The sequence below is a fragment of the Chiloscyllium plagiosum genome, unplaced genomic scaffold, assembly GCF_037043375.1.
Source record: "Chiloscyllium plagiosum isolate Xiang-an unplaced genomic scaffold, Cpla_swu_hap1 HiC_scaffold_37, whole genome shotgun sequence".
In the NCBI taxonomy this organism is placed as follows: Eukaryota; Metazoa; Chordata; class Chondrichthyes; order Orectolobiformes; family Hemiscylliidae; genus Chiloscyllium; species Chiloscyllium plagiosum.
This window is the reverse complement of record NW_028270175.1, coordinates 77,628,318-77,772,496: the sequence shown is the minus strand read 5'-3', so window position 1 is coordinate 77,772,496 and position 144,179 is coordinate 77,628,318. Positions and strand designations below refer to the sequence as shown.

The window sequence follows — 144,179 nt, the reverse complement described above, 5'->3', positions numbered from 1 at the left end:
CCAGGTTCTCCAGTTTCCACCAACGGCCCAGATCAGCCATACTAAATTACCCATAGTGTTCAGGGATGTGTAGGATTGACACATTTGTTAGGGTAAATGGAGAGTAATAGGGTGGGGGAATGGTTTTGGGTGGGATGCTCATCAGAGGGTCGGTATAGAGTTGTTGAGCCAAATGGCCTGTTTCCACACTCTGGGACTCTGAAGATAGCCAGGAAGGAACTGAAGAATGGAATTATGACTGCCTGAAGGGGGCATGAAAAAGGTTTGTTGGGAAGGATTTAGGAAAACCGAAAAGCATCCTCCACTTATGTGAGGAACAAGAGGATGGTCAGGGATAGTGGAGGGAAATTGTGCCTCGAGTTACCGGAGGTAGGGGAGTTCCTTAATGCATACTGTGCTTCAGGATTCACTCCTGAGAGGGGCCTTGTCATTTGTGAGGACAGCGTGAAAAGGACTGATATATGTGAACAGGTTGATGTTAAGAAGAAGGATGTGTTGAGTATTTTGGAAACATAAGTATAGGTAAGTCTGTTGGACCAGACGGGATGTACCCAGAGTTACTGCACGAATCGAGAAAAGGAATTGCTGCGCCTTTGGCGATGACCTTTGCACTCTCGCTGTCCACCGGAGTCGTACCAGATGATTGGAGTGTGGCAAATGTTCCTCCCTTATTCAAGAAAGAGAATGGGGATAATCCTGGTAATTACAGACCTCATGTTCTTATGACTGTGGTGTGCAGATTATTGGAGAGTACTGTGAGAGACAGGATTTATTACTCTCTGGAAAACCATAGTTTGATTAGAGATGGTCTGGTAGGGCCAGATCATGCCTCACAAATCTTATTGAATCATTTGAGAGTGTGATAAAACATATTTATGGCTCATTCAGAAAGTACAGAGGCATGGGATACAGGAAACCTGTCTGTCTGGATTCAGAATTCCTGGCTCATAGAAGACAGAGGGCGATGATGGATGGGAAGCATTCAGCCTGGAGCTCGGTGACCAGTGGTGTTCTGCAGGGATCGGTTCAAGGACCTCTGCTCTTTGTGATTTTTTTTTTTTAAAATGACTTGGGTGTGGGTGTGGAAGAGTGGGTTAGTAATTTTGCCAATGACATGGAGGTTGGTGGAGTGGTGGATAGTGTGGAGGTCTGTTGTAGTTTGCAGCAGGATATTGTCAGGATGCGGAGGTGGGCTGAGAAGTGGCAGATGGAGTTCAATCTGGAAAAGTGTGAAATTCTTCATTGTGGAAGGTGACTCTTGAATTGGTTAAATACAAAATATTTGGTAGTGTTGTGGAACAGAGGGATCTTGGGTTCCACGTCTATCGATCCCTCAAAGTTGCCACTCAAGCTTATAGGGTTTTTAAGAAGGAATATGTTGTGTTGGTTTTCATTAGCTGGGGGATTGAGTTCAAAGCTGTGAGGTTATGCTGCAGATCGATAGAGTCCTGCTTAGACCCTACTTGGAATAGTGTGTTCAGTTCTGGTCCCCTCATTACAGGAAGACGGTGGAAGCTTTAGGGAGAGTAAATTGGAGATTTACCAGGATGCTGCCTGCGCTGGAAAGCATGTCTTATGAAGAAAGTTTGAGGGAGGTAAGGCTTTTCTCATTGGAGTGAAGAAGGGTGAGAGGCGACTTGGTCGAGGTGATCAACATGATGTGAGGCACAGAGAGAGTGAATAGTGAGACACTTCTTTATACCATAGCATAAATGGCTACTATGAGCAGGCATAACTTTAAGGTGATTGGTGGATGGTTCAGGAGAGATAGGTTCTTTACACAAAGGCTGTTAGGTGGGTGGAATGCAGCAGTGGAAGGAGAGTCAGATACATTAAGGACATTTGATACACTCTTGGATAGACACATGAATGGCAGTAAAATGAAGGGTATGTAGGTTAGTTTGATCTTACCGTCGGATAAATGTTGGCATGGCAACATGGCTTAGGGGTCTTGTGCTGTACTGTTCTGTGTTCTACATCCCGTATGGTAAACTGAGCAATAAGCTCAGGTCAATGTAAAAGGATATGGCATGCAGGAGCAGCTAGTCAACTGGATACAAAATTGTTTTGATGGTAGGAGGCAGAAGCTGGTGGCAGACATTTTGTGTTTCTGACTGGAGACATGGGACCAGCGGTGCAGTGGCTCCAGAATTGTCATTTGGATAAATGGTTTGGATGGGAGTATTGGTTTCCTGGTAAGTTTTTTGGGTGGTACTGAAATTGGTGGTAAAGTGGACAGTGAAGAAGATTATCTATGATACAACAGGATGAACAGTACTGCTGGGATAGTGGGCTGAAGAATAGTGGATGGAGTTTAATTAGATAAATGTGAGGTGTTCCATTTTGGTGAAACAAACCAGGGTGGGACCTGTACAGTTAATACTCGGGCCCTGGGTAGTGTTGTCAGTCAGAGACCCAGGGATGCAGGTACACAGTTCTTTGAAAGTGGTGTAACAGGTCGACAGGCTGGTGAAGCAGGCGTTTGGGATGGATACCTTGACTGGGCAGAGCATTGAGAGTAGGAATTGGGATGACTTGTTGTGGCTGTATAAGACATCGGTGAGGCCACTATAAAAGCTGTGTAGATCAGTCTGAAGAACTCATCTCGTTCACTTGTCTCCTTGAGGGAAGGACATCTGACATTCTTACCTGGTCTGGCTGACATGTGCATCCAGTCCATAGCAATATGGTTGCCTCGTAACTGCCCTCTGGACAATTAGCTGGGGGCAAAGAATGCTGGTCCAATCAGTGACACCCTCATCCCATGAATATATAAATAAAAATTCATATGCCCCTCACTACCTCTGCAAAAACCTCCAGCTGCAACAATCCATACTGGCTTCGTAACACCATTCAGGCCCTGACCACTCTCTGTAACACTCTCACCACCTTCAGCACCTTCATTTCTCCCTGTTCGTATCATGTCAATAGCTCCTGACAATGATTCCCCTTCCCACTGCTCTCCTCTTGCTAGCAGACCCTTTGCAATACCTTTAACACTTGTTGGTTAAACTCTCTGATTTCAGGATTTTAAGTTCTTTGTGGTGTCTTCTAAGCCTCATAATCTAGTATGATCCATTTTGTCCTGAGTGAGGGACTGGTGGGAATTTGTTTCTGAAGATTTTCTGCTTCAATAGGATGTCCTTTTGTTGAGTGTTTTATACTGTTCCTTCAAATGTTTTCCACTGTTGATGTACAGGCAAATAATTTAGTCTGTTTAGCCTGTTTACCTTGGTCAATTCTCCTCTCAAACTCATGTAATTGGCTGTTTTTGTTTCTGGTTGTATCTTGTCCTATTTGTGATTCACTTTAAAACTTTATATTTCTTTAAACTGCACTTTATCACAATTTCCCAGAGGATCTCCCCAGGTAACATTACTCATTCACTAGGTTTCATGACATAACGGTCGTTCTGAGACAGTTACGTCCCTAGCCAGTTGCACAATGTGTTATTCTAAGAAATACTGAAAAAAATTCTACAATGTCCTCTTCGAATATCACTCTTGTCAGTGTGATTGTCAAGATTATATGAATATTGATGTTGCACTAAATTATCGCAATGTCTTTATTAAAAATTCCAATGAGTTCCTGTTTAATGCAGTGATGAGAAATGGAATGCTGTTTGGAGGGTAAAACTGTTCTGCTGCTTGTGGCCTTGGCAAGTAGCAGCCAGAATTACATTCAGACTGACTCTATTTCATGATCTGAGACCAAATGCTTTCTCTGTAATACCTTTGTCACCATTATTATTAGCGTTACCCATTTTGACTGAGTTTCCACAAGCTTGGGAACCATTGAATATTTATGTTACAACTTTTGTTCGCCCTGTAACCACGTCACCCTGGTGTCTAAATCTCTGTGTCACAAATCAGTCTATCTTATCGCAGACAATTTGTCCATTCCAATAAAAGACATCATTTACTCTTTCCCAAAATCTCCTCTCACAAATTGATTCACTGGTGTAAAGATTTAGTTCAACTTTGTCCCATCCTTTCACATGAACCCTGTCCCTGCATCCTCTCTGTCAGTTTAAAGCCCTTCCCACAAACCTACCGATATGACTGGCCAGGACACTGGTCCCTGCAGTGTTCCAGTGGGACCATCCGAACGGATTATTTTTTGAATCAGGTATGGGATGTGGGTGCCTTTGGCTGACCAGCCTTTCTTGACTAGCACTAGCTGCCCTTGAGCTGAGTAACTTGCTCGCCCATTTCAGAGGGTAATTGAGAGGCAAACACTTTGCTGTGGGTATGTCGTGCAGGCCACGTGAGGATGGGCAGATGTCCTTCTCGAAAGGAAAAGTATTTGGATCTATTGTACAGCAGTAATGGTATTTATGGATTGTCAATTACTCTTTTTAAAATAATTTATTTCAAATTCCACCATTTCAGCTGATGGGGTTCAAACCTGCCTCCCCTGAACATTAGCTGAGGTTTTGGATACATGCTCTAGCAAAAATACCACTAGGCCATCACTTCGCCTGCTCACAGGGTGCTCATCCCTGAGCACTGATACCAGTGTATCATGAAACTAAACCTGTTTTTCCTTAATGATTGTTTGATCCTGTTACCTTCCTGCACTCTGGTGATATCACTCAGTATCTCTCCATGTGGTATCCCTCACTGTGAGGGTCTAATTGCTGCCTCTGTTAACGTCTCTCACTCTTGCAGCTAATCCAGATCCTGAGACAGCAGAATTCTCTATGCTAGACAGACGAGGCCGTATAGGCCAGGGATGGGCACTGGGATTTCCCAGATCTCTGTGATAATGAGGACCTTCTGCATGTATAACCTTCACTGCATCAGTCTAGTTTCCCATTCTGTCTATTTCTCTGTCTCCTGCAGGTACTCGGGAAGTTCCTGACTCAATAGACTTCCCAACTGCTGGGTGTCTCGTCCATCACCTCAGTGACAATGGTTGTTCAGCCAGAGAGACAAAGGGCAGGGAAATCTGGAGCCTTCAATAAATCCTGCAGTGAGGTAAGATCACTCACCGTGCACAAGCAGAGAGCAACGAGAGAGCTCCAAACATCGGCTAACAAGACATGACATAGATGCAGTGCTGGAGGGGGAGCACCGTACAGACACACCCTTGGCAATCACCACCCCTACTGTAAGTTTTGTTGCACTGAGACAGCATCGGGAGTGTCACAGTTATCAATCCATGCTGGTGATGACTTAGAGAACATCAGTATAACAGAGAGGAAAGCAGGCTTCCCAGGTGTGTGTGGGAATGCTGCCTGGGATCTTTCTGTTCTGTGTTCCCCCTCCAACACTGCTCATATACCATGTCTCGTGGACCAGTGTCTTCAATAATTTGTAACTCCTATTACAGTTCCTGTCCCTGTAACCTCCACCCTTCCCGACAGTCCCTTCACATAAATGAAACATACTGCATTCCAGACTACCATCCCTGTCCCTGTAACTTGCTTCAGTGCCGACAACATGCCTGATCTCAGTAGTCTCCTCCTCCAATAACTGGAGAAAGAGCCATGCTGACCACGGTTCCTGAACAAGTCACATTTGCCTGCGTTTGGTCCCTATCCCGTCAAACCTTCTCCTCTCCATGTACCTGCCCAAATGTCTTTTCCATGATGTAATTGTACTTTTCTCCAGCACTTCAGTGGCAGCTCATTCAATATGTGCACCATTCTCTGGTCGCTTTTAAGTATTTCCTCTCCCACCTCATATTTATGCCCTCCAGTTGTGGATTCCCCTACCCTGGGGTAGAGACCTTTACTATTCACCCTACGTATATCGCTCATGTTTTTATAAACATTTATAAGTTCACCCCTCAGCCACCTCTGCCCAAGGGAAATACGAAGGATATTGATACAAATATCTCAGCCACGGTCCCCACTGAGACTTTGCCACAATGTTCTGGGATACACTTGCTCAGGACGTAGGGCTTTCTCTACCTTTGTGTGCTAAGATCTCCAGCACCACCTCTTCTGTAATGGGGACTCTTTTCAAGACAACACTGTTTCTTTCCTTTTGTTTCCTAGTCTTTGTCAACAGTATGTTCTGACATGAAATATTCATTTTGAGTTGCGCCCATTTCCTATGTTCCATGCATGGATGGCCTTATTGATCTTTGAGGGGCTCTATTGTCTCTCTAGTAGTCTTTTTGTACTTGTGTGCTGTACAATCTCTTTGCATTCTCCTTAACTTTATCTGCCAACTCTATCTCATTCCCTCCGTGTTGCTTTTCCAGCTTATCCAGCCTCTCTGTTTCTGTCAAACCCTCCAGTATCAGTAACACCTTCGTCAATCTTTGCTCCATTTGCAGTTTCCTGAGGCAGGATGACCAGAATTCTACACAGTACACCAACTGGAGACCCAGCAATGTCTTGTACAGCTGTATCAACACATTTACTCAATGCTCTGACCCATGAGGGCTAGTGTGCCGAATGCTGCTTTCCCCGCCCTGCCCACCTGTGATGCCACTTCCAAGGAACAATGTAAGTGCACCCCTTGGTCTTTCTCTGCTAGACAACACTGTCCATAGCCCAACTATTAACTGTGTTAGCCTCCCTGGGTTATCTTAACAAAACCCAACACCTGAATTCAACTCCCATCTTTAATTTCTTGACCCATTGGCTCAGTTGATTAAGATCACCTTTGATAACTGTATTCACTGCCAAATATAACATGTATTTACTATACATGATAAAATACCTGTGGCTTTTCCGCAATCGTATCTGCCAAATATATTTCATGACTATTGTTTGTCCCTCATTTTCCACAATCCCCTTGCACTCTCTATACTTGTGAAGAGCTTCACCTGATTTTATTGCACTGTATTTTCTTTATCAAACTCACGATATCACTGGATCAGTGTTCGCTGGACTTGCTGCCTTTACTATTCACTCTTCAAGGAGCACACCGGCCCTGCGTTCTCACTGCATCCCTTTAAAATACTCCACTTTCCTAACATGGACCCAACTGCAGGAAGTTCCTCCCTGTCTCTGTTTGCCAGATCCTTTCTAATCATCGCAATACTGATAGGAGACTCAGCTGTGAGGGGGACAGACAGGAGATTGTGTGGCTGCAGAAGAGACCCCAGGATGTTGTGCTGCCTCCCGGGTACCAGGTCAAGGATGTCTGAGTGATTACTGAACATTCTGAAAGGGAGAGGTAACAGCCAGAGGTCATTGTGCACATCGGCCCAAATGACAAATGTAGACAAAGGGATGGGGTCCTGTGAAATGAGTACAGGGAGTTAGGTGAGAAGTCAAAAAAGCAGACTATTGACCTTAATGATCTCCAGATTACTCCCAGTGCCACGTGCCAGTGAGGAAAGAAATAGAAAGATAGGCTGGATGGATGTGTGGCTGAGGAGCTGGTGTAGAGGGCAGGATTTTCAGTTCTTGGGTCATTGGGATCTCTTCTGGGGTAGAAGTGACCTGTACCAGGGGAATGGATGGCACTGGATGCAGAGGGGCACCGGTATCCCTGGGAGGAGGTTTGCTTGTATTCCCTGGCAGGACATAAACTAGTTTGGCAAGGAGTTGGGACACTGAATAAGCTAGGAGCCATCAACTAATCAGGGGAAAATACATCAGCCATCGAGAGCAAGTTTCCTATCCAGGGCACAGTTTCGGGAGGGAAAAGACTTCTGGTTTAAAGGGCCTTAATTTCAACGCATGAGGCCTGACTGGTAAGGCAGACAAGTTCAGACCATGGATTAGCTCTGGGGACTGGGATATTATAGCCAGAACAGAAACATGGCTGAGAGAAGGGCATGATTGGCAGCTCAGTGTTCCAGATGCAGAAGCTACTGGCGTGACAGAAGGACAAGTAAGTGAGGAGGGGGAGTTGTCCCTTTGATTAGTGAGGACACAAAAACAGTGCCAAGAGACGATATTGTTAAGCAGTACTCAAATGAGGCAATATTGTTAAAAGTTAGAAACAAAAAGGGGATGGTCAGTCTGCTGGGATGGTGTTCTAGACCCCCAAATAGCCAGCGGGTACGAGAGAATAAAATGCGTAGTGAGATTGCAGGTACCAATAAAAATAGAGTAGTATTGGATGGAGGTTTTAACTTGCCATGGATTGATTAGGTCACCCAGAGTGTAAAAGGACCATATGGGGTGGAATTTGTCAGATATGTCTAAGAAGGTTTCCTAAATTAAGATGTAGTGGGCTCTGTGCTACTCAGGCAGATGCAACACGAGGCCTCCCCTCAGAAAACGAAGTCGGACAAGTGACTGAAGTGTCAGTCGGAGAGCACTTTGGGTCCAGTGACCACAACTGCCTTCATTTTAACATAGTTATGGAAATGAGTATACATTAAATTGTAAAGGGGGGAATTGGGTTCCTTAATTGAGTGCAAGACAAATTATTCACAAACAGGGCAAGTTCATTGGGAGACCAAGAGAAGGAATGTATGAAGATTTGAGTACAGCCATAATGACGTCATACTGTGAAGTTATGGAATTGAATACTAACTCCTACAGGCTGTAACATACCAAAGTGAAATGTGAGGTGTTACTCGAGCCTGTGTTGTGCTTCATTGGAACATTGCAGCTGCCCAGGACTGAAATGCTAGCATGAGATCAAGGTAGGTTATTGAAATGGGAAAAATGAGACGGCCAGGGCTCTTCCTCCAGATAGAGTGGGAGTGTTCCTCAATGCAGTCTCTGTTTGGTCTCCACAATTTAAAGGAGACTGAATTGTGAGCAGCAATGACAGGAAACAGGATTGAAAGATTACATGTGAAATGCTGCGTCATCTGGAAGGTGTGTGTTGGGCTGTTAAGAAATGAGGAATGAGTCAGCGATCTTTTCAAATGTCCAAATGTATTTCTTCTTACATGTAGACGACATAGTTCCACAACTTGGAGGGAGTAAGTACTACAGGTGCGAGAGGCCAGAGTTAATAAACTTGGAGCTGGATAAACACAGCTGACCAGACAGAATGAGAGGAGCAAAAAGGCAATATTTTGAAATTGGACCTTTCGTCAGGACTGGCGAGGGGGAGGGGAGCCCAGAAAAGGAGTGATGGGATATGGAAGGGCGAAGGGTAGGCATGATGGTGGTGTATACATGCAGGTATGGGGTTGCTGTGATTGGTTAGTGGGAAGGTGGAGCGGATATGTGAGTGAGAAGATGGTCAGGTGGGTCTGGTCAGGGAGAAGGGGCAGGGGATAAGGCTGCGTGTGGAGGGATTTTGAAGCTTCTGCAGTCAATATTGAGGCCATTGGGTATCAGCTTCAAAGGTAGACTCTCAGGTGGTGCTCCTCTGACAGTGGACAGGCTAAGGATGGTCATGTCCCCGGAAGAGTTGAAGGGGACATTGAAATGGAAGTCAACTGGAAAGTCGGGTTGGTTGTTGTGTTCAGAGCACTGGTGCTCCATACAGAGCCTGATCCTGCCCCACCTAGCACGTATCCAACTCCCGATGTGGTCTCCTCTCTATCAGGGAGACCAAAGGGAGTTTCAGAGATATATTCATGGAGCATCTGCTCTCTGCACGCTTTAGCCAACCCTACATTCCAGTTGCCATTCAATTATTCGCTCACACCCATCCACCTCCCTTGCTCATCCAGCGACAGGTCCATCCTTGGACTCCTCCACTGTCAGAGTGAGGCCAAATAGAAACGAGGGAACACAACCTGATCTTTCAGCTTGAGTGCTTCCAGTTCACTGGTCTCAATATTGACTTCACTGGCTTCAAAACTCTCCACCCACAGCCTTATTCCATGTACCCCTTCCCTGACCTGACCTAAGCTGTCCATCTTTCTATTCGCATATCCGCTGCACCCTTCCCACTGACCAATCACATTATCACCCTTCTTGCATCCCTTATCGTCATCCCATCTACGCTTACCTCAGCCCCACGCCCCTCCTTCTATTTAATTCCCGGCTCCCCTTCCCCCGGAACCAATCCTGATGAAGTCTTTCAGCCTGAAACGTTGACTTTCCTGTTCCGTGAATGCTGTCTGACCTGCTGTGCTTTTTCAGCTTCATATGTATTACTATATCCGCAGCAACAGATTTTATTGTGCTTTCTATACATTTTATTTTAGTCTGCTTACTGACAAGCTTATCTCAACATTCTCACTAAAGGGTCAAGGAAACAGTCTCTTTGTCACGAATGCTCTGTCTGCTTTGAAATGATTTCCTTTCTTTTATCCGTACTTTCAAGTCTGCTGTTCATAATAGCATTGTAAATTTTACTCTTGTTATGCTGTAGCTTAATCACACCACGTCCAATATACTTCACAACTTCCTTGTTCTTATACTCCACGCATCTATTCATAAACGTAAGGATCCATTAAGTCCTTTTATACAACAGTTTCAACTTGCCTGACCATTTGTAATTTCCTGTCTTCTGTGTCCCTCACTCCTTACATTTACCAGGCCTCCCTCACTCCAAACCTTCCTGGAAAATCACCAGCAATGCCTCCATAATCACCTTCGGCATCTCTTTACAACTACGGGGTGTTCTCCAACTGGTCTCGCTGATTGATCCAACTTCATCTTCCCCAGCTCCTTCGCCTTACGAGTGGTCACTATACTCACCTCTACTCTCTGACTGTCTTGAAGTTCTGACATTTTGCTGGTGTCTTACACCGTGAAGATTGTTGCAATGTATTCAATTCCTCTGCCATTCCATTGCTTCCCATAACTATTCAAGCTTCATTTTCCAAATTTGCTCTGTTTGCTCTTTACTCCCTGTCTTCCTTGTTATATATCTAAAAATCTCTTTCAATGTTCTATTACATTATTAACAAGCGTAATATCATATTTCACCCTCTCCTGCCATTTGCTGCTCTTAGTTATCCGTACTGGAATTTATAGGCTTCGTAATCGTCTAGATTCCCAATACTCTTCAACACATTGTGTGCATTTTCTTTTACTTTTATGCTGTCCCAGAGTTCGTTATCACGCATGGCTGCCTTGTCTTCCACTGAATATCTTTCTTCTTACTTGGGATGAATTTCTGATGTGCTGCTGAATTATCTCCAGAAACTCTGTCATTGCTGCTTCATCATATTCCCGTGCTCAGCTCCCCTTCCAACTAACTCTGGCCAACGCCATCCTCATGTCTTTTTAGTTACATTACTCAATTATAAGCCATCTCATCCAATAGTGAGTAATAGATTAAACTGAAGGAGGGGGGTTTGAGACATGGGACACGAAAAACGATTGGAGGACTTATTAACTAGACAGAAAGATACAGACAGAGAGAGAGAGAACATAGCCGTGGAGATGTAAAAATAGGGAAGTCTACATGATTGATAGAATTAGATGTGCTTCCGTATTTGGTTTGACAATTCCTTTATGCTATGGTCCTTTGTACAGTGTATGTGCAACAGATTAATCTGTTAAAATCCTGGGTTTGATGCCAGAACTTTTATCTCCATCAATATCACAGGCACCAACTGTTGACAGAACCCAGCATATGTTTTCTGGTAGAAAATGGATTAACTGAAACAAATTGGAACGCCAGAAGCAGGAATTTATAACATCCATCCGATAAGAATGGGAGATTAGATCAGGGAATGCCAGAAAGGGGCAGGAGGTAGAGGGTACGTTGAGAGAAGGGGAACATAACATCTCAGCTGAAGATTAAATAGCATATTAATATTTTATAAATTTTGTACATCACATGCATCATGTTTGTTAAGTATGTCTCTCGTTCATTCTGAATATGTTGCACTCATATGAACAATCTTATCTATCTGCACTCACACACAGACACACACACACACACGCACACTGGCACACACGCACACCATCACTGTTCAGCCATTCCATTTGAAATGATTCTGTTTTTTTACATTGTCACTTGCCATTCCTTCTTCTGAATATATTCTGTTTCTTTCACTGCATTTTATTTTATTCTGTCTGTCAAGAAGACATTGGAGACTGGCGGGGATGTCACTTTACTCCTCGTCAGTCTCCACAGCCACTGTCTTCGAATCCTTTCTGTATCTTAACCCATGAAAAATACGTACTGTGTCTGACCCTTGAATCCCAATAAACAGGTCAATTTTAAACAGAACACTTACTTTTGCGCTAAGGCTACAAAAAATCTCAAAACGAAAAGGCATATAAATTGTGCAATTGGATGTTTGCGTCTTGACAAACAGATTATAGAATTGCATCGTGTAAACGATAAACAATTAACTGGTAAGAGCTGTGAGAATAAAATCGAGGGAAATCCGTATTTCTTGTGTATGTTCAGGGCAGTCGTGCCCAGAAGCAGTTTTTATATTGGAAGTTGTTGTGGTGGAGGAGACTTCAGTGTAGTAACAACATCTCTATTGACGCTGTGTACTGATGACTATTCAGGCATATTACTATCCCATCCTCGCTATTGTTGGTGTTCCTGGTGAGTCAATCTCTGCCCATTTACTAATTCTCTAACCCATTGTGAATGTCATCGTTTTCTCTGTAGTGTATATTTGGCAAAGATCTAAACTATTGTCTTCGCTTTCAATCACAATCTCCATTTCTATGCCATGAATTTCATATCCCTCGCTTACAAGCATCTGAGGAGAAACGAAAGTGTTCATAACCACGATTACCCCATTTTATCCTGAACGGATTTATATCTCAATATTCCGCCTACCACAAAACCTGTCCACTCCCACCTTCATGATATTCCTCGTCTTCACATCTGCCTCAACACTGTTTCTGAATAAACCATCATCCACACCTTTCCAGTTACAATTCTCTTCTGGCAACTCTTCTCGTTACACACATTTTGATCACAAACGTTTTCTTACCTCAACCTGGACCTATGCAAAGTGTGAAGTCAGTTTGATTCTAAAATGAGTTTCAGCATAACTTGTAACCTCACACGAGGGAGAGGACTATACTGTCAGTGACCAGGAAGTGACAGTTTCATTGAACTGTCTTGATTCGGGAACTTTCTGAGCAGGAGTGGGTGTCACGTCCATCATCTCCCGTCTCCAATGTATTCACACAGTGACGGAATCCATCTCTGCCTGCTGCTGAGGGTAATACCTTTGTGTTGTCTCCATAATGGATGGTACTGAAAATCTTCTACATATAATATGGGACAGATTGACTGGTGAAAATAAGAACATGATTAGAAGTAATAAAGTGAACTTAGTCAAACACTAATTGAATTGAAGGTTGGTAAGTTACTGCGCCAAATGAGTACCATCCGAGTTTTCAGGGAAGTGTCATTACAGCAAGTGAATGATTTATAGAGTCATACAGGACAGAAACAGATGCTTCGGTCCAACCAGTCCATGCTGACTATTCCAATTCCAAACAACACACTCGTCCCACTTGCCCGCGCTTGGCCCATATCCGTCCAAACCTTTCCTCTTCATGTATTTATCCAAATGTATTTTAAATGTTGTAACGACAAGTAAGAAGTATTGATTACCTACAAATTTCTTTAAACTCTGGAATTTCTCATTCCTGTAGTTATTGTAATCCTAAATATTTAAAACCGGAGTGGGAGGTAAAACAAAAAAATGTACCTTGATGTTAGGTCTGAGGAAAATATTAGAATCTCTTCTGAGAAATTTTACAACTCAACACTTGGGAAATCATGATGTGACTTGGTACAGTCAGCTTCGACTTAGAAACCGGAAATCATCGTTGAGAAACCTGTGGAGTTTGTGTTAGTTGATACATCCACAAGAGAGAAAGAGTGGGAGTGGTGTATTTGAATTTGCAGAATACTTTTTTACATTGTTGCTAACATGTGAGCAAAGGAAGTTAGAGTACATTGATAAGTTGCAGACGGGGCGTTATGAATATACCACATGGACTGAGAATTGGTCAGTGGAAGCAATGCTGAGCTTCTTGCACTTTTATGGACTGAAGGCAGTTACCCATGGGATATCACAATTGTGTTTGAACCACAACAATTTGCAAGGCATAGAAATGATTTGGATGTGAGAAATAAACAGCATGCATCTAATTTTGTATTGATGAAATAGTACAAGGTTGAAAAGTGTTGTTTTTTAAAAGGACCTGAATGTCCTTGATCATGAGTCACGAAAAATAGCACACCCAAGGGCGTAAGTATTAGCATCTTATACAGTATGCTGCCTTTCATTGTAATATGATTCAAGTGCATAAGTAAAGCCGTGTTCCAATATTTGTAGGGCCTTGTAGAGACAGTATTTGGGCCACTGTGAAGAGGTTTGACTCCTTTGTAAGGCACGATCTCCTTAACACAGACAAAACTCAAGCAAGTATTAGCAGTCTCGTCCATGACATGATGACTCCATGAGGAGACAGTGATGGAACTGAGTATTTAATATGTCGTGCTAGGATACGAAGAGGGATGATTGCGCTGAAACGTGAGGGTTAGCGACTATCACATATTTCTAAAAGAGACACTTGTTAGGGCGAGAAATAATTAATTTATTAGATTTATTGTCACATGTGCCTACGTACAGTGAAAGCTTTATTTGTGAGCAGTACAGGCAGACGACAGTAAGCAAGGACACACAGATCATAGTGTGAAAAATAAACGTGGACAGAGTAAGGCGTGCAGGTTACAATGCACATGACATTCAAAAAAACATGATCAACATGAACAAGATCATCATTATTTGGAGTTACCGAGTCCATTCATCAGTCTAACAAAGCATACTTTATGTGCCTGAATGATCTCTCCCCACATTAATGTGCCGTCGGCATGAGGTCCTACAAGAAAAAAATTAGGGAGTTAGGAACCAACTTCACAAAGTAGGACCACAGAAGTATTAATCTCAGGATTGCTACCAGTGTCAAGTGCTAGTCAGTGTAGAAATGATCGAATAATCAGGAAGAATGTGTGGCTTAAGAGATGGTGCATGAGGAAGGGGTTCCGATTTTTGGGATATTGGGACCGGTTCTGGGGGAGGTGGGACTGTTACAAATTGGACGGTCTACATCTGGTAGACAGTCTATATCTATATTGTGGAGCCAATGTTCGATGGAGTGCATTTGCTAATGCTTTTGGGAAGGGTTTAAACTAATGTGGCAGGGATCGGGAAGCAAATCTGTTTGGTGAACAGAAGGGAGGTAGTAACTAAAGCCCAAGTAACTAGATAATGAAGTCAGCATGACTGAGGGGAAGAGGAGGCAGGAAGTGGAGGATGAACACAGAGGGACTTGTAGTTTTAATGCAAGAAGTATAATAGGTAAGGCAGATGAACTTAGGGCTTGGAATAGTACCTGGGAATATAATGTTATTGATGTTACTGAGACTTGGTTGAGGGAATGGCGTGATTGGCAACTAAACATCCCAGGACATTAATGCTTCAGGCAGGGTAGAGAGGAAGGTACAGGGGGTGGAGGAGAAGCGTTATTGGTCAAAGAAGGTATCACAGCTGTGCTGAAGGAGTGCACCATGGAAGATTCGAGCAGTGAGACAATATGTGCAGAGCTCAGAAAGAGAAAGGGTGCAGTAACAATGCTGGGATTGTATTACAGGATTCCCAACACTGATCGAGGTACAAATATGTAGATAGATCACAGAAAGATGTGGGAGCAATAGGATGGTAGTGATAGGAGATTTTAATTTTCCCAATATTGACTGGGATTCACTTAGAGTTAGAGGTCGAGATGGAGCAGAATTTGTATGGACCATCCAGGAGCATTTTCTAGAGCAGTGTAGAAATAGTTCAACTCGGGAAGCGGCCATGCCAGACCTGGTGTTGGGAACTGAGCTCACCCAGGTAGTGGCAGTTACAGTGGGGGATTACTTTGGAAATAATGATCACAATTCCCTTAGTTTTATAATAGTCATGGAGAAAGATGAGAGTGGTCCGAAAGGACGAGTGCTAAACAGGGGGAAGGCCAACTATAGCAAAATTCGGCAAGAGCTGGGGAATGAGGATTGGGAACAGCTATTTGAAGGGAAATTCGCATTTTATATGTGGAAGGCTTTTGAAGAGAGGTTAATTAGTGTTCAGGAGAGATATGTTCCTGTGAAGATTATGGATAGAAATGGCAAGGTTAGGAAACCATGGATGACAAGTGATATTGTGAGACTAGCTAAAAGGAAATAGAATGTGTACATAATATCTAAGTGAATGAAGATATAGGAAGCCTTGGAAGAATATTGTGAATGTAGGACCAATCTGAAGTGAGGAATTAAGAGGGCGAAAAGGGGTCATGAGATATCCTTAGCCAGCAGGATTATGGAAAACCTTAAAGCTTTTTGGTCATATATAACGAGCAAGAGGGTAGCTCGAGAAAGGGCCCACTCAAGGACAAAGTAGGAAAGATATGCTTGGAGGCAGAGAAATCGGGAGAGATTCTTAATGAGTACTTTGCATCAGTATTCACCAAGGAGAGGGGCTTGGTGGATGTTGAGGTTAGGGATAGATCTTTGATTGCTCTTGGTCAAGTCTGACTAAGGAGGGAGGAAGTGTTGTGATTTCCAAAAGACATCAAGAAGGACAAGTCCCCAGGTCTGCATGGGATCTACCCAACGTTTCTGAGGGAAGCGAGAGAGGAAATAGCTAAGGCTTTAACAGATGTTGTTGCAGCTTTCTTGAACATGGGGGGAGATCCTGGGGAATGGGAAATTGCTAATGGTGTCTCCTTGTTTCAGGAGTAATCCAGGAAATCCTGTGAGCCTGACGTCAGTGGTAGGGAAGCTACTGGAGATGATACTGAGGGGTAGGATACATACCCATTTTGGAATAAAATGACTTATCAGTGCTAGGTAGCATGGCTTTCTGCAGGTAAGGTAATGGCTTACAAACTTAATAGAACTGTTTGAAGAGGTGACAAAGTTGATTGATGAGGGAAGGGATATAGATGTCATACAGATGGACTTTAGTAAGACGTTCGATAAATTTCCCCATGGTAAGCTGATGAAGAAGGTAAAGTTGCATGGGTGTTCTCGCTAGATGGATAGAGAACTGGTTAGGCAACAGGACTCAGAGTAATAATACAAGGGAGTTTCTCAAAATGGAGATCTGTGACCTGTGGTATCCCACAGGGACCCTTGCTGGGACATTGTTTTTTGTGATATACATAAATGATTTGGAGGAAAGTGTAACTTGTTTCATTAGCAAGTTTGCAGGTGACACTAAGATTAGTGGAGAAGCAGATAGTGAAGGGGACTGTCCGAGAATACAGCAGAATATAGATAGATTGGGGAGATGGGCAGAGAAATGACAGTTGGAGTTCAATCTGGACAAATGTGAGGCGATGCATTTTGTATGATCCAATCCAAGAGCGAACTATACAGTAAATAGAAAAGTATTGGGGAAAATTGATGTAAAGAGACATCTAGGTGTTCAGGTCCATTGTTCCCTGAAGGTGGCAAGGCCAATCAGTAGAGTGGTGAAGAAGGTGTATGGGCATGGTTCCCTTCATTGGACTGGACTGGGTATTGAATATAAGAGTTTGTATGAGACTTTAGTTCAGCCACATTTGGAATACTGCATACAGTCTGGTCGCCACACTAGCAAAACGATGTCGATCCTTTGGAGAGAATGCAGAGGAGGTTAAGCAGGATGTTGCCTGGTATGTAGAGTGCCAGCCATGAAGAGAGAATGAACAAATTAGGATTATTTTCATTAGATAGACGGTGGTTAAGGGGGAACCTGATCCTTGGATGGCGAGGGATATTGAGGATGTGGTAAGGACAATCAAGAAGGCATACATTGGGTTTAAGATATCGGGCTTAAGTCAATCTTTATATGACTACACAAAGTGTAGAAGCACCATTAAGAGGGGAATCAGAAGCCCAAAAAGAAGGACATGACATGGATCTCTCAGAAAATGTGAAAGATAATCCCAAGAGGTTCTCTAGCCATATTAAGAGTAGAAGCGTGACTCAGGACAGAATAGGTCCCCTTACTGATGAGCATGGCTGTCCTTGTGTGGAAACACCAGGAGGTGGGGGGAATTGTTTAATGAATATTTCTCCTCCATGTTTACTCAGGCGCAAATGATGCATACTAAGGAAATAAGGAAAACAAGTGGGAATGTTTTGGCCCGCATACATATTACCAGAGTGGAGGTATTTGCTACCTTAAAGCACAATAAGGTGAATAAATCCCCTGGGCAAGAACATGTCCATCATTGGATGTTAAGGGAGGCTAGGGAAGAAGTTGCAGAGGCCCTTGCACAGATTGTTGCTTCATCGTTTGCCACTGGAGTCGTTCCATTGTTTAAGAAAGGTAGCAAAGACAAGCCAGGGAGCTCCTAGTGAGTAAGCGTAACATCGGTGTTAGGCAAGTTGTTGGAGACGATAATGAGAGGCAAGATGAACCAACGTTTGGAAATTCAAGATTTGATTAGAAATCGTCAGCATGGATGTGTGTGCGGGAAATCATGTCTGAAAAATCTTTTAAATTGTTTCAAAGAAATAACCGCGAGAATAGATAAGGGTAGGACAATGGATGATCTGTATATGGACTTTAGTAAGACTATTGACAAGGTCCCATACGTGCAGGGTAGTCAGTGAATTTAGGTGACATGGGATCCAGAGAGAGCTAGCTAATTGGATTCAAAATTGGCTTGATGGTAAGAAGCAGAGGGTGATGGTTGAAGATTGTTTCTCAGACTGGAGGTTTATAACTAATGGTGTCCCACAGGTGCTGAGACCTTTGTTATTTGATAGTTACATAGATGTTCTGAATGAGAATATACAAGGCATGACGAGGGCCATAAGACATAGGAGCAGAAATTGAAAGATTCAGCCCATCGAGTCTGCTCCACGATTCAATCATGGCTAGTAGGTTTCTTAACCCCATTCTTCTGCTTTCTCGCCATAACCCTTGATCCCCTTGACAATCAAGAACCTGTCCATCTCAGTCTTATATATGGGGCCCAAAACTGCACAACATACTCCAAGCACTCCCAAGAAGGTTACTACATTTATGGATGATACAAAATTAGGAGGTATCGTTGATAGCGATTAACATTATCAGAAATAATAGAGGGATCTTAATCTGATGGGGAAGTGAGCTGAGGATTGGCAACTGCAATTAAATACAGATAAGTCGGAGGTGTAAAACAAAGATAGGGCTAATACAGTAAATGGTTAGGTTCTGAGGAGTGTTGTGGAAAAGAGGGACCTCGGACCACAAGTCCATACTCCACTGGAAGAGGCATCACGGGTAGACAGGGCGGTAAAGAAGGCATTTAGCATGCTGGCCTTCATCGTTAAAAGCATTGAATATCGCAGTTGGGACATTATGCTACCATTCTGTAAGTCGTTGGTGAGGCCACACTTGGAGTATTGTGTACAGTTTTGGTCAACCTATTAACCTGAAAAGAGTGCAAAGAAGTTTGACAAGGATGTTGTCAGGACTAATAGGCCAGCGTTATAAGGAGGGGTGGGCCATGTTCGGATATCATCCCTTGGAATGTAGGAGAATCAGGGGGTGTTTTTATGGAGATGCATAATATCATGCGGGCCATAGATAGGATGAATGCGTGGAGTCATTTTCCCAGAGATGAGGGACTGAAAACTACAAGGCATAGTTTTAAGGTGAGAGGGGGAAGATTTAAGAAGGACCTGAGGGGCAACTTCATTATGCAGAGAATGTTTTTGAAATGGAATGGGTTGCCAGAAAAGTGGTTGAGGCTGGTACAATAGCAACATGTAAAAATGAATTAATACATTGATGGGAAGGGTTGAGAGCGATATGGTTCAAATGTGGGCAATTGGAATTAGTTGAGTGGGCAGCACGGACCAGTTTGGGCCAAAGGGCCAGTTCCCATGCTCGATCACTCTATGACTCAATGATACTCCATTTAAGTCAGTGACACAGTGACACTCCGGCTTACACCAGCCCACAGCACGTCACTGTCAGGGGGGCACTCTGGGCTATGTCAGCTCACACCATGTCACTGTCTGGTGGACACTCCGGGCTACAACAGCCCACACCATGTCACTGTCAAGGGAACACTCTGGGCTATACCATCCCACTTCATATTGCTCTCGGGGGACACTCGTGGATAGAGCAGCCCACCTCATCTCGCCATGCAGTGGCTTCTATCATTTGATTGTCGAAGGTGAAGATGTTATCTACCTGCTTGGTAATGTCCTCTATGAGGTCAGTAATCCCCATCATACGCTTGCCCTTTACTATGGAACAAGCCCGACCCTCTTTGCCGTGCAGGTAGTCGAGGGCATACCGGTTTTGCTGAGGAGATATACGTAATTCTAAGAGCATGTCCTTACCTCCTGCTAAGTCCAAGCGGTCTCTTTACCCGACCGGGTTAGACCACAAATAAGATAGTTTCAATTTTGATGGCGAATAATTCCTGCAGATCCTCCTCAGGAAAAGGTACTGAGAAATGTGTAAGCCACAAACTGGGCTTTACTGTTACCCAAAGCCTTACCACTTGTCTAATGCGCGCAGAATACAGGTCAAAGTGAACGTTTCGTTGGGAAACCCCAGCCCCATTCCCAGGTAGTTGGGCAGGGAACAGTAGTTATGAAAACTGCCCCTACAGCTACAGCACAGGGATTAACTATTTCAATAAGAACAATGAAGACAGTCGCTTTGTCTTGGCTGACAAAAATAATATCCGGATTTAGTTTAGATGATGGAGGGGGCTTCCCAATATGAAGCAGGCCTGTCTTTGTGACTACCCTAAAAATAAGGGTAGTCCATAGCTGCAAAATATGGTCACACTGGGCTCTTAGGGTGAAAGCTGTTCAATAAAAAGTGGTGGGTCTTTCAGTAAGAGATGTGATTATTGTCCCAGACTGGTTCCTTCCATCCCACAATTGAGAAGATGGAGATGTTATTAGGCGTGTCATAGTAAGGTGTGTGACATTAAACATCACAAAGAGGCGGAATATCCACAATAACAGAGACACACTCCTCCAGTAGGCAAATGTATGAGATGTGAGGCGCCACAGGGAAGCAGCAGCAGTTGGTACATTGGACCAAGGCACATTGAATAAACATAGTCACCTTCACTTAAGTGCATCCCCATCCTGTGCAGTTGTAACAAATTGGATAGGCTTCCCCGGACTTATTATAGGAATTCCACAGGCTGGCATATGGGGGTAAATAATAATCAAAGGAAAGATGATACCCAATAAATGCCTAACAGCTATTCCATACTTCTATAGTTGGGATTCAGGAGGGGGAAAGTGTTGAAATTGCCCTTTGTTGATGTGAGGGCGTAACAGACCACTTCCTGCTGTCTGAATATTTTATGATGACTTTGCAAAAGCAAATTGTTAGTGAAGGACGACATCTGCCCCTTTCTCTTCTGCGACGTGCTGATTTAGACCTCTTTGAGTCGAGGCAACACTTACAAGGAACACCGAAAGGACAACTGAAATCAAACTGGCACAAAACACCTTGACAGGGTAAAGACCATTGAGACTTGTTCTGTAAATGAACTTCGACGTTTCGGGAACAGGCCCTTCTTCAGAAGGGCCTGTGCCAGAAACGTCGAATCTCCTGTTCCCTGGATGCTGCCTGACCTGCTGTGCTGTTCCAGCAATAAAGTTTCAACTTTGATCTCCAGCATCTGCAGACCTCACTTTCTCCTGAAAATGAACTTTCCGATCTTCTTGGTGCAGTTGACCAATGCGGCAGTCGTTCTTGGTAACATTCCTTGCATCAAAGGAATCAGTTTCTCGGGCACATAAGGACATCTTTTCAGCTTAAAAGGGACACAGTTTCTGATTGCTCAGGATCACACGGGCAAACAGCCCCATCTTCAGCACTAATGCCGGCGACAACGAGTCCACATAACAGACTAAGTTCGATTTTCATCATAATGGTCGTTCTGCATTAAGGATTAGGGTATGTAAAACAGAAGAAGAATTATGATTCGGAACATGCAGCTATGGTTGCATGCATGGTTTGTTTCCAACTGATTCCGGTTCGTCTTCCAGTTCCCCATCGTCTCCATCTCCATCATCACCACCACCACAATCTCTCCCCCCCACCCCGGATCCCAGAAGGGGCTCATCTAATGACCTTGGAATGATGAAGATGAACCCAGGCGGAATGCCCGGCGACCTTTACAGCAGTCAGGCTGGTGTGGAAACCCTGGAAGGGCCCTTGCCATTGAGATTGGTCGGTGATAGGGTGGTGGTGCAGGGTTCTGTGTGTTTTCTGTATATATCTGCTTAATGACAGGAGACAGACTGGGATGGTCGAAGGTTGTGTGTATATTTCTGTGTATATATGCTCAATGGAAGGAGAACAGGGTGGTGGTGGAGGGTTGTGTGTGTGTATCTGTGTATATCTGTTTAATGGCAGGAGATAGGGTTACTGTAGAGGAGTGTGTGTCTGATTCTGTGTATATCTATTTAAGGGCTGGAGACAGGGTGGTGGTAGAGGTTTGTGTGTGTGTGTGTTTCTGTGTATATGTGCTTAATGGCACGAGAACAGGGTGGTGGAGGAGGGTTGTGTGTCTATTTCTGTATATATCTGTTTGATGACAGGAGACAGGGTTGTTGTGGAGGTTTATGCGTGTGTTTCTCTGTATATGTGCTTAATGGCAGGAGACAGGGTGGTGGTGTGTGTGTTTCTGTGTATATCTGTTCAATGGCAGGAGACAGGGTGGTCATGGAGTGTTGTGTCTGTGTTCCTGCATATATCTGCTTAATGGCAGGAGGCACGTTGTTCATGGGATGTTGTGCGTGTGTGTGTGTTTCTGCGTACATCTATTTAATGGCCAGAGACAGGTGGTGGAGGGTTTTGTATGTATGTGCATTTTTGTGTATACCTGCTTAAGGGCAGTAGGCAGGGTGTGCGTGGAATTTTGTGTGTGTGTATTTCCGTGTATAACTGTTTGATGACAGGAGACAGGGTGATGAAGGAGGTTTGAGTGAGTATGTGTGTGTGTTTCTGTGTGTATGTGCTGAATGGCACGAGACAGTTTCGTGTGTGTATGTTATTGTGTATATCTGTCCAATGGCAGGAGCAGGGTATTCATGGAGTGTTGTTTGTGTGGGTGTTTCTACGTATAACCTTTTAATGGCAGGAGAAAGGGTAGTGGTGGAGGGTAGATGTCTGTATTTCTGTGTCTAAGCGCTTACTGGTAGGAGACAGGGTGGTGGTGGAGGGTTTTGTGTGTGTGTGTTTCTGTGTATGTCTGGTTAATTGCAGGAAACAGGCTCGCCGTGGAGCGTTCTATATGTATGTGTGTTTCTGTGTACATCTGTTTAAGGACAGGAGACAGGGTGGTGGCAGAAGGTTGTGTGCATGTTTCTGTGTATATCTGTTTTAAAGTCTGGAGACAGTGTGCTGGCGGAGGGTTGTGAGTGTGTGTTTCTGTGTATATCTGATTAACGGTAGAAAACAGGGTAGTGATCGAGGGATGTGTGTGTTTGTGTATATATCTGCTTAATGGCAGGAGACAGGGTGGTGATGAAGGGTATAGTGTCTGTGTTTCTGTGTCTATGTGCTTACTGGCAGGAGACAGGATGGTGGTGGAAGGTTGTGTATGCATGTGCGTTTCTGCGTATATCTGTATAAGGTCAGTAGGCAGGATGTTCATAGAACATAGAACATAGATCATTACAGCGCTGTACAGGCCCTTCAGCCCTCGATGTTGCGCCGACCTGTCATACCAATCTGAACCCCATCTAACCTATACTAGTCCATGTACATCCATATGCTTGTCCAATGACGATTTAAATGTATTTAAAGTTGGCGAAGCTACTACCGTTGCAGGCAAAGCATTCCATACCCGTACTACTCTCTGAGTAATGAAACTACCTCTGACATCTGTCCTATATCTGTCACCCCTCAATTTAAAGCTATGCCCCCTTGTGCTAGCCGTCACCATACTTGGAAAAAGGGTTTCCCTGTCCACCCTATCTAACCCTCTGATTACCTTATATGTCTCTCTAAGTCACCACTCAACCTTCTTCTCTCCAACGAAAACAGCCTCAAGTCCCTCAGACTTTCCTCGGAAGACCCTCCCTCCAGACCAGGCAACATCCTAGTAAATCTCCTCTGCGCCCTTTCCAAAGCTTCTACATCCTTCTTATAATGCGGTGACCAGAACTGTACACAATACTCCAAGTGCGGCCGCACCAGAGTTTTGTACAACTGTAGCATAACCTAATGATTCCTGAACTCTGTCCCTATATTTAAAAAAAAAGCTAAATCACTGTATGCCTACTTAACAATACAGTCAACCTGGGTGGCAACTTTCAAGGATCTGTGTACCTGCACACCGAGATCTCTCTGCTCATCTACACTGCCAAGAATCTTACCGTTACCCCAATACTTTGCATTCCGGTTACTCCGATCAAAGTGAATCACCTGACACTTGTCCGCATTAAACTCCATTTGCCACATCTCAGCCCAGCTCTGCAGCTTATCTATGCCTCTCTGTAACCTACAACACCTTTCGCCACTATCCACAACTGTACTGACCTTAGTGTCCTCTGCAAATTTACTAGCCCACCCTTCTACTCCATCGTCCAGGTTGTTTATACAACACTGACCCTTGCGGCACACCACGTGTAACTGCACTCCAGGATGAACATTTCCCATCAACCACCACTCTGTTTCCTTTCAGCAAGCCAATTACTGATCCAAACTGCTATAACTTCCACAGTCCCATTCCTCCGCATTTTGTACAATAGCCTACTGTGGGGAACCTTATCAAACGCAATGCTGAAATCCATATACACCACATCAACCGGTTTACTCTGATCTACCTGTTTGGTCACCTTTTCAAATAGCTCAACATGGTTTGTGAGGCACAACCTAACCTTCACAAAACTGTGCGGACGATCCATAATCAAATTATTATTTTCCAGGTGATTATAAATCCTATCTCTAATAACCTTTTCCAACACTTTACAAACTACTGAAGTAAGGCTCCCTGGTCTACAATTACCAGGGTTGTCTCTACTCCCATTCTTGAACGGGGAACCACATTTGCTATCCTGCAGTCTCCTAGCACTATTCCTGTAGACAATAACGATTTAAAGATCAATGCCAAAGCTCGCAATCTCCTCCTTGGCTTCCCAGAGGTTTCTAGGATAAACCTCATCCGGTCCAGGGGACTTATCTACTTTCAAACTCTGCAGGATTTCTAACACCTCTTTTTTGTGAACCTCAATCCCACCTAGTCTAGTTGCCTGGATCTCAGTATTCTCCTCGGTAACCCTGTCGTTTTCTAGAGTGAATACTGTCGAAAAATATTCATTTAGTGCTTCCCCTATCTCCTCTGACTTCTCACACAACTTCCCATTAATATCCTTGATTGGACCTAATCTTACTCTTGTCATTCTTTTATTCCTTAAATACCTATAGAAAGCCTTAGGGTTTACCCTGATCCTATCCGCCCACAACTTCTCATGTCTTCTCCTGGCTCTTCTGAGCGCTCTCTTTCGGTCTTTTCTGGCTACCTTATATCCCTCAAGCGCCCTAACTGAGTCTTCACATCTCATCCTTACATAAGCGTCCATCTTCCTCTTGACCAGAGATTCCACATTCTTCGTAAACCACGGCTCCCGCGCTCTACAGGGTCCTCCCTGCTGACAGGTACATATTTATCTCGGACACTCAGGAGCTTTTCCTTGAATAAGCTCCACATTCCTAATATGCCCATCCCCTGTAGTTCCTTCCCCATCTTACGCTTCCTAAATCTTGCCTAATTGCCACGTGACTGCCGTTCCCCAGCTGTAAATTTCGTGGAAGGTTGTATGTGCATTTCCATGTACAGCTGTGTGATGACAGGAGACAGGGTGGTCAAGGAGGTTTGAGTGAGTGTGTGTGTGAGTGTGTTTCTGTGTATATGTGGTTTATGGCGCGAGACAGTTTGGTGCGTGTGTGTGTTTGTGTATATCTGACCAATGGTAGGAGGCAGGGTGTTCATGGAGTTTTGCCTGTGTTTGTGTGTGTGTGTGTGGGTGTCGGTTTCTGCGCATATTTGTTTCACGGCAGGGGACAGCGTGATGGTGGAGAGTAGGTTGCCAGAGTTTCTGTGTCTATGTGCTTACTCGTAGGAGACGGTGGTGGTGGAGGGTAGAGTGTCTGTGTTTCCGTGTCTATGTGCCTATGTGTAGGAGACAGGGCGGTGATGGAGGGTTTTGTGTGTGTGTGTGTGTGTTTCTGTGCATATCTGTTTCATGCCAGGAGACAGAGTGTTGGTAGGTGGGGTGTCTGTGTGTGTGTTTTAGTTTCTGTGTAAGTCTGTTTAATGGTAGGTGACAGGGTGGTGGTTCAGGGTTGTGTGTGTTTTTCTGTATATATATATATATCTGCTTAATGACAGAAGACAGACTGATGGCGGTGGAGGGTTGTGCGCATGTGTGTTTCTGTGTAGATTCGATTAATTGCAGGAAACAGAGCAGTGGTGGAGGGTTGTGCGTGTGTTTCTGTGTATACCTGTTTAATGGCAGGAGGCAGGGTGGTCGTGGAGGGTTGTGTGTGTGTGTTTCTGTGTCTATCTGTTTAATGTCAGGAGGCAGCGTGGTTGTGGTGGGTTGTGTGCGTGTGTGTTTCTGTGTCTATCTATTTAAGGGCTAGAGACAGAGTGGTGGTGGAGGGTGCTGTGTGTGTTTATGTGTATAACTGTTGACAGGCAGATGGCAAGTTGGTGGTGGAGGGTTGTTTCTGTGTATTTGTGCTTAGTGGCATGGTGGTGTGTGTGTGTTTCTGTGTCTATCTATTCAATGGCAGGAGATTGAGTGGTGTTGGATGGTAGAGTGTATTTGTTTCTGTGTTTAGGTGCTTACTAGCAGGAGTCAGGGTGGCGGTGGAGGGTTGTGTATGTATGAGAGTTTCTGTGTATATCTGTTTAAGGGCAGTAGGAAGGGTGTTCGTGGAAGGTTGTATGTGTGTTTCTGTGTATATCTGTTTACTGGCAAGAGACAGGCTGGTGTTAGAGGTTTATGTGTGTGTTTCTGTGTATATCTGTTTACTGGCAAGAGACAGGCTGGTGTTTTAGGTTTATGTGTGTGTTTCTGTGTATATCTTTTTACTGGCAGGAGACAGGGTGGTGCTCGAGGGTGGTGTGTGCGTGTTTCTCTGTATACCTGTTTAATTGCAGGAGACAGGCTGGTGGTGGAGGGTGGTATGCGTTTGTTTCGGATTATATTTGTTTCATGGCAGGAGACATGGTGGCGGTTGAGGGTTGTGCTTGTGTTTCTGTGTATATCTGCTTAATGGCAGGCAACAAGATGTTGGTCAGGGGGTATTGTGTCTGTGTGTGCATTTCTGTGCCCATCTGCTTAATGGCAGAAAATAATTTGATGGTTAACAGTTGTGTGTTTGTGTATTTCTACGTATATCTGTTTAATGGCAGAAGACAGGGTTGTGGTGGAGGGTTGTGTGTGTGTGTGTGTTTCTGTGCATGCCTGTTTAATGGCAGGAGAAAGGGTGGTGATGGAGTGCAGAATGCGTGTTTGTGTGTATATCTACTTAATGGCAGGAAATAAGGTGGTGGTGGAGGGTTGTGTGTGTGTGTTTCTGCATACATCGGTTTAATGGCGGGTGATAGGGTGGTAGTGGAGGGTTGAGTGTGTGTGTTTATGTATATAACTGTTGAATTGTAGGAGACAGGGTGGTAGTTGAGGGTTGTGTGTGCGTATTTCTGTATATATCTATTGAATCACAGGAGACAGGGAGGCAGTGGAGGGTTGTGTGTGTGTATGTTTCTGTATATATCTATTGAATTGCAGGCGACAGGGTGGTAGTGGAGCGTTGTGTATGTGTTTCTGTGTATAATTAGAACATAGAACATAGAAGAATACAGCGCAGTACAGGCCCTTTGTCCCTCGATGTTGCGCCGATCCAAGCCCACCTAACCTATACTAACCCACTATCCTCCATATACCTATCCAATGCCCGCTTAAATGCCCATAAAGAGGGAGAGTCCACCACTGCTGCTGGCAGGGCATTCCATGAACTTACGACTCGCTGAGTGAAGAACCTACCCCTAACTTCAGTCCTATATCTACCCCCCCTTACTTTAAAGCTATGCCCCCTTGTAATACCCGACTCCATACGCGGGAAAAGGTTCACACTGTCAACCCTATCTAACCCCCTAATCATCTTGTACACCTCAATCAAGTCACCCCTAAACCTTCTTTGATTTATGGAAGCAAACAGGGTGGTGGTGGAGGGTTCTCTATGTGTGTGTTTCTGTGTATATCTGTTTAATTGCAGGAGACAGGTGGGTAGTGGAGACTGGTATGTGTTTGTTTCTGAGTATATCTGTTTCATGGCAAGAGACATGGTGGCGATTGATAGTTGTGCGTGTGTGTGTGTGCATATCTGCTTAAAGGCAGAAAACTGTGGTGGCGTGCCGTTGTGTGTGTATTTCTATGTATATCTGTTGATGGCAGGAGACAGGGTTGTGGGAGAAGGTGGTGTGTGTGTGTGTGTTTCTGCGTATATCTGTTTAATGATAGGCGAGAGAGTGGTCGTGGTGGTGTGAGTGTGTCTTTGTTATATCTGTTTAATGACAGGAGACAGTGTGTGAAGGATTGCCTGGATGTTTCTGTAAATATCCGTTTAATTGCAGGAGACAGGGTGGTTTTGGAGGTTGGTGAGTATGTGTTTCTGTATATAACTGTGTAATGAATGTAGACAGGATTGTCGTGGAGGGTTGTATGTGTGTTTCTGTGTATATCTGCTTCATGACATGAAACAAATTGGTGGTCAATGGTTGTGTGTGCGCGTATGTGCGTGTGTGTTTCTGTGTATGTATGTTTAATGGCAGGAGACAGGGTGGTGCTGAAGATATGCGTTTATGTTTCTGTATATATCTGTTTAATTGTAGGAGACAGGGTGGTGGAGGAGGGTGGTGTGTCTGTGCAATTGTATGTATTTATGTTTAAATGCAGGAGACAGAGTGGTGTTGGAGGAATGTGTGTGCGTGTTTTTGTGTATATCTGTTTAATGACAGGAGACCGGGTGGTGGTGGAGGGTTGTATATATGTTTCTGTAAATATTTGTTTAATTGCATAATGACAGGAAACAAATTGCTGTTGAAGGTGTGTGTGTGTGCGTGTGAGTGTGTGTGTGTGTGTGCTTCTGTGTATGTCTGTTTAATGGCAGAAAATAATGTGGTGGTGGAGGGTTGCGTGTGTGTTTCTGCGTATGTCTGTTTAATGGCAGGAGACAGGGTGTTGGTGTCGAGAAATGTTTAATCGCCGGAGAGTGTGTGATTCGGGAGCTGTGTGCGAGTGTGTGTGTGTATATATATGATTAACGGCAGCAAACAGGCTGGTGGTGGAGGGCTCTGTATGTGTGCGTGTTTCTGTGTTTGTCTGTTTAATGGCAGGAGACAGGGGGATGGTGTCGAGATGCGTGTGCGTTTTTGTTTATACCTGTTTAATTGCCATAGAGTGTTGATGGTGGACTATTGTGTAAGTGAGTCTGTGTGTGTGTTTCTGTGTAGATCTGTGTAATGGCAGGAGACAGAGTGGTCGTGAGGGTTGTATGTGTGTGTTTCTGTTTATATCTGTTTAATGGCAGGAGACAGTGTGGTCGTGGATGATTGTGTGTGAGTGTTTCTGTATATATCTGCTTAATCACAGGAGACAGGGTGGTCATGGAGTGTTTTGTGTGTGTATTTCTGTTATATTTGTTTCATGGCAGGAGACAGGAAGGTGGTTTAGAGTTTTGTGTGTGTTTCTGTGTATATCTGTTTATTGACCGTAGTGTGTGTGTGTGTGTGGTGTGTGTTTCTGTGGATATCTGCTTAATAGCGAGAGACAACGTGGTAGTGGAGGGTTGTGTTATGTGTTTCAGTGTATATCTGATTACTGGCAGGAAACAAGGTTTTGGTGGAGTGTTGTGTGTGTGTTTCTGTGTATATCTATTTAATTGAAGGAGACAGCGTGATGATGGAGGGTTGTGTGTGTGTGTTTCTGCACATATCTCTTTAATGGCAGGAGGCAGGGTAGTGGTGGAAAGTTGTGCGCTTGTGTTTCTGTCTATAACTGTTTAATAGCAGGAGACAGGCTGGTGGTCAACGGTTTTGTGTGTATATTTCTGTGTATATCTTCTCATTGGCACGAGAACAGGGTGGTGATGGAGGGTTGGGTGTGTGTGTTTCTGTGTATATCTGTTTAATGGCAGGAGACAGAGTGTTGGAGGAGGGTTGTCTGTGTGTTTTCTTTTCTCTGTGCCAGTCTGTTTAATGGTAGATGATAGGGTGGTGGTACAGGGTTGTGTGCGTTTTTCTGTATATATCTGCTTAATGACAGGAAACAGACTGATGTTCGTGGAGAGTTGTGTGTGTGTTTCTGTGTATGTCTGTTTAATGGCAGGAGACAGGGTGGTGGTGGAGGGTTCTGTATGTGTCTGTGTTTCGGTGTATATCTGTTTAACGGCAGTAGATAGGGTAGAGGTCGAGGGTTGTGTGCATGTATTTCTGTTTATATCTGCTCAACGGCAGGAGAACAGGGTGGTGTTGGAGGGTTGTGTGTGCGTTTCTGTGTGCAACTGATTAATGACTTGAGACAGGGTGCTGAAGATATGCGTATATGTTTCTGTCTATATCTGTTTATTTGTAGGAGACAGGGTGGTGGAGGAGGATGATGTGTGTGTGTTTCTGTGTATACACGTTTAATTGCAGGAGAACAGGGTGGTGGTGGAAGAATTCGTGTGTGTGTGTTGTTGGGTATATTTATTTATGGGTAGGAGACAGGGTGGTCGTGGAGGTTTATGTGTGTGTGTGTTTCTGGTAGATCTGTTTAAGGGCTGGAAACAGGGTAGTGGTGGAGGGCTGTGAGTGTGTGTGTATTTCTGCATATACCTACTCAATAGCAAGAGGACAAGGTGGTGTTGGAGGTTTGTGCGTAGGCAGGATGTTCGTGGAAGGTTGAATGTGTGTTTCTGTGTATTTCTGTTAAATGGCAGGAGACAGGGTGGTGGTCGAGGGTAATATGTGTGTGCATTTATGTGTATATCTGCTTAATGGCAAGAGACAGGGTGGTCTTGGAGGGTTGTGTGAGTGTGTGTTTCTGTTAATATCTATTTAAGGGCTGGAGACAGATTGGTGGTGGTGTAGCGTCTTGATTGCGTGTTCCTGAGTATATCCGATTAAAGGCAGGAAACACGGTGATGGTGGAGGGATGTGTGTGTGTGTTTCAGTGCATTTCTGTTTAATGACAGGAGACAGGGTGGTGTTGGATGAATGGGTGTGCGTGTTTCTGTGTATACCTGTTTAATGACAGGATACCGGGTGATGGTGGAGGGTTATCTATATGTTTCTGTAAATATCTGTTTAATTGCTTAATGGCAGGAAACAAATTCCTGTTGAGGGGGGTGTGTGTGTGTGTGTGTGTGTGTGTGTGTGTGTGTGTGTGTGTGTGTGTGTGTGTGTGTGTGTGTGTGTGTGTGTGTGTGTGTGTGTGTGTGTGTGTGTGTGTGTGTGTGTGTGTGTGTGTGTGTGTGTGTGTGTGTGTGTGTGTGTGTGTGTGTGTGTGTGTCTTTAATGGCAGAAAACAATGTGGTGCTGGAGGGTTGTGTGTGTGTCTATTTAATGGCAGGGGACAGGGTGATGGTGTCAAGTTGTGTGTGTTTCTATTTATACCTGCTTAATCTCTGGAGAGAGTGTGTGTGTGTGCGTGTTTCTGTGTATATCTGTTTAATGGACGGAGACGGAGGTGGTTCAGTTTTGTGTGTGTTTCTGTGTATATCTGTTTATTGACAGGTGGCAGGGTGTTAGTGGAGGGTTGTGGATGTGTGTGTTTCTGTGTATATCTGCTTAATGGCAGAAAACAATGTGGTGGTGGAGGGTTGTGTGTGTGTGTTTCTGTGTATGTCAGTTTAATGGAAGGTGACAGCGTGATGGTGGAGGGTTGTGTGTGTGTGTTTCTGCATATATTTGTTTAATGGCAGGAGACAGCATGATGATGTAGTGTTGTGTGTGTGTGTTTCTGCATATATCTGCTTAATGGCAGGAGACAGGGTGGTGGTGGAAGGTTGTATGCTTGTGTTTCTGTCTATATCTGTTTAATAACAGGAGACAGGTATTGGTGCAGGTTGGTGCCTATGTATTTCTGCATATCCCTGTTTAATGGTGGGAGTCAGGGCGGCGATGGAGGGTTAAGTGTGTCTGTTTCTGTGTATGTCTGTTTAATGGCAGGTAACAAGTTGGGAGTCAAGGGTTGTGTGTGCGTGCGTGTGTGTGTGTGTGTTTCCGTGTATATCTGTTTAATGGCAGAAAACAATGTGGTGGTGAAGGGTTGTGTGAGTGTGTTTCTGTGTATGTCAGTTTAATGGCAGGAGACAGGGGGATGATGTCGAGATGTGTGTGTGTTTCTGTTTATACCTGTTTAATTGCTGGAGAGTGTGTGATGGTGGACCATTTGTGTGTAAGTGTGTTTGTGTGTTTCTGTGAAGATCTGTGTAATGGCAGAAGACAGGATGGTCATAGAGGATTGTATGTGTGTGTTTCTATTTATATCTATTTAATGGCAGGAGACAGTGTGGTCGTAGATGATTGTGTGTGTGTTTCTGTGTATGTTTAATCACAGGAGACAAGGTGGACATGGAGTGTTTTGTGTGTGTGTTTCTGTTATATTTGTTTCATGGCAGGTGACAGGAAGGTGTTTCTGTGTATATCTGTTTATTGACCGTAGTTAGGGTGTTAGTGGAGGGTTGTGTGTGTGTGTGTGCGCGTGTGTGCTTCTATGTAAATCTGCTTAATAGCGGGACACAACGTGGTGGAGGAGGGTTATGTTGTGTGTTTCATTGTATATCTGATTATTGGCAGGAAACAGGGTTTTGGTGGAGGGCTGTGTGTGTGTGTTTCTGTGTATATCTATTTAATTGAACGAGACGGCGTGATGATGGAGGGTTGTGTGTGTGTGTTTCTGCACATATCTGTTTAATGGCAGGAGACAGGGTAGTGGTGGAAAGTTGTGTGCTTGTGTTTCTGTCTATAACTGTTTAATAACAGGAAACAGGTATTGGTGCAGGTTGGTGTGTATGTGTTTCTGCATATTCCTGTTTAATGGCGGGAGACAGGGCGGCGGTGGAGGGTTGTGTGTGTGTGTTTTTGCATATGTCTGTTCAATGGCAGGAGACAGGGTGGTGGTGGAAGGTTGTGTGCTTGTGTTTCTGTCTATAACTGTTTAATAACAGGAGACAGGTATTGGAGCAGGTTTGTGTGTATGTGTTTCTGTGTATCCCTGTTTAATGGGAGAGGCAGGGCGGTGGTGGATAGTTGTGCGCATGTTTTATTTATATATCAGTTGAATTGCAGGAGACAACGTGTTTTTAGAGGGTTGTGTGTGTCCATTGCTGTGTATTTCTGTTTATTGGCAGGAGACAGAGTGCTTGAGGGGGATTGTGTGTATGTGTTTCTGTACATATCTGATCAATAGCAGGAAACAACTTGGTGGTGTAGGGTTGTGTGTGTGTGTTTCTGTGTACAACTGCTTATTGGCAGGAGACTACGTGGTGGTGGAGGGTGGTCTGTCTGTGCGTCTGTTGTGGTTCTGTTCACCGAGCTGGGAATTTATGTTGCAGACGTGTTGTCCCCTCTCTAGGTGACATCCTCAGTGCTTGGGATCCTCCTGTGAAGCCCTTCTGTGATGTTTCCTCCAGTATTTTTTGAGGTTTGTCTCTGCAGCTTCTGGTTGTCAGTCCCAGCTGTCCGCTGCAGTGGCCGGTACATTGGGTCCAAGTCGATGTGTTTGTTGACAGAAGCTGTGGATGAGTGCCATACCTTTAGGATTTCCCTGGCTTTTCTCTGTTTGGCTTGTCCCATAATATTAGTGTTGTTCCAGTCGAACTCATGTTGCTTGGCATCTGCGTGTGTGGCTACTAAGGATAGCTGGTTGTGTGTTTCGTGGTTAGATGGTGTTCATGGATACAGATTGTTATCTGTCTCCCTGTTTGTCCTATGTAGTGTTTTGTGCAGTCCTTACACTGACTCCATCAAGTCACATTTCAAAAATCATTTTAATCCACGTGCTCAGACATATAATGAAACATCTCTGCGTGATGTGAACGTTTAGGCTCAGAGGTTGGGGCACTACCACCACTCAACATTAGCCCCTAAAGCTGCAGCGTGATTCTCCTATGTGTTTGTTCATCAGCTTTCTTTGAACATACTGTGACACACCCCACAAGAGAATCGAGATCATCTGTTCCAGAGAAAGTGACACTACCATAAGTTCATGGAAGGGAATCGAATCCAGAGCTCTGCCCAGGGGCAGGGGCGCTATCCACCACACAAGACTGATACCATGCCCAGAATTGTAAGTGTTAGTTTTGAGCTCTATATCGATTTATTACATTATGATTAACATTACTGAAAAACACAGGCAACAGTTCTCATTGTTAAACAAATAAAATGTATTAGCCTCAACTATAGGATGATGAGTGCACGTGCTCTGCCAAGCAACTTCTTTAATTGCTTGGCTATGATTTCCAGCTTAAATGGCTATTATCTCTAATCTGCAATATTAGCGCAAGAAATCTTGCAGAAACACTCTGCAATATGAGGAATCTCGAATAGATAACACTGAACACCAGAGATGAGGAAAGAGCACAATTTCTGGCCAAAAACACTGGCCACTATTTCCAACCTCTGACATGTGGCTTCCCTCTTCCTGAAATTATTAAGTGATACAAGGCATCGGTTTACTTTCCAGCCTCTCCTTACCCTCTCCTCCCTCAGCTTGCACAAAGCAAATCAAGCTCTTGGTCTTTGGTAAACTCAAGGCCTGTGATGTAGGCCTTCTGGAGAGGGGAGGGCCTTTTAAACCTGAAGCAGGAGGATGAGGGGGCAGTAATATCACTCACTGGGCTGAGGTGTGGCAGTTCGAGTTTAACTTGGATAAATGCGAGGTATTGCATTTTGGTAAAATAAAAAGCGAGGGCTTATGCAATTAATAATAGTGCGTTGATAGTGTTGTAGAAAAGAGGGACCCACAGGTGCCTATCGAATTCACAGACGTTTGTGGCACTTAGAGACAAGCTGTTTAAGGCTACTTCATTGCTCAGATATTTGGGGTTAGAAATTGAGAAGTCATGCTGAGATTGTGCAGGACATTGATGAAACCTCTTCTACAGGACTGTGTGAAGTTCTGTTATTGGAAGGAGATTATTCAGCTGAAGAGGGTTCAGAAGAGATATACCGGGATGTCGCCATGAACATCTCATCTTCTGCCTCGGGATCCGACAAACACACGGCATGAACATTGAACTCACTAATTTGCAAATCTCCCCTCGACAACCCAGATCCCAGATCCAACCCTCCGACTCAGATCCACCCTCTCGTGGGAACCTAACTGTCCATCTTCCTTCCTACCGATCCGCTCCAACTCCCCACCGACCTATCACTATCACCTCCTAGCTTCGCCCACCTATCACCAACCTTTCCCCCAGCCTCACCCCCACCACCCATTTATCTCTCAGCCCCTTTGCCCCTTCGCAGTTCTGAAGAAGTGCCCTGCTTGAAATGTTTATTCTCTTGCTCCTCGGATGCTGCCTGACCTTCTGTGCCTTCTCCACTATCATGCTTTATCTACACTGAATTCTCCTTACATCTGGAGTCCCCATTGTCATCTAGGTACAATTCTCTGTTAACATATCAATACTGTCTGTCTGTTATAACCCCACGCTGTCTTAGGTACATATTGTCTCCAGATCATGGCCTATAAAAGTTCTCTCAGTTTCTTCCTGATATTGTCATGCCTCAGCAGTAGTTACAGGGTCTATGTTTCCATTTACAATTAGAGAGAAATGTTGGTGTTACGATAAACCTTTGGCATTACTTTCATATCCAATGCAGACTGAATGGTTACACGCAATTAATCTACCAGACTCAACATTCGTTCCCTCAGTCACCCTCGTATATCCAAACCAGACTGAGCAAATGTTAATCATTATTTTGAATTTTAATAAAACAATATTGAATTGAAAGGCGTTGGCTGCAGCTATTTGTTCAGTGACTGTGATTAATGTCAATCTCTGTGGATACTAATGTGTCACTGCAGGGCTTGCCTCTTTTATTAATTAAGGATTCAGTTCAATGTGTTATCCCATAGTATGAGTGTGAGCATCGCCGACAGTACTTACAGGGATCAGCAGCTCCAGAGAGACAGGGAGGAGATATCAGAATCTGAGAACATTAAACTGGAATGTTCCAACATGGACAGGAGTTTTTTGACTTGTCTTTCCTGGCTTTCTCAACCTTGAATATCATTAGTATGGGGGATCTATGATGTACTGATTGTTATTCAAGCTGGTTACTATCCCATCCTCGCTATAGTTGGTGTTCCTGGTAAGGCATTCTAACTGTCCATTAAAGCAGGTGAAACTGAATTGTTGTTCATATTATTAACATTAGGAAAGGTGGAAGTCATCGTTTTCAGCTCCAATGAAAAATCCCATTCCTTACAAATTGTAATGAGCAAATTACTACTTTCAAATGACTCACCAATATGTGAGGACAAACTCTAAAACTGCATAATCCTTCTAGCCCTGCACAGATCGATATCTCCATATCCTCCCCATTCGCTAATTCTGTTCAATATCACCTTCGTGATATCCCAGTCTCCTCCTCAGCCACAGTGCACCTTCTGAGTAAACCAGCATTTGAGACGCTGTTAAATTCGGAATCACCTGTTTCAAGCCCCTTCTAACCACACGGCAATCACAAAATAATTGCACTTGAAATGTTTAACTTGTTCTCTGCACAGAAACTTCTGCCGGCAAGATAATGCATCGTGCTCAAGTCATTGACTCATGATCTAGAGTCACAGAATAATAATCTGTTAATATGAAGGAAATTGGTGGCATTGAAGTGAAACCATCATCATCAAGTATAAAAAGCCCATCTGCTTGCCTCATGTCCTTTAGTGAAGGCAATGGGTCATCCTTCCCTCATCAGGACTCTGTGTGACTGCAAGCCCACAGCAATGTGTTTTACTCTTTACTGTCCTGTGGAACAGCTGAACCAGCCGCTCAGTTCAAGATAGGCATAACATGTTGGCCTGACCTATGAGGGAAAAACAAAAGGAAATATAGCTCCCTTTCTCTGCCTGTTTCCCATATTCCTACAGCTCAATTCCATTCAGGTGGGTGACCATTCCTTATTTCAAGTGCATTCTTTCTTAGCCTTTTCACTGAGTGTGATGTTCATCTCCCGTAACACCTCTGGTGTTGGTTCTGTTGATGCTCACATATAGATGTAAGGAACTTTTAAATTCCACGTCAGTAGCAGTGTCGCGAGAAGGGAAGGCTTTTTACGCCATAGGAAAGAAACGGAGATGTCTCAGTGAGGGAAAGGAATTATTGTGATCATACCTGAGACTGTTGGTGAGGCACTCTTGGGAAATTGTGGACAGATTTTCTTTCCTTTATAAGAAATAATCGTCCTGCCACGGAGAGTGTGCAAAGGTTTTTAACCAGACTAATCGCCGGGATGGTGGTAAAATGAGGGGTGAATGAAGATTAATCTTTAGCGCTGAGAGAAAATAAAAGATGATTGCATTGAAACTTAAGGGGAATGGACAGTCTCTCATGATGTTCTAAACAGATATTGATACGGTGATAAAATCCATGGCTTGTTTTTACTCGGATTACAAAAGCCTCTGAGGACGTTCCCCTCACCCCACCCCCACTCCCTATATCGATAGAGAGAGAGAGAGAGAGTCAGACTTTGAATATAGTGCATTTGGTGTGTGATCCTACATTAAACATCACGTTATCCAAAATCCTGACAGCAGCCACAATGCCTTCATTCTAAAACAGTTAACTATTCCCATCATCTTCTGACCTCCATGGAGAACATAGGTCTGTCTACTCAGAGATGGAAGACGCCGCTTTGAGACTTGATACAAAACATCTGGCTTCCCTCCTCACTGCTAGCAAACCACGTTAAAGTAGCAGTCGTTCCACCGGCAATGGACTCACGAGGAACCTCGTACGGCCATCCATGAGTGCAGTGTCTGCTCCATTGGTTTGTTGTATTGGAGCATCAGTGACACCCTCCTGTTCATGTATAACAAACTCGTGGGCCTGAATGGCCTCCTCCAGGTCCCATGAAACAGGTTCAAGGGTCTGATTGGACCCTACCTGATCCTGTTTAACAGCTCAATGTACTGACCAGACCCTTTCTCTTCCTATGGAACAAGCAGGAGAATTGAATGGGCTGTCCCTCTTCTGGTTCAGTAGTTTCGATGGGCCGAATGGCTTCCGCATTTATGTATGTAACCAGCTTGAGATGTTGAATGAGCTCCTTTTTTAACTGTGTCTGACAGCGCTGTTACATGAATGTTACTGACACTTTAACAGCCCAAGCCTAAATGCTGTCCGGGTCTTACTGAACACGGACACAGGCTTCATCAGAAGCTGATGGGAGACAAAATGTTCTGAACGTTGTGTAACCCTCTGTGACCATCCCCACCTCCGGTCTTATGATAGCGAAAGGCATTGGTGAAGCAGCTGAAGATGTTTGTGCTGAGGAAGCTACCCGGAGGATCTCCTGAAGTGATGTCCTGGGACTGAGATTTTCGGCCCCCAAACAGGCATCTTCCTTTGTGCTCTGAAAGACCCCAGCCAGTGGGGAAGGGACAGCTGATTCCCATTAAGCTCAAATAAGATGGCACTTCCGATGACATTCTCAGTCAAATATTGCCTTGAAATCAAGGCAATTCACCCTTTGCTGAGCCCCTGTGTTCCCGTCTTGTTCATATCAATAGGTGATGGTGTCTGTGTGGGGAGTGTTTTCCTCTCACACAGGGTAGTGAATGTCAGGAATTATCTTTTCTCGAGATCTAGGGGAGCTACATCCCTGAAAGTATTTTAAAAAGGAGGTGGATGGATTTTTGACCTGTCAGAGAGCTGAGGGGGTGTGAAGGATTGGACATGAAAGATGAGTTAATACGAACAGTAGATCGGCCATGATCGTATACAATGGCTTGATTATCCGAACTACCTGATCCTGTTCCTTATGTTCTCATATTCTGTAATTACAAAGTTAATGGTTGTAATTTTCCTGCACGTTCTGTTATTTAATGTTGCAATCAGAGAGAGCAAAGTATTTTATGAGTCATTTCTTTGTGAGGTGGTCCTACTATGTAGGGCCTGGGGTCGAGAACACACCCACTCAAATATCAATCACTTACCTTCCCGACCAGCTCTGCGCTCCAACCTCACTTCCGCCGAGCTCGCGCCACTTTCTGCTGTGAAAAGAGCGTTGGTGTCGAGGTAAGTTCTTTATATATAAATCACTTACCTTCCCGACCAGCTCTGCAAGAAATGCAGTCAGATCCTGCTCCTCACAGAACGAGTTAGGGAACTGGAACTGGAGTTGGATGAACTGAGAATTATTCGAGAGGCGGAGAAGGTGATAGATAGTAGCTACAGGGACATAGTTACGCCGGAGAACAGAGGTAGCTGGGTAACAGTTAGAGGTGGGAAGGGGAGGAAGCAGGCAGTGCAGGGATCCCTGTGGTCGTTCCCCTAAACAATAAGTATACAGCTTTGGATGCTTTTGGGAGGGGGGGGGAGGGGGGGGGGGCGGCCTAGCAGGGGTAAGCTTCAGTGACCGGGTCTGTGGCACGAGGTCTGGCTCTGAGACTCAGAAGGGAAAGGGGGAGAGGAGGAGAGCGCTAGTTATAGGAGACTCTCTAGTTAGGGAGACGGACAGGCGGTTCTGTGGACAAGGGCGAGACTCTCGGATGGTTTGTTGCCTCCCGGGTGCCAGGGTCCGAGACGTCTCGGACCGTGTCTTCAGAATCCTTAAGGGGGAGGGTGTGCAGACAGAAGTCGTGGTACACATTGGCACCAACGACATCGGTAGGAAGAGGCGTGGGGACGTCATTCAAGAGCTCACGGAGTTAGGCTGGAAGCTAAAATCTAGGACAGACAGAGTCGTCATCTCTGGGTTGTTGCCGGTGCCACGTGACAGTGAGGCAAGGAATAGGGAGAGAGTGCAGTTGAACACGTGGCTGCAAGAATGGTATAGGAGGGAGGGCTTCAGGTATTTGGATAATTGGACTGCATTCTGGGGAAGGTGGGACCTGTACAAGCAGCATGGGTTGCACCTGAACCAGAAGAGCACCAATATCCTGGGGGGGACGTTTGCTAACACTCTTCGGGGGGGTTTAAACTAATTTGGCAGGGGGATGGGATCCGGACTTGTAGTCCAGCAAGTAGGCTAGCTGTTTGTCAGGATGTCCAAGAATGTAGGGCGGAGTTGAAAGTGATAGGTCAGGGAGGAGATCTAAGGCCCTAAAGGAGCCTTCCATATCCATCAAAATTTTACCTGCACATCCACTAATATCATTTATTGTATCCGTTACTCCAGGTGTGGTCTCGTCTACATTGGGGAGACCTGGCGCCTCCTAGCAGAGCGCTTTAGGGAACATCTCCGAGACACCCGCACCAATCAACCAAACCGCCCCTTGGCCCAACATTTCAACTCCCCCTCCCACTCTGCCGAGGACATGAAGGTCCTGGGCCTCCTTCACCGCCGCTCCCTCACCACCAGACGCCTGGAGGAAGAACGCCTCATTTTCTGCCTCGGAATACTTCAACCCCAGGGCATCAATGTGGACTTCAACAGCTTCTTCATTTCCCCTTCCCCCACCTCATCCTAGTTTCAAACTTCCAGTCCCCTTGACTTGTCCGGACTTGTCCGACCTGCCTACCTCCTTTTCCACCTATCCACTCCACCCTCTCCTCCCTGACCTATCACCTTCAACTCCTCCCCCACTCACCCATTGTACTCTATGCTGCTCTATCCCCACCCCCACCCTCCCCTAGCTTATCTCTCCACGCTTCAGGCTCTCTGCCTTCATTCTTGATGAAGGGCTTTTGCCCGAAACGTCGATTTTGCTAAAGCTCCTCGGATGCTGCCTGAACTGCTGTGCTCTTCCAGCACCATTGATCTAGAAGAGATACTTGTTAGGAAGGAAGATATATTGGACATCTTGAACAACCTCAGGATAGAGAAGCCCCTCGGACCTGACGGGATATATCCTAGGATTATGTGGGAACCAAGAGAGGAAATTTCAGTACCGTTGACAATGATCTTTTCGTCTTCACTGTCAACGGGGGTGGTACCAGGGGACTGGAGAGTGGAGAATGTTGTGCCCCTGTTCAAAAAAGGGAATAGGGATAACCCCGGGAATTATAGGTCAGTTAGTCATACGTCTGTGGTAGGCAAAGTAATGGAAAGGGTACTGAGGGATAGGATTTAGGAGTATCTGGAAAGACACTGCTTGATTGGGGACAGCCAGCACGGATTTGTGAAGGGTAGGTCTTGCCTTACAAGTCTTATTGAATTCTTTGAGGAGGTGACCAAGCATGTGGATGAGGGTAGCGCAGTGGATGTAGTATACATGGATTTTAGTTCGGCATTTGATAAGGTTCCCCATGGTAGGCTTATGCGGAAAGTCAGGAGGCATAGGATAGATGGAAATTTGGCCAATTGGATAGAAAAGTGGCTAATCGGTAGAAGTCAGAGATTGGTGGCAGATGGTAAATATTCAGCCTGGAGCCCAGTTACAAGTGGAGTTCCGCAGGGATCAGTTCTGGGTCCTCTGCTGTTTGTAATTTTTATTAATGACTTGGATGAGGGAGTCGAAGGGTGGTTCAGTAAATTTGCAGATGATACGAAGATTGGTGGAGTTGTGGATAGTGAGGGGGGCTGTTGTCGGCTGCAAAGGGAATGAGATATGATGCAGAGCTGGGCTGAGGAATGGCAGATGGAGTTCAACCCTGCCAAGTGTGAGGTTGTCCATTTTGGAAGGACAAATAAGAATGCGGAATACAGGGTTAATGGTAGGGTTCTTAGTCAGATGGAGGAACAGAGGGATTTTGGGGTCTATGTCCATAGATCTTTGAAAGTTGCCACTCAGGTGGATAGAGCTTGTAAGAAGGCCTATGGTGTATTAGCGTTCATTAGCTGAGGGATTGAATTCAAGAGTCATGAAGTGATGTTGCAGCTGTACAGGACTTTGGTTAGGCCACATTTGGAGTACTGTGTGCAGTTCTGGTCGCCTCACTTTAGGAAAGATGTGGAAGCTTTGGAGAGGGTGCAGAGAAGATTTACCAGGATGTTGCCTGGAATGGAGAATATGTCGTACGAGGATAGGTTGAGAGTGCTAGGCCTTTTCTCAATGGAAAGGAGAAGGATGAGGGGTGACTTGATAGAGGTTTATAAGATGATCAGACGAATAGATAAAGTAGACAGTCAGAAACTTTTCCCCGTTACAACAGAGTGTTACAAGGGGACATAAATTTAAGGTGAAGGGTGGAAGGTAAAGGGGAGATGTCAGGGGTGGGTTCTTTACCCAGAGAGTGGTGGGGGCATGGAATGCGCTGCCTGTGGGAGTAGTAGAGTCAGAATCATTGATGACCTTTAAGCGGCAATTGGATAGGTACATGGATTGGTGCTTAAGCTAGGACAAATGTTCGGCACAACATCGTGGGCCGAAGGGCCTGTTCTGTGCTGTATTGTTCTATGTTCTATGTTCTAGGTCTGGGGGCTGATTTCACAGTGAATCTGGGTCTATACCCTGAACAAGAAATGAAGCACAAGTTGCAGAGCGGAGACACTCTGCAAAGAGACCAGAGTTGTCTTTCGAACCCAGCCTGGGTTTTGAAGTAACATTTTCCAACCCAAACCAAACTATGCGTGACAGCTTCGAGGGAATGAATGACATCCTGTGTTACTGTGGACCAGGTATTTGGAGCAAGATGCCCCTGTCAGTACCAATGCAGGAGGTTTGCGGGGCTGAATTGAACATAGGAACATAGGACTGAGGAGCAGGAGTGAGTCATTAGACACATTGTCACTGTTTCACAAGGCACCAAGATCGTAGCTGCTCTGATTGTGGTCAAAGCAGCACTTTTCTGTCTGTATACAATTTTCCTACGTGCACTTATCTGTCAAATGTTTGAATACAGCACAACTTTAAACAAATGCATACATCCAGTCACCACAAACGTTTGGAAAAGGGAAGTCCCACTTGAACAGTCCAATAAGAATTTCTCATTCGTGTTCCGACAAATGTTGGAGGGTCACTGTGTCCTGTTCCAGTCCCACTCCTCCACTGTTTACAACAGATTTTAAATGTAGCCAGTTTAGTGTTATGACCAATTGTATAGGACTCAGGCTGGGTCATTTTTGAGAAAAATGTGAAATGCAGGACGTTGAACTCACAACAAATGGTAAAATGATAGAGTGTCCCAAATGTTCTTCTGCCTTTGAAATTATTTTGCTCACACAAGCTGCTGGTAATGGGATTTATTTGTGGAACAGTTGGATTCGGCTGAACTACCTTTACTTCCAGCAGTGGAGAGGTTCCAATGAGTACTCACCAGTAACCCTTCACAAGTGGTGAAGATAGCTCAGGGCTTTTATGGTCTCATATTTTGCATTCGGGTGGACAAATTAAGAGAGAGGGATCAATCAGCTGCTGCTTCTCAGGCCGGGAACATGTTTCTCCCTCTCTGTGTTGAACCATACAATAATGTCAACTGAACATCAAACTGGGCCATGTGTTCTCTCCTGGAGCATTCTCTGGAAGGAATGATAATGGACGATATTTGAGAGAACAACACAATGGGTAGGGGCAGCTGTATATCTCTGTAACAGCCTCGAGGGGTGGATTGAGGGAACAACACAAGCGGTAGGGGCAGCAGTATATGTCTGTGATAACCTGGGGGTGATTGAGGGAACAACACATGGGGTAGGTGCAGCAGTATAACTCTGTAACAGCCTCGAGGGGTGGATTGAGAGAACAATACAATGGGTAGGGGCAGCTGTATATCTCTGTAACAGTATCGAGGGGTGGATTGAGGGACCCACACAAGCGGTAGGGGCAGCAGTATATCTCTGTAATAGCCTGGAGTGGTGGATTAAGGGAACAACACATGGGGTAGGGGGAGCAGCACATCTCTGTAACAACCTCGAGGGTGGATTGAGGGCACAGCGCATGTGGTAGGGGCAGTAGTTGGTCATTCAGCTGCACCATCCAGAATTCTCATAACTGATCCGATTGTGTCTGACCATCCGTCTCCTGTCTGTTCCCAATAAACATTGACTCTCCTGTCCAGCAAAGATCAGTCCAGCTCAGAGTTGAATATCTTCAATAACCGAGTCTTCACTGCTCCCTGAGGATGAGTAGACCACAGATAGCACAACACTAAAGTGAAATGAACATCCTTGTTTCATTGTGGGTCCCGTTATTTTAAACCGTGTTAACCTCACATCAAATTACCACTTCTTTTCAGACATAAGGACACAATAATTAGGAATCAACATAAAGCATTCTGGACTTCAAACCTGTCCCACATTCCCACTGACACTTTCCAATCAAATGTGTATCAAACCCAGCCTCTGCTGCTGTATCAGGAAGAGAATATCTGATAGCATAACACCACAAGAACATTAAAGCAAGGAGCAGAATGAGGCCATTCGGCCCATCGAGTCTAAAATTCCTTTCAATAATGTCTTATATGTACCTCAACCTCATCATTCTGCCTTCTCCTTAGAATACTTGATCTCCTTACTAATCCAAAGCATCTCGATTTGCGTCTTAATGACACTAGTTTCTGTTCCTCTGTGACTGCATGTGTTTATGTGTGTCTGTATGTGTGTATATACGTTTATGCGTGTCTGTCTGTGTGTGTATGTGTGTGTACATATATATGCGTGTGTGTCCATGTGCCTGTTATCTGTGTGTTAGTGTGGCTATGTCTGTCTGCCTGTGTATCAGCCTGTGTGTTTCTTAACTGTGTTTGTGTCTATTTGTATGTGACTGCATATGTCTCTGTGTCTTTATACATGTGTGTATGCCTATCTCCTTGTAAGTAATGTGCGTGTTCGCATATTGGGGTGTTAAGCAATACTACTGGGTATTTCTCTGTCTGAGTCTCTGTGCAGTGAGGTATCTGTGTCTTTTTTGGAAGTGAAAGGACTGCCGTTGGAACTGCCAATGGGTTTAAAGTGAGAATTGTCTTTCACAGGACATTATTCCTTAATCGGTCGGTGGGACATGGGTGTTTCAGAATCTCCACACGAGGCGTCCCAGTCCTCTCTGGCTCATACCAGTGTCCCACCCACATGGCGGAGGGAGCTGGTGAGCGAATGGATATCAGGCACTTCACCACCCGGCTTTGCCTTTCTCTCCTATTCCAGGCTCTTCTTCCTCGAATGGGAGAAAAGGAGGGTGGGAGGGAGAGTGGGAATGGGTGATCCTGCTGTTAGTGCTGGCGTAGTTGGGGGGAATTGTGAGTTGTCTGGAATGAGTCAGTCGACAGTTTTGAATCCATATAGTATTATTAGTGTGGGGGGTATTGCGTAGGTGACAGAGAAAGTGAGGAAGAAAGATGCTGAATTCAATAGTGAGAGTGGTTGTGCCTGAGCCTTATTTGGATATAGAGCATGAGCCTTGTTCAGGGGTCGGTGCTATAACAGATATACAGTGAGTGTGAGGGAGCATGAGCTTTGTTCGGGGGTCGGTGCTATAACAGATATACAGTGAGTGTGAGGGAGCATGAGCCTTGTCCGGGGGGGGGTCGGTGCTAGAACAGATGTTCAGTGAGTGTGAGCGAGCAGAGAGGAAACGGTAACTCTTATCCTGACAGAGCGGGGAGGATATTGATGCTTATCCTGTATTGCAGGACATTTATTCAGATCATCTCAGTGTCGAGGTGAGCTCCCGTGTATATCTTGTTCAGGTCTATCACTAAAAACGACACAGACCTGTCCCTCAGCTTCCACAGGATCAGTTTTGGTAGAGCTTACAGATAGCAAGTAGAAGCAAATATTGGTGTGTTATATATCAAAACCAAAACGCTAGCAGAAAATCTCAGCATCACATGCGCTGGAAATTAGATAGGCAAGTATTGTGGATACCGCAGTCTTATTGGATGCTCTCAAGTTGCATCTAAACTGCGTTAACAAAGTGACTGCGTATGTTGTGAAAAATAAATTCTGTAAGTGTTTATAAGGTTGTAGAGTATGTTGTGAAAAGAACTGGAGAGCAGGTTATTTTGGATTTGGTATTATGTGGTCAGAAGGACGAATTAATAACCTCGTACTGAAGCAGCTTTTAAGGAATAATAACATTAATAAGGTGCATTTTCCACGTCGTCTGCATACAATATAGAATGCTTGAACTTTCTAGTTTAACATCATGGAAGACTGGAGGATAGAGGGTCAAGGTAGCTCCAGTGAATTGGGAAAGTACAATATAACATTCAATGGGAAACAAGCAATGGTTGTTAGAGTTATAGAGCCCGACAGCACGGAGACAGGCCCTTCAGCCCAAACTGGTCCATTCTGATCAAAATGTCCATCCACGCTAACCCCATTGCCTCGTATCCTTCTAATCCTTTCCTGTCCGTGTATTTGGCCAAATGCCTTTTAAAGGTTGTTAATGTATCCGCCACAATCACTTCCCCTGGCAGCTCATTTCATAGGCGTACCAGCCCCTGTGTGTAAAAAGGTTGTTCCTCAGGTTCCCTTTCATTCTTTCTCCTATGACCTGACACTGATTCTCTCTTGTTTGTAACTGCCCAACCCTGGAAAAAAAGACTGGGTACATTCACTCTATCCATGCCTGTCATGATCTTACAGACTTCAATAAGATCCTCCCTCAGTCTCATACACACAAAAGTAAAAAGTTCTAGCTTGTCTAACCTCTCTTTATAACTCAGTCCATTGAGTCCTTGGCAACATTCTTATAAATGTTTTCTGCAATCTTTCCAGTATAATAACATCATTCGTGTAGCAAAGTGAACAAAACTGAACATAACACTACTAATATGGCCTCAGCAGCATCCTGTATAACTGCAACATAACTCCATAATTTCGATACTCAGTAAACTACACTGAATAAGGCCAGTGTGCCAAAAGTTTTCTTCACTGTCTACCTCTGAATCAACTTCCAGAGAACCATGCACCTGAATTCCGAGGTCCCTCTGTTCCACTACACTCCCTAAAATCCATTTGACATTTCTCAGCCCACTTCCCCAGCTGATCAAAGTACTGATGCAATTTCTGAAATTTAAGATAACCTTCCTCACTCTCTATGATGCCGCCTATTTTAGTGTCGTCTTCAAACTTACGAATCATGCCTGTAAATTCTCATCTAAATCATAGATATATGTAATATGCAGTGGTCCCGGCATCAACCCCAGATGCATTCCACTAGTCACAGGCCTCCAGTCTGACCAGCATTCTTCCAGTATTAATCTCTGCTTCCTACCATCAAGCCAATTTTGTACCTAATTTGCCAGCTCCCCTTCAATTCCATGTGATCTAACCTTCCAGAGCAGCGCAATATGTGGAACCTTACTGAAGGCCTTACTGCAATCCATATGGATGACGTACACCACCCTTCCCTGCTCAACGTTGCTGGTCACTTCATCAAAGATCTCCAACACATTTACCATTCAAGATCTCCCATGCACAAAGCCGTACTGAATTTGATGAAGGGATTTTGCCCGAAACATCGATTTTCCTGCTCCTCGGATGGTGTCTGACCTGCTCTGCTTTTTCATAACCATTCTAATCTGACTTCGAATCACACCCTGTCTTTCTAAATGCAGGTATATCCAATCTCTCAGAAACTTCTCAAGTAACCTACCTGCTAGATTTGAGTTTTACTGGTCTTTAGTTCCCAGGTTTATCTTTGTAGCCTTTCTTGAATATTGGCTCAGCATATGCGACATCCAGTCGTCCAGGACTTCACGTGTTGGCCAGCAATGATGGAAAAGAACCAACCCGGGCTCCCGCAATTTCTTCTCTGTCCTCCTATCCTCCTGCACTGTTCCTGAATGTATCTGGTCAGGACCAGGAGTTCTTAGAAATACTGCAAAGTCTGAAAAATACGTCATTTATTTCAGGTATAAACACGAAAGAATGAGAAAGTGACTCAATGATGGTTAACATAACAAATTAGAAAATATATTAATCACAGGAAGTGACTTCAGAAGAATTCCAGATATTGTGGAAAGCTGACAATTCTCAGAAATTAACAATCCAGAAAAGGAGGGCCATGAATCTGAAAAGGAAATCAAAAAGAGAACATACCTACTAACAAACAGGAACACAAACACTGCATCAATCTGTGATCTATATTTCAAAGGAAACAAAATAAAAGCAAGCTCAAATGTGGAAATTTGTCATCGGGAGAGGAGAGGTCATTGTGGAGAACAGGGAAATGGCCAAGAAAATAACCAGTTACTTTGCATCTGTCTTCATGGAGGAAGATCCAGAAAATCACCCAATAATACCAAGTGATCATTTCGGACTTCTGGAGCTAAAGACATAAAGTCAATTCATATCAGTAACTAGGTAATACTTGAACATGTAGCTGGATTGAGCATTTCTAAGTCTGACGAAACAGATGTACTTCATATCAAAATGTCAGAAATAAATCACCAATAGAAGTATTAATTGCACTGTCGATGACTGTGTTTTATTTTCCTGCACATTCTGCAGAGACCGGAAACTATTGTGGATAAACATGATCCAAGCACTATAGATGAATGGAAGGGATCCAAACAGCTACAAAGGGAATAAAACACATAGTGTGGAGAACTGCAGATCAATTAACTTGACATCTGTAGGGAAACTGTTAGAATCTATTGCACAGGATGACATTTTTGATATTTAAAAATTAACAGCAACAATGGAGAGGATCAGCATGCACCTCTGATCGAGAAATCATACTTGATAAACTTTGGAATTGTTTGAAGTTGTTTCGGATAGCACAGATAATGAGGAACCAGTAGAAGTGGTATATATTGGATTTTCGGAAGTGTTTCTATAAGATCTCAGTGAGTTCGTAAATGCAATGAATGTGAAGGTATTTGGAGGAAGAAATGCAAGTGGAAAACTAAAGTGTGGTTCGCCTTCATTTCAGGGAGTCAGAACATTGATGTAAAGACATGTTGAAGCAGTTTCACAGCGTGTTGGTGGGACTGTACCTGGAGTATTGTGTACAGTTTTGGTGACCGAATCTCAGAAAGAATATACTGACTTGAGAGGAAGTGCAATGGACATTCTCCAGATTAATCCCTCAGATGGTGAGATTGCCTGATGAGGAAACTCGGCCTGTGTTCTCTGGAGATTCAAAGAATGAGAGGTGGGTCACAGTGAAATTTAGAAAATTCACAAAACATCTGACAAGTTGGAAATTAACAGAACGCTTCCCTCGCTGTCTATTCCACAGTCAAGGCAAATGATGGCAGGATTTGGGACAGGCAGTTAAGGCTACAATAAGGTGGAAATTCATCAGTTGGATGTGACTGTCTAACACAGGGGCATGGAAAACTACTGGCAGGGAAGGTTAGTGAGAATCTCCAGATATTCTCTAAGTGTGTCCAGCGGAACAGAATAACCAGGGAAGAGGTAGGACTCATTAGTGACTTGCCAAGCTGCATCCAAATCAACTTTAGTGGTAGGAGTCGGAGGGTGTGTGATTAGAGGCTAGTGTCCAATGGTGTACCACAGGGATCAGTGCTATGTCTCTTATTATTTCTGATTCGGAGGTGTTGGTGTTAGACTGGGGTGGACAAAGCTAAAAATTACATAACACCAGGTTATACTCCAAAAGGTTTATTCGGTGGCACTCGCTTTCAAAGCGCTTCATCAAAGCGCACAGCCAACTGATGAAGAAGCAGCGTTTCGAAAGCTCGTGCATCTGAATAAACCTGTTGGACTATAAGCTGATGGTTTGTGATTTTAAATCTTATCCTAAATGATGCAGCTGGGAATATGGACGAGGGGTGGTGGGGTGTCATAAGTAAGTTTGTGTTTGATACGAAGATTGGCCGGGTGGTTGACAGTGAAGACGAAGGCCTTATGTTTCATGAAAATACATGGAATGGTCAGATGGGTGAATCAATGGCAGATGGAATGTAACCTTGATAAATTTGAAGTGATGCACTTTGCAAGAAGGAACAAAACAGGGGAGTACTCAATGAATGGCAGTACACTAGGAAGGTGTGGAGTAGCACACATCCCTGAATTTGATGGACAGGTTATTGCACAACTTGGGAACGCATAGGGGAGCGTAAACACAGCCTTTATACATCGAAGCATAGATTATAAGAGCTATGCGGAACTTTGATTACGCCAAGATGGAATACTGTGTGTAGTTATGGGAGCCACATTACAGGAAGGATGTGGTTGCACAGGAGGGAGTGCAGAGGAGATTCACCAGGATGTTCCCTTGTATAGAGTATATCAGCTATGGAGAGAGGCTGGATAATCTCGGGTTGTTTACCTTGGAGCAGAGAAGGCGGAGGGGGATGTGAATCAGAAGGATAAGATTACGAGGGACATGGACAGGTTGGATAGACCGCAGCTGTTCCTTTTAGTCAAATGGCCACATTTTTAAAGTGAAGGGTTTGAGGTTTAGTGAGGATTTGAGGAATATTTTTCACCCAGAGTTTGTGGGGTCTGGAATGCACTGCTTGAGAGGGGAGTTGTCATGGTAACCTCAAAATCTTTAGAAAATACATGGTTGTGCAGTTGAAATGCCATAAGATTCACAGGTACGGGTCTTGTTCGGAAAGTGGGCCGAATTTAGACCGTACTGTATTTCTGCTGGAACAGAGACTGTGCTTCTGGTATTGTATGGATGTGGGAGGTCAACCATTGAGTAGCTTAAAATAAGAAATGATGGGTTTCTGAAGAATATCTTACCAAAGTATGTAAGAGGGAACTTGTAATATCTTCTGAAAATATGTCAATGGCAAAATTAAGAGAAAAAGTTGCAGCTTTCTTACAGTCTGATACCAGGTAATTGAGGACAGGGAAATAGCAGAACTATGGAATAAATACTTCAGTTATGCCTTCACAGAAGATTAAAAAAACAAACAAGAAATCTTCCTAGAAATACTAGAGAACTTTAGTGTGGTGAGAAAAATGGAATAGCAACTAAATTAGCAACTAAACAGTTTTACAGAAAAATATTGGACTGAAAAAAATGGGCATAGACAAAGTCGACAGCGATTTATGAAATGGGAATCATATTTGAGAAAGTGGCTTTTAACAAAATTATGAGAAGCTATCAATGCAATACTATTGGAATCTCAGAAAGATTTTTGATTAAGCCCCAAGCCTATTGTGCAAATTCGAATCCTGTAGGACTGGGGCTAATATATGGTCATGGTTTTAGAATGAGAGAGCTGGCAGGAAACACTGAGTAAGAATAAAACCATGTTGTTTTTGAATGGAACACTTCGAGGATATAACAAGGATTTATCGAGATTTGACATCCACCTATTCCCAATACACGTCATATCTTTGGTTGAGGGGCTCATCTGCTATATTCCCCAGTCTGCTGACAGTACTAAACGTTGTCAGCTTGTGAGTTGATGAGGAGAATGTAAAAAAGACTCCAAGGTGATTGAGACATGTGGAGAGACTGGGCAAATACATGGTAGATGGAGAGCAATGGGAGAGATGAGATGTTGTGCACTTTGATGGGAACAATAGAATGGCAGCCTATCCTTTGCAAAGGGAGTGGTTGAAAAATGTTGATATAAAAATGAACTTAAGCTGCATATTCATTTTATTTCTGCGCAGCCCTCCGAGTCCATGTAAGGCAGTGAGTTCTGAAGTCACAAGTCAATATTTAGGAATAGCATTGGCACGTTGACCAGTGTATATAGACCCAAGAAGTGGGCAGCTTTAACATTGAAAACGATCTGTATGTCCCTGTACACCAATCAGTGAAAGTAGTATTGTCGGAGCAGAAAGCAGGTAGGCAGATAAATGGTGTATTCACCTTCATTTCAGGGAGATTTGAATACAGGAGTAAGGGTGATTTACTGCAACTGTATAGGGCCTTAGTGGGGCCCCATCTCAAACATTGTGCAATATTGTTTGCAGTTTTGATCTCCTTGCCTAGTAAAGGACATTGAGGGAGAGCAGTGGAGGATGACCAAACTGATCTCTGGAATGACAGGCTTGTTGAGGGACCAGCGATTTGGGGTGACTGGGCCTGTATTTCATGGGGTTTAGGAAAATGAGTGGAAATATCAATAGACAATAGACCATAGACAATAGGAGCAGGAGTAAGCCATTCTGCCCTTTGAGTCTGCACCACAATTCATTATGATCATGGCTGATCATCCTTAATCAGTATCTTATTCCTGCTTTATCTCCATAACCCTTGATTCCACTATCCTTGAGAGCTCTATCCAACTCTTTCTTAAATGAATCCAGAGACTGGGCCTCCACTGCCCTCTGAAGTAGAGCATTCCACACAGTCACCACTCTCTGGGTGAAGATGTTTTTCCTCATCTCTGTCCTAAGTGGTCTACCCGGTATTTTTAATCTGTGTCCTCTGGTTCGGCACCCCACTGGTCACTGCCTGCCATTCCGAAATGGAGTTGTTTATCAGTATACTTTGTTTCCTGTCAGCCAACCAACTTTCAAAAGTTAGGACTTTGCGCTCAATACCATGCACCCTAATTTTGCTCACTAACCTGCTATGTGGGATTTTATAAAAAGCTTTCTGAAAGTCCAGGTACACTACATCTACTGGATCTCCCTCGTCCATCTTCAGAGTTACATCCTCAAAAAATTCCAGAAAATTAGATTTCCCCTACATAAATCCATGCTGACTCTGACCTAGCCTGTTACTCCGATCCAGATGTGTCGTAAGTTCGTCCTTTATAATTGACTCCAGCATCTTTCCTACCACTGAGGTCAGACTAACTGGTCTATAATTTCCTGTTTTCTCTCTCCACCTTTTTTAAAAAGTGGTACAACATTAGCCACCCTCCATTCCGCAGGAACTGATCCCGAATCTATGAAATTCTGGAAAATAATCACCAACGCATCCACAATTTCTCGAGCCACCTCCTTCAGTACCCTGGGTTGTAGACCATCAGGCCCCAGGGACTTATCAACCTTCAGACCTAACAGTCTCTCCAACACCAATTCCTGACAAAAATAAATTCCCTTCAGTTCGGGTCCTTCAGCCACTGTTACCTCAGGGAGATTGCTTGTGTCTTCCCCAGTGAACACAGATCTGAAGTACCAATTTAATTCTTCTGCCATTTCTTTGTTCCCTGTAATATGTTCCCCTTTTTCTGTCTTTAAGGGCCCAATTTTAGTCCTAACCATTTTTTTGCTTTGCACATACCTAAAAAAGCTTTTACTACCCTGCTTTATATTTTTTTGCCAGTTTACCTTCGTACCTCATTTTTTCTCTACGGATTTCCTTCTTAGTAATCCTCTGTTTTTCTGTAAAAGCCTCCCAGTCCTCCGTTTTCCCACTTATCTTTGCTACGTTATACTTTTTCTCTTTTAACTTTACATGTTTCATAACTTCCCTCGTCAGCCACGGCCACCCATGCCTTCTCCTGGGATATTTCTTCTTTTTTGGAATGAACTGATCCTGCATCTTCTGCATTATACACAGAAATATTCGCCATTGCTACTACACTGTCGTCCCTGCTAAAGCATTGCACCTTGAACTTTGACCAGCTCCTCCATCATAGCTCCATAGTTCCCTTTATTCAGCTGAAATATTGTCACTTCCGATTGTACCCTCTCCCTTTCAAATTGCAGATTGAAGCTTATTGTATTATGGTCACTACTTCCCAATGGCTCCTTCACTTCGAGGTCCCTGATCAATTCTGGTTTGTTGCATAATACCATATCTAGAATTACCTACTCCCTAGTAAGCTCCAGCACTTGCTGTTCTAAGAATCCATCTCGGAGGCACTCCACAAAGTCTCTTTCTTGAGGTCCAATACCATCCTGATTCTCTCAGTTTACCTGCATGTTGAAGTCCCCCATAACAACTGTAGTAACATCTTTGTGACAGGCCAATTTCAGCTCCTGATTCAACTTAAACCCGACATCCAGACTACTGTTTGGGGGCCTGTAGATAATTCCCAAGAGGGCCTTTTTTACCATTAGAATTTCTCAGCTCTATCCACACTGACTCTACATCCCCTGATTCTAGGTCCTCCCGCGCAAGGGACTGAATATCATCCCTTACCAACGTGGCCACCCCACCCCCTCTGCCCATCAGTCTGTTCATACGATAGCACGTGTAGCCTTGAATATTCATTTCCCAGGCCCTGTCCACTTGAAGCCACGTCTCAGTTATCCCCACAATATCGTATCTGCCAATTTCCAAAAGAGCCTCAAGCTCATCCATCTTATTTCTAATGCTTCCTGCATTCATGTATAGTATTTTTAATTTGTTACTATCCTCACCTTCCCAAAAACTCCTATTTCACTCAACCTTACAGCATGATCCCTTTTTGAGTTTTCTGCGTCATTGATACAGTTGTCTTTCTTGACTTCCCTTTTTCTAACTTTCTCTTCAATTTCCTTCTTAAACATTCAGTTGGTCCCTTCCCCTCCGCCCCGCTACTTAGTTTAAATGCAGCTGTGTTGCAGTAGCAAACCTACCTGCCAGAATGCTGGACCCCAACCTATTAAGGTGCAAACCATCTCTCTTGTATAATTTATGCTGACCACAAAACATACCCCAGTGATCCAAGAATTTAAATCATTGCTTCCTGGGCCAGTTCCCCAGCCACAAGTTCAAGTCCATTATCGCCCTATTTCTGGCCTCACCAGTCCGAGAAAATATATCAAACACTGACAGTGTGAGACAGATTGGAAGCAGGGATGATAGTTCACTTTAAAGAAAACAGTCAAATCGTATTTAATACACAAGCCTTATCTAAGAACCGCGTGTATATTGAATAGAGAAGCAAACTTGATGGGCCGAAAGCACTACATCAGTTCTTGTTTTATATTTCACAATGTTTAAACATATTATGGGATATGAACATTGTATGGGGAAAACTGCATTGAGGAGATATTCGGTCATGAACTAGCATGAGGAAAGCTCAACGTATTGAATGACCTCCTCCTTTCCCGATGTTTGTGTGCAATCTGTGGGAATGCTCTGTAAATGTTGTCACAAGCTCTCAGATGTTAGGAAGGAGGCCTCTGCAGGATCAACAGGACTGTGTTTCACATTCCATTTTCTGATAACGAGGCTGGTGCCAGGTGTTCTGTCCGACTTTATCCTTTAAGACCCCAGAGCAGTTTGATACGATTGAGTGTCTTACTTGGCCGATTCAGAGACCATTGAAGAGTTGATCTGTGCGTCTGGAATCACTTTTAGGCCAGATTAGGAAAGCACGGGAGATTCACTTCCAGAAAGTACATTGTGGAAGGAGATCAATGTTTAAATCAACATTGGACACAAGCTCAATATTACTGACACCAGATTTTCGGACTCGATATTTTATTCATTATTTTTAACTTCCACCAGCTGCCAGAGCATTATCCTCATCTGGATTCGTAATCAAAAGATATTTCCACAACAACATCATCTCCACATGGGGACCTATCGGAAACCACACGGACCTGATTATTTGGGTGCTACTTGACAGCTCTGTCAAAAATTATTCCCACCAATTTGACAGTCGTGATGGGAGTTCGAGGTGGTAATTGGTCAGACTGTAATTATTCTCCTCTTCGGAGACTGGACATAGCTGAGTAATTTTCCACACTGGCAGGGAGATGTCAGAGTTGGAGCTGGAATGAAACAGCTTCCCCAGGGACGCGGCTTGTTGTGCAGCACAAGTCTCCAGTCCCATTGCAGGAATGGTTTCAGGACCCATTGCCTTTATAGTATCTACAGTGTCCAGCTGTTATTTCATGTCACGTAGAGCAAATCGAATTGCTTGAATACTGGCATCTGTGAGTGTGTGGGCATCATGATGAGTGTGAGTTTGATCATTCAGTCAACACCTCTGGCTGAGGGTAGTGCAGACACCATATCCTTGACTTTTTTTTCACTGATTTAGAGTTGTTACGATATTTAGGATGAGGATATTTGTGGCGTCCTCTGCTCCAGTAAATTGTTTAATAATCCATCGACATTTATGATTGGATTTAGCAGGACGACAGAACTTAGATCCGATCTGTTAGTCTTGGGATCATTTCCCCTTCTCCATCAGACGTTATTTCTGCTATTTGGAATGCAACCAGTCATGTGTGGGTTGTCAACAGGTTTAGGTGCACATGATTCCGACATTGGCATCAGCCCTGTATTCAGTGACCTAACCTGGTTTCTGATGCGGTAACACTTCCACTTTCATATTCTCATTCTGCTGATGGCATCTCCCTGGTGTCACGCCCCCAATTTGTTACTTTATCTCAATCCATTTAAGGTAATAAGCTAAATCGTTTCTTTTCCACAATGTCAACTTCGGTATTTGAAGTGAATGTGTTTCCCTCTGTTTTTCTCCCTGACCATGATTAAGAGCTCTGTAGTGTCAGTGATGTCAGTCTTATGCAGTTTCAGAGTCAAGGAACTTGTCCACCATGCGTTATTGTTCAGTTCCCAGTGTACGGCGCTCCAGGTTGGACAGGATGTTTGAGCATCATTGACATCCTTCTTTGGAAATTGTCCAAAAACAGACATTGCTGAAGAAATTACTGATAATGTTGCAGCACTTTCTGGAATGAATGCAGAGTTAAACTTTCAGGTCCAGTGACCCTTTACAAAGCTCCCAGTTTCTCCAACAATTTTTGTATTTTTATTTCCAGTATCCATAGTTATTTGTTTTAGTGAAAATTTGTTCTGTGCCTATTCATTTCTGGAGAAACGCACCAGGTCTGTCACCATCTGCAGAGACAGAGAAAAGGCGTTAGTATTTCAAGCCCAGTGTGGCAGTTCTTCAGAACTGAAAAGGATTGGAACCTGAGATTTTTAATCCCTTGTCAGAGGTGGGGATGGGTGACAGGGAAAAGAGGGTGTGGGAAAGATAAACGGGCTTTTAGCACTGGTGAATGAGTGGATGATGTAAAATGTGTTTAATTTATGGTGTGAATGGGGAAAGGGGTTCTCTCTATTGAGTGCAAGATAAAGAAGACACAACCACACAAGATCATAGGGAGACCAAGAGGGAGAATGTTAACTATGTGGCATTATATAGATCTGGCCATAGATACGTTTTCACTGTCGAGATCATCGCCCCCTTTAGACAAAGGAATCCAGGTGTTTGACTTCTTATTGGCACTAGTAAGCGTTTTATGCTGCCTTAGTATTGTAATATGGAGAAAAACAAATCACCATATGAAGTTGATCTGAGTATTGTTTACCTGTCATGTTTAATATTGTTTAAATTTGCAGTGCTTATGTCTAAATGCTTGTTCTTGAAATTAGTATCAGATGGAGTGTAGGAGGTTGGGTAGTAACATTGTAAAAGTTTCGAAAACCATGAGTGATATGGATAGGGTGAATAGCCAAGATCTTTCCAACGGCATGGGGGAGTTCAGCCATAGAAGGCATAGGTTTGAGGTGAAAGAGAAAAGCTTTAAAAGGAACGAAGGGGCAACTTTTTTACACAGAGGGTGGTTGGGTATGGAATGAGCTGTCAGAGGAAGTGTGGTAGATACCAGTACAGGTACAACATTTAAAACTCATTTGGACAAACATATGAATGGGAAACATTTCGAGGCACATGGGCCAAATGAAGGCAGGTGGGATGAGCTTAATTTGGAAAACTTGGCCAGCATGGACATTTAGAAAAGCTTCATGCAGGGTCCGAGTGGGTTTGTCAAAGGAAAATTATACTTTGCCCTGTAGAATTATGCAAAGTATTTCTGGAGATGCCTGAGAATGTAACAAGCAGACTTGATAAAGGGGATCTGGTAGTCACCAGGCTTTCCAGAGATTTTCCACAAAGTATTACAAAATAAAAGTTCTTACACATGACAGAAGATCGTAGGATGATGGATAATGAATTAACATGGGATGATGATTGGTTCGCACATAGAAATCGGAGAGTCAGGATAAATTAATCTTCATGATAAAGGGGAACTGCTGGAGAACCACAGCTATGAGTCCAATGGCATCAGTTATTTGCAATCTATACTGATAGCCTGAAAGAGGGAGTTGAGTGCGATATACATCCGAGTTTGTGGATGACACTGAGAACCAAAGGCAGGCTGTTATTTAATGGAGAGGACTTCCAGAAAAGGAGCAGTACGATGGGATTGGAGTCTTCCTGTGTATGAAACATAAAGTTAGCAAGCTGATGCAGCAAGTAACTGGGAGTGTAACTGCTGAAAAATACAAGACACAGAGAGGGGTTGACACTGTAGATGTTGAGAAGTTGTTACCATTCCTGGGTGGAGTCCCGAACTTGAAGACATAGATACCGAATATGGAACATGGATTTCAGTCTGAGATGCAAAGTGATGTATTCTCTCAGAAAGTAGCGAATGTCTGGAATTCCCTGACCCGAAAAGGTGTGGAGGGACAACAAATTTGGACTATACAAACACCCAGCGAGTAGATACCTCATTCACTCTCCTCAAGGAGTCGGCAAGAAAGTGGAGTCGAGTCCTGGATTAGATCAGCCATGTCTGCATTAAATGACAGGGCAAGCTTGAGGGGCCAAATAGCCGACTGTTGTTCCTCTTTAATAATTACACATGTTATGCTTTTGGAAAGCAACTTATTATTTTCCTGGAAGTTGTGTTGTGTAAATGCTACATTCGGATGAGCAGAGGATTTGTTTGAGTTAACCCTGGGTGGGGTATGGGGGCTATAGTCACATCGAATCTGGGTCTGGGACATGACTTAAATATAGAGCAGAAGTTACAGAGATGGGAAGCCTGGAAACAGGGATTGGGGGTGAGGTTCACTTCCTGATCCAGCCTGGATTTTCCAAGTACATTTCCAAAACTACACCTAACCATCGGAGTGACCTCGATTCGCAAATCCGAAGGGCTGAATGGAACATCAGAACACAGGGCTGAGGGATAGGAGTGGGCCAATCGGCTTTTTAACACGACTCAACCAGTAAGTAAGGTCATGGCTCATCTCATTGTGCTCCCTTCTGCACTTTTCTCTCCATGCACCATTATCCCTGATTCACCTGTCTATGGAAAATCAGACGAAGCCAGCCTCGATATAATATAAAGATTCAGCCATCCCAAACTTCTGGGAAAGAGGATTTCCATTTGACTGAATTCCCACTTTGTGAATTTCTTCTCACTCCATTTGTGACTGAGGATGAAGGGTGTCATTATTTCCTTTTCTAGTCCCACTCCTCCGCTGCTCACAACAAATTTTAAATGTCACCAGGTTGGTGATATGGCCGATGATAAAGGTCTCAGACTGGGTCAGGTTCAGTGATAAGAACAACTCAGGCAGATTTCTTTAGTCAGCCACAAGTTACTCACAGAACTAACGGAGGAGTATGGTGGATCTGTGGGTAGCACTGCTTCCACCCATCACCAAAGAGCTGGGTTCAATTCCAACCTCGGGCGACCCTCAATGTGGAGTTTGAACATCCTCCCCATACCTGTGTGGGTTTCCTCCCAGTGTTCCAGTTTCCTGCCACAGTCCAAAGATGTGCACTTTAAAGTGGATTTCCCATAGTGCCCAGGGATATGCAGGTTAGGTGGGTTAGTTATGGGAATTGTAGGGTTACATGGATAAGGTAGGGGGCCACGTCCACGTAGCATGCTGTTTGGTGGATCAGTGCGGACGTAATGGATGGAATGCCCTGCCTCCACACTGAAGAGGTTCTATGACAATGAAAACAAATTTGGACTATACAAACACCCAGCGGGTATATTCCTAATCCACTCTCCTCAAGGTCTTCTATGTTTCATTCTCATTCCAAGAGTAACCTGTTAAAGCCTTCATAATATGAGCCCTTCACCCCAGGAATACATGAAATGAAACATCTCTGAACTGCTTTCAATGTAATTATATCTTTTCTCAGATAAGGAGACACACACTCAGATCATAATGTTTATAATTGTTTTCTCAAAGTGCTGTGAGTCTTTGGAACACTCTTCCCCACATACTATTGGAGGCAGAAATATTGAATATTTTTGAGGCACCGACAGAAGGTTCATGAATAACAACAGAGTCAAGGATTATCGAGGAATGGGCAGCAATTTACTGCGTAGGGGAAAATGTAGACAGTGGTATCAAATTACACGGGTCCAGAACATCCAGGAATATAATGCAAAATTAAATGATAATATTGATAAAACATTAAGTGGGAATCCAAGATGGTGGCGATCCGGAAAGTCTGCTTTGCTGGGCTCTGCATCACAGCATGGGCAAAGTGGTTCTCTAACCCATCGCATCCCAGCCATTTACATAAAATGCAAAACTAAAAGAGCGATAGAATCTTTACTAATCCCGTTTTGTCAAGTGGAAATGACAAAACACGGGAAAGGATCGAGTAAGTCCCAACACCGGTGCACCCGTCAGGAGCATTGAGCCTGCCTGAGGCTGTAGCTGCAACCCACTCTGCTCTTTCCATGGACCCAGTTACTCACCAGGCCTTGGTAACTGAGTTCACCAAGTTCTGTGAAATGATTGAATCCATGATTGAAGAAGGGTTCAGCCGTGGCTCGAGCCGCTCTCAGCCGCGCTCCAAAAACATGAGCAGCAATTTGACAGCCTTGGAAACAGAACAGACGATGCCAAGCGGCGAACTGCAGCGACAGAGACCGGGATCGATTCCTTTCAGGAGAGGATCCTCGCCTTTGAAAGCCAGGTCCATACCTTAACTGAACATGACGGCCACCTCGAGAACAGGGGTAGGATGAAGAATGTTCACATCGTCCGTTTGCTGGACCGAACGGAAGGTGGTCAGCGGGTCAGTTTATTGAGAACTGGCTGCCGCGATTCCTTCACTTCAAAGCTGAAAAGGGACAGGTGAAGACTGAGACAGTTCGTCGGGTTACGGTGCGGAGGTCAGACTCAGACCAACGCCTTCGCCCTGTCCTTGTGCGGTTACATAGTTATGCGGATAAACAAAGACTGTTGGAATCTTCCAGGACCCAGGGGAAAGATCCGATTGCTTTTATTCACGAGGGCTCCAGGATTATGTTCGTTCAGGACTTTTCAACGGCGGTGATTCAGGAAAGAAAATATTCTGATGATATCAAGAGAAGAGTAAAGGAACTCGGGAGTCAGTATTCCTTAATGTACCCAGTGGTGTTCCGTATTGCTTTCAATGGATCCATACACTCGTCTGACACTCCAGAGAAAGTGAAAATTTTGTGACATTTTAAAGTAAGATAGATGTTTAGATAATCATGTTTCTCTCTTAAAGAAATTTTCTTGGATTTTTCTGGTATTAACCAGTATTAAATTATAGTCGGGATGGGTAGATGGGTAGAGTACTCACTTTTAACTTCTTCATTAGTATTACTACTCTTTTTCTCTTTCCTTGCTTGTGTCTGGGGTGCAATTCAAGCTGGGGCGGTTTACAAAGGTAGTTGTGATGATTAAATACCGACCAAAGGGCAGTTGAAGCCCGATTTTTGTCGTTAATTGCCCTGAATGTCATATTGGTAGCAGGCAGAAGATGACGTTTTGGGGTATGTAACCGTCCCCACTGGTCGGGCGTGGTGGTGGGAGGGGGAGGGGATAAATTCCCTATGGAGTGTCATTGGCACTTTGGATTTTGTTTCATTTCTTTGTTTTTTGTGTGTTTAGTTTTGGAAAGTTTTGAGAGCTTGTTCGATGTAGTAGTCTTAGTTTGTGTTGTTTTTAAGCTCTATGATCAGTGATGTGTAATTTGAGTTCTTCCTCTCCAGAGCTTAAATGTTGCTGCAGTGTGTGATGGATAATGATGTTCTTAAATGGTGTACCTGGAACAATAAGCGGAGCCATCGTCCAGTCAAGAGGAAAAATGTACTTTCTAGTCTTAGAAAGGAGAGGGTGGATGTTGTCCTATTGCAGGAGATACACCTTGATGACAAGGAACATTTGATATTAAAGTAGGGCGGGTTTGATCAGGTTTATTTCTCGTTTTATTAATAGTAGGAGTAGGGGAGAAGCCATATTGGATAGGAAGAATCTTCCAATTAAATTACTAGATTACATTAGACACTCACAGGAGGATCATAGTCCCCAAACCCTTGAATTGTGGGAACGAATACAGTATTTTGAATGGCTATTGCCTCCGGGCGCAACCTCTTAAAACCGTGGTAGATGCATTTTCCAAATTAAGTTTTCTTGTCTCATGGTGCATTAGTGTAGATGATTTCAACAGTCTTAGGGACCCCACAGTGAACAGAATGTCCAAAGGTCACCCAATACCCTCGTCATAATGTAAGCAATTAGTTGATTCTTGTGCAGAACTAGAGCTGGTGGATGTCTGGAGGCAGATCAACATCACAAGTAGGGATTTTATTTTCTCCGATAACCTGCATAAATGCCACACGAATGTTGATCTCTTCTCCATCCCTGCAACAATCTTAGATTCGGTGGCATCCTGTACAATTAGGAAAACTACCATTTCTGACCATGAAGCAGTATAACAGTTTCGAGACGCTGGCGAATGGATCCTTTTTTTCTTAAGGCTAGTTAGTTCATTGAGTATTTCTGTAAAGATTTCAGATCTTTCTTAGCCATTAATGCAGATTCAACCAGTAACACATCCATTCTATGGGAAACTGCTAACGCTCATGCCAAGGGAATAGTTATTCCTCAAGAAGCGGCAGAAGGGGGAGCAGGAATGCTGGCTTGAGGCACAGCTGAGGACAGCCGAGACGGAATACTGTGATAGCCCCTCAGTGCCTAATCTGCAGAAGATCACAACGCTTCTGTCTACAGTGAATTCCTCGCTCACACAGACAGCCAGGAAGGAACTTACTTTTGGAAAACAAAGGCTGTTTGAACATGGTGATAAGCCAGGCAAGTTCTTAGCCTAACTTGCCAGAAAAACGAGCGCCCCTTTTAAGCCATTACCTCAATGAGGGAAGGTACTGGGATTCTTCCCTCCGATTCCAAAAAGATTAATGCAGCCTGTCCGAGATTTTCCTCCGAATTATTTCAGACTGAACATTTTGAGGATAGATGGATTAAGATGGAGTCATTTTTCAAGAACCTGGGTATTCCAGGAGTAACCCCTGAATAAGTATTGTGTCTTAATACACCATTGTCAGCACGGGAGGGTGGAAAGCAGCTTCAGGATGCAAAGGTGCACGTTCCTGATGGATTTCCTAGTGAATTTTGTAAATAATTTATAAACCTATTGTCAGAGCTGATGTTTAACATGTTCTGTCACTCATACAGACAGTAACCCCTCCCTCCATCCTTAAGAGAGACTCATATCTCTCTGATGCTTAAGAAAGGAAGACCTTGGAGGATTGTGCTTCTTACACGCCAATCTCACTTTTAACTGTTTGTTTCAAAATCCTGTATGAGACCCGTGCATTAAGGTTGGAAACTTTGCTGCCTTCCGTTACCAAAGAGGACCAAACAGGCTTTATAAAGGGCCGCAGATCTTCCGACAATGGTAAGAGGTTACTCAATATGATCCAAGAGTGTCAACAACAATCTGTCCAGGGATTATTGATCTCTTTAGACGAGAGAAGGCATTTGATTGGGTTGAGTGGCCGGATCTCTTCTGAACATTAGAACGGTTTGGCCTATGCAAAGTTTTTATCAAGTGGGTGAGGGTCCTTTACCGCGATACTCTAGCTGTGGTTCTCACTAATGGTGTGCCAACCAGAAATATTAATATTTCTCCAGGTAGCCGACAAGGCTGACACCTTTCACCATTGTTGTTTACGTTGGTGATTGAGCCACTGGCGGAGACCATCCGTCGGGATGCCAACACATCTGCCCCAGAAGTGGGATAGAAGTCACGTGAGATGACATTGTATGCAGATGAGGGTCTTATTTTTTTTGTCAAATCCCGCAATTTCGGTAGTTCATGTGATGCAATGCATTAATTCGCTTGTTGACTTTCCAGTCAATAAGATTAATTTTACAAAGTTGGAGGCCATGCCTATGGGAGGTCTTAGGGAAATACCTGATACTGAGGGAAAATCCTGGTTTCCTTTTAAATAGTCACGGGGGTGGTTACCCTATTTCAGTATATTCATTACATTTGTCTTTGATCACTTATTTAATGTGAACTATGTCCATTTGTTTGACAAAATTAAACAAGACCTTCAAAGATGGGAGGCATTTTCAATATCCTGGCTAGGTCCGATAGCTTTTATTAAAATAAATGTCCTTTCTCATTTCCTTCACCCCGTGCGAATGCTTTCTATGATGTTTCCCAGACAGATATTTCCGAAACATAATGGCTGATTTAGCTCTTTTATTTGGCACCATAAACGACTCTTTATCTAGCTAATAAAATTGCAACTGCCCCACAGATTGTGAGGAGTAGATTTCCCCGATTAAAAGCAATCAATTAAGTTTTTTTTTTTAATCGTATGTTAGGGCCTGGGCCGCTGAGGTCTCGGCATCAATATGGCTAGACATTGAGCCCTCTCAGACAAAGTGAACCCTTATTAGTCTGTTGTTCTTAGATAAAATGACAACATTTATGGAATATTGTCATAAAATAATGATTATCAATACTGTTAAAACTTAAGGACAATGCGTCAGATCGAGGCAATACAGCCAAAACCATGTTTCTTACCCTATAATTGGTATACCGGGAATAATGGATTCCAGGGTTAAACTGTGGGCAGCGTGGGGGATATTTTGTTTGGGTGATTTAGAATTAGTAGTAACCCTACAGTGTGGAAACAGGTCCTTGGGCCCAGCAAGTCCACTTCGATACTCTGAAGAGTAACCCACCCACATCCGTTCCCCTCCCATCTTATATTTACCCTGATTAATGCCCCAACTTACATATCCTGGAACACGATGAGCGATTGAGCAATTGCCAAGTCATCTAATCTGCACATGTTTGTGACTTTGGGAGGAAACCTACGCAGTCACAGTTGAGAATATACTAACTCCACACAGCCAGTCACCCAAGGCTGGAACCAAACCTGTGACCCTGGTGCGGTGAGTCAGCAGTGCAAACCACTGAGCCACTACGTGTTACTTGAAGGAGAAACAATGATACCGTTTGATCAAGTAACTCGGAAGTATGGACTACGGAGTAGAGACTTCTTCTGTTTTTTTTTCCAGATTAGAGATTTGATTAAAAAACACAATTTTAAAAGACACTTACAGATCCAATACAGAGAAGCAGGTGATTATTGTAAAGAATATACTCTCTGTCAGTACCCTTTACCATTTGTTGGAGTGTGTCCCCTCAGACAAGACTGTGCAGCTTCGTGACGTCTGTGCGAAAGAGTTGGGGGTCTAGATCTCTTCGGAGACATGGGAGGATATTTGTGAAAATGCTCTAAGGATTTTGATCTGAAATAGGACCCATTCCATGCAGTTGAAAATTCTTCACAGGGTTTCTCTCAAAATTCAAAGTGGGATTATCTTCAGCGTGTCCTAAATGCAGAATGACTACAAGCACTCTTACTCATTGCATGTGGTCCTGCTGCAGGCCTCGTATATATTGGAGCACTGCGTTAGATGTGGTAGAGTGGGTCTTGGGGACCGAATTGGAGATGGACCCGGTTTCTCTTTTCCTGGGCCTGCCCAGAATATCTTACACAGATGCACATGGGAAAAAAGATACCTTTACTTTCTGGGCTAGGGAAAGTATTATGTTGTGTTGTATGTCTGAAAACTCCCCGGGTCTGTTAGGACTTTGTAAGGTCATCATGGAGAATATCCCTTTGGACTTTCACACCAACATGGTGCAACAAAAAACAGAGATCAATGTAAGTCATAGGGTCATAGAGTCATAGAGACGTACAGCATGGAAACAGACCCTTCAGTCCAACCCGTCCATGCCGGCCAGATATCCCAAACCAATCTAGTCCCACCTGCCAGCACCCGCCCCATATCCCTCCAAACCCTTCTTATTCATTCACCCATCCAAATGCCTCTTAAATGTTGCACTTGCATCAGCCTCCTCGACATCACCTGGCAGTTCATTCCATACACGTACCACTCTCTGTGTGAAATAGTTGCCCCGTAGTTCTCTATTCTATCTTCCCACTCTCACCCTAAACCTATACCTTCTCGTTCTGACTTCCCGACCCCAGGGAAAAGACTTTAGCTATTTACCCTATCCATGCCCATCATAATTTAGTAAAACTCAATAATGTCAGCACTCAGCCTCCGACGCTCCTGGGAAAACAGCCCCAGTCTGTTCAGCCTCTCTCTATAACTCAAATCCTTCAATGCTGGCAACATCCGTGAAATCTTTTCTGAACCCTTTCAAGTGTCACAACATCTTTCCGATAGCAGAAGACCAGAATTGCACGCAACATTCCACACTGGCCTAGCTAATGCCCTGTAAAGCCGCAACATGATCTTATAACTCCTGTACTCTATACTCTGACCAATAAAGGAAACGCCTTCATCACTATCCTGTCTACCTGCAACTCCTCTTTCAAGGAGCTATGAACCTGCACTCCAAGGTCTCTTTGTTCAGCAACAATCCCTGCGACCTTATCATTAAGTGTATAAGTCCTGAAAGATTTTCTTTCGCAAAATTCAGCACCTCGCATTTATCTGAATTAAACTCCATCTGCCACTTCTCAGCCCATTGACCATTTGGTCAATCTGAGGTGACCCTCTTCGCTCTCCACTACACCTCCAATTTTGGTGTCATCTGCAAACTTACTAATTGTACATCTTATGCTTACATCCATTCATTCATAGTGAATCCAGCACCGACCATTGTGGCACTGCACTTGTCACAGGCCTCCAGTCTTAAAACAACCCTCCAGCACCACCCTCTGTCTTCTACCTTTGAACCAGTTCTGTACCCAAATGGCTAGTTCTCCATGTATTCCATGAGATCGAACCATGCCATTCAGTCTCCCATGGGGAACCTAATCAAAACCCTTATTGAAGTCCATATAGATCACATCTACCCCTCTGCCCTCATCAATCCTCTTTGATACTTCCTCAAAAAACTAAATCAAGTTTGTGAGACATGATGTCTCACGCACAAAGCCATGTTGACTATCCCTAATCAGTCCTTGCCTTTCCAAATACATGCACATCCTGTCCCTCACGATTCCCTTCAACAACTTTCCCATCACCAACGTCAGGCCCACTGGTCTATAGTTCTCTGGCTTGTACTTAACACCCTTCTTATACAATGGCACAGCGTTTGCCAACCTCCAGTCTTCCGGCACCTCACCTGTGACTATCCATATTACAAATATCTCAGCAAGAGGCCCAGCAATCACTTCTCTAGCTTCCCACAGAGTTCTAGGATACACCTGATCAGGTACTGGGGATTTATCCACCTTCACCCGTTTCAAGACATCCAGCACTTCCTCCTCTGTAATATGGACAGTTTGCAAGGTGTCACCATCTATTTCCCTACATTTTATATCTTCCATATCATTTTCTATAGTAAATACTGATGCACAATACTCCTTTCGTAAATCCCCCATACTTCCTGTGCTAGGAAAAATATTCTGTTGTTTTGGATGTCTGATAAACCTCCGGGTCTGTTGGGTGATTGTAAGGTCGTCATGGAGAATATCCCTTTGGACTTTCTCACCAGTATGGTGCACCGAAATAGCAGAGATTTATGTAAGGTATGGCAAACCTTTTTGGATTACCGCGATACAGGCTTATCTGCCACTCTAAAAATGACTTTTATATCGTCATGACGATATTATCTAATGAATCACATATTAGGAATTATGAACGTATGCATGTGTATCAGTTAATGCTCTCGAAGAACGAGAGCTATCACTTTGTTATGCTGAACCGTATTATTTATTTATTATTTATTGTTTATTTTTGTTTCTCTTCTGTCCGTTTAGAGACTAACTTATTTTGTATATACATGCACATGGGTGTAATTTTGTTCAGTTATTTGAATTGTTTTGTTATTGGTTTATTATAATAATAAAAATATCTTTTTCAATAAAAAAAATTGCTAAAGAATTAAAATGCTAACATTGATAGATTAGAGTCCCAAATAACTCTCATTAGAGAGACCACTCGTGGTAGTTTACGTTGAAGGTCACCACACGGGTGATGGGGTGAGGTTGAGAGAGCATCCCCTTCATGGTAACCTCTGTCAGTGTGGGGAATTGAATCTGCGTTAGTGGCCTCACTCTGCACCACAAACCAACCATCCAGCCAATTTAGTGGGAGACGGTGCAACTGCTACATACAGAATCAGCCGCAGAAAAAGGGCGAGATAAATTTGAATGACAAGGAAAAAGGTGTATTTGAGACAAAAATGTTCTCTGCTAGAAATTGTATTTTATAATGAGACAAGTGTTTGGAAGCTGTCTTTGGCTGAATACAATAAGGTGAGACAAGTGAAATAACCAGGATGATTAATTGTGATTGGATACCGATAACCATAAAATAAGTGCATGTTTTTGAACGGTCTGTGGAAAGCATGCTGATTATTGCATGAATTTATAAATCAGATGAAATATATTGTACGGAGAGTCCGTCCCCATGGGAAATGCCTTCTGAACACATGCCAGAAGAAACCCGTGGTATGAAGTATCTGAGAATCGTCTGCTCGGTAACAGGAACCTGGGGGTTGAATGACTGAAAGTTCCTGTAACATGGAGCTGCGAAAACCATCAGATCACCCCCAAACGTATTGAATATTGGAACATATTTGAAGTACTGAATGGCCTCATGATGGATTTTAATTGTGTGTGATTTGAAAAACGTACATCTCTACTACATCCTCTATCGTGTTACACACTGGGGCACAGCCGTTTTCCTGAAACTAGGAATAAGTTAGAATAATACATAGAATATTCCAAAATTGGCATTCCCCAGAATATCCTATAACTATGTTGGGGGGGGGGGGGTGGGGGAGGGTGGGGGGGTGCATTAGAAAGGCAAGAGAGAACGAGAGGGAAGGTGCTGCATGCAGTAGTGAGAGTGGTGGACCATGAGCCTTGTTCGGTGTCGGTGCTATAACAGATATACAGTGAGTGTGAGGGATCAGAGAGAATATGGTGACCCTTATCCCTACAGAGTGGGAAAGGTTATTGATGCTTGTCCTCTATTGATGGACATTTCTTCAGACCGCAGATACTGAACTGATCTGGGTGGTGAGAACAGACCATGCTCGGTGGGTCTGGTAATGTGGCCCCCTCTGGGAAGAGCATGGTCCCCTTTTATACTAGCCCATCCACCAGGACCTCCGTGCTGCTGTCGACAAACCGTGGTGTAATTTCCACTTCGCGGCCATGCTTGGGGAATATGTGCAGGGCAGCTCCAAACTGAGAAAGCGCAACCATGTGCCAATTGGCCTTTTAAATATGGCACCAGTGTCACGGATCACAGAATATCCAGGGGCATCCGGGCGATTGTGAGTACCTCCACTCATGATGGGTGGCAGAATGGGACTGGAATTGTATGAGAGGGACACTATGGAGTGGGGTGGGTAGTTAATGAGATGAGTTTGGTAAGATAGCACCAGGAAACGAGCTCGGCCTCGTGCAGCCAACCCCTCTGTCACACTTAATGAAAATGTCACTGCGACAGTTTTTTGTTAGATTCAGCCCAGTGATGTGAAGACTCTGCTGTCCTCATTTCTAGTTACAAAGCTGCAGAACAAATGCTCATCCAAAACTCTCCATCGCCTGAACTCACAGCAATATCCCTTTCACTCATAATTCTTCGAAATACTGACCAGTGATGCATGATACTATCGAAATGTCTTCATTCTGAAACCTGTGAACATATCCCTCCATGACATTTTATCTCAGTCTCCTCCTCCTTCCCCCCCCCCACCCCACCACATCCTGTCTCCACCCCAAAACACACTCATTTGCAGTCATATTGCACGAGACTGCCAGTATGACTGGCCATTTGGCCCAGCTGGTCCATGGCAATCAAAATGTACATCCAGACTCACCCCATTTCCCTGCCCTTGCTCTGCATCTCTCTAATCCTTTCCTATCTGTGTATTTGTCCAATTGCCTTTTCAATGTTGTTATTATACCCACCTCAATCACTTCCACTGACAGCTCAGTCCATATGCGTACCAGACTCTATGTAAAAAAGTTGCCAGTCAGTTTCCTTTTTATATTTCTTATCCATTTCAAACATTACTTGATGCCCTCTAGTCCTCGATTCACCAACCTTGGGAAACAAATTTCAAGTATTCACCCCATGCACGCATCTCATGATTTTATAAGAGTTACACTTCTATAAGAACCCCCTCGGTTTCCTACGCTGTAATGAAATAAGTTCTAACCTGTCCAACCTCTGCCTATAACTTAGAGCCTTTAGTCCAGGAAACATCTTCAGAAATTCGTTCTGCATACTTTCTAGTTCAATAATATCCTTTCTAGAGCAAGGTGAACAAAACTGAACACAATACTCCAACTGCAGCCTTACCACAATCCTGTACAATTGCAACATAACGTCCCAACTTCTATACTCAAAGCGTTGATGAAGGCCAATGTGCCAACAGCCTTCTTCACTGTCCTGTGTATCTGTGACTCAAATTTCAGACAACTGTGCACCTGATCTCCAACGTCCTTTGTTCCACTACACTCCTTAAGGCCCTCTCATTCATCATTAAACTCCTACCTGGATTTGACTTTCCAAAATGCAAGACGTCACACTTATCTATATTAAACTCCATTTGTTATTTCTCAGCCCACTTCCCCAGCTGATCAGGGTACTGCTGCAATTTCTGATAACGTTCCTCACTGTAAACGATGTCTCCTAATTTAGTGTCATCTGCAAACCTACTAACGTTGCGTTGTGCACTCTGGTCCAAATCATTGATATAGATAACAAACAGCAATGGACCCAGGATCGACCACTGAGGCATTCCACTAGTCACAGGCCTCCAGTCCGACAAGCATACCTCTACCATAGCCAGTTGCTTCATAACGTCAAGCCAACTGTGTCGCCAATTTGCCAGTTTACATTGGAGGCCATGTAATCTAATCTTCCAGAGCGGCCTACCATGTGGAACCTTATCAAAGGCCTTACTGAAATTCATATAGACTATGTCCACCACCCTGCCCTCGTCAACATTCCTGGTCACTTCTTCAAAAAAGTCTATCAAAATTTGTCAGGCATGATCTGCCATGCACAAAGCAATGCTGACTGCTCCAAGTCAAACTCTGTCTTCCCAAATGCATGCATATCTTATATCTCCCAACCTTCTCAAGTGGTTTCCAGAAACAGATCTGTATTTCCCAGGCTTTTCTTTGCAGCTCTTCTGAATAAGGGCACTACATTTGCTACTGCTCAGTCTTCCAGGACCTTACCCCTGAACTATCTTCTCTCGCCTCGTGCAGTGCTCTTAGATATATCTGGTCAGGACCAAGAGATTTATCTGACTTTGTGCATTCTAATATGTCTAACAGCACCTCTACTGTGATATGGACTGTACCAAGATATCACAACTAACCTCCCAAAAGTCACAGGTCTTCATGTCTTTCTTCATGATAAACACAGAGGGGAAATTGAGGACCTCACCCATCTCTTGAAGTTTTACACATGCATGCTCATTTTGGATTTTAAGGCGTCGTATTCTCTCTCTAGTTGTTCTTTTTCTTTACTATGCTGAATTTGGATTCACCCTAATCTGCTGAGCCAAGGCTATCTCATACCCCACTTTAGCCCTGCTGATTTCCTTCTTCAGTAAACTACTGTATCCCCTGTGCACCTCCAGAGATTCCCTTGGTCCCAGCCGCCTGTACTTGAGGGACGCCTCCTTTTTTTCTGGTCAGAGCCTCAATATTTCTTGTTATGCAGGGTTCTCTCTTCCAGCCTTACTTTCCCTTCACCCTCACAGGAACATGCAGACCTTGAACTCGAGCTATCTCACTTTTTAAGCCCTCCCACTTGCCCGGGATCCTTTCACCTGGAAAGAAACTACTCCAATCAAGCCCTGCAATTCCCTGCCTAATTCCAACAAAATTCGCCTTGCCCCAATTTAGAACTTGAATCTGTGGGCCAATTTTGTCCCTACCATAACTATTTTAAAATTAATACAGCTCTAGTCACTTTTCCCAAAATGGTCGCCCACTTTACCTCCGTCACCTATCCTGCTCTATTTCCCAACAGGAGGTCGAGTTTGTCCCTTCCCGTGTAGGACCCGTTACATGCTGCTTGTGGAAGCTTTCCTGAACATACTTAATAAATTACGTTCCATCTAAGTTCTTAACCCTCTGGAAGTCCCTGTCTATGTTAGGATAATTAAAATCACCTATTGTGACCAACCTATTGCTACTGCAAGTCTCGCCAGTCTCCCTGCATATTTGTTCTTCTAATTCCCATTGATTATTTTAAGGCGTATAGTACAACCACTATAACATTACCACCCCCTCTTACTTGTTTGCATCATTTACAAAATCTCATTGGATATTATCTCAGTTATTTCATCTTCAAATACTAGAGTGATACGCACCTTAATCAGAACTATTGGTATTTAAATTGTTTCCATTTACATCTCTTCCTCGCAGTGACTTTCATATTTGCAGCACCCCTTGTCAAGACACATTGGAGAAATGGAGCTGTAAATGGATGGGAGCTGCACATCCTGTCAGTTCCAACATTGGTTGCAAGTTTCCCCACATTGGGCTGCGATCGAACACAGTGTTACCGAAAAATGCAACAGCCTGGGTTTAAATATGAATGAACCAGTGTGGACTGCACAGCTCCCCACGCTGGACATTTAGCCCAGGATTATAGATCAAGCATTGGTGTGGGCTGCACAGAGTTTCACTCTGCACATAGCTGGGTTGCATTCAGCAGGCACTAGCCGGATCGACACAGTGCTCCATCCTGAATATGTAATGGATGGGCTGGTCATGTGAGTTGGATTGCGAATGCGAGAGAACTAAACATCTGGCTATGCGTTTATTTTGTGTTTTAATTCTTCTGATTGGACTCTTCAAATCCTGACTCATCTGGTTAGACCCATCCCTCTGGATGAGTCATGGTGACTGTTCTTACAGCATCTGTGTCGGCAACATGACCAAAAAAAAAGGAACAGAGGCTGCAGAGAGGACAGTCTCCGTAAAATGGAATGTGGGAATCACCATCAGATCAGCCGTGGTCTTAGTGAATGGTGGGGTAGGATTGAATGGACTACTAATGCAACTTATTTATAGATTTCTGTTTATTCCAAGCAAACTCCCCTTCTCTCCCAGTGTCCCATACTGGTGGGGAGTGAGTCACCTCTTCCTGTTCCTGCGTAACAGGATCCTCAGGCCTCAGTAGCCTCCAGATTTCCCTGTGCCCCAGTTTTGAGCAGTTGAATAACTGGCTCCTGTTCCTGTGTCCCAGTCTCGAAGAGTTGAGTGACTGTCTCCTGTTCATGTGCCCCAGTTTTAAGCAGTTGAATGACTGCCTCCTGATCCCAAGTTTGTGAAAATAGATGTCCTCCTCCTGCTCCTGAGTATTCGTTTCCAATAGCTCTGTGCTCACCTGCTGCTTCAGTGGAATTGAGGTGAGCGACTGAATGGCCTGATCACATTCTTTACAGCTTTTTCTTGACTGAAGACCTTTCCCCTGTTTCTGTAAAACACCACCAAAATCTGAATGATGTATTTTTGTATTTGACTCTCTGTAATTGAGCAAACAAGCCGACTGGCAGAAGTCAGATGCTGAATAGCCTCCTCCTGTTCCAGTGTTATACACTGAAGAGTCAATAGACTCTCAGAGATGTACAGCAAGTAAAAAGATCGTTCAGTCTGGTCTCCATACCGCCAAATATCCTAAATTAATCTCGTCCTCCTTGCCAGCAATTGGCCCATCTCCCTCTGCACACTTCCCATGCATATATCCATCCAAATGCTTTTTAAATGGTGTAACTGTACCTGCCTCCACCACCTCTTTTGGCTGTTCATTCCATACACACAGCAGTCTCTGTGTGAAAATGTTGTCCCTCATGTCCCTTTTTGTAATCTTTCTCCTCTCACCTTAAACCTTTGTCTTCCAATTTTGGACTCGTCTATCCTGGGAAAAGACATTGACTCTTTACCTTATCCATGCCCCTCATAATTTTATAAACTTCTTTAAGGTCACCCCCCCCCCAGCCTCAACACTTGAAAATAGTCCCAGCCTATTCAAACTCTCCTTATGACTCTAACCCTCCAACACCTGCAACATTCTTTTAAATCTCTTCTGCATCCTTTCAAGTTTGACAACACCTTTCCGACAGCAGGGAGACCAGAATGAAAGGCAATATTACAAAAGTGGCCAAACCAATATCCTGTACAGATTTTGCCTTCATCACTGCGCTATCTACCTGTGACAGCACTTTCAAGGAACGGAGAATCTGCACCACAAGTCTAGCTTTGCTGCCTCACAGGGCAGCGACCTGGGTTTAATTCCATCCTTGAATGACTGGCTGTGTGGTGTTTGTACATTCTCCCCGTGTCTGCGTGAGTTTCCTCCGGGTACTCAGTTTTACTCTGACAGTATAAGGATAAACAGGTAAGGACAGATTGGCCATGCTAAATAGCGCACCGTATCCAGGGATGTCTTGGGGAGGTGGATTAGCCATGGGAAATGCAGGCTCGGACGGATAGGGCATGTGTTTGTCCAGTGGGATATTGTTTAAAGGGTCGGTGTGGCCTCGATGGGCCGAAAAGCCTGTTTCCTAACTGTAGGGATTCGATAATTTCTATGGAGTTCTCCTTTATTGGCAGCTTTCAACAGGGCACTACCGATATGTCTTGACTTGATTTGTCTTCCCAAAATACAACATTTCACACGTAACTAAAATATACTCTATATGCCACTCCTAGGTTCACCTAAACAAACTCCCGTTATAGTCTGAGAGATCATTCTTCACTGTCGACGATGCCACCAAATTTGTTATTATCTACAAACTTGCTGACCATACTTCATATACTCAAATGCAAATGATTTGTATAAGTCACAAAATGCAGTGGACCCATTATTGATCTTTGCAGCACGCCACTGGTCACATGTCTCCAAGTTTAATGAAGAAATGTCCACTGTCAAGCCCTGTCTCCAATATTCATGAAAATGTTGGATCTAAATACCGAGCTCTCCCTGGGTCCCACGCAGTCTAACCTTGTCAATCAGTCTACCATGTAGAACATATTGGTTTTCTTACTGAATTCCATAAAGACAACATCCACTGTCCTGCCATCGTCAATCATCTTCATCACTTCCTCAAAAAAAAAATACACCAATCGGTGAGACGTGATCTCCAATGTACAAAGCCCTCTTCAGTCCTTGTCTTTTTAAATGCATGTAGATCCTTTCCCACAAAATCCCCTCCAACAATTTAGTCATCATTGACGTCAGGCTCACTGATCTATAGTTACCTGTTGTTTTCCTTATTTTCTTAAATAATGACACTATGTTAGCAGTCCTCCTGTCTTTTGACACCTCACCTGTGCAAATCTATGATACAAAGATATCAGCAAAATTCTGACCAATCTCTTTCCTAGCTTCCCACAAACATTTGGGATACAACTGATCAGGTCCCAGTAATTTGTTCACCTTTATGTGTTTTAAAATGTCAAAAACCTCCTTGTAATATAAACACTTTTCAATGTATCACTATATATTTATTCATTCTCTCGCTCTTGTAACCTCCGCCACAGTAAATACTGAGGAGAAAAGCTTGTTAAGTATCCCTCCAATCTGCTGTGGTTCCACACATAGGTAGCCTTACTGATCTTTAAGGGACCCTGTTCTCTCCCTAGTTAATCTTTTGCTATTAAAGGGTTTGTAGAATTTCTTCAATGCCCCGTTAACCCTATTTTTAAAGCCATCTCATGTCCACATTTTTTCTGGCCCGATTTCCGCATTGACTATGCACTGACTTCCCTCATACTCCTCTCGGGATTTACTTTATCTCAGCTCTGTTTACCTGGGATATGCCTCCTTCCTTACCTTGATCAAAGCATCAATATATCTAGCAATCTAGAACTCCCTGCATCCACGAGCCTTGCCCCTCTCACCAATTGGAACACGTTGGCTCTGGAATCTCTGAAAACAGGTTTTGATGGCCTTGCATTTTCCAACCATCCCTTTACCTGTGAATAGGGTATTCAAATTAGCCTTGCACAGGGCTCGGCATCCCTTTCAAAGTTGGCCTTGTTCAAAGATGGAACTTTAATGTTTACATCAGGTCTTTCCTATTCCACAACTAATTTAAAATTAATATTTATGCGTAACAGAAAGTTAGATAAAAACTTCCGGCCCCTCTGTAACAGGCTCGAGAGGCTGAATGGGCTCCTCGTGGCCCTCTAATAGAGTGGAAAGGCTGAATGGCCTCCTCCTGTCCTTGTTCCTGAAGAAGGGCTTATGTCGATTCTCCTATTCCTTGGATGCTGCACTACCTGCTGTGCTTTTCCAATAACACATTTTCAGCTCTGATCTCCAGCATCTGCAGTCCTCACTTTCTCCTTGTGTAACAGACCCGAGACATTAAATGAGACAGCAACCCGTGGATTATGAGCAGCCTTTAAACTGTATCCGATGGAGGTCCATCCCTTTTCCGTTTCAGAAACACAACCAACACAATATACTCCCGGTCCCCTCTCAGTAACACCTCATATAGCTGCAGCGATACAGGTCTTTGTTTTGAATGATTCTGTTGGCAAAATGTGCTGAAAAATGTGTTGCTGGAAAAGCGCAGCAGGTCAGGCAGCATCCAAGGAGCAGGAGAATCGATGTTTCGTGCTTTTCCACGAAAATGTATTACAAGAAAAGCACGAAACGTCGATTCTCCTGCTCCTTGGATGCTGCCTGAGCTGCTGCGCTTTTCCAGCAACACATTTTTCAGCTCTGATCTCCAGTATCAGCAGTCCTCACTTTCTCCTTGTTGTCAAAATGTGCCAATATTTTAGGTTTCCACCTTTTCAAGTAGCAACAGCCGAATATGGGCTGAATGGTCTTCTCTTATTCCTCTGTAAGAGGACCATAAGGACAGAATTGTTTTGGCGTGTTGCTGAGCAGCAGTCTCAATGCTCTGTCTCAAGGTTATGAAAGGATTTGGTGACAGGGCACTTAAAACCAGGAGTAGCCTCACACTGGTCAATAAGGAATCTAGAAACTTGCCCACCTGACTTTTCTTTATGCAACCGAACTGCCTGTTTCATAAAGAGAGTGTAACATATATAGAACCCTGCAGTGTTCTGTTAATACTCTCATATCCAAGTTTAAAATAAGATTTAAAGATTTATGGTCCATCCCTCAGCAACCATCAGCCATTCCATCCAAACCCAGTAAATGTTCTGTTCTGTGGTTATCTGAAAACTCGTGTGTGGAACTTGTTAATTGAGCCTGTTTGCTCAGTCATGATTTGGAGATGCCGGTGTTGGACTGGGATGTACAAAGTTAAAAATCACAAACACCAGGTTATAGTCCAACGGTTTTAATTGGAAGCACACTAGCTTTCGGAGCGACGCTCCTTCATCAGGTGATAGTGGAGGACACACTTCTAAGGCACAGAATTTATAGCAAAAATTTACAGTGTGATGTAACTGAAATTACACATTGAAAAATACCTTGATTGTCTATTGAGTCTTTCATCTGTTCGAATACCATGATAGTTTCACTTCTTTCATGTGTAAATCACAAAGCCTTTTTTAAAATAAATGTTGCATTCTTACATTAGCTGTAAAAGTGAGTATTAGCTAGACAATATGTTGAAGGTATTCGCTCCCTGTGTTCTCTGTCTATGCCATGATGTTTAAATTGATTCTAATCTGAAAAGTGAGATAACAGAGTTTTACATGAATCCATGCAGTTTTTGAGCTCAGAGATTTACATGAATTCATGCAGTTTTTGAGCAAATTACTATGTAACTCTGCAAGTACAAAATCATCCCACAAAATATATGTGTGTGATGTGGATCTTTGTCGGTTTGTTTGTGTGTGTGTGTGTCTGTGTCTGTCCTGGTTGGCGGGCTGTGAGCGTGAGAGAAAGTGTATATGTGTGTGGAGTGATGTAGAGTGTCTTAAGTCTGTGAGGGGGTGCATTTGTGAGTGTGGGAGTTTGTGTGCGTGTCTGGGGTGGGGAGTTTTGAGTATCAGTGAGAGAAAGTGCATATGTGTGTCCACGTATGTAGAGTGGTCTCAGTCTCTGAGAGGATGCCGTGCAAGTGTGGGATCGTGTGTGTCTGTAAGGGTGTGCGTGCGTGTCTGTGTGCGTGTCTGTGTACATGTGTGTCCGTATGTATGGGTGTGTATAGGAGTGTCTGTGTGTGTGTATAGTGCAATGATGTTCACCTGTAATGTGACATGAATCCAAGGTCCCAGTTGAGGTCCTCCCTATGTTTATCGAAATTAGCTATCGGCCTCTGCTTGGCCACTGTTCGCTGCTGCCTGTCCTGAAATCCGCCTTGGAGGGTGGTCACCAGAAGGTCCGAGATTGAAGGTCCTGGGCCACTGAAGTGTTCCCCAACTGGGAGGGAACACTCCTGTTTGTTGATTGTTGTGCTGTGCCCATTCATCCATTGTTGTAGCCTTTGCTCAGTTTCCCAGTGTTTGTTCATTGACTGCGATTAATGCCAATCTCCATGGATTCTAATAATTCCAATGGATGGTTTCCATCTTTAAATGATAAATGGGCACCGTTGAATGTGTTATCCCATAACATGAGCGGGACCATCACCGACAGCACTGACAGGGAACAGCAGATTTGGAGAGAGGGGGAGGAGAGATCAGAATCTGAGAACATTAGACTGGAATGTTCCTACAAGGGATCAGAATCTGAGAACATGAGACTGAAATGTTCCAAAAATATATCAGAATCTGGGAACATTTGACTGGCATGTTCCAAAAATAGACAGGAGTTTATCCAATTATGTTTGGTATCTTTCTGCATTTTATTGGTGGTCATTATCAGTGTGGATCTATTACACTCTTCTCATTATTCAATATTTTTATTATCCTTTCCTGGCTATCGTCGGTGTTCCTGGTAAGTGTCACTGTCCAGATTTTTTCTATACACCAGTTATGACTGTATTCCTGTTCTTTCATATAATCTACACTTCTTGTCACTATTATTTTCCTGTTGAAACTCTCGATCCATATATTCACTCTACAGACCACTACGAATTACATCAATGAACGTGTTCAATTACTGTCTCCCTCTCTGCTCTGGCAGTGTTACTCACGGGTCTCTATGTTGACCTACTCAATTCCAGTGGAGAACTACAATTTACTGTATCATTGCCTTTGTCATTTAAATATTTACAGCATGGAGGTCACACTCTACTGTTCTGGTTACAAACTCCACTTCCTTCCACCGTTTCCCTCCCATCCCTGGCTAATAACTGCGGCCGAAGCAGACAAGTCACGACTGTGGGAGATCCCTTTGACCATGAGCTGATTCCTGACACCATTCCCTGACCATTTCTAACTTGAAATACTCACCACTCCAGAATATATCTCACTGGTTTATTCCATCTGCTGTTTGAACCTTGAGCTATGAAGTACAGCCTTAATGAAGCCAATAATCTGCTGCTGACGCTCCCGGCTTCAAACCTGCCGAAGCAAATCTGATTTGAATTCACACCAAACCCCCATCCATCTGTCATTCATGTGTATGCCGATGTATATTGCTGTTGTGTCTGGCAATGACTTTATTTTAATATTCTCAAACACTTTATCTCATCTGTCCATGAAACTTCCCTCGTTCTCTCTGTTGATTAACAAAAAGCCTGCCAGCTGTTCTTATTTAAAAGTTTCCTCCATGTGCATTCCTTCTCAAACAATGAGTTTCGCATTCAACTACACCTATCGCGCGCACACACACGCACTGTCCCTCAGTTTCTTATGAACACACAGCAAATCTTCCCATTTTAGGCAGTAATCTAATGCGAGTATGGTTAGCATATGATAGTAACGTTTGCAATACTCTCCATGCTGGGCAGATAATGCAGTTTACTGAACAACACACGAGCAAGGTCAGCACAGCTCTCCATGCTGGGCTGTCATCTTGTCCCAGTCTATGTTGTGTGTGGTGTTCTGTCAAGCAGATTCAGAATTTGATGTAACAAACCATTTCAGCTGATCTGACAATGCCTTTATTCAATGTTCTCATTCTTGTAAATTTTCTCTCGAAGATTTCACTTCTCCAGTTAGTCCCATTGCTCTGCCTTTTTCCTCATACTTCCACAACATCTTTTCAGTTAATTAACTGTCTGTTTCTGTCTTTAATGTGAAACTTTCTGTCCTTCTGTATCTTTCCCTGGCCTTTGTTTTTGCCTCCCTAGTGTATCGAGTGCAATCATTGTGAAGCTGAGAAACAGTGACATGGTGTGTGTTAGGCTGTTGTTCACTTCCCGGTATGTCCCATGTGATGGTCCATGGACAGGGGTGTTTCAGAAGTTATGAATCACATCCTTGTAACTTGGTCTGTACCTGAATTTGTCCCTCTCAGGTGACCTTGCGATCAGTAACACGAGTAAGCCCCTCGAGTAAAGGACCAGGCATCTATATTGTGTGACAATGTTGTCACTTAATAAAAAGATTAATTTCTCTTTTTTTCATATAAGAGATCTTAAAGGCCAAACTGCCTGCTGAGAACGGCTCAAGTAAACAACTTGCGACGCTTTTAGGCTTTTTAATGAATAGTAGAAACAACGGCCTAGTAACTGATCCATAGCTGCTACTCTCTCTGAAACCTGACTTGAAGCTGATTGCCCCTGGATTGGAGAACTGTATGCAAGAATGTATGTCTGAATGTACCTTTTTACCAACGGGTGTGTTTCGGTGATGTTAGCATATTGGAACAGTTCATTTGCAGAAGGTACTGTATCCATTATTCGGTTAAGGTTTCCAATAGTTAAATTATTCTAAATTCCTCGTCATTTTGAATGGATTTTCATTAGAGTGTTGAAATAAATTGTGTTTTGCTTAATGGTGAGTAGTTTGACTCGTAACATCACATCTGGAACACCCACTTCACATCTACCTTTAAAATAAGAAAGGTTTGGCATCCAAGCTACCCTCTTAAAATAGATTGAGGCAGTCCGGTTGGTTTATAGCAAACTGGGGACTCTTGCAGGTTCTAAATCAATAATGCCAAATTGGGATTAGAATGTGCGCGAACAGACCATTCGACCAACAAGTCCACACCGACCCTCCGAAGAGTAACCTTCCCAGACCCATTCCTTTACCCTATTATTACACATTTACCCCGACTAAGGCACCCAGCCCACACATCTCTGAAAACTATGAACAATTTAGCATCGTCAATTTACCTGACATGCACATCTGTGGGAGGAAACGAGAGAATCCAGAATAAGCTCATGCAAACACTGGAGATTATGCACTGGGAGACTAGTGCGTTCAAAGGTCGTGTTTAGTAGCTGTCAGTGTCTTTTGTTCCGGATGCTGAATTCGGTTGGTTTAAACAGTGTCTTGTATATAAAGATTCTTTCAGTCATTAAGAGTTCTCTGGGTGTGGAGGAAGTGAAGTTGGGGGTTTTACAAAAGATAATGAAGGCAAAGCTGTAGGAATTGACAGACAAGCTGGAGTTGGGGTTGCGTTTGTCTGTGAGAAAATGAGAGATGATTACAGCTATAGCTCGGCAATTACATTTGGTAGAACTGCCATCAGACTGTTTGGAAACAGCTGGAATTCAACTTCAATGAGGCACTTTGAACATGAGAAGGAATTGAAACAGTTTGAATTATGATGAAAAGTCGAAATAAAAGGAAAGGAAATGAAGAAGGAAGAGAGAAAAGGAGAGAAGAAAAGCAGAGAGTTTCAACTTCAAAACTTAGCAATTAGAGAGGAAAGTTGACATAGAGGGCGGTGATGAAGGTAGAAGGTCTGCAGGATGAGGAGAATACTGAGGTTGAGCAACCCGATTGTAACCAATGGCCTAATGGGGTTCTGTTTAAATGCATCCAGGCATTGTCTACATTTGATGAGAAGGATGGGAAGCCTTTTCAATTTCATTTGAGAAAGTGGCTAAAAAAATGCAGTGACCAGTGGCCATGTGGATTTAGTTGATCGAAACAAAGCTGATAGGTATTTGCATCCGTATCGGAGGAGATATCTGGCCAGTATGGGGTGGTGAAGAAAGCCACCTGAAGTGCATATGAGCTTGGGCCAGAAGCCGACAGACAGTGTTTCAGGAATCTAAAAAAATGGCCCCTGGTTAAACGCACATTGAGTTCGAAAGGATCAAACAAAGTCATTTTGAAAGGTGGGTCTTGAGCTTGTTTTTGGCGTTACAACATTTCAGCATATAAATTGCGAATAACATACCTGAGACAAATCTTTATCACTGATCGTGACCCCCTTAAGTTTTTTGGAGAAATTTAGGGAGAAAAATACCACTCTGTTTCAATTGAGCTTATTATTGCTGTCATTCAGTTTGAAATTGCACAGGTGACAGGGCGAGAAAATCTAAGTTTTGATACGTTGTGGAGACTTGGATGAAGAAAGACAAAGGCATCCTGTGGCAAGAATAAAATGACTGAAATCGAAACTAGTTGTGAACATTTGTATGCTCACTGTCAATGTAATGTATATGCATTACAGTCTACTAATAGAGGGAGATTAGGAGGTATAAAATGAATCCGCTGTTATATATTGATGAATTATTGTATTAAAGATGGATTGTGCAAATATTACCACTGTAAAAAGGCTATTTTCTCTTGATTTTGTTTTGAAGAGAGATTTTATAGGCAAAGGTACAGAACTGCAGTCTGAAAACAGTTTAAGTAAATAACTGAGATTTTAGGTTTCATTAAAACAGTGGGGACAATGGAAGGGCAGTGGCCAGCTCTCCCAGACCAGGTTTCGTTTTTTTGATTTCAGCTGCAGCATTAAGGAGCTGCTGGGGATCCCAAAAGGGTTGGAAGTTTCAATACATGAGACCTAGCTGCTTTTCTCTGAGATCTCTGTTGATGTTGTTTCCCCCTGGATTGGAAAACTGCTGTAAGGATTATATTTGAATATAACTTTGTGCCAAGCGGCGTATACCAAGAAGGTACGGTAGCTAATGTTTGTGTAAGTGTTCCAACATATAAACTATTCCAAAATGTTATTTTCTTTGATTGTATTTTAACTAAAGCATTTGAATAGATTATATTTTGCTCAATGTCGAGTGGTTTGACCACTCACAACATATCTGTAAGGCACACTTCACATCTATATTCAAAATAAGGAAAGGTTTGGGTCTAAACGGCCTTCTTAAAATATTTATCGGGGATCTGACTGGTCCACAACATTTGTACCGAGGGGTTTCTGACTGACTCCTTTAATTGAAAATTTAGTATTTGGGCAGGGGATGGTTTGCTGGAGGTTGTGCTGTAAGCTGCCTCAGACATTCAGGGAGACCTGAGGATTTGGTGACCCAACTCTGGATGGAGCATGGGGACTGTAGTTACAATATCAAAGCCTGCAACGTGAACAACAAATGGAGCAGAGGCTGCAGAGAGGGGGAGCTCTGAAACCACGGAGTGTGTGTGTGTGGGGAATGGGATCTGCTGTATCCACCCCGGGTTTCCCAGGAACAGCTTCTCAAGCTCCACTTGACCCAGGAGCAGAGTGTGAGGAGCCCTGACTGAACCAGGAGCTGGTCATAGAATGGCGTCACCTCCTTCAACACGACCTGCAGCTTCACAGCAGGGGGAGGGTGGTGCTGCCAGTGTCTGTGAGGGTAACTGTTTCATTCAGCTTCTATGATCCAGAACTTTCCAGGCAGGACTTGGTGACATATCCATCATTTCCCAGTATCTCAACATCAATATCACCATTCGGTAATGGAGGATTTATATGATGGATGAGGTAAATACATTGTTTCTCCCTCAGCAGGGTGCTGCCGGGTGTATCCAGTATAGTGGGATTCCGAATGGTGTATATGGCATCTGCAGAGTACCCATGTCAATGGGGAGAGGTAGAGGAACTGAAGGAGCTCTCTCGCTATTAATGTTACAGTGTGTCCATGCACAGTACATCATGTTGGTGAATGCCCACTGTCCTGGCAGCATTCACGGCCTTTTCATTCAGTATCATTAAGTCCTGTAATCCCTCTCCATTTCAGAAACATATTGCTTTCCATTATTCCTGTAAATGAAATGACAGGTTATATCATGTTAAATTCCACCTGCCAAACTATTATCTATTGCCTTTATCTCTCTGTATCTATTTGCAGACTTTCCACCATCTCTTGGTAATCTTATCCCTTGCTTAACATCACCAAACTCAGCATCAGTATATCTGTTCCATCCTCCTGATCATGAATATAGTTTGTAGATAGTTGAGAACCCAGCGCTGGTCACTGTGTGACCTTACTGGTTACTTTCTGACTAACTGATTGAGACTGATGTATCCTGAGTACTTGTTTCCTGTATGAGACCCAGTCCTCCCCCATTCCTGGGCAACACAGTCAAAGGGTTGAATGAGAACAAGGAGCATCTGTGAGGTATCCAACCCTTCGATAGTGCTGATGTCAACACGGCCTCTGTTCCACTTTCCTGCTATCTCTCCATCCTAAATCTGTAGTCTCTTGTTGTAGATTGTGCCACATGAAAAAAATCCACTCCACATCTAGCCTTTCCATTACTTTTCGCATTTTACAGACCTCAATGAGATCTCCTTTCATTCTTATAAACTCGAGTATATAGGCCTAAACTGCTCAATTTCTCTTCATAAGACAAAACCTCAAATATGGAATCAATCTAATGAAGCTCGTCTGAATTGCCTCGAATGGAAATACCTCATTCTGCAGGACATCCAAATTGTACTCCAGATGCAGCCTCACTAATGCCTTTTATTGCGACACCAACACTCCCTACCTTTCTACTCTATCATTTTATAAATAAACCCTGAAATTATGCTTCCATTTCTCATTACTTGCAGTACCCGCTGGCATGTTTTCTGTGAGATGCAAGCAGACACTCAGATCCCTCTGCACCTAAATACTTTGAACATTCTCCCAATTCAGATAATAATTTGTCTTTCTATTATACTGGCCAACTTGAATAGCCCCATATTTATTCTCTTTTATTTTCCTTGCCAAATGTTGGCCCATTCATCCAACCTATCCATATAATTTTAAGTCTCTTGCATCATCATTCCGAAGTAATTTCCTACCAATGTTAGTGTCATCTGAAAATGTGGCACCGCATTTTCTATCCCATCAACCGAGTACAGTACCACCATCGATCGCAAATTTATGAGGCATGAGTAATGAAATCAATGGCACCTCACAAATTGCAGTTGCCAAAAGAAAATGACATATTAATTCCATCTGACTCCATTTTGTTGGTTAACCAATCCTCCATCCAAGCTAATAAATTACTCCTAAACCCATGTTGTCTGATCTTACCACTTACTCTTTGGAGAAGCGTCATATCCGATGCCTTCAGGAAGACCAGATATGTTTCATCTGCTGGATTCCCACGATCCACCTTGTTTGTGACATCTTCAAATAACTCAAGCAAACAATTCAAACACGATTTAGCCTTCGTAAAATCATGTTGACTCTGACGAATTGTGGTTTGAGTTTGCAAATGTGCTGAACAATGGACTCTAACAATTTGCCTTAAATTACAATAGTTTATTGTTGCACTTTAGTCCCTAATGCATACCATTGTTATAGGTTCTTCCCTTTCGAAACCCTTTGCGTTTTCTTTGAATTCCTGTTTAATGGGCAAACGTGTTTAAGGGATCTGCTCCAAATGCCGTGGAAGAGAATGACCTCCTCCTGTCGATGTTTTAGACGATTTGGAGATTATGGAATCTTCCTGTTGCTGTCTAACATTTTGAGGAGCTGATGGGTCTTCTCATATTTCTCCATAACAGGTGGATATACTGAACGGTCTCCTCGTGTATCCCAAAGATGGGACCGAGGGATTGATTGGTCTTCTCTTGTTCCCATACAACAACCACGTGTCTAAATTACCGCCTCCTTTTTCATGAAAGAAGTCTCAGATAGTTTTTATCCTGATCCAAATCCCTTGCAATAGGCTCGGTGGGTCTGAATGGCCTCCTGTTATCCCAGTGTAACAATCTCCAGTCAATGTGTGACCTCTTCCAGTTCCTATGTAACATATTTGAGGAGGCTGAATGGACTGATCCTGTTGCTATTTAACAGGATACTGGTGCAGAGCTGAAAATGTGTTGCTGGAAAAGCGCAGCAGGTCAAGCAGCATCCAGGGAACAGGAGAATCCTGAAGAAGGGCGTATGCCCGAAACGCATACATTTTCAAGGCAACACATTTTCAGCTCTGATCTCCAGCATCTGCAGACCTCACTTTCTCCTCAAGGATACTGGTGCAGCATGGCCTACTGTTATAAGCTCGAATGGCTGATTGGCCTCCTTCTGTAAATGTATATCAGGCTCCAGGGGCTGAACAACCTCGCCCTATTCCAGTGTAACAGGGTAAAAGGTCTGAATATCCTTCTGTTGTTCCTGTGTAACAGGCTGGAGAACGGAATGGATTCCTCCACTGTCTGTGTAATTCACTTCACTTGTTGACTCCTTCTGTCATCTATGTTCAAATAAGATCATCCTTAATTTTTGTAAACTCCAATGGCTACTGGGTCAACCTGATCATCCTTTCTTTATAAGCTAGCACCTTCATTGCAGGAATCAGTTGAGGGAACCATCTCTGAGCTGCTTCCAATATAACAACATTCTTTCTTCATTGAAGAGATTAAATCTGTACACACTACTCCAGATGTGATCTCACTAAGACCCTGTACAGCAGCAGCAATACTTTACCAGCCTGCTGTAAGGTTCCCACCCAGCTTAGAGCTGTCTCAGCTCCTGGGGGAATACAGAGCATTGTTGGAAGATCATTGTCCTTCACTAAAATCAGCATAACGGGAGATCTGTAGAAATTAAAGTTTGAGAAGATCATAAATGATGTGGCGAGATGATCTCTACCATTAATCTCCCCAGAGCCCACGTCGCTCAGATTCCACAGACTCTAGTAAGGTGGAGCGCAAAAACAGCAAGGAGGAGCAAACATTGATGGGAGTGATATATCAAAGTGAAAGCTGCAGTACAAATGCTGGACATGTTATAAAACAGGAAATGAGATATTCACATTTGTGGGTACTGCAGTAATAATGTACTGTTTACATTATATCTGAACTGTGTTAACCCAATTGAATGCTAATGCTGGGAAAAATGGATTTCATGACCACGTGTGAGATGGTTTACATTAACATTATGTCGAGCACTGAGCTCGAGATCAGGTTATTTAGGAATTGGTGTTGAGTGATCAGAAGAGCTAATTGAAACTTGTGCTGGAAAGGACCTTTTGGGAACAGTGACCACAATGTATTGTTTTTCTTTTATGCTGTTTGAGTACACGACAATTTTTGTTTTATTTGAAGTAACCGTTATAAATCTGAGTCATGCAAGCCATGAAAGTGTGAGGAGAAAGTGGGGACTGCAGATGCGGAGATCAGAGTCGAAAAATGTGGTGCTGGAAAAGCACAGTCAGGAAGCATACTAAGGGCAGATAAATCGATGTTTCTGGCATAAGCCGTTCATCAGGAATGAAACTTACGGGCCAAGAGGGCTGAGAGGTAAATGGGAAGGGTGTGCGGCAGGAGGGAGGTAGCTGGGATTGCGATAGGTAGATGAAAGTGGGATTGAAAGTGATAGGTGACTAAGGGAGACAGAATGCCTCATCTACTGCATCGATTTAACCTAATGTGGTCTTCTCTACATTGGCGAGGCAGGAGGTCAACTTGTAGATCATTTCAGAGAACATCTCTGGGACAGCGACATTGAACAATTCCATCGCCTTGTGGCTGAGCACTTTAACTACCCTTCGCACTCTGCCAAGGACATGACGGCCCTAAGCCTGATCCATCACCAAACACGAGCCACCAGAAGCCTGAAGGAAGAAAGCCTCCTCTTCTGCCTTGGGACGCTCCAACCACAGTGGATCATAGTGGATTTCCCCATTTCCCCATTTCCCCTAATCCCACCTTACGTCGCTCCAACCTTCCAAGTCAGCACCGCACTTTTGAATTTTCCTACATGTTCACCTTCCTTCCTATCAATCTGGTCCACCCTCCCCTCGACTAGCACTTTCAACCCCACCTTCATCTACCTATTAGATGAAAGGAGGCAGCTTAGAAAAATGCCAAGTGTTGCAGTAAGCCAATGGATTCAGAGAAATGTAGGACCCAGCAAAGGATGATCAAGAAACTGAGAAGAAAATCAGAAAGAGAAAAAGCGTGCAAACAAAAGACTTACATGAAGACTGTAAAAAATGGTATAAAAATGTATGAAAAAAATAAAAACAAGGTCAAATGTGGAACAGTTGGTGCGCGTTCAGGATAATTTATTGCAGAGAACAGAGAAATCGCAGGGAAAAGAAACAGTTTCTTTGTGTCTATCTTCATGGAAGAATGTCCAGAAAATCTTCCAGAAATACCAAGTAACCATGGGACTTTGTCAATAAAGTCTAAGATCATTGTTATCAATGTTGGGGTTATCTTTGAAAAGAAAGCTGGTTTGAGTATTTATAAATCTGACAGACTAGATGTACTTAATACAAGAATTTCAGAGGAAACAGCAATAGACATGTTGAGTGCATCGCGGATTCTCACTGTATTTTCCGACTCATTCCCGAAAGGCATTTAGCCAATCTGGATAAGGCAAAGGTTATAAATATTATCCAACAGTTTTAGAAAGGTTGGATTTGGAGAGTGGTGAACTACAGACCAGTTATCTTGTCATCCGAGATATTTAGAAGGCAATAACATAACTGGGGAGTGGGAGAATGTACCGATGAAAGGAAAACCAGAAGTGGCAAACGTTTTTTTTTTTGGAATGGTTTGAAGATGATTCTTGTGGACATAGGCAATGAAGAACCAATGGATAACGTGAAGTTGGATATTCATGAGCTTTTTTTTCAAAGAACTCACACAGTAAGCTCATAAGAAAAGTTAGAGCGAGAGGTATTAGGAAGAATATATGCAAATGGGAAAGTAAAAATTAGGTTTACATTCATGTGAATGTAATTGGAATATAGAGGATGTCGTGCACCAGTTGCATCGAGTGTTCATGAGACTACACTTAGAGTATTGTGTACCGTTCGGAGTCCCAATCTAAGAAAGAATATATTGACTGCAGAGGAACTGCAAAAGGTATTATCCAGATTAATCCCTAAAATGGCAAGATTGTCTGATGTGGAAAATCAGCCTGTGATCTCGAGTTTCAAAACATGAGAGGTGATTGCAGTAAAACTTAGAAACATAGAGCGGACTGAATAACAGAAGGACATGGAGAAGTACAAGTAGGCGAAATCAAGAAGAGTTCCACGAATTTCTACACGGACAAGTCGAACAGTATAAAGAACAGAGAAAGCTGAGAGGTCCATGATTCAGACGGATAAAATTATAAGCGACACGGACAAGGTGGATAGACAGCAGCTGTTCCTTTTAGTCAGAGGGTCAAGAACAAAGGAGCACACTTTTAAAGTGAAACGTTTGAGGTTCAGAGAGGACTTAAACTTTTTTTTCACCTGGAGGTTATTGTGTTCTGGGATTACTTCCTGAGAGGGGAATTATCACGGGTAACCTCACAATCATTAAAAAGTACTTGGACAAGCACTTGGAATTGTCATAACATTCCAGGCTATGGGCCTGCTGTTGGGAAGTGGGACTAATATAGATCGTGCTATACGTCTGTTGGCACAGAGGTTATGCTCCTGTGAGTGTATGATGTGGACGTTCAATTATTGAGCAGTTTGTGGCAGGAATTGATGAATTTCTGAAGAGTATATTCGCAAGGGTTATAAGAGTGAACTGTAATAACTTGATAAATTATATCAATGTGAAAAATATGAGTAACAAGTGCAGTTGCCTTACAGTTTGAATCCAGAGAATATAGAATGGGGAACACGGAAATGGCAGAACTATGAAGCCACTACTTCAGTTTTGTCTTCACAGAACTTTCAAACAATACAAGGAAAACCAAGTCTGGTGTGGGAAAATGATAGAGTACATAGAACAGAGAACATAGTAAGTAAATGGTTTCGGAGAAATTATTGGGGTTGAAATTAATGGTCATAGACAACACTAACATAGATTTATGAAATGGGAATTATGTTTGAGAAACAGACTGGGAGACAAATGAATGAGAATTAATGGATGTCAACTATTTTGATTTTTAGAAAAGTTTTGGTAAAGCTCAAAGCCCTGTTTGCAAAATCAAATCTGAGTGGATTGTGGCTAATATATGGATATGTTTCTAGAATGGGAGAGCTGGCAGAAAACAGTGAATAGAAATAAACATACTCATCAAGCAACAGCCTAACATTGTCTGTAAGGTATGATTCTGTAAGGTATAAGTCCTTCCACATCTAGTCAAGAAACTTTGGAAACAATTAAACAATTCACTGAAGAAAGAGATTCCACAAATAACTCCTTCCTCCATGATGGAAGAGCCCATCAAATCAGTGTATAAGATAAGGCTGATACATTCGCAACAATCTTCAGTCAGAAGTGCTGAGTGGGTGATCCATTTCAGCCTGTGTCCCAGATTCCCCGGATATCTCCTGTCTCATCAGCAGGACGGACACAGCAGAAGTGGCGGCACATTGGGATACAGTAGGAAGGGAAATGCTCTTGAATCCGCATCCCATGAAGTCTCATGGCATGAGTTTCCACATGGGAAAGGAAACCTCCTGCTGATTACATTGTACCAGCCACTCTCAACTGATGAATCAGTACTCCTCCATGCTGACCAACAATTGGAGGAAGCACTGAGGGTAGCACGGACGCAAGATGTACTCTGAATGGGGGATTTCAATGCCCACCTCCAAGAGTATCTCAGCTACAGCATTACTGATCGAACTGACCGGGTCCTAAAGGACATAACTGCTCGACTGGTATTGCGGCAGATGGTGAAGGAACCAACAAGAGGAAAATACATACTGACCACAGCCTTACTAATCTGCCAGTTGCAGAAGTATCTGTCCATGACAGTATCGGTAAGAGTGGCCACCGCATAGTCATTGTGGAGACAAAGTCACACTTGCACATTGAGAATAACCTCCACCAATTTGGGTGGTACTATCACGGTGCTAAATAGGACAGACTTCGAACAGATCTAGCAGCTCAAGTCTGGGTGTCCATAAGGTGCTGTGGTCCATCTATAGGAGCAGAATTGTACACCCACACAACCTCATGGCCTGGTATATCCCCCTCACAACAATTACTATCAATCCAGAGGATCAACCTTGGGTCAATGGAGTGTGCAAGATGGCAGGAGCAGCACTGGGCATACCTGCAAATGTGGTGTCAGCCTGGTGAAGCCACCAAACAGGACAACGTGTGTGCCAAACAGCATAAGCAGTAAGTGATAGACAGAGCTAAGTCATCCCACAAGCAAAGGATCAGACCTAAGCTCTGCAGTCCTTCCACATCTAGTCGAGAAACATTGGGGACAATTAAACAATTACACAATTCACTGGAGAAAGAGATTCCACAAATAACCCCTTCCTCCATGATGGAAGAGCCCAGCACTTCAGTGTATAAGATAAGGCTGATGCATTCGCAACAATCTTCATTCAGAAGTGCTAAGTGGATGATCCATTTCAGCCTCCTCCAGTGGTCCTCAGCGATTCAGTTACCAGTCATCAACCACCTCGATTCAGTCCACGTCATATCCAGAAATGGTTGGAAATTCTGGATACTCCAAAGAGTCCATACTCTGACAACATTCTGGCAATAGCACTGAAAACTTGTGCTCCATAACTTGCCACTACCCAAGCCAAACTGTTTCAAGACAGTTACAACAATGGCTTTCCCCGATTATGTGGATAATTACCCCAAGCATCTCCTGTTTATAAAAAGCAAATATATGTCCAAGTCAGGATGGTGAATGGCTTGGAGGGGAACCTAAAGATGATGGTATTCCCACTCTGTCAGTCTACTCTCGATCATCAGTAAAGTGGTGGAAGGACTCAGTGCTTTTCAGCAGCAACACTTGCTCAGCAATACCCTGGTCAATGACGCCCAGTTTGGGCTCCACCAGCGCCACTCAGATCCTGATCTCATTACCGTGGTTCAAACATGGACAAAAGAGCTGAATTCCAGAGGTGGGGTGAGAGTGACAGTCCTTTAAAACGATGCTGCCTTCTAACAAGTATGGCATCAAGGGGCCTTAGCAAAACTGCAATCAATGGGTATCGGGACAACCTCCCCGCTGGTTAGAATCATACCTGACACGTAGGAAGAGGGTCATGGTTGATGAAGGTCAGTCAACTCAGCTCCAAGTCTGTAGGAGTCCCTCGAGCAGTGGCCGAAAACTTCTTCAGGGCTGCTTCATCAATGACCTTCCCTCCATTTTAAGGTCAGAAGTGGGGATGTTCGCCGTTGATTGTACAAAATTCTGCAACATTTGTGGCTCCTCAGATACTGAAGCAGTCCATGTTCAAATGCGACAAGATCTGGACAGTATCCAGGCGAACAAGTGGCAAGGAATATTCAGGCCACACAAATGACAGACCGTGACCATCACTAGTTAAAATACAATCTAACCTTCCCCTTTGCATTCAATGGTGTTACAATCAGTGAATCCCCCAGTATCAAAGTCCTGGTGGGTAACCATTGCTGAGAAACGCACTGGTCTCGCCACATAAACACAGTAACTCCAAGAGCAGGTTAGAAGCTAGGAATACTGCGGCGAGAAACTCACATCCTGACTTCCAAACGTCTGTCCATCATCTACAATGCATAAGTTAGAAGTGTAATAGGAGACTCCCAATTTGCCTGGATGAGTGCAGCCTCAACAACACTCAAGAAGCTTTATACCATCCAGGACAAAGCAACCAGTCTGACTGCCCCTTCATTCACACTGCTCCACCATCAACGCTCAGCAGCAGCAGCAGTGTTTTACTATCTACATGCTGCAATGAAATGATTCACCAAAGATCCTCAGAGAAAATCTTCCCAACTCACGACCATGTCTATCTAGAAGGACAAGGGCTGCAGATGTATGGAAATACCATCATCTTTAGGTTCCCCTCCAAGCCATTCACTATCCTGACTTGTAAATATATCACCGCTCTTTCACAGTCGCTGGGTCAGAATCCTGGAATTGCCTCCATAATGGCATTGGAGGTCAACCACAGCAGGTGGACTGCAGCGTTCAACAAGGCAGCTGGCCAGCACCTTCTCAAGGGCAACTAGGAACAGGCAATAAATGCTGGCACAGCCAGTGACACCCAGATTCACGAAATAAATAAATAGAAATTAACAGAGGAAGGTTGCTGAGGTGTCGCAGGGATCGGTGCTTGAGACCCAGCTGTTCACAATGCCCTTTTAACATTGGGTTGCTGGAATCAGATACAATATATCCTCGTCTGCTGACAGCACTAACGGATGTGGGATTGTGAGTGGGTGAGGAGGATGTAAAAAAAAAGCACCGAGAAGACTAAGACAAGTGCAGTGAATGGGTAAATACGTGACAGATGGAGAACAACGTGGATTGAGGTGATGGTGTGCCCTTTGGTGGGAAACGATAAATTGGCAGCCTACCATTTGAAAAGGATTGGTGGAAACATGTTGATCTACAAAGGGGCGTATGCTCCTTTTTGTTGTTTCCTTCTGCATAAACATCTGAGCTTCCTGCAGCGCAGTGAGTTCTGCAACCAGAAGTCAATACTGGGCATGGCATTGGCACGCTGCCCAGTTTAAATGGACCCGCCAATTGGGTAGCTGTAACATTGAAAAAGATCTGGATATCCTTGTACACCGGTCACCGAAAGCAATATTGCAGAAACAGAAAGCAGTGAGGAAGATAATTGGTGTGTTGATCTTCATTTCAGGGGAAGTGAGTCCAGGAGAAAGCGTGTCTTACTGCAGCTGTGCAGACCCTTGGAGAGATCCCATCTTGAACATTGTGCAGTATTGTGTGCAGGTTTGGTCTCCTTACGTAATAAAGGACAAACCTTTCATTGAGGGAGAGCAGTGAAGGATGACGAGACTGGTCTCTGGGATGACAGGCTTGTTTTGGGAGCAGACTTTCGGAGACTGGGCCAGTATTCCATTGAGTTTAGGAAAATGGGTGGAGATCTCCGTGAAATATACAAAACTCTGACAGGGTGAGACAGATTGAAAGCAGAGATGATAATCCCCCTGGCTGGGACGTTTAAAACAAAGGGCCACAGTATTAGGTACAAGCAGCTCACTCTGCATTGAGATGAGAATTAATGTCTGCTCTCACTGACTGGGGAACCTGGGGAATTCGCTCGCACCTGGAAACCAAGACACTGATTATAAATAAGGATTTAGAGACAGTAAAGGGATGGTGCGAGAGCAGGAGAACTGTGTGGAAATGAAGGCCAACCATCATTATATTGAATTGGTGAGCAAACTCGATGGACCAAACATACTACTGCACCGCCTATTTTATAGATTCCCAAGGTTACCCACATTAACGGATATGCATATCGTGTGCACTGAGAAGATTTTTTTTCATGAACTAGAATGGGGGAGGCTCAATGTGTTGTATGATCCAATCCTTTCCCACTGTTTCTGTGCAGTCTGTGTGAAAGCTCTGTAAATGTTATCACAAGCTCTCAGATGTTAGGAAGGAGGTTTCTGCGGGGTCGACAGGACTGTGTTCCCATTCCCTTTACCGACACTGATGCCGAGGCCGGGTGTTCTGTCCGGTTTCATCCTTTCAGACCTCAGAGTAGTTAGATACAAATGAGTGCCTTGATTGGCCGTTTCAGAGACATTTGAAATGTTTGTCACATGTCAGGGTCTTTGGAGTCACTTTTAGGCCAGCCCAGGAAATCACCGGAGATTCACTTCCTAAAAGTACATTGGAGAAGGAAATTCTGTTTCCAATCCATATTGGCTTCAAGGTCACTGTTACTGACACCAGATTTTAGATCTCGATATTTTATTAATTGTTTTTAACTTGCACCCACTGCCAGAGCATTCGCCTGGTCTAGATTAGTAATCCAGTGACATTTCCACAACACTATCTCCACATGGGGACCTGTCGGAAACTACACTGCGCAAGGTATTTCTGTGCTGCTTGACATCTCTGTCAAAAAGAACACCCACCAATTTGACTGTCGTGATGGGACTGAGGCGGTGATAATTGGTCAGGTTGTAATTATTCGCCTCTTTGGGGACTGGACATAGCTGAGTAATTATCCACATTACCAGGGAGATGTTAGAGTTGGAGTTGGACTGAAACGGCTTCCCCAGGGATACGGCTTGTTGTGAAGCACAAGGCTTCAGTCCTGTTGCAGGAATAGGGTCAGGACCCATTGCCTTTGTCGTATCTATTGCGTTCAGCTGTTTCTTCATGTCACGTGCAGCGAATCAAATTGGTTGAAGACTGGCATCTGTGATTTTGTGGGCATCATGATGAGGGTGAGGTGTATCATCGACTCAACACCTCTGGCAGAGGATGGTGCAGATAAAACATCCTTCTCTTTTTCACTGATGTGCAGGTATGTTTCATTATTTCGGATGAGGATGTTTGTGGAACCCTCTCCTCCAGTCATTTGTTTAATCGTCCACCACCATTTATGACTGAATGTGGCAGGACTGCAGGGCTTCGTTCAGATCTGTTGGTCAAGTCCGGTAGCGTTAATGAGTTAGCATCAGGTTAAGGTTCATGTGATTCTGAATCTGATATGTTCACCCACACTCGTCACTGAGCCATAGATGGTGTTGATGGTAATGACAGACTGAGGTGTCATCCTGGCAAAAAGTTACAGGTTGTGGTTGAATGCTGTTCTGCTTCTCCTGCTGCTGTGGTCTACAGCTACATGAATACGCAGTTTCGAGCTGCAATATCTGCAATGCAATTCTGCTGTCTGTTCCCCAATTCTCACTGAGACCCATTCACCCATCCGCCTTGCACTCAGTGACCTAACCTGGTTTCTGATGTGGAAATGTTTCCATCTTCAAACTCTTATTCTGCTGAGGGTCTGTCTCCCTGGGTCTTGCTTCCAATCTGAAACATTCCGCAAAAACATTTAACTGATCTTAATTCAAATGTTTAATTCACCTGAATCTTTTTCCTTGAGAAATACCATCTTCTGTGTTTAAAGTGAATGTGTTTCCTCTGTTTCTCTCCCTGACGATGATTAAGAGCTCTGTAGTGTCAGTGATGCCTTATGTCGTTTCAGAGCCAATGAATCCTCTGGATTCCCAATCATCTTCACCACATGTCTGTTTTCTCTTTTGGTTTGATGCCTTGTAAATCATGGCTGCCTTGTTCTCGCATGAGTATGTTTCATCTTCTTGGGGTTGCATTTTTGGTATTATCTTCGGAATTATCCCCACAAACTTCTGATATTGCTGCTCCATGGTCTTTCCTGCTCAGCTCCCCTTCCAATTAACTCTGGCCAGCTCCTCCCGCATGTCTTTGTAGTTACATTGCTTAATTATAACCACATTACATCTTGAAGAAAGCATTGCATATAAACTGAAAGAAGGCGTTTTGAGAGATGGGCCACGAAGAATGACTGGTGGATTTCTTAACTAGATACAAAGGGAGAATGAGAGAGAGAGAGGATATAGAAATGGAGATGTGGAAAATGATAAAACTACATTATCAAAAGAAGTAGATATACTTTCATCAACTTTTTGGCAATTCCTTTGTGCTGTGGTCCTTTGTACAGTGCACGTACAACAGAGCAATATGTTCAAATGCTGGGTCTGATGTCATAACTTTCTCTCCAACAATATGACAGATACTAGCTTTGGAAAGAACCCAGCAGGCCAACATATTTAATTCCTGGTAGAAAGGGGATTAACTGAAATAAGTTGGGAAACCAGAAACAAGAATTTATAACACACATCCTGATAAGAATGAGAGACTAGAGTTGGGAATCCCAGAAAAGGGGGAACGTTGAGAGAAAGGGAAGGTATCACTTCAGATGAGGATCAAATAATGTTGTAATGATTTATAAATTTTATACATCGTGTGTATCATTTTTCGTTAACTGTGTCTCCGTTGTTCATTCAGAATGTGTTGTACACATATGAACAATCTTCCTTATCTGAACACACACTGATTAAACAGTGTATAAAAAAACATTTTCCTCCCTTTCAGACTGTCCCGTTGTCGTGCTAGCAGGATATATGAACACCAACTGGCTACCAAAAGACATGACCCACTCTCACTAGTTTCCATACATACAGAAAAAGAAGGACACCACGTTGACTGTGACAACACACACTTCCTAGGACAAAGCCACGCACGAAAGTTCTTAGAAGAATGACATTCTAGCCAGAAGTAGATCAATAAACATATCAATTTAGATCCTATCTACTCTCCCTTGAACAAAAAACTGGAAATGACATCACGCAACTTAAGAAACCAAGACCTAGAAATAGAAAGACACGATAAACCACCAGTGCGTCACCAGAGACACTCACTGATGATGTTTCCCAGTCATGGTGACGAAACATCTGAAAACAAACCTTCAAGCTCAGCGAGTTAACATACATACTTATAAATTGTTATTTTACTCTTAATCGTGGAATTTGCAACTACTTTGTCACTCATGTTTTAAGAGATAACGAGGTGAGCTGAGCTTTTCTGGGTGTGTGGTTTTAATCAACAGAATGGTTCAACATCGACATCATAACAGTTTGAGGGCTTGTCGTATGGGATTTAGACAGACTTGAACAGATTTTGGGTACAAAAGGTCCCAGCAGATTTCCATCACTTGGCAGTTAGTGACCTAGATCTTCAAGTAAAACAGGTGCGAAAATTCATTTAGTTTTGTTCCCTTGTGGTTGGTTAATTTAAAAGAAATGGCTTTTAATATTAATAAAATGGTTCTGAGGTTTGAAGATGGTACCCAAATTTGCCAAGAAAGTGTAGAAAGACAAAGGAAGACATACTTTTAGAATTAACATGTAGGTTAGAATTGGGTTTCACCAGAGACAAAAGTAAAGCTGTCACCATAATGGAGTTGGTCAAGCACTTGGTGTATCAGAGAAGCAGGTAACTGCAGTCGAGTTCGAAAAAACTTAAATTGCAAATATGACACTGCAGTTAGAAGATAAAGGGAGAGACTGAAAGAGAGAGAAGATAGAGAAAGAGAAAGAGAGGAAAAAGGAAGAGAGGGAGAATTTGAAATTCAGAAGTTTGGAATTAGATAAGAAAGTTAAATTAGCAGGATGAAGATAAGGGAGAATGTAGGAATGTATACAACTATGTTAATACATTGCCATATTTCGGTGCGAAAAATGGCAAAACCGTTTTTATTTCATTTGCGAAATTGGCTCAGCAGATGGCATGTCCGGTGAACCTGTGGGTAATGCTAGTTCAGATTAAGCTGGTGGGTACAGCTTGAGAGGTATGTGCAGTGCTGTCACATGAGGGAGCAAGAGATTATGTAAATGTCAAACAGGCTATGTTAAGTGCTTATGAATTGGTACTAGAAGAATATAGACAGCGGTTCAGAAATATAGAGACGGAACCAGGTCAGATATATATTGAGTTTCAAAGAATTAAACACAGTCATTTTGATTGATAGGTGCAGGCCTTAAAAATGGATAAGACCTGTGAGGCTCGAAGGGAGATTATTCTGCCAGAGACTCACTTCCAGAGATGGTAAGAATTCATGAGAATGAACAGGAAGTTCAAGAAGTGAGAAGGGCAGCAGAAATGGCAGGTAAATATGCATTGCTGTATGAGATGAAATTTAGCTTCTGGGAGGATTTAAATCCTGTGTGGGATAGAAATTAGGAGAAGGGGAAATCCTACACTACAAAACATAGAGTAAAGCACACTGGCAATAGTTTACCACCGGTGGAAAAGAAGCCCAAGGGGGTTGAAAGGTGGTGAAAGGCCTCAGGTGTTAACACTATGACGGAGCGGAACACATAAAATTACAGTGCTGATGGTTTAAGAAGGGCACTGGGAAAAGGTGTTTTCACTGCAGTAAGCTGGGACACACAGTGCATTGAAGGAAGGCATTTTGGGAAAAGATGTGGTAAAAGAGTTTAAGCCAGTGGTATTAGTGAACCAGGTAAAGGAGACCCCAAGTAGAGCCGATGAGCTGCAGGAGGGTGCACAGCCTAGACAGGGGCTGTGTATTGAATCAGTGCCTGATCCCGATGAAGAATTCGCCTCTGTAGATAAACCTTACTAAGAAAAAAATGGGGTGTGGGGGGAGGACAAGAAGTTATAATTTTACAAGATGCGGGATCTGTTCAGTTTCTAATAGTTGAGAAGTGAGGAGCCGGAAAGGCACAACAGATTAGGCAGCATCCGAAGAGCAGGACAATCGACCTATCAGGCATAAACTCATCGTCAGGAATGTGGCGGGGGAACAAGGGGGCTGACAGATAAAAACGAGGGTAGAAGCTGGGCTGGCAGGAGGGTCACTGGGAGGGCGATGGGAAGATGTAGGTGGGAGTATAAGTGAAATGTCAGAGGGGAGCGTGGAGTGGATAGGTGGGAAGGAAGATGGACAGTTAGGGCAGTTCAAGAGGGCAGTGCAAATTTGAATGGTTGGATCTGGGATGAGGTTGGGGGAGGGGCACTTTGGAAATTGGTGGAGTCAACGTTGATGCTGTATAGTTTGACGGTTTCAGCTGTCCTACCACCTATCCACTTCACCCTCCCCTCTGACCTATCACCATCAGACCCCGCCTACATCTACCTATCGCCTTCCAAGCTACCTTCCTCCCACCTCCACCTCCACCATCCTATTTAATTCTCAGCCCCTTCCACCTCCCTTACCTCTCGCTTTCCTGATGAAGGACTTATGCCTGAAACGAGTCTTTGACAAGGAGTTTGAGTGAAGTGATTACGCCACAGTTGAAGAGGGTGAAGACATGTCTGCCAAGTTCAGTCTGCTACGTGCTTGATGTGGGAGGTCAACGACTCTGGTCTGTCTGGCTCATTTAAGTGTGGAAAGATGTGTTCACGTTCACTGACAGAGCATATTGCAGCACTGATGAGAACTCGAGGACCTTAGGCTGACACGCGAGAACGAGATCTTTCTGGACAAGACCTTCAGCGAGATTATTACACCGATCATACCAGAAAACAGCAGAAGAGAGCAGACGATGAGGAAGGCGGAGAGGAGACCCCGGGGTGCAAGAGACCCTGGGGGAAGTACCTGTCGGGAACAAGTTGAATCTTTTGGAAACAGTAGAGAGAGATGACACTGCCAGTCCGCGAGGCGGCCATGTCTGTCAATCAAAAGTTGGCGTGGAGGCGCAGCGGAAGAGTCGGACATCACACAGAGCCGTGGTAAGAGGGGACTCCATAGTGAGAGGAACTGACCAGGATTTTTGTGACAGCAGACGGGACTTAAGGATGGCGTGTTGCCTTCCTGGTGCCAGGGTTAAAGACATCACAGACAGAGTGCAGGAAATCCTCAAGGACGAAGATGAAGAGCCAGAGGTGGTGGGACATGTCAGCACAAATGATGTTGGGAAGAAGAGGAGGAACATACTACAGCGGGACTTCGGAGAACTCGGAAGAAGGCTGAAAAGCAGGACATCCAGGGTGGTTATCTTCGGTTTGCTTTCAGTTCTTCGGGCTGGAGATGCCAGAAACAGGGAGATAATGGACTTGAACGTGTGGCTGGGAAATTGGTGCAGGAAGCCAGGATTTAAATTCTTGGATCACTGGAGTATGTTTTGTGGTAAGCAGAAATTATACAAGAGAGACGGTTTGCACCTTAACAGGTGAGGGACCAGCATTCTGGCAGGCAGGTTTGCTACTGCAACACAGCTATGTTTAAACTAAGTAGCGGGGGGAGGGGACAAACTGAATGTTTAAGAAGGAAATTGAAGGGAAAATTAGAACAAGGGAAGTCAAGAAAGACAATTGTATCAATGAGGCAGAAAACTCAAAAAGGGATCATGCTGGAAGGTTGAGTGACATAGGAGTTGATGGGAAGGATGAGGGCAGTAACAAATTAAAAACACTATACATGAATGCACGAAGCATTAGAAATAAGATTAATGAGTTTGAGGCTGTTTTGGAAATTGACAAATGCGATATTGTGGGGATAACTGAGACGTGGCTTCAAGTGGACAGGGCCTGGGAAATGAATATTCAAGGTTACACGTGATATCGTAAGGACAGACTGACGGGCAGAGGGCTCGGGTGGCCATGTTGGTAAGGGATGATATTCAGTCCCTTGCGTGGGGGGACCTAGATTCAGGGGATGTAGAGTCAGTGCGGATAGAGCTGAGAAATTCTAAGGATAAAAAGATCCTCTTGGGAGTTATCTACAGGCCTCCAAACAGTAGTCTGGATGTCCGAAGTAAGTTGAATCAGGAGCCGAAATTGGCCTGTCGCAAAGATGTTACTACAGTTGTTATGGGGGATTTCAACATGCAGGTAGACTGAGAGCATCAGAATGGTATTGGACCTCAAGAAAGAGACTTTGTGCCTCCGAGATGGATCCTTAGGTAAGCTGGTGCTGGAGCCTACCAGGGAGAAGGCAATTCTAGATCTGGTATTGTGCAACGAACCAGAATTGATCAGGGACCTCGAAGTGAAGGAACCATTGGGAAGTAGTGACCATAATACAATTAGCTTCAATCTGCAAGGGTCGGTTCCTGCGGATTGGAGGGTGGCTAATATTGTACCACTTTTTAAGAAAGGTGGGAGAGAGAAAACAGGAAATTATAGACAAGTTCGTCTGACCTCAGTGGTGGGAAAGATGCTGGAGTCTATTATAAAGGATGAAATTACGACACATCTGAATAGTAGTAACAGGATAGGTCAGTGTCAGCATGGATTTATGAAGGGGAAATCATGCTTGACAAATCATCTGGAATTTTTTGAAGATGTAACTCTGAAGATGGACGAGGGAGATCCAGTAGATGTAGTGCATCTGGACTTTCATATAGCTTTTGATAAAATCCCACATAGGAGGTTAGTGAGCAAAATTAGGGCGCATGGTATTGGGGACAAAGTATTGACTGGGATTGAAAATTGGTTGACTGATAGGAAACAAAGAGTAGTGATAAACGGCTCGATTTTGGAATGTCAGGGAGTGACCAGTGGGGCAACGCAGGGATCAGTGATGGACTGCAGCTTTTTACAATATATGTTAATGATATAGAAGATGGTATTAGTAATAACATTAGCAAATTTGCAGATGATACTAAGCTGGATGGCAGGATGAAATCTCTGGGAAGCAAGGGAGGAGATTGCAGAGCCATTGGCCTTGATTTTTATGTCCTCGTTGTCTACAGGAATAGTGCCAGAAGACTGGAGGATAGCAATTGTGGTTCCCTTGTTCAAGAAGGGGAGTAGGGATAACCCTAGTAATCAAAGGCCGGTGAGTCTCACTTCTGTTGTGGGCAAAGTCTTAGAGAGAATTGTAAGGGATATGATTTATGAACACCTGGATAGGAATAATGTGATCAAGGATAGTCAGCATGGTTTTGTGAAGGGCAGGTCGTGACTCACAAACCTTATTGAATTCCTTGAGAAGGTGACTAAGGAGGTGGACGAGGGGAAAGCGGTAGATGTGGTGTATATGGATTTTAATAAGGCGTTTGATAAAATTCCCCATGGTCGGCTACTGTAAAAAATACGGATGTATAGCATTGAGGGTGAGTTGGAGGTTTTGATTAGGAATTGGCTGGCTGGAAGAAGACAGAGGGTAGTAGTTGATGGTAAAGGTTCATCTTGGAGTGCAGTGACGAGCGGTGTTCCGCAAGGATCTGTTTTGGGACCATTGCTGTTTGTCATTTTTATCAATGACCTGGAGGAGGGGCTAGAATGTTGGGTGAGCAAGTTTGCGGGTGATAATGAGGACAATGAGGAAGGATGTGTCAGGTTACAGCGGGATAGAGATAAACTGCAGAGCGGGGCAGAAAGATGGCAAATGGAGTTCAATGTAGGTAAGTGTGAGGTGATTCACTTTGGTAAGAGTAACAAAAAGATGGGGTACTGGGCTAATGGTCGGATACTTGGTAGTGTGGATGAGCAAAGGGATCTTGCCACCCAGGTAAATAGTGCGGTGAAGAAGGCACATGGCGTACTGACTTTTATTGGTAGAGGAATTGAGTCCTGAGGTCATGTTGCAGTTGTATAAGACACTGGTGCGGCCGCATCTGGAGTATTGTGTGCAGTTTTGGTCGCCATACTATAGGAAGGATGTGGAGGCACTGGAACGGGTGCAGAGGAGGTTTACCAGGATGTTGCCTGGTACAGTAGGAAGATCGTATGAGGAAAGGCTGAGGTACTTGGGGCTGTTTTCATTGGAGAAAAGAAGGTTTAGGGGTGACTTGATAGAAGTATACAAGATGATTAGGGGTTTAGATCGGGTTGACCATGAGAACCTTTTTCCACATATGGAGTCAGCTATTACAAGGAAGGATATATTTAAATTAAGGGGCGTAGGTATAGGACAGATGTTAGGGGTAGATTCTTTACACAGCGAGTCGTGAGTTCATGGAATGCCCTGCCAGTAGCAGTGGTGGACTCTACGGGCATTGGATCGGCATATGGAGGATAGTGGGCTAGTGTCGGTTAGGTGGGCTTGGATCGGCGCAACATCGAGGGCCAAAGGGCCTGTACTGCGCTGTACTTGTCTTCGTTCTGTGTTCTATGTTCTATGAAATGTGAGGAGGATGTTAGGAGATTTCAGCGTGACCTGGACAGGTTAGTTGTGTGGTCAGATGCATTGCAAATGCAGTTTAATGTGGATAAATGTATGGTTATCCACTTTGGCGGCAAGAACAGGAAGGCAGATTACTACCTAAATGGAATCAATTTTGGTAAATGGGCAGTACAAAGAGATCTGGGTGTTCTTGTACACCAGTCAATGAAGGTAAGCATGCAGGTACAGCAGGTAGTGAAGAAGGCTAATAGCATGCTGGCCTTCATAAAAAGGGGGATTGAGTATAGAAGCACAGAGGTTTTTCTGCAGCTGTACAGGGCCCTGGTGAGACCACACTTGGAGTACTGTGTGCAGTTCTGGTCTCCAAATTTGAGGAAAGACATTCTGCTATTGAGGGAGTTCAGTATAATTTCTCGAGGTCAATTCCTGGAATGGCAGGACTATCTTACGCTGAAAGACTGGAGCAATTGGTCTTGTATACCCTTGAGTTTAGAAGACTGAGCGGGGATCTGATTGAGACATATAAGATTATTAAAGGATTGGACACTCTGGAGGCAGGAAACATGTTTCCGCTGATGGGCGAGTGCCGTACCAGAGGACACAGCTTAAAAATACGGGGTAGACCATTTAGGACAGAGATGAAGGGAAACTTCTTCACCCAGAGAGTGGTGGCTGTGTGGAATGCTCTGCCCCAGAGGGCAGTGGAGGACCAGTCCCTGGATTCATTTAAGAAAGTGTTGGAGCCAGCTCTCAAAGATAGTGGAATCAAGGGTTATGGAGATAAGGCAGGAACAGGATACTGATTAAGGATGATCAGCCATGATTATATTGAATGGTGTCGCAGACTTGAAGGGCAGAATGATCTACTCCTGCATCTATTGTCTGTTGTCTATTGTCTATAACGTCAACTTTCCTGCCCCTCGGATGCTGCCGACCTGCTGTGCTTTTCCAGTCCCTCACCTTTCAACTCTGATCTCCAGCATGTGTAGTCCTCACTTTCCCTCGGCCTCCAATAGTAAGAGATGGAAGTATTTTCACTCTTTCTGACATGTTACTGAACAGCATGATAATTTGTGGAATGGGGTCAGAAATTAAGCATTCCCTTGTGTAACACCAGGTTGGAGTGCCACATCAAGTTTGGGGAAGTAACAGTGAGATTGAGTGACAGAGGGTCAGTTCCAGTAATACAGTTTGTTCTTGGGAATGATTTAGCAGGATCCAAGGTGGGAAAGGCAGCCCTTGTGGTGGAGAAACCAACGTAAGGCCAGGGAACAGGGGAATTACAATAAAAATACCCAGGGATTTTTCCAGACTGTGTAGTAACAAGATCCCACTGTCGTAAGTTACAGCAGGAAGGAAAACAGAAAGAAAAAGCCAAAGGAGTTGATGGACAGAAGACTCAGGCTAAAGCATTTCTAGTGGCTTGAATTAACAAGGGCGTGGTTAATTTTTGTTGTACATGTCATACATTCCAAATGGTAGGGAAGTCACAGGCAGTATTAAAACCAGCACCATTGTTGTCAATTCGTGTATTCGAAGAACTTTTCACGTGAGTTATGATTAATTGTGGAGCTCCCCTTTCCAAATTAAAGTGGAAACTAATATCTGCTAATCATAATGGATGTATCCACCATATTTCCAGAAGCAATTCCATATGGGGTATTAAGGCAAAAAGGGAGGTAGAGGAGTTAGTAGCTTTCTTTACTCACTGTGGGCTACACAGTGTGATTCAGTCAGGCCAAGGGTCTCATTTTACCGCGCAGCTGTTTAAGAGCGTCATGGATAGCTTCTGCATACAGCAGTTTAAATCAAGTGCGTCCCATCCCGAATCCCAGGGAGCCTTGGAAAGTTGGCATCAGATGCTGAAGACAATATTAACTGCGTACTGTCAGAATTACCCGAATGATTGGAATAAAGGTGTCTCATTATATTGTTTGCCATGAGAGATGCCCCAAATAAATCTACTCACTTTACTTCCTTTGAGTTAATATTTGTATCTGAAATGAGAGGTCCTTTGAAATTAATTAAATATAAATTGACAGGACCGAAGCGGAGATCTCACACTTGGAAATATATATCTGACGTGAGGGAGAAATTAGATGGAGTAGGTGAGTTAGCTAAACAGTACCTGAAGAGGACACAGCATGGAATGAAGCAGGTGGCAAATAAAAACTCTGAAATATTGATGATTTCCCGTGGGGATGACGTGTTAGTATTGCCACCAGTGGTTGAAATCCCTTAAAAGCCAAGTTTAGTGCCCCCTTTCAAATTAAAAAAAAATTGAGTCAGTTCAGCTATCTGGTAAGGATACCAGATATGACAAAAAAAAAGTTAGAGTACGTCATGTGAATGAATAATGCACCACCACATTTAAGACTCAGGAACAGAGTTGCGGCCAGATGAACAAATTGTGCAGTTTATCTGTATGATGTGGTGATCTTTAGCAAGTGATTTAAAGCTCACATGTTATAGTTGGCAGCGCATGTTGAACGATTACAAGAAACAAACGTGGTAATAAACTTAAAGAAAACAGAATTCGCGAAAGCAGAGGTGACGTTCTTGGGACATTACATTGGACATGGAAGGTTATCCCCATGGAACACAAAGACGAAGGGTTTTGAGGAATTTCCACGACCATCCTCGAAGAAAGACGTGCATCGATTTTTGGAACTGAGTGGATTCTATCGGAAGTTTGTTGCAAACTTCAGCAGTGTATTGGCACTACCAATGGATTTACTAAAGAAGAACACAGAATTGTGGTGGACAGAACAATGCCAGGAGGCACTTGAGAATTTTAAAGCAGGATTAATCACCGCACCAGTTTTAGCTGAACCAAATATTCTGAAACCCTTTGAAAATTGTGTTTGATGCTCGGGATATACTGGTTGAAGATGTATTGATACAGAAAAATGATGATGTAATTGAATGACCAATTGGCTACATGTCGAAAAAACTCAGTATCCACCAGAAAGAAAAATACAACATCTGCATTATTGAAAAAGAATGATTAAGTTTAGCACTGGACTGACATTTTAATGTTTATATGACAAACGAATTGTCGGAGATGGTTGTGGAGAACGACATACCTCTCCAATCTTTGGAATATTTAAAGACCAGAATATGAGACTATTTCATTTGAGTCTTATCTTACCGACGTTAACCTTACAAAATGTACATGCTGTGAGTCCTAAAATGTGATAGCAGATGCGTTATCGCGGATTTAAAGAAAAAAGTTTAGATAAAACCTGACTTATTGCAGTATTATATATATGTGTGCAGAATTAATATGTATGGTATAGCTGAGATTAATACGTTTGTAATTCATAATAATGGGATTAAGAATTAGAGGAAAATAAATGAAGCCATCTTTTCATTCTGCCATTTCATGTTTTTTTTTGAAGTGGGGCGGTGTTATGAAGCCGAAAGCATGTCCGGTTATTTTAAGACAGAACGGGTTTTTCTGAATAGAAAGTACAGCCACAGATGCCAGCTAAAAGTCACACTCTTCCACATGTAACAATTAGCTGGGAATCGGAAACCTGAGTTTTGGTTGCTGTTTTGACAACAATTCAAAGACAACCAAAGAGTTTAAATAACGCTCAGGATACCAGAAGCCAACAGAATGTGAATATTATTGTTTGGACACCTGGAAAGCAATCAAATTATGAGAATTATTGTATCATGAGAAGTAAATAAACCCAGCATTTTGAACACGAGAGGGAGAGCCACTGCCATCTAACAGCAGTGTAACTGCGGTAGAGCAGGAGTGCTAACTGGCCATCTCAAACACTCTCTTTCAAAGACACATGTTCATGTCAAACCTACTTACGTAAAAGAAAAATGATCCAGGAGATCAGCAGCTGAAAGAGTGAACACAGCGGGGAAGATAGAGAATGTGTGGTCTTGAGATTGTAATGTTTCATATGTGGGTTGTTGGAACAGCATATTTTTACAGAGTCGGAGTCAGATAGTAAGTAGCTAAGACAAGAGGGGCTTGGATTCGTGAATAGTTGTTGTTTAGTGTTCACTATTAAAGTTAAGAAATTAACTTGCTAATTTTTGTTTAAATAGTTGAATTTAGGAGATCTGTGCCACACATATTTTAACAGATTATGAGGTGAGGCGAGCTTTTCTGGGGCTTTGGTTTTAATTAACAGAAGGGTTTGACTCTACTTTATAAATGTCCATCCGTGCTAACCCCATTTCCCTGCAGTTGGCCCATATACTTCCAGTCCTTTCCGATCCACATATTTATCCAAATGCTTTTGAAATGTTGTTAATGTGCCCCCTCAGCCACATCTGCTGGCAGCTCATCCACGTACCTGCCCTCTGTGTAAAGAAGTGGCCCCTCAGGTTCCCTTTTACTCCTTCCCCTTTAACCTTAAACTGATCCCCTCTCGTCCTCAATTTTCCAAACCTTGTAAAAGACTGAGAGCATTCACCCTATCCATATCCCTCATGATCTTATACAGCTCTATAAGGTTCCCCCCTCAGTCTCCTCCACTCTAAAGAAAAGGTGCTAGCTTGTCCAACCTCTCCCTATAACTCAGACCGTTGCGTCCTGCCAATGTCCTTGTAAATTTCTTCTGCACTTTTTCTAATTTCTTAACATCCTCCCTATAACAAAGGTGACAAAACTGAACGCAATACTCCAAGTGCGGCCTTACCAAAGTCCTGTGTAACTGCAACATAAGGTGCCAACTTCTATACTCAATGTCTTGCCTGATGAAGGCCAGTGTCGCAAATGCCCTTTTCACTGCCCTGTCGACCTGTGACTCCACTCTGAGGGAACCATGCACCTGAACGCCAAGGTCTCTCTGCACCCTACACCCCTTAAGGCTCTCCCATTCACCATGGAACCCCTATCTTGATTTGAGATTCCAAAATGCAAGACCTCACACTTCTATATTTACTTCCATTTGCCATTTCTCGGCTCACTTGCCCACTTGATTAAGGGCCTGTTACAATTTCTGATAATCTTTCTCACTAATCACAATACCACTTGTTTTAGTGTCATCTGCGAACTTACTAATCATGCCTTGTACATTCTCAACCAAATCATAGATAACAAACAGCTATGTACCCAGCCTCCGGTCTGACAAGCATCCTTCCATTAAATCCTCTGCTTCCTACCAACAAGCCAACAGTGTATCTAATTGGCCAAATCCCCCAACGTTCTACTTGATGGAACCTTCCAGAGCAGCCTGCCATGTGGAACCTTATCAAAGGCCTTACTGAAATCCGTAGAGACTACGTTTACCGCTCTGCCCTCGTCAAACTTCTTGGTCACTTCACCAAAGGACTCGAAGGAAGTTGGGAAGCATGATCTCCTACTCACAAGTCTATGCTGAATGCTCCGAATCAAACCCTGTGTATGTAATGGGTGCATTCAATGGTGTGCTGTCCTTCATTGTAAGATGATTCGAGTACATAAGTAAAGCCGTCATCCTGCTGTTGTAGAGCTTTGCTTAGAGAGTATTTGGGGCACTCTGTACAGATTTGATCACCTTTGTAAGGAATGATCTCCTTTCCACAGACACCGATGATGGTAACATGAGAATAAAGAGAAGCTGAGTGTTTAATCTGTAGAGCTGTGAGAGACGAAGAAATGGTGATACTGAAACATGAGGAGTGGCAGCGATCACTTATTTCCAAAAGAGACATTGACAGGGAGAGAAATTCCATACTTTACACAGGATTAATTGGTTTGATTTATTGTCACGTGTACCTCAGTACAGGGAAACACTTTGTTTATGAGCAGTGGAGGCAGATCATAGTCAGCATGGCCAGACAGATCATCGGGTGGAAATAGACTTGGACAGAGTAAGGCATACAGGTTACACAGAACAGGACGTGCACTAGACAAGATCAACATGAACAAGATCAGCATTATTTGAACTTATAGAGTCCATTCATCAGTGTAATGTGACTTTCCTAAAAGTTTATATGCCTAAATTAACTCTCCCCACGTTATTGTGCAGTCGGCGTGTAAACGTACTGAACGTCAGGTTATTCACAATCCCCAACAGCAGCCACAATACCTTCCATCTGAAACAGGTAGTCATTCCCACCCACTTCCGCCCTACATAGAGAACACCAGGCTGTCTTCTCGGAGATGAAAAATGCCTTCTTGAGACTTCACACAAGACGTATGGTTTCTCTGCTCACCGCTAGAGAACCATATTAAAGTCCTATAAGCAATGGAGCCAAGAGGGACAAAGTGGAGCAGTCTGTCTGTGCAGCCTCTGCTCCACTTGTTCATCCTGTTAGAGCATCAATTTGGATACAGTGAGGACTGCCGATGCTGGAGATCAGAGTGGAGAGGTGGATTGCTGGAAAAACACAGCAGGTCAGGCAGCGTCCGAAAACCAGGAGAATCGACGTTTCGGGCATAAGACATTCATCAGGAATCAGCATAAATTACCTCATTCTGCCTCCATGTAAGTGCATTATGGTGGGAATGGCCTCCTACTGTCCCTGTGTAAGTGGCTCAAGAGACTGACTAGATACTTCCTCGTCCGATTGGACAGGGCCAAGTGCCTGGCTGGGTTCCTGTTTGACAGCTCGATGTGCTGACAAGTGTGACAATGCTGCAGCTTTAAGAGGTTATTTTGTCTCTTCACAGAAAGAGCGGGAGCACCAGGAGGAAGTGACGACGACCAGAGGGGCAGCCGGGAAGGAAAGCGGTGAGTATTTATACTCACCCTTCGAAGCGGTCGGTCAGTTCCAGTGCGAGCAGCAGCGAAGGTAAGACCGTTTGGTTTTAAAAGTGCTTACCGGTAGCGGGCAGCGGTGTTTTTTTTTCTCTTTCACTCTCTCTTCACAGAAAGAGCGGGAGCACCAGGAGGAAGTGACGACGACCAGAGGGGCAGCCGGGAAGGAAAGCGGTGAGTATTTATACTCACCCTTCGAAGCGGTCGGTCAGTTCCAGTGCGAGCAGCAGCGAAGGTAAGACCGTTTGGTTTTAAAAGTGCTTACCGGTAGCGGGCAGCGGTGTTTTTTTTTCTCTTTCACTCTCTCTTCACAGAAAGAGCGGGAGCACCAGGAGGAAGTGACGACGACCAGAGGGGCAGCCGGGAAGGAAAGCGGTGAGTATTTATACTCACCCTTCGAAGCGGTCGGTCAGTTCCAGTGCGAGCAGCAGCGAAGGTAAGACCGTTTGGTTTTAAAAGTGCTTACCGGTAGCGGGCAGCGGTGTTTTTTTTTCTCTTTCACTCTCTCTTCACAGAAAGAGCGGGAGCACCAGGAGGAAGTGACGACGACCAGAGGGGCAGCCGAGACCCGGAAGCAGTTAGTGTAAGCTTACCTGGGTAGGTTTTTTCCCCCTTTAAAAGCGCGAAGGAGAGGAACCCGAGGCACTACACGGGTAGTGCCTCCCACCCGCCCTCCTCCTCTAACCTAATAATAACATCTGTTGTGGTAAGTAGGTAAGTGCTGAATTTTGCTTGTTGTATTCTTTCGACCCAGTTTTTTAAAATAAAAGTTAGCTTTAGAGGGATGGCAGTGAAGGCAGTGCAATGTTCCTCCTGCAACATGTATGAGGTGAGGGATGCCATCGACGTCCCTGCCGATTACACTTGCAGGAAGTGCACCCATCTCCAGCTCCTCCAAGACCGTGTTAGGGAACTGGAGCTGGAGTTGGATGAACTTCGGATCATTCGGGAGGCAGAGGGGGTCATAGATCAGAGTTATAGGGAGGTAGTAACTCCAAAGATGGCAGATAGATGGGTGACAGTGAGGGGGACTGGGAGGAAGCAGCCAGTGCAGGGAAACCCCTGCGGCCGTTCCCCTCAAGAACAAGTATACCGTTTTGGATACTTGTGGGGGGGATGACTTACCAGGGGTAAGTAACGGGGCTCAGGTCTCTGGCACGGAGCCTGTCCCCGTTACTCAGAAGGGAGGGGTGAAGAAGAGCAGAGCAGTAGTAATTGGGGACTCGATAGTTAGGGGCACAGATAGGCGGTTTTGTGGGAACGAGAGAGAGTCTCGTTTGGTATGTTGCCTCCCAGGTGCAAGGGTACGTGATGTCTCTGATCGTGTTTTCCGGGTCCTGGAGGGGGAGGGGGAGCAGCCCGAAGTCGTGGTCCATATTGGCACCAACGACATAGGTAGGAGGAGTGCCGAGGATGTTAGACAGGCTTTCAGGGAGCTAGGTTGGAAGCTCAGAGTTAGATCGAACAGAGTTGTTGTCTCTGGTTTGTCACCCGTGCCACGTGATAGAGATTCGAGGAATAGAGAAAGAGAACACTTAAATGCGTGGCTACAGGGATGGTGCAGGAGGGAGGGATTCCGGTTTTTGGATAACTGGGGTTCTTTCTGGGGACGGTGGGACCTCTATAAACAGGATGGTGTACACCTGAACCTGAGGGGCACCAGTAGCCTTGGGGGGAGGTTTGTTAGTGCTCTTGGGGAGGGTTTAAACTAACTCTGCAGGGGCATGGGAACCCAGATTGTAGCTTCAGGGTGCAGGGCCTGGAGTGTAGGGAGGTTAGGAACATGGCATCAATTTCCAAGGAGGGTGCCTGTAAACAGGAAAGTGGCTTGAAGTGTGTATACTTCAATGCAAGAAGTATACGAAATAAGGTAGGTGAACTTGCAGCGTGGGTTGGTACCTGGGACTTCGATGTTGTGGCTATTACGGAGACATGGCTAGAACAGGGACAGGATTGGCTGTTGCAGGTTCCAGGATTTAAATGTTTTAGTAGGGTCAGAGGTGGGGGTAAAAGAGGGGGAGGTGTGGCATTGCTTGTCAAAGATAGTATTACAGTGGTGGAAAGGACGATGGATGAGGACTTGCCATCTGAGGTAGTTTGGGCTGAGGTTAGGAATAGGAAAGGTTAGGTCACCCTGTTAGGAGTCTTTAACAGGCCTCCTAATAGTCCTAGAATCATTGAAGAAAGGATAGGGAAGGTGAATCAGGAGATGAGTGACAGTAATAGGGTGGTTGTTATGGGGGACTTTAACTTTCCTGATATTGATTGGGAAAGCTATAGCTCAAGTTCGTTAGATGGGTCAGTGTTTGTTCAATGTGTGCAGGAGAGTTTCCTGACACAATATGTAGACAGGCCAACAAGAGGTGAGGCCATACTGGATTTGGTTCTGGGTAACGAACCAGGCCAGGTGTTAGAATTAGAGGTAGGTGAGCACTTTGGGGATAGTGACCATAATTCGGTGATTTTTACACTCGTGATGGAGAGGGATAAGTGTGTACTACAGGGCAAGAGTTATAGCTGGGGTCAGGGAAATTGTGATGCGGTGAGGCATGACTTAGGATGTGTGGCTTGGAAAAGTTGACTCCAAGGCAAGAGTGTAAATGATATGTGGAGCTTGTTCAAGGAGCAACTATTGAGTGTCCTTGATAATTATGTACCTGTCAGGCAGGGAGGAAAGGGTCGTGCGAGGGAGCCGTGGTTTAATAAGGAATTGGAATCCCTTGATAAATGGAAGAGGGCGGCTTATCTCAAGATGAGACGTGAAGGTTCAATTGGGGCGATTGAGAGTTATAGGGTAGCCAGGAAGGACCTGAAGAGAGAGCTAAGCGCAGCAAGGAGGGGACATGAAAGGTTCTTAGTCGGTAGGATTAGGGAAAACCCTAAGGCTTTCTATAGGTATGTTAGGAATAAAAGAATGACTAGGGTAGGAATAGGTCCAGTCAAGGATAGTAGTGGGAAGTTGCGTGTGGAGGCGGAAGAGATTGGGGAGACACTGAATGAATACTTTTCTTCAGTATTTACTCAGGAACTGGGCATTGTCGTCGATGTGAATACTGAGTCACAAATAAGTAGAATGGATAGCTTTGAGGTATGTAGAGAAGAGGTGTTGGAAATCCTGGAAAAGGTGAAAATAGATAAGTCCCCTGGGCCTGATGGCATTTATCCTAGGATTCTCTTGGAAGCAAGGGAGGAGATTGCAGAGCCATTGGCCTTGATTTTTATGTCCTCTTTGTCTACTGGAGTAGTGCCAGAAGACTGGAGGATAGCAAATGTGGTTCCCTTGTTCAAAAAGGGGAGTAGGGATAACCCTAGTAACTATAGGCCGGTGAGTCTCACTTCTGTTGTGGGCAAAGCCTTAGAGAGAATTGTAAGGGATAGGATTTATGCACATCTGGATAGGAATAATGTGATCAAGGATAGTCAGCATGGTTTTGTGAAGGGCAGGTCGTGCCTCACAAACCTTATTGAATTCTTTGAAAAGGTGACGAAGGAGGTTGATGAGGGGAAAGCGGTAGATGTGGTATATATGGATTTTAGTAAGGCGTTTGATAAGGTTCCCCATGGTAGGCTACTGCAGAAAATACGGAGTTATGGCATTGAGGGTGAGTTGGAGGTTTGGATTAGGAATTGGCTGGATGGAAGAAGACAGAGGGTAGTAGTTGATGGCAAAGTTTCTTCATGGAGTGCCGTCACTAGCGGTGTTCCGCAAGGATCTGTTTTGGGACCATTGCTGTTTGTCATTTTTATAAATGACCTGGAAGAGGGGTTAGAAGGTTGGGTGAGCAAGTTTGCGGATGATACGAAAGTCGGAGGAGTTGTTGACAGTGAGGAAGGATGTGGCAGGTTACAGCAGGATAGAGAAGCTGCAGAGCTGGGCAGAAAGGTGGCAAATGGAATTCAATGTAGCTAAGTGTGAGGTGATTCACTTTGGGAAGAAAAACAAAAAGATGGGGTACTGGGCTAATGGTCGGATACTTGGTAGTGTGGATGAGCAGAGGGATCTTGGTGTCCATGTACACAGATCTCTGAAAGTTGCCACCCAGGTAAATAGTGCAGTGAGGAAGGCATATGGCGTACTGGCTTTTATTGGTAGAGGAATTGAGTTCCGGAGTCCTGAGGTCATGATGCAGTTGTATAAGACTCTGGTGCGGCCGCATCTGGAATATTGTGTGCAGTTTTGGTCGCCATACTATAGGAAGGATGTGGAGGCACTGGAACGGGTGCAGAGGAGGTTTACCAGGATGTTGCCTGGTATGGAAGGAAGATCGTATGAGGAAAGATTGAGACACTTGGGGCTGTTTTCATTAGAGAAAAGAAGGTTTAGGGGTGACTTGATTGAGGTGTACAAGATGATTAGGGGGTTAGATAGGGTTGACAGTGTGAACCTTTTCCCGCGTATGGAGTCGGGTATTACAAGGGGGCATAGCTTTAAATTAAGGGGGGGTAGATATAGGACTGAAGTTAGGGATAGGTTCTTCACTCAGCGAGTCGTAAGTTCATGGAATGCCCTGCCAGTAGCAGTGGTGGACTCTCCCTCTTTATGGGCATTTAAGCGGGCATTGGATAGGTATATGGAGGATAGTGGGTTAGTATAGGTTAGGTGGGCTTGGATCGGCGCAACATCGAGGGCCAAAGGGCCTGTACTGCGCTGTATTCTTCTATGTTATATTTTAATCAGTTTGTTCAGATGTATCCTGAGACACTTCTATGGGCTTTGCGCCTGGACCTTTGTGCCCGGAGGTAGAGATACTAGCATCATTCAGCAATACCCATAAAGCTGTAACAGTATTCTCCTGTGTGTTTGTTCATCAGACTGTCCTGACATGCTGGGACATACCTCTGCAACAGGCAGGACTTGAATCCAGGCCTTCTAGCCCAGAGCTAGGAACACTAGCATACAAGTTCAGGTATTGGAATCAAATCCAGAGCTCTGGCTCAGAGACAGGGACACTACCCACCACACTACCATCCCCAGATTTTGCGTCATATTTTAGTGCCCACTTTCAACTTGGTATGGATTTATTATAATCAGGTTACCATTACTGAATTAGAACACACTTTGTATTATTAAACAAATGCAAGATATTTGTCTCAACTGTAGGATATTGAGTGTACGTGCTGTGCCATCGAAATTAACTATAAATATCTTTAATTGCTATTATCTGTAGTCTGCAATATTAAGGAAAGAAATCCTGCAGCCATACTCTGCCCAATGAAGGGTCTCAAATAGATATTTATTACTGAACACCAGAGATGAACGAAGACCTTAACGTCTGACCCCAAAACACCGATCACTCTTACCCAACTCTCATGTGCGACCCCCCATTTCCTAAAACCATGAAATGACACCAGGCCGCTGATTACTGCCCAGCCTCTCCTCCCCACTGACTGTGTCTGCAATCTGTCCCTCCTCCCCCTAACCATACAAGGCAACCCAAGCTCAGGGTCTTTGTGAAAATCAAGGCCGGAGTGTGTAGGCATCCTGGAGAGGGATGGGGGTTTTAAAACTGAATGGGGAGGGGGAGGTGACAGTAATATCAGTCACTGGGCTGAGGGGTGGCTGATGGAGTTTAGTTTGGATTAATGCGAGGTATTGGGTTTGGTAAATCAAACAACAGCAGGACCTATACAATTAAAAGTAGAGTCTTTGGCAGTGCTGTAGTATAGAAACCTAGGCCGTCGGGTATAATTCTTTGAAATTTGCATCTCATATAGATAGTGTGGTTAAGAAGGTGTTTAACACACATATCTTCATAGGACAGACCTTTGAGTATCGGAATTGGGATGTTATGTTGTGGTTGTACAGGACATTGGTGAGACCTATTCTGGAATACTGTGTCCAGTCTGGTCACCCTGCCTGCTCATTTCCATAGGCACACCACCCTCTGGGTGAAAAAGCTGCCCCTTAGGTCACTTTTAAATGCTTCCCCTCTCACCTTAAGCCTATGTCCTCTAGTTTTGGACTCCCCATACCCTTAGAAAATAACTTGACTATTCACTTTGATATTACTGACGTTGATATTATTAAGCTGGAGAGGGTTCAGAAGAGATTAAACTAGATGTTGCTGGGAAAGGAGGGAGTGAGCTATAAGGAAAGGCTGGATCGGCTGGGACTTTTTTTCACTGAAGAATGAGATTAAGCAGTAACTTTACAGAGGTTTATAAAATAATGAGGGTTACATGGAAGCTGAAGGGCTGATGTCTTTTCTCTAGAGCTGGGGATTCAAAACTGAGGGATTTTGAAGGTGCGAGGAAAAAAGTTTTACGAAAGTCATGAGAGGTACTTATGTTAGACAGAAGCTGGCTTATGTTTGGAATGAACTTCCAGAGGAAGTGGTGAAAGCAGGGACAGTTACAATGTTTAAAGGACATTTAGATCAGTACATGGATAAGACATCATTTTGGATGGCGCTGTGAGCAGCTGCCCTCTCCCTGCCCCTCTCTGAACGAATCCCTGCTGATTTTCACCCTCTGCCAATGCAGTGGCGTGTGGAGGCCAGCAGAGGGTGGCATTGCATCACTTTAAGCACCACAAAGACTGCCAGACCTGACCCACACAGAGACACACAGATACACACAAGGGAATGGTGAGGACACCGCGTGAAGCTCATCTGGTAACTTAAATGTAACATAAAGAAATGCTTAATTCGCCTTGTAAACTGTTAAAATATGATGGACAGATCTGCCAAATTCCACTGTTGAAATAAAAACATCAATTTATTTTTTAACTCTGAAAGTGAACATTTTACATCAACTATGCACAACTCTGGGACCCTCTTTCTTTTAACTGCTTATTACCCAACTCCAGCTCGATAGCAATATACTGTGTCTGGGTCTGCCATCCTCTCATATCACAGGTGCTTGTAAGCGCTCAGTTCAGAACAGCATTCCATCTCTCTTAAAGGTACAGTACACACTTTCAACTTCATCACATTATACCCTGATGAATATCGAGAAGTGGGACCTATCCGGATTTCATTTGCTCTGTGGTTTGTCAATATTTCATTTGCTCCGTCTGGTGTGTGTCAGGACATTTGTTGCTCCATTGACAGCATGTCATTATTCGACTTTGTCCATAGGAATGTATCAGTATTTCACTTGCTCACACTCGTGTACGTGGGGCAGGATTTCAGTTGTTTCATGGGGACTGTGACGCTATAACAATCTCAATGTTTGTAGATGGCACCGAACCTGGAAGAACTCTGAAGTCTATGGAGGACAGTGTGGAACTCTAACAGGACAATCACATGTTGATATAGTGTTCAGGTTTATGGCAGATGGGGATCAGTGCAGAGCAGTGTGAGATGATACACTTTGGTAGGAAAGACAATGAACGGCAGTTTAAAGCAGGCTGTGACATGATAAGGGGGCTGCAGGAACAGAGAGCGCTGCGTGTATATGAGCACAGATTGTTGAAGATGTCAGGACAAGTGGGGAGGGCAGTTACTATCAGAGATTAGTTTCAGTATCTGAGCTGTTTACAGTAGGAGGTGTAGGAGGGAGTCTCGGTGCTCCCTTCCTGGGAGGTGGTGGTGATGATGTGTTGTGAGCCCACCCTCCTGCCCACCGAGACCGGGGGGATTCCATTTGTACCAGCTCGACATAAAAGGGAGATGGCAACAGGGCCACGGCTTCTAAGTTGTGCCGGGGGGAAACGGAGGTGCCAGTGGGTTTAAAGTGAGAATTGCCCTTCACTGAACATTGCTCCTTACTTGGTCGGTGGGACGTGGATGTTTCAGAATCTCCACACGAGGCGTCCCGGTCCTCTCCGGCTCGCACCAGGGTCCTCCACACATGGCGAAGGGAGCGGGTGAGGTAACAGATATCGGGCACCCCACCACCCGGAAAGGCCCTTCCTGTTCTATTCCAGGCTGTTTCTCCTGAAATGGGAGAAGTGGGGGGAGGGAGTGAGGGTGGGAGTGGGTGGTCCTGCTGTTAGTGTTAGTGTAGGTGGGGATGGAGTCATGGTGAGGTGTCCGGAGGGAGTCAGTCCACAGTGTTGTATCCATGCAATGTTTTTAGTGTGGGGGTGAAGTGGAGGGAGGGGGAGACAGAGAGACAGAGAGACAGAGAGACAGAGAGACAGAGAGACAGAGAGACAGAGAGACAGAGAGACAGAGAGACAGAGAGACAGAGAGACAGAGAGACAGAGAGACAGAGAGACAGAGAGACAGAGAGACAGAGAGACAGAGAGACAGAGAGACAGAGAGACGGTGCAGCATGCGGCAGTGAGAGTGGTGGACCATGAGCCTTGTTCGGGGGTCGGTGCTGAAACAGATTTACAGTGACTGTGAGGGAGCAAAGAGAATACGGTGACCCTTATCCTGACAGAGTGGGGAAGGTTATTGATGCTTGTCCTGTATTGTTGCGGCATTTCTTCAGACTGCAGATACTGCACTGAGCTGGGTGGTGAGCTCAGACCATGCTCGGTGGGTCTGGTGGTGTCGCCCCCTCTGGGAAGAGAATGGTCTCCCTCTGTACTAGCCCATCCACCAGGACCTCCGTGCCCCTGTTGACAAACCGTGGTGTAATTGTCCCTTATCTGCCATGCTCGGGGTAAACTGTGCAGGGTAGCTCCAAACAGAGAAAGCTCAATCGTTGCCCATTGGGCTTTTAAAGATGACATCAGTGTCAGGGATCACGGAATATCCAGGGGCATCTGGGTGATGGTGTGTACCTCCAGCCATGAAGGACTCCATTTACAAAGTTGTAGAACAAATGCTCATCCAAAACTCTCCATCATCTGACCTCACATCGATATCATTTTTATCGATCTTTCCTGGGAAGACAGGCTCATGTTACAGGATGTTATCGAAGTGTCTACTTTTCAGCATTCTGAAACCTGGGATCACATCTTTCCAGGACACTGTCTCTCAGTCTCCCCCTCTCTGTCTATTTCCCAAACCCCTCCCATGTGGTGAGATTTAAACTGATTCCCCCGCCATCTCTCTCTGGCAGTGATGTTTACATCCAGAGCACCCCCTTGTCAGGGCAACAATGGAGAAATGGAGCTGTAAATGGATAGGAGCTGCACATCTTGTCACTTCCAGCCCGGGCTGCAAGTTTCCCCACACTGGGCAGTGATCTAACACAGTGTTACTGAGCAATGCACTGGGGTGATGTACCCAGTCCTACATGCTGGGAGGGTAACTGCTCCTGGTTTACAGATCAATGCACTGGGGTGGGGTACACAGTCCTACATGCTGGGAGGATAACTGCTCCTGGGTTACAGATCAATGCACTGGGGTGGTGTACACAGTCCTACCAGCTGGGAGGGTAACCCCTCCTGGTTTACAGATCAATGCACTGGGTTGGGGTACACAGTCCTACATGCTGGGAGGGTAACTGCTCCTAGTTTACAGATCAATGCACTGGGGTGGTGTACACAGTCCGACATGCTGTGAGTGTAACTGTTCCTGGTTTACAGACTAATGCTCTGGGGTGGGGTACACAGTCCTACATTCTGGGAGTGTAACTGTTCCTAGTTTACAGATCAATGCACTGTGGTGGTGTACACAGTCCTACATGCTGGGAGTGTAATTGCTCCTGGTTATAGACTAATGCAGTGGGGTGGTGTACACAGTCCTACACGCTGGGAGTGTAACTGCTCCTGGTTTCCAGATCAATGCACTGGGGTAGGCTACATTGTCTTACATGCTGCGAGGGTAACTGCTCCAGGTTTAGTGATAATTGTACTGTGGTCGGGTGCAACGTCCTACATGCTGGGAGGCTAACTGCTCCTGGTTTACAGATCAATGCAATGGGGTGATGTACACAGTCTTACATGCTGAGAATGTAAGTGCTCCTGGGTTGCAGATCAATGCACTCGAGTGGTGTACACAGTCCTACATGCTGCGAGGGTAACTGCTCCTGGTTTACAGATCAATGCACTGGGGTTGGGTACAACATCCTACATGCTGGGAGGGTAACTGCTCCTGGATTACAGATCAATGCACTGGGGTAGGGTACACAGTCCTACATGCTGCAAGGGTAACTGGTCCTGGTTTACAGATCAATGCACTGGGGTTGGTTACAACATCCTACATGCTGGGAGGGTAGCTGCTCCTGGGTTACAGGTCAATGCACTGGGATTGTGTACACAGTCCTACCTGCTGGGAGGGTAACTGCTCCTGGGTTGCAGATCACTGCATTGGGGTGGTGTACACAGTCCTACTCACTTGGAGGGTAACTGATCCTGGGATACAGATTAATGCACGGGTGATCACTGCACAGATCGCTGTGCTGGTCAGTCATTCTGGTTGAGGTTTATAGATAATGCAATGATGTGGTCTGTGCAGCTCTCCATGCTGGATGGATATTTGTTTCAGGTTCACACATTAGTGCCCTGTTGTGGTCTGCACAGCTCCCAGTGCTGGACAGATATCTAGTCCCGGTTGATAGATCAATGCACTGATGTGGTCTGCACAGCTCACAGTGCTGGACAGATATCTAGTCCGGGTTTATAGATCAATGCACTGCTGTAGTCTGCACAGTACTCCACTCTGGACAGATCGCTGGATTGCATTGACCAGTGTAATGGATGAATCTGGACAGATTGCTGGGTTGTACTGAGCAGTACACTGGCCTGGTCTACACAGTGTTCCACGCTGAACAGATATCTCCTCTGGGTTGATGGTTTCTGGGCTGGTTCTGTGCGTTGGATTGAGAATGTGGTATATCTAACACTTTCAGCTGATCTGGCAATGCCTTTAATTCCCATTCCTGTGATTGGACCCTCCGTCTCTCACCCCATTAATGTTACAGTGTGCCCATGCACAGTACATCATGTTGGTGGGGTGGTAGGGGGAAAGGTGATGGACAGGTCAAGCAGTTCCCCGGCATGTTCTGTCCCTGAAATTCTACAACTGACATTCCCCGGAATGTTCCATCCCTGACATTCTATAACTGACATTCCCCGGAGCGTTCTGTCCCCAACGTTCTATAACTGACATTCCCCGGAACGTTCTGTCCCTGACATTCTATAACTGACACTCCCCGGAACGTTCTGTCCCTGACGTTGTTTGTGAACGGCCGGACGTCAGTGAAGTGAACAAACGATAAGATCCCGAGGGAAGAGATCCCGTTCCAGGGAGGAGACACTGTCCCGAAGGCCCCTCAGGCAGTTAAAGGGGTGAATACGTTTTCCCTGCGTTCACATTTCTTCACGACACAGGATCGACCACAATTTAGACCAAAATACAGGAATTCCCAAACTCCGTTTGTCTTCAGGAAACTGGGAGAGAATCTTTCAGGACAGCAACGTTTCCACCCTCCGTATTAGGAACTGGGAAGGAGTGACCTGTGTCTGCTCTCGAGTGATCGAGTGTGTGGGAATGTTCTAGAAACCATCTGTCCTTATGGATGTGTCTCTGTGTGTTTGGGGAGGGAGGGTTCTTGTGGTTTATGTCACATTTTTGTCAGTAATTCCGACCTTCCCATTTGTTATTCCAGCTCCAATTATTTTAATAAATGCCTGAATACAGGGACACATTTGAAAATCTCACTGGGTCCCCGATCAAACGGGTCCCTTTGCTTCCAGGCTGATGGATAATAGGTTTGTTTTCCTTCCTCACAGTTAACGTAGTGACCATCTACGTCCTGCTTTATAAAGATTGTGGATTGTCTCCATGTGTCAGACGTTACCTGGGGGCCATGGCAGCGGCGGATCTCCTGGTCATTATCCTCGACCTGATCCTGAGACACATTCCCATTGTTTATCGGGAACAGTTTTATTTCCTGTGGTACTCCGTCCCCGTGTGTAATATCCATGCCGTCCTGCTTTATACAGCCACTGACTGCTCTGTCTGGTTCACCGTCACTTTCACCTTTGATCGGTTTGTGGCCATTTGTTGCCAGAAGCTGAAAAGTAAATATTGCAGTGAGAAACCGGCGGCTGTGGTTCTGGGAGCAGTGACTGTGCTGAGCTGTTTAAAGAACATTTTCTGGTATTTTATGCTCACGGCTCGGTATAAGCTGGGGAACGCCCCCTGGTTTTGTGGTGTAACAGACGCTGTTGTATCCTCCACTGTCTGGGTCACAATCGAGTCCCTCCACTACATTCTAACCCCGTGTGTCCCATTTCTCCTGATTCTGCTGCTCAATGTTCTCACCGTCAGACACATTGTAGTGACCAGCAGAGCCCGCAGGAGACTCCGCGCTCACACCAAAGGGGACGCTCAGTCTGACACAGAAATGAGAAACCGAAAAAAATCCATCGTTTTACTGTTTGTGTTCTCGGCCAATTGCATCCTGTTGTGGTCAACGATCATGCTGTATTCTATATGGTACCGGATGTGGTCGATTGGTTATCAGTCTGTGTATCTCCATTACTTTGTGCGGGAATTGGGCTTCATGCTGCAGCTCCTCAGTTGCTGCACAAACACCGCGATTTATGCCGTGACCCAGACTAAGTTCAGGCAGCAGCTGAAGAATGTGCTGAAATATCCCTTCACCCAAATCCATCCATCCATCAAATTCCCTCATTAATCAATCCATCCGGGATTTTCTCATTTCAGTTCAGTGTTTCAGCGATGGAGGAGCCTGCCGCTATGGTAACAGACTGAGGGTAGCGCTGGTTTGTCCATCGTTATCCCCCAGGGGGGTTACAGGGACACATTTCAATGCTTCTCACAACTCAGGGGCCGGTGAGAAAAGGCACCATCCCACTGACTGTATCCATCACTTCCATTTGTAACCAATACAAATGTTCATTAAAGCGTGCCGAGCAGGAGAGTGACCGATGTTGTTGTGTGTCTTTGTGTTGGAGAAGCTGAGCTGGAGAGAGACCGACTCAGCCCGAAGTCCTGGTCCTCAGGGAAGTGGTGGGCACCGTGCCCTGAGCTCAGGAGCTGGGTTTAACTCACTCTGTCCCTCCCATTCCAACCTGGCCTCCCCATTTCCTCTCCCCCACTCTCTCCACCTGCCTCCACTCTTTCCTCTCCCCCTCCCCTGCACTCACTCTCTCCTGCCGTCTGTCTCCCTCCCGCAATTCCGTCTCGACCCCATTTGTCCCCCTCCTCTCACCTCCCACATCTCTCTATCATCTCACAACCACCCCTCCAACCACATGCAGCCACAGCACCAACCACTAGCCCCCTCCCCAGTCTCTGGATCAGAGGGAGAGGGACGCGTCAGGGAGACAGACTGCGTCAGAGAGGGAGGGAGGGGCAGGAGGAACAAAAATTTAGTCAGAGAGCAACAGAGGGAGGTGGGGAGAAAGAGAGACCGAGGTAGGTGAATCGAGAGTGAGAGAAGATGGAGAGAGAGTGAAGGAGCAGGGAGAGAGGGAGAGAGAGAGAGAGAGAGAGAGAGAGAGAGAGAGAGAGGGGCAAGGGAGAGATAAGGTGAGGGAGAGAGAGAGAAATAGGGGAGGACATAACGAGAGAGGGGTCAGAGAGTGGCGGACAGAGAGAGGGGGACAGAGAGAGAGGGGGACAGAGAGAGGGGGACAGAGAGGGAGGGGGACAGAGAGAGGGGGACAGAGAGAGAGGGGGACAGAGAGAGGGGGACAGAGAGAGAGGGGGACAGAGAGAGGGGGACAGAGAGAGGGGGACAGAGAGAGAGGTACAGAGAGAAAGGGGGGACAGAGAGAGGGGACAGAGAGATGGGGACAGAGAGATGGGGACAGAAAGATGGGGACAGAGAGATGGGGACAGAGAGAACGGGAGAGAGAGGGGAACGGAGAGAGGGAACAGAGAGAGGGGGACAGAGAAAGGGGGACAGAGAGAGAGGGGCACAGAGAGAGGGGGACAGAGAGAGAGGGACAGAGAGAAAGGGGGGACAGAGAGAAAGGGGGCCAGAGAGATGGGGACAGAGAGAACGGGAGAGAGGGGGGACAGAGAGAGGGGGACTGAGAGACAAAACAGAGAGAGGGGGACAGAGAGGGGGAGGCAGAGAGTGGAGAACAGAGAGAGGGGGACAGAGAGTTGGAGACAGAGAGAGGCGACAGAGACTGGGGATGGAGAGAGTGGGGGACAGAGGGGGGACGGGGGGACACAGAGAGGAGGGAGTGAGAGGGGAACACCGAGAGAGGGGGCACAGAGAGCGTGTGGGGACAGAGAGAGGGGGACAGAGAGAGGGGGCAGAGAGAGGGGAAACAAAGATAGGGGGGACGCAGAGAGGTGGACAGTGAGAGGAGGACAGAAAGAGAGGGGGACAGAGAGAGGGGGACACAGAGAGAGGGGACAGAGAGAGAGAGTGACAGAGAGAGAGGGGGGCAGAGACAGTGGGGGGGGGCGAGAGAGAGGAGTGGAGAGACAGTGGCCGGACAGAGAAGGGGGACAGACAGCAACACAGAGCGGGGAGAGGGGGGGGAAGAGACAGTGGGGACAGAAAAAGTGGGGTACAGAGTGGGGGGGGCGCAGAGAGAGGGGGACAGAGAGGGGGGAGCAGAGAGGGGGGATAGAGAGAGAGGGGACAAAGAGAGGGGTTCAGAGAGAGGGGGAGAGAGAGAGGGGGACAGAGGGGGCGCAGAGAGAGAGGGGCAGAGAGAGAGGGGCAGAGAGAGAGAGGGGCAGAGAAGGAGGGAGAGGACAGAGAACGGAGGACAGAGAGAGGGGGACATAGAGAGGGGCAGAGAGAGGGGGACAGAAAGAAGGGGGCAGAGAGAGCGTGGGAAAGAAAGAGGAGGAAAGACAGAGGGAGACAGAGGGGACGGACAGAGAGAATGGGGGCAGAGAGAGGGTGGGACAGAGAGAGGGGGACTGAGAGGGGGGCGGTCAGAGAGGGACGGGACAGAGAGCAGGGCGGTCAGAGAGGGAGGGGACAGAAAGAGAGGTGGACAAGAGAGTGGCGGGAGAGAGGTAGGGGAGAGATGGGGGGGTAAAGAGAGGGGGAAGAGAGAGAGTGTGGACAGAGAGAGGGGGATAGTGAGTGGGGGACAGAGAGAGAGGGGTGGACAGAGAGATGGAGACAGAGGGAGAGGAGGGTACAGAGAGAGGGGGACAGACAGAGGGGTGACAGGGAGAGAGGGGTACAGAGAGAGAGGGACAGAGAGAAGGGGACAGAGAGTTGGGTAAAACGAGGGGGGCAGGGGAGACAGGGGGGATTGAGAGAGGGGGGAATGTGAGAGAGGGACAGAGACAGGCGTGGGGGGTCAGAGAGAGGGGGATGGGGGGCGGAGAGAAGGGGGATAGAAAGAGGGGGGACAGAGAGAGGGGAACGGAGAGAGAGGGGGACAGGGGGGGCAGAGAGAAGAGGATAGAGAGAGGGCGATAGAGAGAGGGGGACAGAGAGGGGGGCACAGAGAGAGGGGGACAGAGAGAGAGGAACGGAGAGAGAGAGGGGGGACAGAGGGGGGGCAGAGGGGGGTACAGAGAGAGGGGAACAGACAGAGAGAGGACAGAGAGAGGGGAACGGAGAGTGGGGGTCAGGGGAGTCAGGGGGGACAGAGAGACAGGGGGGACAAAGAGAGGGGAACGGTGAGAGAAGGGGACACAGAGAGGGGAACGGAGAGAAGGGGGACAGAAAGAGGGGGACAGAGAGAGGGGAACGGAGTGGGGGGGACAGAGAGAGGGGGACAGAGAGAGGGAAATGGAGACAGAGGGGGTACAGAGAGAGGGGGACAGAGTGGGGGACAGAGAGAGGGGACAGAGAGAGGGGGATACAGAGGGGGGGAACAATGGGGGCGCAGAGAGAGGGGGGCAGAGAGAGGGGACAGAGAGAGGGAGGTGACAGAGAGGGGAGTGTCAGTGAGGGGGAGGAAGAGAGATGGGGTGAAGAGTGAGGGGTGACAGGGGGAGCAGAGAAAGTGACACAGAGGGGGCAGACTGAGAGCGGGGGGCAGAGAGAAGGAAGGACAGAAAGAGAAGGGGACAGAGGAAGAGGGGGCACAGAGAGAGGGGGCAGAGAGAGAGGGGGACAGAGAGGGGAGACAGAGCGAGAGGGGTGGAGAGAGAGTGGCGGGACAGAGAAGGGGGACAGACAGGAACACAGAGCGGGGAGAGGGGGGAAAGAGACAGTGGCGACAGAAAAAGAGGGGTATAGAGTGGGGGGGCAGGGAGAGGAGTACAGGGGCGACATAGAGATGGGGACAGAGAGGGGGGAACAGAGAGGGGGGACAGAGAGAGTGGGGACGGGGGACAGAGAGAGAGGGGGACAGCGAGAGGGCGACAGAGTGGGGGACAGAGAGAGGGGACAGAGAGAGGGGGATACAGAGAGGGGGCAACAATGGGGGCGCAGAGAGAGGGGGGCAGAGAGAGGGGGACAGAGAGAGGGAGGGGACAGAGAGGGGAGTGTCAGTGAGGGGGAGGAAGAGAGATGGGGTGAAGAGTGAGGGATGACAGGGGGAGCAGAGAAAGTGGCACAGAAGGGGCAGACTGAGAGCGGGGGGCAGAGAGAAGGAAGGACAGAAAGAGAGGGGGACAGAGGAAGAGGGGTCACAGAGAGAGGGGGCAGAGAGAGAGGGGGATAGAGAGAGAGGGTGACTGAGAGAAGGGGACAGAGAGGGAGGGGGACTGAGAGAGGAGGGAACAGAGGAAGAGGGGGTCAGCGAGGGGGGGCAGAGGGGGAAGAGAGAGGGGTGACAGAGAGAGAGGAGGACAGAGAGAGAGGGGGACAGAGAGGGGGACAAAGCGAGAGGGGGACAGAGGAAGGGGGGGACAGAGGAAGAGGGGGGACAGAGAGGGCGGACAGAGAGAGAGGGAGGACAGAGAAAGATGGCAGAGAGAGAAGGGGACAGAGAGGGGGGACAGAGGGGGGGCAGAGAGAGGGGGGCCAGGGAGGGGGGCAGGAGAGGGGTGACAGAGGGGGGTACAGGGAGAAGGAGGGACAGAGAGAGAGGGGACAGAGAGAGTGGGGACAGTGAGAGAGGGGACGCAGAGAGACGGGGGCACAGTAGAGGGGGAAGGGGGACAGAGAGGGGGGAATGAGAGAGGGGGACAGAGTGGGCGGACTGAGAGCGGGGTGACAGAGAGAAGGAGGGACAGAGAGAGAGGGGGATACAGAGAGGGGGGAACAAGGGGGTGAAGAGAGAGGGGGGCAGAGAGAGGGGAACAGAGAGAGGGAGGGGACAGAGAGTGGGGTGTCAGAGAGGGGGAGGAAGAGAGATGGGGTGACAGAGTGAGGGGGGACGGGGGAGCAGAGAGAGAGGTACAGAGGGGGCAAAGAGAGGGAAAGACAGAGAGAGAGGGGGACAGAGGAAGAGGGGATACAGAGAGAGGGGGGCAGAGAGAGAGGGGGGACAGTGAGAGACGGGGACTGAGAGAGGGGGACAGAGAAAGAGGGGGACTGAGAGAGGAGGGAACAGAGGAAGAGGGGTCAGCGAGGGGGGCAGAGGGGGAAGAGAGAGGGGTGACAGAGAGAGAGGAGGACAGAGAGAGAGGGGGACAGAGAGGGGGGACAGAGCGAGAGGAGGACAGTGGAAGAGGGGGGACAGAGGAAGAGGGGGATCAGAGAGGGCGGACAGAGAGAGAGGGAGGACAGAGAGAGGTGGTAGAGAGAGAAGGGGACAGAGAGGGGGAACAGAGGGGGGGCAGAGAGAGGGGGGACAGAGAGAGGGGGGACAGAGAGGGGGGACAGAGCGAGAGGGGGACAGTGGAAGAGGGGGGACAGAGGAAGAGGGGGGACAGAGAGGGCGGACAGAGAGAGAGGGAGGACAGAGAGAGGTGGTAGAGAGAGAAGGGGACAGAGAGGGGGGACAGTGAGAGAGGGGAGGCAGAGAGACGGGGGCGCAGTGGAGGGGGCAGGGGGACAGTGATGGGGGCACAGAGAGGGGGGAATGAGAGAGGGGGGAATGAGAGAGGGGGACAGAGTGGGCGGACTGAGAGCGGGTGACAGAGAGAACGAGGGGCAGAGAGAGAGGGGGACCGAGAGAGGAGGGAACAGAGGGAGAGGGGGTCAGTGGGGGGCAGAGGGGGAAGAGAGAGGGGTGACAGAGAAAGGTGGTACAGCGAGTGGGGGATAGAGAGAGGGGGCAGAGAGAGGGGGGACAGAGAGGGGGATAGAGAGAGGGGCGACAGAGAGAGGGGAACGGAGAGAGAGAGGGGACAGAGAGGAGGGATAGAGAAGAGGGGACAGAAAGAGGGGAACGGACAGAGAGGGGGTGCAGAGAGAGGGGGGACACAGAAAGGGGTGGACAGAGAGAGTGTGGAAAGAAAGAAGGGGGAAAGAGAGAGGGGGACAGAGGGGGCGTACAGAGAGTGTGGACAGAGAGAGGGAGGGACAGAGAAAGAGGGGGACAGAGAGAGGCGGACAGAGAGAGAGGGGTGGACAGAAAGATGGGGACAGAGGGAGAAGAAGGGTCAGAATGAGAAGGTGACAGAGAGAGTGGGAACAGAGAGGAGGATGACAGAGCAGGGGGTACAGAGTGGGGGGACAGAGAGAGTGGGGACAGAGATAGGGGACAGAGAGAGGGTGGGGACTGAGAGAGGGGGTGGACAGAGAGATGGGGACAGACTGAGAGGAAGGTACAGAGAGAAGGGTGGACAGAGAGAATGGGGACAGAGAGGAGGGTGACAGAGAGAGTGGGGACAGACAGAGGGCGACAGAGCGGGTGGACAGAGAGTGGGGGGGCAGAGAGAGGGGAGAAAGTGAGAGTGTGGGGACAGAGAGAGGGGGTGGACAGAGAGGTGGGGACAGAAGGAGAGGAGGGTACAGAGAGAGGGGTGGACAGAAAGAGGGGGACAGAGAGAGGGTGGAAAGAAAGAGGGGGAAGAGAGAGGGGGACAGAGCGGGCAGACAGAGAGAGTGGGGACAGAGAGAGTGGGGGACTGAGAGAGGAGGGAACAGAGGGAGAGGGGGCCAGAGAGAGGAGGCAAAGGGGGAAGAGAGAGGGGGGACAGAGAGAGAGGAGGACAGAGAGAGAGGGGGACAGAGAGCGGGAAGAGAGAGAGGGGGACAGACGAAGAGGGGGTCAGAGTGAGGGGACAGAGAGAGGGGGACAGAGGAAGAGGGGGAGAGAGAGAGGCGGACAGAGAGAGGGAGGACAGAGAGAGTTGGTACAGATAGAGGGGGGCTAGAGAGAGGGGGAACAGAGAGAGTTGGGACAGTGAGAGAGGGGAGACAGAGAGACGGGGGCGTAGTGGGGGTGCAGGGGGACGGAGAGGGAGCACCAAGAGGGGGAATGAGAGAGGGTGACAGATGGCGTGTACTGAGAGCGGGGATACAGAGAGAAGGAGGGGCAGAGAGAGAGGGGGACCGAGAGAGGGGGAGAGAGAGCGGGAGAGACGGTGGGGTGGGGGGGGGGGTGGTGCAGAGAGATTGGGGGTCACAGAGAGAGGGGCGGCAGAGCGGGCAGAGAGAGCTGTACAGGGGGGGGACAGAGAGACAGGGTGGAGAGAGAGAGGGGGGGACAGAGAGAGAGGGGGGACAGAGAGAGAGGGGGGGACAGAGAGAGGGGGGACAGAGAGAGAGGGGGGACAGAGAGAGAGAGAGGACAGAGAGATAGGGGGACAGAGAGAGGGGACAGAGCGGGGGGACAGAGAGAGAGAGGGGTCAGAGAAAGAAATACAGAGAGAGGAGGGAACAGAGGGAGAGAGAGTCAGAGGGGGGGCAGTGGGGAAGAGAGAGGGGTGACACAGAGAGAGGGGGTCAGAGAGAGGGTGACCGAGAGAGTGGGGACAGGGGGAGCAGAGAGAGAGGTACAGAGGGGGCAAACTGAGAGCGGGGGGCAGAGAGAAGGAAGGACAGAGAGAGAGGGGGACAGAGGATGAGGGGGCACAGAGAGAGGGGGGCTGAGAGAGAGGGGGGCAGTGAGAGACGGGGACTGAGAGAGGGGGACAGAGAAAGAGGGGGATCAGAGAGGAGGGAACAGAGGAAGAGGGGTCAGCGAGGGGGCCAGAGGGGGAAGAGAGAGGGGTGACAGAGAGAGAGGAGGACGGCGAGAGATGGGGACAGACAGGGGGGACAGAGCGAGAGGGGGACAGTGGAAGAGGGGGGACAGAGGAAGAGGGAGGACAGAGAGAGGTGGTAGAGAGAGAAGGGGACAGAGTGGGGGGACAGAGGGGGGGACAGAGAGAGGGGGGACGGAGAGAGGGGTGACAGAGAGAGGGGTGACAGAGGGGGGAACAGGGAGAAGGAGAGACACAGAGAGAGGGGACAGAGAGAGTGGGGACAGTGAGAGAGGGGAGACAGAGAGACGGGGGCGCAGTAGAGGGGGCAGGGGGACAGAGATGGGGGACAGAGAGGGGGGAATGAGAGAGGGGGAAATGAGAGAGGGGGACAGAGTGGGCGGATTGAGAGCGGGGTGACAGAGAGAAGGAGGGGCAGAGAGAGCGGAGGACTGAGAGAGGGGGACAGAGAGGGGAGAGACGGGGGTGGGAGGCAGAGAGAGTGGGGTTCGCAGAGAGAGGGGGACAGATTGGGGGACAGAGAGAGGGGACAGAGAGAGGGGAATACAGAGGGGGAACAAGGGGGGCAGAGAGAGGGGGGCAGAGAGAGGGGGATAGAGAGAGGGAGTGGACAGAGAGGGGGGTGTCAGAGAGGGGGAGGAAGAGAGATGGGGTGACAGAGTGTGGGGGGACAGGGGGAGCAGAGAGAGTGGTACAGAGGGGGCAGACTGAGAGCGGGGGGCTGAGAGAAGAAAGGATAGAAAGAGTGGGGGACAGAGGAAGAGGGGACACAGAGAGAGGGGGCAGAGAGAGAGGGGGACAGAGAGAGGGAGGGGACAGAGAGAGAAGGACAGAGAGGGGGGACAGAGAGAAGGGACAAAGAGAGGGGGTCAGAGTGAGGGGGACAGATGAGGGGGGACAGCGGGGGAGAATGAGAGAGGGGGACAGAGTGGACCGACTGAGAGCGGGGTGACAGAGAGAAGAAGGGACAGAGAGAGAGGGGGACCGAGAGAGGGGGACAGAGAGGGGAGAGACGGGGTGGGAGGCAGAGAGAGTGGGGTTCACAGAGAGAGGGCGGCGGGGGGGGGGGGGGCAGAGAGAGGTTTACACAGAGAGGGGGACAGAGAGAGAGGGAGGGACAGAGAGAGTGGGGACAGAGAGAGAGGGGGTGCAGAGAGTGGGGGACAGAAAGAGTGGGGACAGAGAAGGGGGACAGAGAAGGGGGACAGAGAGAGGGGGGTGGAGAGCGGGAGGACGGGGGGGACAGAGAGAGGGGGACAGAGAGAGGAGGGAACAGAGGGAGAGGGTGTCAGTGGGGGGCAGAGGGGGAAGAGAGAGGGGTGACAGAGAGAGGTGGTACAGAGAGGGGGGATAGAGAGAGGGGGGACAGAGAGAGGGGGGACAGAGAGGGGGAGAGAGAGAGGGGGATAGAGAGCGGGGGGACAGAGAGAGGGGAACGGAGAGAGAGGGGGACAGAGAGGAGGGATAGAGAAGAGGGGACAGAAAGAGGGGACGGACAGAGAGGGGGTACAGAGAGAGGGGCGACACAGAGAGGGGTGGACATTAAGAGGGGACAGAGAGAGGGTGGAAAGAAAGAAGGGGGAAAGAGAGAGGGAGTCAGAGGAGGTCAGAGGGGGAAGAGAGAGGGGTGACAGAGAGAGAGGAGGACGGCGAGAGATGGGGACAGACAGGGGGGACAGAGCGAGAGGGGGACAGTGGAAGAGGGGGGACAGAGGAAGAGGGAGGACAGAGAGAGGTGGTAGAGAGAGAAGGGGACAGAGTGTGGGGACAGAGGGGGGGACAGAGAGAGGGGGGACGGAGAGAGGGGTGACAGAGAGAGGGGTGACAGAGGGGGGAACAGGGAGAAGGAGAGACACAGAGAGAGGGGACAGAGAGAGTGGGGACAGTGAGAGAGGGGAGACAGAGAGACGGGGGCGCAGTAGAGGGGGCAGGGGGACAGAGATGGGGGACAGAGAGGGGGGAATGAGAGAGGGGGAAATGAGAGAGGGGGACAGAGTGGGCGGATTGAGAGCGGGGTGACAGAGAGAAGGAGGGGCAGAGAGAGCGGAGGACTGAGAGAGGGGGACAGAGAGGGGAGAGACGGGGTGGGAGGCAGAGAGAGTGGGGTTCGCAGAGAGAGGGGGACAGATTGGGGGACAGAGAGAGGGGACAGAGAGAGGGGAATACAGAGGGGGAACAAGGGGGGCAGAGAGAGGGGGGCAGAGAGAGGGGGATAGAGAGAGGGAGTGGACAGAGAGGGGGGTGTCAGAGAGGGGGAGGAAGAGAGATGGGGTGACAGAGTGTGGGGGGACAGGGGGAGCAGAGAGAGTGGTACAGAGGGGGCAGACTGAGAGCGGGGGGCTGAGAGAAGAAAGGATAGAAAGAGTGGGGGACAGAGGAAGAGGGGACACAGAGAGAGGGGGCAGAGAGAGAGGGGGACAGAGAGAGGGAGGGGACAGAGAGAGAAGGACAGAGAGGGGGGACAGAGAGAAGGGACAAAGAGAGGGGGTCAGAGTGAGGGGGACAGATGAGGGGGGACAGCGGGGGAGAATGAGAGAGGGGGACAGAGTGGACCGACTGAGAGCGGGGTGACAGAGAGAAGAAGGGACAGAGAGAGAGGGGGACCGAGAGAGGGGGACAGAGAGGGGAGAGACGGGGTGGGAGGCAGAGAGAGTGGGGTTCACAGAGAGAGGGCGGCGGGGGGGGGGGCAGAGAGAGGTTTACACAGAGAGGGGGACAGAGAGAGAGGGAGGGACAGAGAGAGTGGGGACAGAGAGAGAGGGGGTGCAGAGAGTGGGGGACAGAAAGAGTGGGGACAGAGAAGGGGGACAGAGAAGGGGGACAGAGAGAGGGGGGTGGAGAGCGGGAGGACGGGGGGGACAGAGAGAGGGGGACAGAGAGAGGAGGGAACAGAGGGAGAGGGTGTCAGTGGGGGGCAGAGGGGGAAGAGAGAGGGGTGACAGAGAGAGGTGGTACAGAGAGGGGGGATAGAGAGAGGGGGGACAGAGAGAGGGGGGACAGAGAGGGGGAGAGAGAGAGGGGGATAGAGAGCGGGGGGACAGAGAGAGGGGAACGGAGAGAGAGGGGGACAGAGAGGAGGGATAGAGAAGAGGGGACAGAAAGAGGGGACGGACAGAGAGGGGGTACAGAGAGAGGGGCGACACAGAGAGGGGTGGACATTAAGAGGGGACAGAGAGAGGGTGGAAAGAAAGAAGGGGGAAAGAGAGAGGGAGTCAGAGGAGGTCAGAGGGGGAAGAGAGAGGGGTGACAGAGAGAGAGGGGGTCAGAGAGAGGGTGACAGAGAGAGGGAGTGTGGACAGAGAGAGGTGGTGCCAGAGAGAGGGGCGAAAGAGAGAGATGGGGGACAGAGAGACGGGGTGGACAGAGAGATGGGGACAGAGGGAGAGGAGGGTACAGAGAGAGTGGTGGACAGAAAGAGGGGGACAGAGAGAGGTTGGAAAGAAAGAGGGGGGAAAGAGAGAGGGGGACAGAGCGGGCGGATAGAGAGAATGGTGACAGAAAGATGGAGGGACAGATAAAGAGAGGGACAGAGAGAGGGGGCAGAGAGGAGGTGAACAGAGAGGGGGCGGTCAGAGAGAGAGAGGGGGACAAAGAGAGAGGGGGATATAGTGAGAGGGGTCAGAGAGAGGGGGTGAGAGAGGGCTTGGTCAGAGAGAGGGGTCTGAGAGAGAGGGGTGACAGACAGAGAGGGGGACAAGAGAATGGGGAAGAGAGAGGATGGAGTGATAGGGGGGAGAGAGGGCGTAGAGAGATGGGGAAGAGAGAGGGGGTACAGAGAGGGGGGAAAGAGAGAGGGGGGCAGAGATAGGGGGACAGAGAGAGTGGGGACAGAGAGAGGGGGGTGGACAGAGAGAGTGGCGACAGAGAGAGGGTGGGACAGAGAGAGGGTGGGACAGACAGGGTGGGACAGAGACGGGGACGGTCAGAGAGGGAGGGTACAGAGAGGGCCCGGTCAGAGAGGGAGGGGACAGAGAGAGAGGGGGGGACAAGAGAGTGGCGGGAGAGAGGTAGGGGAGAGATGGGGAGAGAGGGGGTTTAAGAGAGGGGGGAGAGAGTGAGTGTGGACAGAGAGAGGCGGATAGTGAGTGGGGGGACAGAGAGAGAGGGGTGGACAGAGGGGAACGGTGAGAGCGGGGTGCACAGAGAGGGGAACGGAGAGAAGGGGGACAGTAAGAGGGGGACAGAGAGAAGGGAACGGAGAGGGGGACAGAGAGAGGGGGACAGAGAGAGGGAAATGGAGAGGGGGTTACAGAGAGAGGGGGACAGAGTGGGGGACAGAGAGAGGGGACAGAGAGAGGGGGATACAGAGAGGGGTGAACAAGGGGGGTGCAGAGAGAGGGGCAGAGAGAGTGGTACAGAGAGAGGGAGGGGACAGAGAGGGGGGTGTCAGAGAGGGGGAGGAAGAGAGTTGGGGTGACAGAGTGAGGGGGGACGGGGGAGCAGAGAGAGAGGTACAGAGGGGGCAAACAGAGCGGGGGGCAGAGAGAAGGAAGGACAGAGAGAGAGGGGGACAGAGGAAGAGGGGACACAGAGTGGGGGTGGGCAGAGAGAGAGGGGGGACAGTGAGAGACGGGGACTGAGAGAGGGGGACAGAGAAAGAGGGGGACTGAGAGAGGAGTGAACCGAGGAAGAGGGGTCAGCGATGGGGGGTAGGGGGGAAGAGAGAGGGGTGACAGAGAGAGAGAGGAGGACAGAGAGAGAGGGGGACAGAGAGGGGGGACAGAGAGAGGGGGGCGGAGAGCGGGAGGACGGGGGGACAGAGAAAGGGGGACAGAAAGAGGAGGGAACAGAGGGAGAGGGGATCAGTGGGGGGCAGAGGGGGAAGAGAGAGGGGTGACAGAGAAAGGTGGTATAGTGAGGGGGGATGGGGGCAGAGAGAGGGGGGACAGAGAGGGGGATAGAGAGAGGGGGATAGAGAGAGGGGGATAGAGAGAGGGGCGATAGAGAGAGGGGAACGGAGAGAGAGAGGGGACAGAGAGGAGGGATAGAGAAGAGGGGACAGAAAGAGGGGAACGGACAGAGAGGGTGTACAGAGAGAGGGGGGACACAGAGAGTGGTGGAGAGAGAGAGGGTGGAAAGAAAGAAGGGCGAAAGAGACAGGGGGACAGAGGGGGCGTACAAAGAGTGTGGACAGAGAGTGGGAGGGACAGAGAAAGAGGGGGACAGAGAGAGGCGGACAGAGAGAGAGGGGTGGACAGAAAGATGGGGACAGAGGGAGAGGAAGGGGCAGAGTGAGAAGGTGACAGAGAGAGTGGGGAGAGAGAGGTGGGTGACAGAACAGGGGGTACAGAGAGGGGGGCAGAGAGAGGGGCGACAGAGATAGGGGACAGAGAGAGGGTGGTGACAGAGAGAGGGGGTGGACAGAGAGATGGGGACAGACTGAGAGGAAGGTACAGAGAGAAGGGTGGACAGGGAGAATGGGGACAGAGAGGAAGGTGACAGAGAGAGTGGGGACAGACAGAGGGCGACAGAGCGGGGGGACAGGGAGTGGGGGGGACAGAGAGAGCGGAGAAAGTGAGAGAGTGGGGACAGAGAGAGGGGGTGGACAGAGAGGTGAGGACAGAGGGAGAGGAGTGTACAGTGAGAGGGGTGGACAGAAAGAGGGGGACAGAGAGAGGGTGGAAAGAAAGAGGGGGAAGAGAGAGGGGGACAGAGCAGGCAGACAGAGAGTGTGGGGACAGAGAGAGTGGGGGACTGAGAGAGGAGGGAACAGAGGGAGAGGGGGCCAGAGAGAGGGGGCAGAGGGGGAAGAGAGAGGGGTGACAGAGAGAGAGGAGGACAGAGAGAGAGGGGGACAGAGAGCGGGACAGAGAGAGGGGGACAGAGTGAGGGGACAGAGAGAGGGGGACAGAGGAAGAGGGGGGAGAGAGAGAGGCGGACAGCGAGAGAGGGAGGACAGAGAGAGGAGGTACAGAGAGAGGGGGGATAGAGAAAGGGGGAACAGAGAGAGTCGGGACAGTGAGAGAGAGGAGACAGAGAGACGGGGGCGTAGTGGGGGGGCAGGGGGACGGAGAGGGAGCATCAAGAGGGGGAATGAGAGAGGGTGACAGATGGGGCGTACTGAGAGCGTGGGGACAGAGAGAAGGAGGGGCAGAGAGAGAGGGGGACCGAGAGAGGGGGACAGAGAGCGGGAGAGACGGTGGGGTGGGGGTGGTGCAGAGAGATTGGCGGTCACAGAGAGAGGGGCGGCAGAGGGGGCAGAGAGAGCTGTACAGAGAGAGGGGGACAGAGAGACGGGGGGAGAGAGAGAGGGGGTGACAGAGAGAGAGGGGGGGACAGAGAGAGAGGGGCGGCAGCGGGGGCAGAGAGAGCTGTACAGAGAGAGGGGGGCAGAGAGACGGGGGGGAGAGAGAGGGGGGACAGAGAGAGAGGGGAGAGAGAGAGGGGGGACAGGGAGAGGGGACAGAGCGGGGGGACAGAGAGAGAGGGGGGACAGAGAAAGAAGGACAGAGAGAGGAGGGAACAGAGGGAGAGGGAGTCAGAGGGGGGCAGTAGGGGAAGAGAGAGGGGTGACACAGAGAGAGGGGGTCAGAGAGAGGGTGGCCGAGAGAGAGTGGGGACAGGGGGAGCAGAGAGAGAGGTACAGAAGGGGCAAACTGAGAGCGGGGGGGGCAGAGAGAAGGAAGGACAGAGAGAGAGGGGGACAGAGGAAGAGGGGGCACAGAGATAGGGGGGATGAGAGAGAGGGGGGCAGTGAGAGACGGGGACTGAGAGAGGGGGACAGAGAAAGAGGGGGACTGAGAGAGGAGGGAACAGAGGAAGAGGGGTCAGCGAGTGGGGGGCAGAGGGGAAGGGAGAGGGGTGACAGAGAGAGAGGAGGACGGAGAGAGAGGGGGACAGAGAGGGGTGACAGAGCGAGAGGGGCACAGTGGAAGAGGGGGGACAGAGGAAGAGGGTGCCAGAGAGGGCGAACAGAGAGAGTGGGAGGACAGACAGAGGTGGTAGAGAGAGAAGGGGACAGAGAGGGGGGACAGAGGGGGGGACAGAGAGAGGGGGGACAGAGAGAGGGGGGACAGAGAGAGGGGTGACAGAGGGGGGTACAGGGAGAAGGAGAGACAGAGAGAGAGGGGACAGAGAGAGTGGGGACAGTGAGAGGGGGAGACAGAGAGACGGGGGCGCAGTAGAGGGGGGAGGGGGATAGAGATGGGGGACAGAGAGGGTGAATGAGAGAGGGGGGAATGAGAGAGGGTGACAGAGTGGGCGGACTGAGAGCCGGGTGACAGAGTGAAGGAGGGGCAGAGAGAGAGGGGGACCGAGAGAGGGGAACAGAGAGGGGAGAGACGGGGTTGGGAGGTAGAGAGAATGGGGTTCACAGAGAGAGGGGGACAGAGTGGGGGACAGAGAGAGGGGACGGAGAGAGGGGAGTACAGATGGGGGAAGAGGGGGGACAGAGGAAGAGGGGAGACAGAGAGGGCGGACAGAGAGAGAGAGGGAGGAAAGAGAGAGGTGGTAGAGAGAGAAGGGGACAGCGAGGGGGAACAGAGAGGGGGACAGAGAGAGGGGGGGGGCAGAGAGGGGGTGACAGAGAGAGTGGGGACAGTGAGAGAGGGGAGGCAGAGAGACGGGGGCGCAGTAGAGGGGGCAGGGGGACAGAGATGGGGGGACAGAGAGGGGGTGAATGAGAGAGGAGGGAATGAGAGAGGGTGGAATGAGAGAGGGGGACAGAGTGGGCGGACTGAGAGCGGGGTGACAGAGAGAAGGAGGGGCAGAGAGAGAGGGGGACCGAGAGAGGGGGACAGAGAGGGGAGAGACGGGGGTGGGAGGCAGAGAGAGTGGGGTTCACAGAGAGAGTACGGCAGAGGGGGCGGAGAGAGGTGTACACAGAGAGGTGGACAGAGAGAGAGGGAGGGACAAAGAGAGGGGGACAGAGAGAGAGGGGGTGCAGAGAGTGGGGGACAGAAAGAGTGGGGACAGAGAAGGGGGACAGAGAGGTTGGACAGAGAGAGGGTTTGGAGAGCGGGAGGACGGGGGGACAGAGAAATGGGGACAGAGAGAGGAGGGAACAGAGGGGGGGGGGTCAGTGGGGGGCAGAGGGGGAAGAGAGAGGGGTGACAGATAGAGGTGGTACAGAGAGGGGGGGATAGAGAGAGGGGGGACAGAGAGAGGGGGGACAGAGAGGGGGATAGAGAGAGGGGGATAGAGAGCGGGGGGACAGAGAGAGTGGAACGGAGAGAGAGGGGGACAGAGACGAGGGATAGAGAAGAGGAGACAGAAAGAGGGGAACCGACAGAGAGGGGGTACAGAGAGAGGGGTGACACAGAGAGGTGTGGACATTAAGAGGGGACAGAGAGAGGGTGGAAAGAAAGAAGGGGGAAAGAGAGAGGGAGTCAGAGGGGGTCAGAGGGGGAAGAGAGAGTGGTGACAGAGAGAGAGGGGGTCAGAGTGAGGGTGACAGAGAGAGGGAGTGGGGACAGAGAGAGGTGGTGCCAGAGAGAGGGGCGAAAGAGAGAGATGGGGGACAGAGAGACGGGGTGGACAGAGATGGGGACAGAGGGAGAGGAGGGTACAGAGAGAGTGGTGGAGGGGGAACAGAGAGAGGTTGGAAAGAAAGAGGGGGGAAAAAGAGAGGGGGACAGAGCGGGCGGATGGAGAGAATGGTGACAGAAAGATGGAGGGACAGAGAAAGAGAGGGACAGAGAGGGAGGCAGAGAGGAGGGGGACAGAGAGGGGGCGGTCAGAGAGAGAGAGGGGGTCCAAGAGAGAGGGGGATAGAGAGAGAGGGGTCAGAGAGAGGGGGAGAGAGAGGGCTTGGTTAGAGAGAGGGGTCTGAGACAGAGGGGGGACAGACAGAGAGGGGGACAAGAGAATGGGGAAGAGAGAGGATGGAGTGATAGGGGAGAGAGAGGGCGTAGAGAGATGGGGAAGAGAGAGGGGGTACAGAGAGGGGGTAAAGAGAGAGGGGGGCAGAGATAGGGGGACAGAGAGAGTGGGGACAGAGAGAGGGAGGTGGACAGAGAGAGTGGCGACAGAGAGAGGGTGGGACAGAGAGAGGGGTGGACAGAGAGGGTGGGACAGAGAGGGGGGCGGTCAGAGAGGGAGGGGACAGAGAGGGGGGCGGTCAGAGAGGGAGGGGACAGAGAGAGAGAGAGGGGGACAAGAGAGTGGCGGGAGAGAGGTAGGGGAGAGATGGGGAGAGAGGGGGTTTAAGAGAGGGGGAAGAGAGAGAGTGTGGACAGAGAGAGGGGGATAGTGAGTGAGGGGACAGAGAGAGAGGGGTGGACAGAGAGATGGAGACAGAGGGAGAGGAGGGTACAGAGAGAGGGGTGACAGACAGAGGGGAGACAGGGAGAGAGGAGTACAGAGAGAGAGGGACAGAGAGAGGGGGACAGACAGTTGGGTACAACGAGGGGGGACAGGGGAAACAGGGGGGATTGAGAGAGGGGGGACAGTGAGAGAGGGACAGAGAGAGGCGTGGGGGGTCAGAGAGAGGGGGATGGGGTACAGAGAGATGGGGGATAGAAAGAGGGGGACAGAGAGTGGGGAACGGAGAGAGAGGGAGGACAGAGGGGGGGACAGAGAGGGGGGATAGAGAGAGGGGGATAGAGAGAAGGGGGACAGAGAGGGGGGCACAGAGAGAGGGGGACAGAGAGAAGAACGGAGAGAGAGAGGGGGCAGAGAGAGGGGACAGAGGGGGGAACAGAGAGAGGGGGACAGAGGGGGGGACAGAGAGAGGGGGATAGAGAGAGAGAGGACAGAGTGAGGGGAACGCAGAGAGGGGGCAGGGGGGTCAGGGGGGACAGAGAGAGAGGGGACAGACAGAGGGGAACGGTGAGAGAGGGGGGCACAGAGAGGGGAACGGAGAGAAGTGGGACAGTAAGAGGGGGACAGAGAGAGGTGAATGGAGAGGGGGTGACAGAGAGAGGGGGACAGAGAGAGGGAAATGGAGAGGGAGGTACAGAGAGAGGGGGACAGAGTGGGGGACAGAGAGAGGGGACAGAGAGAGGGGGATACAGAGAGGGGGGAACAAGGGGGATGCAGAGAGAGGGGGGCAGAGAGAGGGGTACAGAGAGAGGGAGGGGACAGAGAGGGGGTGTCAGAGAGGGGGAGGAAGAGAGTTGGGGTGACAGAGTGAGTGGGGACGGCGGAGCAGAGAGAGAGGTACAGAGGGGGCAAACTGAGAGCGGGGGGCAGAGAGAAGGAAGGATAGATAGAGAGGGGGACAGAGGAAGAGGGGACACAGAGAGAGGGGGTGCAGAGAGAGAGGGGGAACAGTGAGAGACGGAGACTGAGAGAGGGGGACAGAGAAAGAGGGGGACTGAGAGAGGAGGGAACAGAGGAAGAGGGGTCAGCGATGGGGGGCAGAGGGGGAAGAGAGAGGGGTGACGGAGAGAGAGGAGGACAGAGTGAGGGGGGGACAGAGAGGGGGGACAGAGCGAGAGGGGGTCAGTGGAAGAGGGGGGACAGAGGAAGAGGGGAGACAGAGAGGGCGGACAGAGAGAGAGGGAGGACAGAGAGAGGTGGTAGAGTGAGAAGGGGACAGAGAGGGGGAACAGAGAGGGGGGACAGAGAGAGGGGGGCAGTGAGAGAGGGGAGGCAGAGAGACGGGGGCGCAGTAGAGGGGGCAGGGGGACAGAGATGGGGGGACACAGAGGGGGGAATGAGAGAAGGGGGAATGAGAGAGGGGGACACAGTGGGCGGACTGAGAGCGGGGTGACGGAGAGAAGGAGGGGCAGAGAGAGAGGGGGACCGAGAGAGGGGGACAGAGAGGGGAGAGACGGGGGTGGGAGGCAGAGAGAGTGGGGTTCACAGAGAGAGGGCGGCAGAGGGGGCGGAGAGAGGTGTACACAGAGAGGTGGACAGAGAGAGAGGGAGGGACAAAGAGAGGGGGACAGAGAGAGAGTGGTGCAGAGAGTGGGGGACAGAGAGAGTGGGCACAGAGAAGGGGGACAGAGAGGGGGGACAGAGAGAGGGGGGAGGAGGGTGGGAGGACGGGGGGGGACAGACAAAGGGGGACAGGAGAGAGGAGGGATCAGAGGGAGAGGGGATCAGTGGGGGGCAGAGGGGGAAGAGAGAGGGGTGACAGAGAGTGGGGTTAGAGAGAGGGGGCAGAGAGAGGGGGGAAAGAGAGGGGGATAGAGAGAGGGGGATAGAGAGAGGGGAATAGAGAGAGGGGCGACAGAGAGAGGGGAACGGAGAGAGAGGGGGGACAGAGAGGAGGGATAGAGAAGAGGGGACAGAAAGAGGGGAACGGACAGAGAGGGTGTACAGAGAGAGGGGGGACACAGAGACGGGTGGACAGAGAGAGGGTGGAAAGAAAGAAGGGGGAAAGAGAGAGGGGGGCAGTGGGGGCGTACAGAGAGTGTGGACAGAGAGAGGGAGGGACAGAGAAAGAGGGGGACAGAGAGAGGCGGACAGAGAGAGAGGGGTGGACAGAGAGATGGGGACAGAGGGAGAGGAAGGGGCAGAGTGAGAAGGTGACAGAGAGAGTGGGAACAGAGAGGAGGGTGACAGAGCAGGGGGTACAGAGTGGGGGGACAGAGAGAGTGGGGACAGAGATAGGGGACAGAGAGAGGGTGGGGACTGAGAGAGGGGGTGGACAGAGAGATGGGGACAGACTGAGAGGAAGGTACAGAGAGAAGGGTGGACAGAGAGAATGGGGACAGAGAGGAGGGTGACAGAGAGAGTGGGGACAGACAGAGGGCGACAGAGCGGGTGGACAGAGAGTGGGGGGACAGAGAGAGGGGAGAAAGTGAGAGAGTAGGGACAGAGAGAGGGGGTGGACAGCGAGGTGGGGACAGAGGGAGAGGAGGGTACAGAGAGAGGGTGGAAAGAAAGAGGGGGGAAGAGAGAGGGGGACAGAGGGGGCAGAGAGAGAGAGTGGGGACAGACAGAGTGGGGGACTGAGAGAGGAGGGAACAGAGGGAGAGGGGGCCAGAGAGAGGGGGCAGAGGGGGAAGAGAGAGGGGTAACAGAGAGAGAGGAGGACAGAGAGAGAGGGGGACAGCGAGCGGGACTGAGAGAGAGGGGGTCAGAGGAAGAGTGGGGACAGAGTGAGGGGACAGAGAGAGGGGGACAGAGAAGAGGGGAGAGAGAGAGGCGGACAGAGAGAGAGGGAGGACAGAGAGAGGTGGTACAGAGAGAGGGGGGATAGAGAGAGGGGGAACAGAGAGAGTCGGGACAGTGAGAGAGGGGAGACAAAGAGACGGGGGCGTAGTGGGGGGACAGGGGGACGGAGAGGGAGCACCAAGAGGGGGAATGAGAGAGGATGACAGATGGGGCGTACTGAGAGCGGGGGGACAGAGAGAAGGAGGGGGAGAGAGAGAGGGGGACCGAGAGAGGGGGAGAGAGAGCGGGAGAGACGGTGGGGTGGGAGGGGTGCAGAGAGATTGGGGGTCACAGAGAGAGTTGCGGCAGACGGGGCAGAGAGAGCTGTACAGAGAGAGAGGGACAGAGAGACGGGTGGGGGGGGGAGAGAGGTGGGGGACAGAGAGAGAGGGGGGGGACAGAGAGAGGAGGGACAGAGAGAGAGGGGGGACAGAGAGAGAGAGAGAGGACAGAGAGAGAGGGGGACAGAGAGAGGGGACAGAGCGGGGGTACAGAGAGAGAGGGGGGACAGAGAAAGAAGGACAGAGAGAGGAGGGAACAGAGGGAGAGGGAGTCAGAGGGGGGAAGTGGGGGAAGAGAGAGGGGTGACATCGAGAGAGGGGGTCAGAGAAAGGATGACGGAGAGAGAGTGGGGACAGGGGGAGCAGAGAGAGAGGTACTGAGGGGGCAAATTGAGAGCGGGGGGCAGAGAGAAGGAAGGACCGTGAGAGACGGGGACTGAGAGAGGGGGCAGAGAAAGAGGGGGGCTGAGAGAGGAGGGAACAGAGGAAGAGGGGTCAGCGGGGGGGGGGGGGGCAGATGGGGAAGAGAGGGGGTGACAGAGAGAGAGGAGGACAGAGAGAGAGGGGGACAGAGAGGGGGGACAGAGCGAGAGGGGGACAGTGGAAGAGGGGGGACAGAGGAAGAGGGGTGACTGAGAGGGCGGACAGAGAGAGAGGGAGGACAGAGAGAGGTGGTTGAGAGAGAAGTGGACAGAGAGGGGGGACAGAGGGGGGACAGAGAGAGGGGGGACAGAGAGAGGGGTGACAGAGGGGGGGGTACAGGGAGAAGGAGAGACTGAGAGAGAGGGGACAGAGAGAGTGGGGACAGTGAGAGAGGGGAGACAGAGAGACGGGGGCGCAGTAGAGGGGGCAGGGGGACAGAGATGGGGGGACACAGAGGGGGGAATGAGAGAGGGGGGAATGAGAGAGGGGGACAGAGTGGGCGGATTGAGAGCGGGGTGACAGAGAGAAGGAGGGGCAGAGAGAGAGGGGGACCGAGAGAGGGGGACAGAGAGGGGAGAGACGGGGGTGGGAGGCAGAGAGAGTGGGGTTCACAGAGAGAGGGGGACAGAGTGGGGGACAGAGAGAGGGGACAGAGAGAGGGGAATACAGAGGGGGGAACAAGGGGTCAGAGAGAGGGGGCAGAGAGAGGGGGACAGAGAGGGGGAGTGGACAGAGAGGGGGGTGTCAGAGAGGGGGAGGAAGAGAGATGGGGTGACAGAGTGAGGGGGGACAGGGGGAGCAGAGAGAGTGGTACAGAGGGAGCAGAGAGTGGGGGACAGAGAGGGGGGAACAGAGAGGTGGGGACAGAGAGAGAGGGTACGGGGGACAGAGAAAGAGGGGGACAGAGAGAGGGAGGGGACAGAGAGAGAAGAACAGAGAGGGGGGGCAGAGAGACGGGACAGAGAGGGGGTCAGAGAGATGGGGACAGTGAGAGGGGGACGGGGGGCGATGAGAGAGGGGGACAGAGTGGGTGGACTGAGAGCGGGGTGACAGAGAGAAGGAGGGACAGAGAGAGAGGGGGACCGAGAGAGGGGGACAGAGAGGGGAGAGACGGGGTGGGAGGCAGAGAGAGTGGGGTCCACAGAGAGAGGGCGGCAGAGGGGGCGGAGAGTGGTGTACACAGAGGTGGACAGTGAGAGAGGGAGTGACAGAGAGGGGGGGGCAGAAAGAGTGGGGACAGAGAAGGGGGACAGAGAGGGGGACAGAGAGAGGGGGCGGAGAGCGGGAGAACGGGGGGACAGAGAAAGGAGGACAGAGAGAGGAGGGAACAGAGGGAGAGGGGTCAGTGGGGGGCAGAGGGGGAAGAGAGAGGGGTGACAGAGAGAGGTGGTACAGAGAGGGGGGATAGAGAGAGGGGGACAGAGAGAGGGGGGACAAATAGGGGTATAGAAAGAGGGGGATAGAGAGAGGGGGATAGAGAGCGGGGGGACAGAGACAGGGGAACGGAGAGAGAGGAGGACAGAGGGGAGGGATAGAGAAGAGGGGACAGAAAGAGGGGAACGGACAGAGAGGGGGTACAGAGAGAGGGGGGACACAGAGAGGGGTGGACATTAAGAGGGGACAGAGAGAGGGTGGAAAGAAAGAAGGGGGAAAGAGAGAGGGGGACAGAGGGGGCGGA

General features: G+C 46.7%; 1 pseudogene; it reads left to right on the top strand.

Moving 5' to 3' along the window:
* Positions 1–36,018: 36,018 nt before the first annotated feature.
* LOC148139847 (putative G protein-coupled receptor 139) lies at positions 36,019–122,451 on the top strand (annotated as a pseudogene).
* Positions 122,452–144,179: the final 21,728 nt, after the last annotated feature.